This window comes from Bubalus kerabau, chromosome 15 (assembly GCF_029407905.1).
Source record: "Bubalus kerabau isolate K-KA32 ecotype Philippines breed swamp buffalo chromosome 15, PCC_UOA_SB_1v2, whole genome shotgun sequence".
NCBI classification, from domain to species: Eukaryota; Metazoa; Chordata; class Mammalia; order Artiodactyla; family Bovidae; genus Bubalus; species Bubalus kerabau.
The window spans coordinates 55,375,900-55,520,078 of record NC_073638.1 but is presented as its reverse complement, the minus strand read 5'-3'; the positions used below and the strand labels follow the sequence as shown (position 1 = coordinate 55,520,078).

Sequence of the window (144,179 nt, the reverse complement as noted above, 5' to 3'; positions counted from 1 at the left end):
CTTTCCACAGTATTGTGTTTAGGGTGCTTTGTTTTGTTTTTTAAATTTATGATGGTAAAATATATATAACTTATACTTTGCATCTGAACCACTTTTAAGTGTACAGTTCATTCACATTGACCATCATGATTATCCATTTTCAGAACTCTTTTCATTTTCCCCAAACTGAACCTCTGTACTCATTAAACAAAAACTCCCATATCTCCCTTCCCTGCTGCTGCTGCTGCTGCTGCTAAGTCGCTTCAGTCGTGTCCGACTCTGTGCGACCCCATAGATGGCAACCTACCAGGATCCTCCGTCCCTGGGATTCTCCAGGCAAGAACACTGGAGTGGGTTGCCATTTCCTTCTCCAATGCATGAAAATGAAAAATGAAAATAAAGTCACTCAGTCGTATCCGACTCTTCGAGACCCCATGGACTGCAGTCCACCAGGCTCCTCCGTCCATGGGATTTACCAGGACTCTCTACCTTAGGGCAAAATCAAAAGTCTACATGGGTTGCTCCCACTTTCAGAAAACCACCTCTAGGGACTTCCAGTCTACATGGGTTGCTCCCTAGAGGTGTTTTCTGAAAGTGGGAGCAACCCATGTAGACCTTTGATTTTGCCCCAAGGTAGAGAGTCCTAATTGACGTTCTTTATAATTTTCTTTCACATTAAATATTTGCACTTAAAAAAAAACAACTTAAAAATCTAAGTCAACCACCAAGCCATTCTTGTCTCCAGGCATCTGCCTCTTCCCTCCAGATCTGCAAGCATCCTTCCATCCTCCATACATGAGCATCTACCAGCGTGGACATGTTCTTTTTCATGAAAATGGTGGCATTTTATTCCTACTTTTCTACAACTTTCCCATTCAAGATTTTTATTAAAAAATATTTAAGGCAAACAAAAAAGTGATCAACCCACAATGAGTGTAGAAGCAACCTAAAGGGCCATCGGTCCACTAATGGATGAAAGGATGGAAAATGTTGCAAATAACACAATGGAATATTATTCAGTCATCAAAAGGAAGGGATTTCTGGAACCAACAAGGATGAATCTTGAGGACGTTGTGCGAAGTGAGATAGAGCCAGTCACACATATCCACACAAATCCTTTCTGATTCCTCTTTTGTGAGGTTTGTAGACCAATCGAATTCATAGAGATAGAAAAGGGAATGCTGATTGGCAGGGGCTAGGGGAGGGAGATATGGGAGTTTTTGTTTAATGAGCACAGAGGTTCAGTTTGGGGAAAATGAAAAGAGTTCTGAAAATGGATAATCATGATGGTCAGTGTGAATGAACTGTACACTTAAAAGTGGTTCAGATGCAAAGTATAAGTTATACATATTTTACCACCACACCTTCCAATGCAGGGGGAGTGTGAGTTCAATCTCTGGTCAGGGAGCTAAGATTCCACATGCCTCGGGCTAAAAATCCAAAAAACTTAAAACAGAAGCAATATTGTAACAAATTCAATAAAGACTTTAAATGGTCCATATTAAAAAAAAATAAAACAAAACTTAAGAAAACTGCTTATAGAGAATAAAACTGAGTTGTTAACTGTGGCTCCCTGGAGGGAATTCCCTGGCAGTCCAGTGGTTAGGACTCTGTGCTTTTACTGCTGCTTTCATATAAGCCTTGCTGCTAGGGGCAAAAAAAAAAAAAAAAAAAAAAAAAAATATATATATATATATATATATATATATATATATATAGTGGCTCCCTAGAGGATAGGATTTGGGGAAGTCTTTCACTTGTGGGATACACATTCTGTTTGGATGTGTTACAACAGCAAGGGCTGGTTTTTGCAACTAACGTAGCATATTAAAATTAGGAAAAACCCACTCAAGAGGCCCTTGCACTTAGAAGGAACTCCCCACCATCCTCATCACCCTTAACTCCTGTCAGCCGGCAAAACCAAACTTGGGGATCTTTTCTGTCCCTAAGGAAGGGAAACCTCTACCCTACCCTCATAACATAAATAAAAATGTAAAACCCCACTTTACAGAGGCCCAGAGAGGGTATGCAAATTGGCTGAGCTCACGCAGCAAGTTAGTCAGATGGGACAAGACATTCATCAACAAATGTTCATGGACACCAACTCTTCTAGGAGCTGGAGATTCAGCTGAGAACAAGACAAACTGTTTGAAGGGAGCTTACCTTCCTGTGTGAGTGTGTGAGCTACAGAGGAGAGGAAAAGAAACAGGAAACAAGTAACCAACTGGAAAGTATTTGTTTCTGGGCCCTGAGTCCTTGGTGACAAGTCCTTGTTAAACTTTCTGGCTACTTCTTTGCCCCTCCCCCAAATGCCTGCTCTGTGTCCAGTGTGAACCAGCTGTTCACTGTAGGCCAGCATTTACTGGCCCACTGGAAGCCCTTACTTTTCCTGCCAGGCTATAAATCCTGCCTGTGGACCCATCTCTTGAGTATCTTTGGAAGGAGTCCCTTCTCTCCACCCACTGGAAGCCTCCCTAGATCTAGGTAAGTAATCTTTATTTTAAGAGCCAGATTGTAAATATTTTGTATTTTTTGTGACTCTATGGGGCCACTTGGAGGATATTACATAGGCCTGTAATCATTTAAATTATGTAAGAATTTAAAATGTAAAAATTATTCTTGGGCTGTACAAGTGCAAAAAAACAGGGGGCTGGATTTGACCCTTGCCACATAAACTGGGGACCCCTGATATAGCTTGGCATCAGGCACTCAGCTTCCCCCTATATATACTCCCTGCCATCAGTCTATCCCCCCTACTCCAGACACAGCAGACCCATAGGCTTCAAGCACTGGGACCTGTACTGCACAGACTGAACCATGTTCTTCCCGTTCCTAAACATTCCTGGGGCTCCCCTTTTTCCCCAGGATAAGGGACAAGGTACAAGCTCCTGCTCCCGGCACCAGCTGGCCCAGATCTCTCTTCTCAACTGTCCTCGCTCTAGCTCCATGCCAAGGGCTACTCGACCTCCCTATGCTCTTCCTGATGTTCCCAGGTCCTGGGCTGAGCTGGGGGTTGATGAGGGCAGACAGACACACTGGAGCTGGCAAAGCTCCACCAAGGCCAGGTGAGCAAGTCGTCCCTCATCCCCCCACCCCCACCCCTGCCCTGTGATCCTCAGGCATCAGCCTACCTGCTTCTGGGCCCCCAGGACCCTTCGTCCAGGAGCCAAGGGACTTGTCCCCTGCCCTGGGGTACCCCTCCTCTCCCTGCTCCACACCCCCTCCTACATCTCAGCCCTCTCTCAACCCTCTGCCTCCTTCCCTTTCATCCTTTGGCAGCACAGGAGCCCAGACCTACAGCCTTGCACATCTAAGGCACTCAGCTTCCCTGCTCATCTGTGTAATGGGGGTAACTAGGTACCTGGAGAATCCCAGGGACGGGGGAGCCTGGTGGGCTGCCGTCTATGGGTCACACAGAGTCGGACACGACTGAAGCGACTTAGCGTAGCAGTAGCAGGGACATTTAAAATGTCCCAACAACCTTTAGAGCAGAGACACAAGTCAGTCATCAAGGATGCCAGCGGTAGGGAACTGGATTTCTTGCTTTCCTGGGGATAAATGCTTTAGGTGCAAAATTTTGGGGAGGTTCTAAGGGAGAACATGGGGTATATACATGGTACCTACGTGCGTGTGTGTGTGAATGCATGTTTGTGTGTGAGTGTGTGAAATGGCTAGTGACCATTTCAGAGCCTGTACAGATTATGTCCATATTTTAACCCCAGTCTAGTAGGGTCTGTCCACAGGCTGAACACTAGCCCTGGGGGGAGCCATTCGTAACTAATACGGTGCCAGCAGATGAGATGAAGAATCCCATGGTCTCTTGCCCCCCCAGCACAGCCCGTCTTACCCAGGACCGCAAAGGAGAAAATCCACTGCAGAACCACAAAGGTCTGCAATCTGCGCTCCCACGGCACAGACAAGGGTGCGAACTTCACCATGCTGTCTCCTCAGTTGATTCCACAGGTTTCTCTGAGCTCTGCTGTGGTCTGAGGCACCTACTGGTTTTGTTGCTGCCGGAGGTTGAGTAAGCATTAGTCTGGGAGGAGGGTGCCCCACCCACCCCGGCCCAGCCTAATGCCTCCCTGCCCTCACCCTGGCAGGAATCTGTTTCCTAGGAGAAACCTTTGAACCCACCTGCCCTGGAGTCAGCTAAAGAAAGGAGGAACGGAAGGACATTTGCCTCCTCAGGCGATACCTTATCTGCCAGATACCTTTCTCTTTTTGCTTGAATCTGGCCCAACACTTGACAGTCAAGCACTAAGTACAGGGCAGTTCTGTCCTCCTCACATCTACCCAGTAACTTGGCTGCAGTAGCTGTCTCCCCTCTTCTGCCATGTCCGCTGTTTCCCTCCACAAATACACAGTAACAGCTCCTGTGCTGTGGAAGTGCCCCTGACAAGTTCACCAGTGGCCTCCACGCTGCTGAATCCAGTGGTCAATTCTCAGCTCTCATCTTCACCTCTCAGCAGCCTCAGACACAGCTGGTCCCTCCCTCCTCCTTGAAACCACTTGGCCTGTGGACACCACACTCTCCTGGTTTCCCTCCTGCCCCTCTGGCTGCCCCTGGGTCTCCACGGTGGCTCTTATTCCTCACCAGGCTAAGTGTTTGAGGGCCCTCCTGCCCTCTCTGTGCCTGGACCCTCCCTCCTCTCTCCCGCAGAGACCTCATCCAGGCTCACGGCCTTGGAGTCTGTCTACAGGACAAGCACTTCCAAACTGCATCTTCAGCCTGACCTCCCCTTGTGCTCCAGACTTGACTATGTAAGTAGGTTCTTGACATCCTCCCTAGTAGTATGCTCAGTCTCCTTCACAGCCTGTCTAAGACTGAACTTGATCTTCCCTCTCCTGCCCAGGACAGCTTTTCCTCTGCTCTTTGACATCTCCGGAAAGGGGACTCCAGTGACCTGGTTACACAGGCCAAAACCTTAGCGTCACTCTAGACTCTTTCTGTCCCTCTCCATTCACCTCTCATAGTTGGTTCTCCTAAATCTCTTCCTTTAAATGTGCACTTTGAACTGAAATATATCAAACATACAGGAAAAGGCACAAGTCCTAAGTGTAGGAGTGATACATTGTCCCAGAGTGAACACACTGATGTGATCTCCATTCTGATGGACAAGTAGGACCTGACCAGCACCTATGCTCTTGCCTGTCACTCCTTTCTTCCCCAAACCTCATACCAGCCTCGTCTGCTCTGAAATTTACAAGTGAGTCTCACACAAAATATTCTTTTGAGACTAGTTCTTTGGCTCAAGATTGTATTTCAAGAATCATCCAAATTGTGTATATTTGTAGTGGTTTTTTCTCATTGCTTACATAAGACTTCACTGGGTGAATATACCACAGTTCATCTGCTGGGGGACATGCAGGGTACTGCCTGAGTCTGGCTATTATGAACTGTACTGCTGTGGGCATTCTTTTCTGTTTTTTCCAATTTTTTTCTTTGAGAAAAGATTGACATACATCATTGTTCAAGTTTAAGGTATACAGCATGATGGTTTGATTTAGATACATTATGAATGATTACAATAGATTTAGTTAACATCCGTTGTCTCACATAGTACAATAAAAAGAAAGAAGGACAAAAATCTCCTTTTGATGAGAATTCTGATCTACAGTCTTCACAGCTCTTTTATGTATCACACAGCAGGTCAGGTGTTCTGTACCTGGCTTGTAGTGCACATTAATATACATTTGTGTTGAGTATGTGCCTGGAAATAGAACAGCTGGGTCTTTTTGTATAAAGTCACATATTTCCCAAAGTGATTGTACAAATTTATACCCACAAGCTTCACAAGCAATTCCAGTTGCTTCACATCTTTCTCAACATTTAATCCTTTGTAGTGAGGACGTGGGGACACTTTGTTGTGCTCACAGTGGCTTCCTCTGTGCCTAATGTGGTTGTCTAATGAGGCTGAGCACATTTTAAAATATTCATTGGCCATTTGAATATCATTTTATCCCAGGTTCACCCATGAGACTTCTGTTGATTTAAATATCTCTTGTACGGGAAAGCTACACCCACAGCCAGCCTCTTTGATCATCTCTGATACCAGGGTCCTCACTGGTCTCTGTCTCTGTGTCCTTTCTCCCTCTCAACAGCCAGAGGGACTGCTGAGTCAAAGGGTATGTGACTGCACAAGCTGGGGAGGAGTAGTGCCAGGCTTGTCCCAAAACAGCAGCACCAGTTTACACCCTCACCAGGAATGTATCTGAGATCAGTTGGATGCTGGCCTCATGGTGTGGTCAGACTTATTATTGTTTGCTAGTGTTGGGCTGTTTGCCAGCTAAGGTTGGGATCTTGCATTTCCTGAATACGCATGTTGCACATGGCTTTAATCATAGTAATTTCCTTTTCTTTGAAAAGCTCATTCTTAATTTTCATCCATTCCTCTGCAGTGTTTTTTTGTGCTTTTTTTTTTAATGGTAGAAACTAAATAAATGGAACAATTTATTCCATCTTCATGATTACAGGCATTACAGGGCAGGGTGAGTAAACAAAGGAAATAAAGCTAACTCTTTTCTCCTCATCCCCTCATTCAACCAGATGCAGCATTTGGGCATTTTTATTATATACAGGTTGACTTAATTCATTGACTTAAAAACTGGCAGCAGCAAATCTTTGTAATTTAGGATCTTCCTCCATAGTCTCTCCAAGGATTTGAATTCTTGAACTACACCATGAGCTCTGAAATGGTGTTCACCACAGCATTCACGAAGCTTTCACATCTTAATATGAGATCTGACAACCCTTGTAAGGTTGTCGTTGTTGTTCGGTTGCTAAGTCTCATCCAGCTCTTAGCAAACCCATGGACTGCAGCACATTGGGCTTCCCTGTCCTTCACAATCTCCTGGAGTTTGCTCAAATTTGTGTCCATTGAGTGGTGATGCTATTGAACTGTCTCATCCTCTGACACCTCTTTTCCTCTTGCCTTCAATCTTTCCTAGCATCAAGGTCTTTTCCAATGAGTCACTGTTTCCACATTTTCTATATCTACCATGAAGTGATGGGACCATGAAGTGACGGGACCATGAAGTGATTTGCCATGAAGTCATAGTAAAAAGATGGCAAAGTAACAGGATGTGTGCTCATCGTCTCCTGTGTGTCAATTACAAATTGGCACCTGCCAAGAGCATTTGCTAGCTACTGAACAACAACAAAAGCATTTGCCATCTGTGTCTGCAGAGATTGAACCCTATGCTGCTGCAGCCGCTGACCTTCAACATCCACTGAGGGGAGTTCAGGGTGGCGAGTGAGGCACTCTCTGCTCTAGGGAAACGGATGGAGTAGATCTTTAGATCGTTGGATATTTTCGGGAACTGATTTCATGATCCCAATCCTTGCATCTCTTCATATTTAGAAAATCACTCAATCCCTTCATGGTGACATTGGCTCCTCGTGACTAGCAGAAAACCTTTTGTAAAGTAAGCATTGGACTGCATTGAACTCCCCCTTCATCAAGATCCTATGTATTGATCTTCTCCCCCAGGCCTCTCTGAAGCAGTCTCTCAAAGCTATCTGAAATGCTGTCCCCCAGACTGTAGTCCTCATTTTGCTCCAAGTAAAACTTAACTTACAACTCTCACATTGTGCATCCTTTTAGTGAACATGTGAAAACACCCAGAAAGCAACTAGTTGCTGAACAACCACTGACAGGAGGTTGGAACCCACCAAAATAAGATACCCCACATCCCAGGACCAAGGAGAAGCTGCAATGAGACAGTAGGAGGGGCACAATCACGTCAAAATCAAATCCCATACCCACCGAGCGGGCAACCCATAAAGTGGAGAACAACAATACCAAAAAAGTTCTTGCACTATTGCAAAAGTTCTAAGCCCCCATCAGACTTTCCAATCTGGCGATCCCTCAAAGAGACTGGGAATCCCCAGGAAATCTGACTTTGAAGGACAGTGGGATTTGATTGCAGAACTTCCTCAGGACTGGGGGAAACAGAGACTCTTGAAGGGTACCAACAAAACCTTGTGCGTTCCAGGGGAAAGGAGCAGTGACCCCACAAGAGACTGAGTGAGACCTGCCTGTGAGTGTTAGAGGATGTCCTATGGAGGCATGGGTCAGCAGTGCCTGCTGCAGGGATGGGGCACTGGCAACGGCAGTCCTGGGAAGCACATGTTGGCATAAGTCCTTCTAAAGATCACCTTTAGCCCTACTATAGAGCCTGTAGACTCCAGGACTGGGCAAGCCTCAGGCCAAAAAACTAACAGGGAGGAAGCACAGCCCCACCCAATATCAGCAGAAAATTGAATTAAAGATTTACTGAGCATGGGCCCTGCCCATCAGAGCAAGACCCAGTTTCCCCCCACAGCTAGTCCTTCCCACACAAGCCTCTTATCCTCATCAACCAGAGGGTAGACAGAAGAAGCAAGAACTACAATTCCACAGCCTCCAGAAAGAAAACCACAATCACAGAGAGCTAATCAAAATGAACACATGGATTACAGCCTTGTGTAACTCAATGAAGCCAGGAGCCATACCACGCAGAGCCACCGAAGACATATGGTTCGTGGTGGAGAGTTCTGACCAAACGTGGTCCACTGGAAAAGGGAATGGCAAATCACTTTGGTATTCTTGCCTTGAGAACCCCATGAACAGTATGAAAAGACAAAAAGATTTGACACCGGAAGATGAGCCCCCACCCCACTCCAGGTCAATAGGTTTCCAATATGTTACTGGGGAAGAGTGGAGAAATAGCTCCAGAAAGAATAAAAGAGGCTGGGTCAAAGTGGACACGATGCTCAGTTGTGGATACGTCTGGAGGTGACAGTAAAGTCCGATGCTGTAAAGAATAATACATAGGAACCTGGAATGTTAGGTCATGGTAAATTGGACATGGTCAAGCAGAAGATGCAAGAGTAAACTCTGACATTTTAGGAATCAGTGAACTAAAATGGATGGGAATGGGCAAATTTTATTCAGATTGCAACCACAATCTCAAATAATCCCATTATTCAGAACACTGAGTTCCTGCTGAGATTACAAAACCAGAAATCTCAAAGCAACGAGTGATGGCTCATCATCTTTTACAATTGAGAAAAAAAATATTAAGGAGGAAAGGAAACTCCTCCCTCTTAAATGCATCAAATCAATGCTATCTTCAGTTTTAATTGACATGCTCCAGAGTACTCAATTTCCTGATTTGAGGAGTCCACCTTCAAGGTGACTTTCAAGGTCGAGAAGAGCTTTCAGGCTTCTCTTTGCCATGGCGCATGAACTCTCCAGTCCTTCAACAGGAATCTCCTTCTCCTTTATGCTTTCTGAACACACTGCTGGTAGTGATTGAAGAGGTCAGGGCACAGGTCTCCGGAGCCATCCCCCTTGAGGAGCTTCTCAGCAAAGCCGCAACTGAAGCACTGTACTTGGGCTTCACGTCAGTGCAAGCCTCCCCTACACTGTTCATGGCATCAGCTGTTTCTTGTGTTTTTTACCTAAATTTGAAAGTTTTAATACACTCATGATACTAACCTTTGTTGGTTACACATGTTGTGAATCTCTTCTCCCAATTTTTAGCTTGTGTTTTAAGGTGTCACTGGATGAACAAACATTTTACATTTTAATATATTCCTATTTATCAGCCCTTTATTAAATAGTCATTGCTTGGTCTGATTCAGAAAATTTTTCTTACTTATATTTACCATTAAGAATTAAAAAAAAAAAAAGAATTTAAAGCTTATTTTTCATAGGTAAGCCCTTTCTGGATGCTTATGTAGTACGAGTATGAGTTAGGTTCCAATTGAATCTTTAACATATGAGTACCATGCTGGGCAGTCCCTTTTGTTGAACACCTCTCTCTTCCCCAATGATGTAACGTGCCACCTCTGTCATACAACAGATTTCTATACATATGTGGCCTGTGTCAGGACTCTTATTCACTTTTACTGGTCTATTTCTGCTGCTGCCAAACAATCTTAACTATTTATTTAGTTCTTATATCTGGGAGGGCAAGCCTGCTTGCTCTTCTATCTTAAAAGTGTCCAGGCTATAACTCACTCCTACTCTTCCATATACATTTTTAAATTATCTCAACAATTTTCAAAAATTCTCCCTTGGATGTTTGAATTCATAAAATGTTGAATCAGTTCATTTTGAGGAAACACATATGTGAATAAAAATGAAAGGAAAAATTAATTAATTAATTCACAAGTCATGATATCTGGGTTTCCCAGATGGCTCAGTGGGTAAAGAATCTGCCTGCCAACACAGGAGACTTGGGTTTGACCCCTGGCTCAGGAAGATCCCCCAGAGGAGGTAATGGCAATCCATTCCAGTATTCTTGCCTAGAAAATCCCATGGACAGAGGGGCCTTGTGGGCCACAGTCCATGGCGTCACAAAGAGTCAGACACAACTTAGGGGACACACATCACAATATCTAGCAAAAGAACAACAAAGAAACCACAGGGAGAAAATAATAATGATAAAGGTAGAAATGAATGAGAGGTTTGGGAAAAAAACAGCTCTAACGAATAAATTAAATTTTTAGTTTTCTAAAAAAAGGATGAAAGAAAACATACTACTAGCTAATGTAATCAAGAATAAAAGGGACAAATCACAGATACACAAAGTAAGAAAGAAAGGACAGTGGAGATATAATTGAAACAGGAGAAATTTTAAAAATCAAAAAAAGGAGTTCCCTAGTGTCCTAGTGCTTAGGATTCAATGCTGTCACTGCCGTGACCCAAGTTCAATCCCTGGTCAGGGAACTGAGATCTCACAAGCTGTGTCGAGTGCCAAAAAATAAATAAAGAAAATCAATAAAAATCAAAAGAAACTACTTTGCAAACTTTAATGCAAAAACATTTGCATGTTTAGATACAATTGATGTTTCCTAAGGAAATACAATTTACCAAACAAGCCAATTAATGATAGAAAACTTAAGCAGATGAATTTCCATAGAAGAAACAGAGAACATTACCAACGAATTTCCCTGCCACCACACACACATACAGCCCGAAAGTTTCATAGAAGTTAGCCAAATCTGTAAAGACAGAGACCTCTGATGCACCATAAATTGTTTGCAATGCTTTTAAAATGAAAAACTTCCCATTTATTTCTTCTATAGCAAGTATTACATTGATATTTAAACTCAATTTTGTAGAAAACAGCATGAAAAAGAGAACTATAGACTGAATTACCTGTGAATATTAAAGCAAACTTTGAATAAGATGGGTTTCCCAGGTGGCTCGGTGGTAAAGAATCTGCCTGCCAACTCAGGAGACAGAGGAGACAAGGGTTTGATTCCTAGGTTGGGAAGATCCCCTGGAGGAAGAAATGGCAAACCACTCCAGTATTTTTGCCTGGAAAATAGAAATATTATACTCAAAAATATTAGGAAACAATCCAACATCACATCACCATATACCATGAACAGGAAGGATTAGGGAAACCATTAATATATTACATCAGATTAACAGATTTAGGAAGATAATCATATGGTTATTTCCAAAGATGCTGAAAAAGCTCCTGATCAAAACTCTCCACACAGTGAAATTTATGAGTGACTTCTTAATATGATAAAATATATACACTTTGTTCCTAAAGCCAGAATCTAACTTAACACAGAAATACTAAGGGTATTTCCGTAAGATCAGCAATAAACCAAAGAGGCCCTCAACATTGTACTGGCGGCATTAGGAGAAAAGTAAGAGAAATCAGGAAGAAGCCTAAGAATGGGGGAGAAAGGGAGTCAATCCATCCCTTGCAGGTGGTATGATTATGTACCTGGAAAGCCCCCAAAGTATTTTGCATTTGTCTTCATTGTTATCATTTCTGGTGTTGCTCATTTCTTACTATAAATCCAGGTTTTTTTCTGGTATCATATATCTTCTGCCTGAAAAATTTCCTTTAATGTTTCTTATAGTACAAGACAACTGGGAATTCATTCTCTTGGCTTTTGTTTGTCCAAAAGCATCTGTATTTTTGCCTGAATTTTTGAAAGATATTTTCACTGGTATAGCTTTTTCTGTTGACTGTATTTTTCTTTCAGCTCTTTAAAGATGCAATTCTTGTCTTTGTTCCTCTGAATGTACTGTATCTTTTTCTCTGACTGCCTTCAACATTTTCACTTTACCTTTGGTTTCCAGCAATTTTAATATAGTGCATCTAGATTAAAAAAAGAAAATCCTGTTGAGAGTCTCTGTGTTCTGGGATCTATGATTTCATCTCTTTCATTATTTTTGGAACATTTTCAGCCTATCTCTTTGAATACTTCTGCTCTGTTATCTTTCCTTCTGGGATTTCAGCTACATGGGTGTTAGACTGTTCAATATGGTATTGCACTCTTTAGAGCTCTGTTGTTTGTTTTTACTCCTTTTTCTCTTTGTGCTTCAGTCTAGGTAATTTTTACTGACCTATCATCAATATCTGTAATCATTTCTTTGGATATCTTGAGTCTACTGATGAGCCCAAAGCTCGTCTCTCTCTCTCTCTCTCTCTTTTTTTTTTTTTTTAATAATTTTAGTATTTCCATTTGACTCTTAGTATTTCCAATTTTCTGTTAATTTTAACACTAGGTCCTCAGTACAGCCATCTGCCTGTCTTTGAGATATGTGCTTCCTTGTTCCTGCATTCTTCTGTGTTTCTTATTATCTACTACCTCCCGCTGGGTCTCATGGGTTGGCTGCACAGATCCTGCCAGGCAGCCCTCTCCATCCTGCCACTCCCCTAGGCTCCAGTGGTAGCTCCTCCCCTTGCCCTTTCAAGCCTATAAGGGGCAAGACCTCCCTCATCTGGCTACAAAGGAGACACTCAAATATTTATTGGATCAATTAATTAAAGTATCTGGAACATAAGGTGTTGAGAGAACACAGGATGATAAGCATGGAATTAGGAATTCAATCATAACTCATTGGTAAAAGACCTTGACTTCCTCTGAGCTCCCAGAAAGCAGGCTGAACTGCCAACTAGAAATAACCAAATGGATCTGAATCCAAAGTCAAGTGCAGGAGGTGGGTACTGTGCAGAAGACTGTATCAGCTGCTGGGTGCTGAGGCCCCATGCCTGTGGGCAAGGTCTGTCTGTTCTGCCATCCAGGTGGCCTCCTAACTTTAGCAAAAGAAGAAAACCCTCTTTGACAGTTCACCCTAAGAGCCTGGGATTTCTCTTTGCTGCTGGCTTTATACCGGGCACTAACGGTAGACAGTGATCCCTACTCTGATTCTCATTCTACAGGTGATCCTGAGGAAGCATCCACCCTTTCTGGACCTGTTTCTACATCTATAGAACAGATGAGGTTAGAGCTATAAGGGAAATAACTCAGATCAAGGGCCTACAGGACTATGAGTTGTTCTTTGTATTAATACTTATAAAAGAGCCAACATTTTTGAGTATCTACTAAGAAACAGGCGATCTATGTGCATTGTTCCATTCAGTTCTCAAAGCAACCCAATGAGGTGGGTGCTACTGGTATTACTAATTTACACACATAAAAACTGGCATCTCACATTATTCTCACAACTCTGGTTATAAATGCTGGTCCCATCACAGCTCTGAGAAGCGCAGTGATCTATCTAAGGTCTCTCAGTTCACAGGAGACAGGAGCTGGGTTCGGTTTGGGTCCTCCTGACTCCAGAGCCTTCTTTCCCCTTCTCCACACTTTCCATTCCATGTTTATGACTGGTTTCCTTTCTTGAACAGTCCATAAAAATCTTCAAAGCTCGGTAATCCTGTGTCCCCAGTATGAGAGACAGACCGAGAGGATAGAACTGTTTTGATTAAAAAACTGAAATAAGGGCGGAGGCCTGCACATCCAGAGGAGCGGCCAAAGAGGGGTACACTACACCGCTACCCCAGGGCGGGCGGCTGGCTGGCCGGTCCGCTCCGCACCCACCCGCACCCGCGGGCGGCGGTCGCGCAGGCTCAGCGGCGGAACTGCGCCTGCGCGGTGAGCGCGGACTCCCTCGCCTTCCCACGACGGGTGACATCTGCCGGCGCTTCTCTGGCTTTGGCCAGAGTGGAGGTGAACTTTCTCCTCAACCATGTGGACAGCAGAAAGCGGCCGAGTGCAAGACGGACAGTGGGAAGAAGTATATCAATACTTCCTCCTCTACGTCTTCTAGACGTTGTCCAGGAGGGTGAGCCCGGCGCTAAAGAACCGCAACAATCTGGATGCTGGAACCCCATGGGGCATCAGGGTCGAGTTCCAACGGCATATCGAGGAGTGCGGGGCCCGCGCACACCCGCATCCCCCCTGCCCCTGACTATCTCCCCACCCCTGCCCCCGACTGTCCCTTCCACCCTTGACTTTCCCCCCTCCCCAGCCCCACCGCTGTCTCTGACCCCATCTCCTGCCCCCAACCCAATGCCTAACCTTGCCCTCGCCCCCTAGCCCAAAACCCTGACCGCGAACGCCTGACCCTCGACTCTTCCTTCCACCCTAAACTGTCCCTCCACCTCTCCTCCCTTTCTCTTTAGGTGCTTTCTCCTTTTCTGTTTTTTGTTTTAACTTCAGAAGTACCTGAGAGTCTTAAAAAGCACAAGAGTCCAAATAGAATCTGGACAGCTCCCAAATCTTCTGTATTGTTTCTGCCTTTCATTGTCTAGTTGTAATTACTAACAATCTTGTTCGAAGACTTGTTAGAACCTTGAGAATTTGACCATTTAATTTGGGCCTTAGGAGCATCATTTCTTTAAGGAGAAGATGATTCTGCTCTCTAACCCCTGGCCCTATTCCCACTTCTGTTGCCCAACCTCTTGCCCCCAATCCCTATCCCCGCCCCTCTCCCAGGCCAGCGGCCTGATTGAGGGCCAGGGGCTGAGTGCTGTGCTCCTGTCCAGCCCTTGGTGCTACTGGGTCCACCAGCAGGTTGTAGCCACCACGTGGAATCCTGTGGTCCGTCCACCCTTTTCCAGTATCTGTGGTCCACTTGCCTCTCACATCCCACCTTCACTTCAAGCTGATTGAGAAAGCAGCCCTTCAGGGCTCCTTCCTCAGCCCGTCTGTCCAACCAGCCTGTATTCCTAAAACTTATGGATTATAACATCATCTTCAGTGGAATCACTTTCTCCTTAAAGAAATGAGGTTCCTAAGGCCCAAATTAACTGGTCAAATTCTCAAGGTTCTAACAAGTCTTCGAATAGGATTGTTAGTAATTAACAACTAGACAATAAAAGGCAGAAACAATACAGAAGATTTGGGAGCTGTCCAGATTCTATTTGGACTCTTGTGCTTTTTAAGACTCTCAGATACTTCTGAAATTAAAACAAAACAAAACAAACAAACAAAAAAAAAAAACAGAAAAAGAGAAAGCAAGTAAAGAGAAAGCGAGGAGAGTTTGGGATGGAAGGAAGAAAGCCAGCCAGTACCAGCCCTGGGGAGGCGCGCTCTCTGGTGGCGATTCTTTGAAGTTGCAAGCAGGGAGGACTTGGTAGCGCAGGGCTGGCGAGGGCTGGGGAGGAGCCTGAGTAATAGGCAGAGCTGTTGAGGGGAACTTGCTCACAGAGATGGCTAAGTGATCTATTTCTGCTAGGTTTGGCTGCAGAGTAGCTAAATCTGTCCCTTTTCCAGCTTTGTCAGCATGGGGAATTCTAAGCCTTCCTAGGGCTGTGTCCCCTGTGGAGCCCCTACTATGTGTCTGGTGCTTTGAAGTATGGACCTAGGAGGAGGAATTACTTGCTTTACAGAAGAAGAAACAAACTCAGAGGGGTTAAGCAGATTTCTCCAGATCATCACAATAATATAACCTTTTTTTTTTTACTTGTTTTTGTTTTTATTGAAATATTGTTGATTTACAATATTGTGTTAGTTTCAGGTATACAGTGTAAACTAATTCAGTTATACACATGTATATATACTCTTTTCCAGATTCTTTTCCATTATAGGTTATCACAAAATGTTGAATATAGCTCCCTGTGCTACACAGTAAGACTTTGTTGTTTATCTATTTTATTTATCAGATCAGATCAGTCGCTCAGTCATGTCCGACTCTTTGAGACCCCATGAATCGCAGCACGCCAGGCCTCCCTGTCCATCACCAACTCCCGGAGTTCACCCAGACTCACGTCCATTAAGTCAGTGATGCCATCCAGCCATCTCATCCTCTGTCATCCCCTTCTCCTCTTGCCCCCAATCCCTCCCAGCATCAGAGTCTTTTCCAATGAGTCAGCTCTTCGCATGAGGTGGCCAAAGTACTGGAGTTTCAGCTTTAGCATCATTCCTTCCAAAGAAATCCCAGGGCTGATCTCCTTCAGAATGGACTGGTTGGATCTCCTTGCAGTCCAAGGGACTCTCAAGAGTCTTCTCCAACACCACAGTTCAAAAGCATCAATTCTTCGGCGCTCAGCCTTCTTCACAGTCTAACTTTCACATCCATACATGACAGGAAAAACCATAGCCTTGACTAGACAAACCTTTGTTGGCAAAGTAATGTCTCTGCTTTTGAATATGCTATCTAGGTTGGTCATAACTTTCCTTCCAAGGAGTAAGCGTCTTTTAATTTCATGGCTGCAGTCACCATCTGCAGTGATTTTGGAGCCCAGAAAAACAAAGTCTGACACTGTTTCCACTGTCTCCCTATCTATTTAAGACTCTCAGATACTTCTGAAATTAAAACAAAACAAAACAAAAAAACAGAAAAGGAGAAAGCAAGTAAAGAGAAAGCGAGGAGAGTTTGGGATGGAAGGAAGAGAGTCATCTATTTAAGTGATGGGACCCGATGCCATGATCTTCGTTTTCTGAATGTTGAGCTTTAAGTCAACTTTTTCACTCTCCACTTTCACTTTCATCAAGAGGCTTTTTAGTTCCTCTTCACTTTCTGCCATAAGGGTGGTGTCATCTGCATATCTGAGCTTATTGATATTTCTCCTGGCAATCTTGATTCCAGCCTGTGCTTCTTCCAGTCCAGCGTTTCTCATGATGTACTCTGCATATAAGTTAAATAAACAGGGTGACAATATACAGCCTTGACGTACTCCTTTTCCTATTTGGAACCAGTCTGTTGTTCCATGTCCAGTTCTAACTGCTGCTTCCTGACCTGCGTACAGATTTCTCAAGAGGCAGGTCAGGTGGTCTGGTATTCCCATCTCTTTCAGAATTTTCCACAGTTGATTGTGATCCACAGTCAAAGGATTTGGCATAGTCAATAAAGCAGAAATAGATGTGTTTCTGGAACTCTCTTGCTTTTTCTATGATCCAGCAGATGTTGGCAATTTGATCTTTGGTTCCTCTGCCTTTTCTAAAACCAGCTTGAACATCACTGGCGTGCTAAGTGCAGGCGGCTGTGACTGGTGCACTAAGCACGGCCAAGGGGAGCGACCCCATGTCCGAGGTCAGGGGCAGAAGCCTGGAGGACCCCATGCCCGAAGGGCGGCGACCAAGAGGAGTTTTATTTATAGTAGTGTGTATATGTCACTCCCAAGCTCCTAATTTATCCCTGCCCCTGTTTTCCCCTTTGGTAACCATAAATCTGTTTTCTATATCTGTGAGTCTATTTCTGTTCTGCAAATAAGTTCATTTGTATCTTTTTTAAGATCCCACGTATAAGTGATATCATATGATACTTGTCCTTCTCTGTCTAACTTACTTCACTTAGTATGATCATTTCTAGGTCCATCCATGTTGCTGCAAATGGCATTATTTCACTCTTTTTATGGCTGAGTAATATTCAATTGTGTATATATATATATATATATATATATATATATATATATGCATGTATCTTTTCAAATTAGAGTTTTCATCTTTTTATAATACACACCCAGGAGTGGGATTCCTGGATCATATAATAACTCTATTTTTTGGTTTTTAAGGAATCTCAATACTGTCCTCCATAGTGGCTACACCATTTTACATTCTAACAGTATAGCAGGGTTCTCTTTTCTCCACACCATCTCCAGCATTTATTATTTGCAGACGTTCTGATGATGGCCATTCTGACTGGTGTGAGGTGATACCTCATTGTTTTGATTTACATTTCTCTAACAAATAGAGATATTCAGCATCTTTTTGTGTGTCTGTTGGTCATCTGGATGTCTTCTTTGGAGAAATGTCTATTTAGATCTTCTGCCCATGTTTTGATTGGATTGTTTGTGTTTTTGATATTGAGCTGCATGAACTATTTTTATATTTTGGAAATTAAGCTCTTATCAATTACCTCATTTGCAAATATTGCCCCCCTGTTCTGTAGGTTGTCTTTTCATTTTGTTTATAGTTTCCTTTGCTGTGCAAAGGCTTATAAGCTTGATTAGGTCCCATTAGTTTATTTTTGCTTTTATTTCTGTTGCCTTGGGGGACTGACCTAAGAAAACATTACTATAGTTTACATTGGAGAATGTTTTGCCTATGTTCTTTTCTAAGAGTTTTATAGTGTCTTGTCTTATATTTAAGTCTTTAAGCCATTTTGAGCTTATTTTTGTGTATGATATGAGGGAGTGTTCTAACTTCATTGATTAACACACAGCTGTCCATCTTTCCCACCACCATTTGCTGAAGAAATTGCCTTTTCACCCTTGTATATTCTTGGCTCCTTTGTCAAAGAGTAATTGACCATACTTGTGTGGGTTTCTTTCTGGGTTCTCTAATCTGTTCCATTGATCCATGTCTGCTTTTGTGCCAATACCATGCTGTTTTGATTACTGTGGCTTTGTAGTGTTGTCTGAAGTTAAGACCACCATTTGGAATCCACCTATGTCCTGGCCATCTTCTTCTTTCATTCACATTCTCTCCCTGGGTGATGTTGCTCATGACATGGTTTTAATGCCCATCTGTGTGTGATGACTTCCAAGTTTATAAATCCACGCTTTACCTGTCCTCCAGACTGTCAACTTAATATCTGTTCTTGGATATTTAAAAAGCATCTATGACTAACATGTTCAAGGATGGACTCTTGGTTCTCTTTTTCACTCTCACTCCCAATATTCCTTAACCTCTTCCAGTCTTCTTCACAGAAAATGTCACCATCATCTACCCAGTAGTTTGAGGCAGAAAGCCAGGAGACAGTCTAAATTCCTCCCTGACTACCATTCCCTTTACCCTCAACCAATCAGTAACATCTATTGTTTCTAGATCCAAAATACATCTTGAATGCCTCCACGTCCGCCCATCTCCCTTCTCCTTCACCTGCAGGGACTACCACAATGGCCTCTGTACTCAGGGTCCTACTTCTCTTACTGACTTATTCACTCAACAGATAGTTGTCAAATGAGCACATTCTATTTGTCAGGCACTGCTCTGGATACTGGGAACACAGCAGGAGCAAGACTTATCCACTGGCTTCTTGTCATCTGTTCTTCAGTGTTATCACTGTGTTATAACTGTTTTTTTTCTTTTAATTATGCAGCTTGCTTGCTTAGCAGTTACACAATGACTTCCAAACTCTTCACCTTGGCCCACAAGCGCAGGAGTGATCTGGCCCCTGTGGCAGTTCCTCCTGCCAACCTTCTCCTCTTCTCCACTCATGTTCACATGCTTTAGCCACACTGCCCTCCTTTCATCCTCCCAGTTCCTTATCCACATCACACTCCCTCCCACCTCAGGGCCTTTGCTCAAGCTGTCCTCTCTGCCTGGAGTGTTCTTGCCCCAACGTTATGATCGCTGTTTCCTTCTTCTTCAGGTCTTGATGTAAATGACAACTTTGAACACCCTGTTATTCCCTCTCCTTCCATCCTGGACATTTCTTTGAAAGCCTTTATCTCACGGGGTGGTATTAAAATCAATCATTTTTCCTTTTATCTACTATATAGACTGTAAACCCCTATAGGGCAAGAATCACAATTATATAATTCACCAGTCTATATCCAGCAGCTAGAAGGTACATTTATTAAATTAAAAAATGTAGGACTGAGGCTTTCTCCTTCTCACTTTCACATGCCCCAGAGCTGAAGGAAGCATCTCCTCCTCTGTGGCATTTTCCCCTTCAGGCTAAACACCCCACACAGTAGCCTGCGCTATGCAGCACTGCCTAAACTATGTTCAGTGAAGCCTTGCTATTGCAGAAAAGTTTCATGACGAGTTGCATTTGGAGAGTTACAGTACATAGCATGCTGAGGTCCTGTTATAAAGAGCTTGTTTAGCTCTGTTCAGTTCCTCTGTTCCCCACCTACCTTGTTTGCCTAAATATTGCAGTACAACTTAATCAGAAACTTGGCAATTTCTGAACTCAAGGACAATGGCCAGATTCCATACAGAATTGCTGCAGAGTCAGCCTGGAGTAGAAACTGAACGCCTGGACCTTGGACCAGACAGGCTTCCAGAGCCTGAGATTTCTCTCCATACCCTGGGGATGATGGATGTACTGGGCACCTGTGGCAGGCTGAATAATGATCCCCAAAAATGACCACATCCTACCCCCAGAGACATGAATGCTACATTACATAGCAGGAGAGGCATGGCATACATGATTAAAGAAGTTTGCTATTGTCCTGGATTATGTATTATTCGTGGGCCTGATACAATCACAACTGTCCTCAGAAGAAAGATGCAGGTGGGTGAGAATGGGAGAAGGCGGTGTGATGATGGAAGCAGAGGCTGGAGTGATGAACTTTAAATATGAAGGAAAAGGGTACAAGCCAAAGAACACAGAAGCTGAAAAGAGCAAGATAACAGCTTCTCCCCTCAGTGCCTCCAGGAGGAGTCAGCCTTGCTGATACCCTGACTTTAGCCTAATGAGACTGATTTCAGACTTCTGACTTCTAGAAGTGTAAAAGAATAGCTTTGTGTTGTTTTAAATTTGTAGTAATTGCGATGGGAAGCTAATATAGCACCTTGAAGAGGTTCAGCAAGTCTTAATTTGGAACTTTTCCTTTTCTCTTGCAATCCCAAATGGCCATGGCAAAACCCTTAGCCTGTAATCTGTGCACCATGAGCTAGCCTGCTCTTTCCTCTGCCCATAGTGACTATCTCATAGGTAGCCAGCCCAACCTCCCCGGCCCAATTCAATACATCCTCCTCCACACGGTCTGCTATGACCCCACCACACCCACCAGATAGAGCAGAGTCCACAGCATTGACAGTGGGGAACCCTGTCCACCTCGCAGCACAGTTGCCCTCATTCATATCTCATTATCCACCAGACTGTGAACATCAGAGGAGGTTTCATGGACAGATTGAATAAATGGTGTATAAGGGGAAAACCCAAGGTTCTAGAAGAGGGCTTTGCTCTATGGTTCCACAGTGAAATAAACATGCTCTGTCTATCGTGGGTGGATGCCTTCATCTGTGTCCTCACCTTGGGCCCACCTTGTGAAGCCAGCACATCACTTTGCATCCTGGACAGTTTCCATTGGACATCCCACAAGCCCCTCAAGCCTACTGGGTTTGCATGATGCAAACTGACACCAGCATGTAACAAACATTGCTCTCCTGTATCCCCTGATGCCATCAGGTCACCAGCACCACCATGTACCCCTCCCATCCACCCCCAGTCCAGGCCTCTTCCTTCTCTCACTTCCCATATCTAATTATTTACAAAGTCCTGCCATTTCTACCATATGCTCATCTCTCAAATCCATCTTCCTCTCTCCATCTCCACTGCTCCTTTCTGCAGGCCAGACAACCATCACCTTTTCACTGGACCCTGCTACAGCTTCCTCCATGGTTTTTCTGCTCCAACCAGCCTCTTCTCCACACAGCAGCAGCCAGAAAGAGCTGCTAAAATCCGCATCTGAGCGTTTTGCTCTGCTCGCCCAGACAGAGCAGATGACAGATGGATGTTTCAGTCTCCTATGTGTAGCCAATCAGCCACCTTGCTCCTTGTCCTTCTCCAGTGTTTCCTAGGAGACCACAACTGCTGACGGCAGATGGCCCCCAGCTACGTCCCTGTATACTGAATTATGATACCCGGTTCTGCAAGGAAATCAGCAGCAGCTTCCTCTGTGGCCACCATTATGACTCAAAGGGACCCAGCCCTGCAAGGCCAGCAGAGGCCTCCTAAGGCCTTCATAGGCCGGCAAGCATAATAAACTTGTGCCAAGCATTATAACTGGTTCCTGCATCAAATACCATTTTTCGCAGTATAAGTTTTGAAAAGGATTTTTATAATTCTGAGTTTTGTGAAAAGTTAACTATTCATTTTGTTTTGTAACTTAACTTTATTCTAAGTTAATTAGTTTGGGATGCCTGTGACTAGTTGGCATCATACTGCATTTGTAGACATTTAAACATTTATTAATTTTGATATTGCTGTCTATCTGCTCATGTTTTAGAGTCAATATAATTTTCTTCTTGGAGCTTAACTATTTGTGTAAGATCTTGGAAAGATTGTGGGCCCCAAGCCATGAGGCCATGAGACTATTAAAATGTCTCTGGGTTTTTGCAGAGGCCTGGCTCCCCCAAGAGCTTAAGGCTGAACTCATACCAGAGCCAGGTGGCTCCTGGCATGCACTGTGCCATGGAGGACCTGGGGATAAGGAAAGAGGGGAGAGGCTTGGGGGAGGGGGAGATCCTGGAAATTCTGAACATGCCTTACCACCTTCATCTTGCACCTTCCTACTTCCCATGCCCTCTCCCCACATATGGCTGGCTCAGACCTAGCTCTCTAGAAGTTTGGCTCCTCCAGGAACTTAGGCCCTGAACTAAGAGAAGAGAGATCAGAGATCTCTGATCTCTGTTGGCTGTCCCATACCTCAATCTCTTTTCCGATACTCCATTTTTAAGACCCCATGTTCCCAGCATTCCAGCCTCATGGGGCTGTATAATGAAAAGAGTGGAGACTTTGGAATCAGAAAAGCCTGGACTCGCATGCTGGCTTGGCCTTGAATTAGTCTGATAATTTGGGGCAAGTCATTTCCCTTCTCTGAGACCTGATTTCCTCATTTGCAAGATTAATTGGATAATGCTAACTCATGGCTATGGTAAGGATCAAACATGAAGCCTCTGGCACAGTGCTTGGCAGTCTGTACGCATGTAGTAAAGAATAGTATCTCATTCCAGCCATTTCTGAACCCACAGTCTCACCAGTCACTGAATTTGGCTCTCATGTCCTGGTTTCCTGCCCTTTTTAGATGATCCTTGCCACTAGGTTACCTATCAGGATGCCAAGCCTATGTAAGGAAGAAAATGAGAGGTCTGTTTGCCACATAGCTGATAGGTACTGGGCATAGTGGTGGGTGCTTTAAGCAGGTGATACTATCACCCTTTAAGGACTGTTAGACAGAAATAGTTATTTTTTTCCAACAGGCTCTGCTCCCTCTTCCCCACCCTCAGTATACCCAGTGCTCCACCACTCTGCAGAGGTGCAGAAGGCAAAATGTGGGTCCTCTTGGTGAAGTTACAAGCCACAGTCCTCCATATTCATCAAGAGAAAATTGATTATAACTAAAACCAGTTCCCCTGACTGTTGAGCTCAACCCTACTATTTAAGCCCAGCAGGAAGGCATATCTTTTAAAATAGAAAAAAATATAATCACTTAATTTCAGTGCTCATCATAAAAGATTTCGAGTCAGCAAACCAGCTTAATGGATTGTAGCTAATGCATTTTCCTTACAGAAAGCAGATGGCCTGTGTCCATCTTCCACCAGAATTACAGTCATCCTGTAAAAGATGGCAGCACAAACTTGACCCACCCTTCTGTTGTCCACCAAAACTTCTTGCAGCTTTCTTTTAACAAGGGGCAATGCCTCCAGAAATCCAAGTCAAAGACTGCTCAACAAGCACGAGGTAAGCTCTCTAAATTGTCTTCCAGTGACCATCACCACCATCTTCATCTGCATCACCGCTACCGTTATTCCCACCACCCCATCATTACCATCACCATCGTCATCGTCACCACCACCATTATCATTACCACTGTCGTCACCATCGGCCAGCTACCGTCATCAATACCGCCACTATCAACCAGACACCATCATCCCTACCACCACCATGACCACCACCATCACCATTATCCAACCATCATCGTGAGCATCTACCATGTATCAGGCAGGATATACCACACAACACTGCTATGAGGTTAGTTAGCACTGTTATCCCTATTTTCCAGAGACAAAACTGAAGCTCAGAGAAGATAAATCATTTCTCCAAACTTACCCAGCTGATAAGGGCTAGGATTCAAAGTGTGGTTACTCTAAAAGCCCAGATTTGTTTGTTTGTTTTACTGTCATATAATGTCTCTCCTACTTCTCCTTTTATCACCATGAACTGCCTCTCCCTTTGCTTGTCAGCTCTTGTAAGCTCCTCCCCTCCGGTTCAGTTCAGTCGCTCAGTCATGTCGGACTCTTTGCCACCCCATGAATCGCAGCACGCCAGGCCTCCCTGTCCATCACCAACTCCCGGAGTTCACCCAGACTCATGTCCATCGAGTCAGTGATGCCATCCAGCCATCTCATCCTCTGTCGTCCCCTTCTCCTCTTGCCCCCAATCCCTCCCAGCATCAGAGTCTTTTCCAATGAGTCAACTCTTCACATGAGGTGGCCAAAGTACTGGAGTTTCAGCTTCAGCATCATTCCCTCCAAAGAAATCCCAGGGCTGATCTTCAGAATGGACTGGTTGGATCTCGTTGCAGTCCAAGGGACTCTCAAGAGTCTTCTCTAACACCACACTTCAAAAGCATCAATTCTTCAGTGCTCAGCCTTCTTCACAGTCCAACTCTCACATCCATACATGACCACAGGAAAAACCATAGCCTTGACTAGACGAACCTTTGTTGGCAAAGTAATGTCTCTGCTTTTGAATATGCTATCTAGGTTGGTCATAACTTTCCTTCCAAGGAGTAAGCGTCTTTTAATTTCATGGCTGCAATCACCATCTGCAGTGATTTTGGAGCCCCAAAATATAAAGTCTGACACTGTTTCCCCATCTATTTCCCATGAAGTGATGGGACTGGATGCCATGATCTTAGTTTTCTGAATGTTGAGCTTTAAGCCAACTTTTTCACTCTCCACTTTCACTTTCATCAAGAGGCTTTTGAGTTCCTCTTCACTTTCTGCCATAAGGGTGGTGTCATCTGCATATCTGAGGTTATTGATATTTCTCCCAGCAATCTTGATTCCAGCTTGTTTCTTCCAGCCCAGCGTTTCTCATGATGTACTCTGCATATAAGTTAAATAAACAGGGTGACAATACACAGCCTTGACGTACTCCTTTTCCTATTTGGAACCAGTCTGTTGTTCCATGTCCAGTTCTAACTGTTGCTTCCTGACCTGCATACAGATTTCTCAAGAGGCAGGTCAGGTGGTCTGGTATCCCCATCTCTTTCAGAATTTTCCACAGTTAACTGTGATCCACACAGTCAAAGGCTTTGGCATAGTCAATAAAGCAGAAATAGATGTTTTTCCTGGAACTCTCTTGCTTTTTCCATAATCCAGTGGATGTTGGCAATTTGATGTCTGGTTCCTCTGCCTTTTCTAAAACCAGCTTAAACATCAGGAAGTTCATGGTTCACATATTGCTGAAGCCTGGCTTGGAGAATTTTGAGCATTACTTTACTAGCGTATGAGATGAGTGCAATTGTGTGGTAGTTTGAGCATTCTTTGGCATTGCCTTTCTTTGGGATTGGAATGAAAACTGATCTTTTCCAGTCCTGTGGCCACTGCTGAGTTTTCCAAATTTGCTGGCATATTGAGTGCAGCACTTTCACAGCATCACCTTTCAGGATTTGAAATAGCTCAACTGGAATTCCATCACTTCCACTAGCTTTGTTCGTAGTGATGCTTTCTAAGGCCCACTTGACTTCACATTCCAGGATGTCTGGCTCTAGGTGGGTGATCACACCATCGTGATTATCTGGGTCGTGAAGATCTTTTTTGTACAGTTTTTCTGTGTATTCTTGCCACCTCTTCTTAATATCTTCTGCTTCTGTTAGGTCCATACCATTTCTGTCCTTTATTGAGCCCATCTTTGCATGAAACGTTCCCTTGGTATCTCTAATTTTCTTGAAGAGATCTCTAGTGTTCCCCATTCTGTTGTTTTCCTCTATTTCTTTGCATTGATCACTGAGGAAGGCTTTCTTATCTCTTCTTGCTATTCTTCGGAACTCTGCATTCAGATGCTTATATCTTTCCTTTTCTCCTTTGCTTTTCGCTTCTCTTCTTTTCACAGCTATTTGTAAGTCCTCCCCAGACAGCCATTTTGCTTTTTTGCATTTCTTTTCCATTGCTCTCTAATTTCTGGCATACCCTCAAGATTAAATTCTGTATTTTATCCATGTGTTTTGGGCTATGCTCTGTATTATGCACTTGTAGCTACCTCATAGCAGTGCTTAATACAATCTGTTATTACTTATGTGCTCTATTCTCCCATCTCTTTCAGACTTATACTCTTTGAGGATGGAGACTGTCTATTGATCAGTGTAACCCAGGTGCCCAGGGCTTGGCTCATGGTTAGGTCATAGTTTATTCAAAAGTTTGTAGACTGAATCCATGAATGAATATATCCATATATGGACAGATGAATGAAGAGACAGATGGATTAATGGATGAGTGGATAGATGATTAAGTGCATTAAAAGATGGTTAAGGGTAACTCTCAAGTCAGCATTTCAGTTTACTCAGTTCTTACATCTCCAGATGCCTATTCCACTTGGTTCTTTTGCTGTCATCTCAACCTATACAAACCTGAGTGCTGCCCTAGGTGATTCCTTATCTCTTTTCAGACAATGTGTTCCTTTCACTGGTCCTCTGTTTATTTCATTCAGTCAGCAGTGTTTTTTGCTCATTTGTTTGGCTATCTGCTGTGTGCCAAACAGAGTTGTAGAGAATGGAGACAGAGTCCCTAAGACAGGCAAGTTTCCAAGGGACTCAGAGGAGTTCCCAGTCCACAGTCGGGTGGAAGGTGGTGTAGCAAACAGTCAGCAAGTACAAAGTTAGCAAGATAACAACAGAGCATAATGAGTGATGCCTTAAGGAAATAGAGAATGATGAGATAGGAAGAAAGGACCTCACCGCAGACAAGATGGTTGGCAGTGGGGGGAGGCTTGTTTGATATGAGATATTAAGCAAGACCTGAAGGATGAGAATAAGCCACTGAATATAAGAGCAAAAAGAAGAACATTCCAGGCAGAGAAACCAGCAAATGCAAGGGCTGTAGGACTGCAAAGAGCCTGGTGTGTTTCAGGTTTGAAAAGGGGACCAGTGAGTCTGTGAACAGCAGGTGAATGTATGAAAGGAGGTTGTTAACAGACCTGGGCCAGGGCCTGCAGGGCCTGGAAGGCCATGGTTAGGAGTCAAATTTTATTTTAAGGACATTGGCAAGCCATTGAAGAGCCTCAAATTGGAGAATTACATGATCCATCTCGCAGGTGGCAAGGAGCTGCCCCGAAAAGCCCCAGGTGCAGATGATTCACAGGTGAGTTATCTTGAGTCCTTAGGAAAGGGATAACTCCAGTTCCATTTAAGCTGTTAGAGTGCACAGAAAAGGAAACTATCCAAATGCTTTTAGTAAAGTCATCATAACACTGTTGGCCACTGTGACCAAAAAACCTCAGCAAAAAGAAAACCACCCAAGCTTGTTCATAAGTATTAATACACAAAAATCCTCAAAATTTTAGTAAGTAGAATTCTGAAGCACATGAAAAGAATGACTCACCACCACAAACTGGCATTATACCTAAAAGGCAAGAATGGCTTGAGTTTAGTAATTAAATTATAATTAAATATGTTGAAAGATAAAAGTGGAAGAGACATGATTATCTCTGAAGAGACTGTGAAGACATCTGATCAATTCACCATATATTCTCAATTTTCTTTAATTCTTAGTAAAATTGGAGTAGATAGATGAATTACATATCATATGCCAAAAATCAACCTCATTCCTAATGGTGAGATACTGGAAACATTTCCATTGAAGTTGAGAACAGTAATTCTAGGGATGCATTAGGAACAACTGGGTAAGAGAAAGAGGTGAGAGGTGTAAATAAAAAGGAAGGAGGCAACACTGTCATTTTTGTGAACAATAAGTTCAAGCTCATCTAGAAACTATTAAAACTAATTCAAGAGCTTAGTATGACTCCTGAATAGAGAGCAATACATGCAGAAATTCAATTATCTTGTTTATAAGTACAGTGAAAGATATAGTTTTTAAATATGTCATTTCAAAGAAGCACATGAAAATATGTTCAGCATCACTAGCTGCTAGGGAAATGCAAATTAAAATGATGAGATATTAGTTCACACTCACTGGAATGGCTAAAATGAAAAAGGCTGATAGCACCAAGTACTGATAGAATTGGATCTCTCATCCATTACTAATGGGAATGTAAAATGGTACAGCCACTCTGGAAACACACAGTGCTTTATAAAACGTGAAACATACACTTAACATACAACTTGTAAGTGCACTCCTGAGCACTTATCCTAGAGAAATGAAAACATGTTCGCAGAAAAACTTGTACAGGTATGTTTATAGCAGTTCTATTTGTAATCTCCACAAACTGGAAAAAAAAAAACACAAATGTCCTTCGGTAAGAGAATGGTTAAACCAAAGGAATAATGTTCAGCAATAAAAAGGAACAAACTAGTGAAATATACAACAACTTTGGTAGATCTTCAGGGAACTCTTCTTAGTGGGAAAAAAAAAAAGCAATCTCAATACTCTCAAACTTCAAAAATTTAGAGATGGATAACAGAATAGTAGCGGCCACATCTCCTCTGGGCATTTTCCACCAGGAAAATCAGGGGCAGATGTGACTATGAAGAGGGAGCAAGTAAGAGAGAGATCCTTTGTGGTGAAAGAACAGTCCTGTATCTGGACTGTGGTTGTATTTATATAAATCTATGCTGCTGCTAAGTCACTTCAGTCATGTCCGGCTCTGTGCGACCCCATAGACGGCAGCCCACCAGGCTCCCTCGTCGCTGGGATTCTCCAGGCAAGAACACTGGAGTGGGTTGCCATTTCTTTCTCCAACGCATGAAAGTGAAAAGTGAAACTGAAGTCGTTCAGTCGTGCCTGACTCCTAGCGACCCCATGGACTGCAGCCTATGAGGCTCCTCCGTCCATGGGATTTTCCAGGCAAGAGTACTGGAGTGGGGTGCCATTGCCTTCTCCATATAAATCTATACATGTGATAAAATGTCATAGACTATGCACAAAGACATACTTAACAAAATGAGTGCTTGCAAAAACTGGTAAAATCCAAGTGAGGTCTGTAGTCCATTTAATTGTGTGATGTTAATGTCCATTTCTTTCTGGTACTATACTATAGTTATTTGAGATGTTACCATTGGGAGATGATAGGTGATGGGTACAGGGGCCTCTCTGCAGTATTTTTGCACTTTCTTCAAGAAGCCTTCTGCTAACACCTCATTGGATAGAATCAAGTCATGTGACCACTTCTGGCCATAAGGAAGTCAGAAAGACAAGGAAGTACAGTGTTGATGGAAACTGAAATATAATATAGAGCATGGTAAGTAAGGAAGAATGGGAGGTTGCCACAAGCACATCATACACAAAGGATAGATAAAAATATAAAAACAAAAATCTTAATGACAATAAAGGAGAATATCTTTAACATCAAAGTAACTAAGAGTTCTTTTAAAAAATATTTATTTGACTGTGGCAGGTCTTAGTTGTAGCATGCAAGATCTTCATTGCTTCATGCAGGGCCTTTCATTCTGCATGCAGGCTCAGTATTGCAGCATGTGGTCTCTCTAGTTGTGCCACAAGGGCTTAGTTGCCCCACAGCATGTGAGATATTAGTTCCCTGATCAGGGATTGAACCCAAGTCCCCTGCATTGCAAGGCAGGTTCTTAATCTCAGGACAATCAGGGAAGTCCTGCTAAGGGTTCTTAAAGATGCAAAAATTACAACCCACAAAGTTTGATAATCTTTGATTTCATTGATACATTTGATTGTGTTAAAATTTAACCTCTGTATGCCAAACCATACTATAAACAAGATTAAAGGATAAGCCACACACTGAGAGAATATATTTGCAATGCATACAAGCCACAGTAACTAATATGCAAGATATATAAAGACCTCAAAATAATTCTTTAAAGTTAACCTAATAGACAAACAGGTAATGTACAGAAACACCAACAGGCAGTAAGCACATGAAAAGATACCCAACATCCCTAGTATTTGAATTTCAGTTTAGTTCAGTTCAGTCACTCAGTCGTGTCTGACTCTTTGCGACCCCATGAATCGCAGCATGCCAGGCCTCCCTGTCCATCACCAACTCCCGGAGTTTACCCAAACTCAGGTCCATCGAGTTGGTGATCCCATCCAGCCATCTCATCCTCTGTCATCCCCTTCTCCTCGTGCCCCCAATCCCTCCCAGCATCAGAGTCTTTTCCAATGAGTCACCTCTTCTCATGAGGTGGCCAAAGTACTGGAGTTTCAGCTTCAGCATCAGTCCTTCCAATGAACACCCAGGACTGATCTCCTTTAGGATGGACTGGTTGGATCTCCTTGCAATCCAAGGGACTCACAAGAGTCTTCTCAAACACCACAGTTCAAAAGCATCAATTCTTCAGTGCTCAGCTTTCTTCACAGTCCAACTCTCACATCCATACATGACCACCAGAAAAACCATAGCCTTGACTAGATGGACCTTTGTTGGCAAAGTAATGTCTTTGCTTTTTAATATGCTGTCTAGGTTGGTCATCGGAGAAGGCAATGGCACCCTACTCCAGTACTCTTGCCTGGAAAATCCCATGGACGGAGGGCCTGGTGGGCTGTAGTCCATGGGGTCGCTAAGAGAGTCGGACACGACTGAGTGACTTCACTTTCACTTTTCACTTTCATGCATTGGAGAAGGAAATGGCAACCCACTCCAGTGTTCTTGCCTGGAGAATCCCAGGGACGGGGGAGCCTCATGGGCTGCCGTCTATAGGGTCACACAGAGTCAGACATGACAGAAGCTACTTAGCAGCAGCAACAGCAGGTTGGTCATAACTTTCCTTCCAAGGAGTAAGCATCTTTTAATTTCATGGCTGCAATCACCATCTGCAGTGATTTTGGAGCCCCCCCCCCCAAAAAAAAATAAAGTCTGACACTGTTTCCACTGTTTCCCCATCTATTTCCCATGAAGTGATGGGACCAGATGCCATGATCTTAGTTTTCTGAATGTTGAGCTTTAAGGTGATAGAACCAAGATCCGATGCTGTAAAGAGCAATATTGCATAGGAACCTGGAATGTTAGGTCCATGCTGCTGCTGCCTGCTGCTGCTAAGTCACTTCAGTCCTGTCCAACTCTGTACGACCCCATAGATGGCAGCCCACCAGGCTCCCCCATCCCTGGGATTCTCCAGGCAAGAACACTGGAGTGTGTTGCCAGTTCCTTCTCCAATGCGTGAAAGTGAAGTCGCTCAGTCATGTCTGACTCTTAGCGACCCCATGGACTGCAGCCTACCAGGCTCCTGCATCCATGGGATTTTCCAGGCAAGAGTACTAGAGTGGGGTGCCATTGTGTTATGTCCATGAATCAAGGCAAATTGGAAGTAGTCAAACAGGAGATGGCAAGAGTGAATGTCGACATTCTAGGACTCAGCAAACTAAAATGGACTGGAATGGGTGAATTTAACTCAGAGGACCATTATATCTACTACTGTGGGCAGGAATCCCTTAGAAGAAATGGAGTAGCCATCATGGTCAACAAAAGAGTCCGAAATGCAGTACTTGGCTGCAATCTCAAAAGCGACAGAATGATCTCTGTTCATTTCCAAGCCAAACCATTCAGTATCACAGTAATCCAAGCCTATGCCCCAACCAGTAAGTAATGCTGAAGAAGCTGAACGGTTCTATGAAGACCTACAAGACCTTTTAGAACTAACACCCAAAAAAGATGTCCTTTTCATTATAGGGGACTGGAATGCAAAAGTAGGAAATCAAGAAACACCTGGAGTAACAGGCAAATTTGGCCTTGGAATACAGAATGAAGCAGAGCAAAGACTAATAGAGTTTTGCCAAGAAAATGCACTGGTCATAGCAAACACCCTCTTCCAACAACACAAGAGAAGACTCTACACATGGACGTCACAAGATGGTCAACACCAAAATCAGATTGATTATATTCTTTGCAGCCAAAGATGGAGAAGCTGTATACAGTCAGCAAAAACAAAACCAGGAGCTTACTGTGGCTCAGATCATGAACTCTTTATTGCAAAATTCAGACTTAAACTGAAGAAAGTAGGGAAAACCACTAGACCATTCAGGTATGATCTAAATCAAATCCCTTATGATTATACAGTGGAAGTGAGAAATATATTTAAGGGACTAGATCTGATAGACAGAGTGCCTGATGAACTATGGATGGAGGTTCATGACATTGTACAGGAGACAGGGATCAAGACCATCCCCGTAGAAAAGTATTTGAATTTAAACACCCATAATACAACATTTCATATCCCTCAGACTGGCAAAAGTTAAAAAAGTCTGTTAATACCAAATATTGGTGACAATACTGAGAAACAGGAACTCTCACACCACAGGTGGGAGTGTAAATTGGTAAAATCACTTTGGAGAACAAATTGTTCCTTCTGTATTAAAAGAAGCATATAGTGTATGGCTTAGAAATTTTACTTCTGGATTGTCAACCCTGGAGAACTGCTCTCATATAGGCAATGTGATAGCTTACAGTGTTGGGTACCGAGTTCATCATCTCCAATGGAGAAGATTTAACTCTGGGACCAAAGACACAGTCTCAGTCACTCAGAGCTTCGTGCAGCAAAGATTTTTATTTAAAGTGAAAGGACAGAGAAAACTTCTGACAAAGACATCAGAAGGGGGTGGAAAGAGTACCTGCCTCATTAGTTTAAGCAGGGCATTATATACTTTTTAATTGACTGCTGAAAATAGATAAAAAGAACACTTCAAGGCTGTACAAGGCTGTAAAAGTTTTACCAAATCCCTTCTCCCACAACATACATCCCCAAATAACACTGACCCAAGATTAGTCAAGGAGAACAGGTTCCTGGCAGAATGTCTCTGGGTAAGATATATTATTTCTTAGTAAGCAGTGATATGAGAAAACAGGTTCCCAGGAAAGATTTGTTGCAATTAGAATCATGAACATAGAGACTAAGAAAATCATACCCATGATTAAGATATATTACCGCTGTGTATTCATTAGCTCCAGCTCTAAAGAAAAGCTAGTTCTCTCAGGCAACATACATTGTTGCACAAGGCTTAAGGAAAGTATGAGCAAGATATATTGTTGCCTGAGCAGCCTACCCTGACTAAGGCAAAAGAATGTGAAAGGGCCTTGGACTCCCTATCAACCTGCCTAAGCTTTAACTCTCTCAAATGGAGACAGACATAAGGAAAAATAAGCTGTACCAATTGTAACAACTGAAAAATGGCAACATCCTAACTGTTAATCAGTGGAAGTGTAGATTTTTTAAAGTGGTTTATCATGCAACAGACTACTAGAGAGCAGTTGAAATGGCCTAACTAAATCAAGCTATATCAGTATGGATGAAGGAGAAGGCACATTGAAAAGCTGCATTAAGTATGATACCACTCAGGAAAAAAAAAATACCAAATTTATTGTAGATACATGTGTATGTAATACATGTACAAAAACATGCATCTATACCATCCTCTTTTGGAGGTAACTTCGGAGAAAAGAAGATAGGGAGTGTGTTCACCATGGACCTTAATATATATCTGTATCATTTTATTTAAAGGGAGCTTCAGAGTCATATCAAGTGGCTCCCACTGTGAAAATCTGGAACAATTTGAGCATCAAAATAAAAAATGATAGTAACAAAAATTATGCCCATTGGAAAAAAAATTCATGCTGGTATAAACAATGATGTCAACTAATAAATATAGAAGGAATGATGGAGTTAGGAAATCACTATTTGGCAAACAGCATAATAACTGTTTCAGGCAAGAGCCATCAATAGTTGTTAAAATAGTGGATGAAAGTTTGATGGGTAACAGGAGATATATAGCATATCAAAGTATCCTGCTTTTAGTATAATATTTGCATATGATAAATGAAAGAATTAGGAATATTTTACCCCAAAGTGAAGTGAAGTGAAAGTTGCGTCCAACTCTTTGCAATCCCATAGAGTATACAATCCATGGCATTCTCTGGGCCAGAATACGAGAGTGGGTAGTCTTTCCCTTCTCCAGGGGATCTTCCCAACCCAAGGATCGAACCCAGGTCTCCCGCATTGTGGGCAGATTCTTTACCAGCTGAGCCACAGGGGAAGCCAAAGAATACTGGAGTGGGTAGCCTATCTCTTCTCCAGAGAATCTTCCCAGCCCAGGAATCAAACCAGGGTCTCCTGCATTGCACACGGATTCTTTACCAACCAAGCTATCAGGGAAGCCATTGTCTAGTCCATGGGATCACAAAGAGTAGGACATGACTGAGTGACTTTCTCTTCACCCTGAGACGAGAAGATCGGGGATATAACAGTTGTTTTTTAATGACTTTAAAATGCTGTCGTGGGTGGTCTCAAGGAAAGATAGAAACTGTAAGAATTCCTATTTTAGCTCAATAAAGGAGTTTTTAAGCCTACAACAAGTAAATAAAGGGTTTTAAAGAATATTCAGTTATTCCCAAATTGTAGCAATTTTAGCATTCATTTTTCTAGGATTCTAGGCTTGTATCCTTCTATTAATTATGAGATTCTAGGACTCATAAATATTTTATGACTCTAACATTCTACCCTTTTTAAATTCTGATTCTAAGATACAAAGATTTCACTATTTTGGTATCATTCCTGTGTCTGTGGTCATGACACTGTTACAAGAATGAAAAGATAAGTCACAGACCTGCAGAAAATATCGACAAAAGGTGCGTCTGAAAAAGGACTGTTATCCAAAATGCACAGAAATTCTTAACACTCAGCAGTAAGAAAACGAAAAACCTGATTAAAAAGGAGGCAAACTGAGCAGACACCTCCCCAGAGCAGACACCTTCCCAGAGCAGATGCCTCCCCAGAGCAGACGTATAGATGGCAAATCAGCATATAGAAAGGTGCTCCACATCATATCTCATTAGGGAAATGCAAATTAAGACAATGAGATACCACTGCACAACTATTAAGAAGGCCATAATCCAGAACACGGATATCCCAAATGCTGGCAAGGATGTGGAGCTACAGGAGTTCTCATTCTTTCCTGGTGGGAATGTAAAACATCTTCCACAGTCGCTGTGGAAGACAAGCACTTTCCACAAAACTAAATATACTTTTCTACTATGCGGTAACCATGCTGTATTTACTCAAATGGGGAGAGGAGGGTTCAAGATGGGGAACACATGTATACCTGTGGCGGATTCATTTTGATGTGTGGCAAAACTAATACAATTATGTAAAGTTTAAAAATTAAATAAAATTAATTAAAAAAATGTATATTCATTCAAAAACTTGCACATAAATATTGATAGAAGTTTTATTTATATTTGCTAAGATTTGGCAGCAACCATGATGTTCTTCAGTAGATGACTAAATGAACTACGGTATGTCCAAACAATGAAATATTATTTAGTGCTAATAAGAAATGAAATATCAAGCTATGAAGACATGAATGAACCTTAAATGCCTATTACTCAGTGGAAAATAATCCAATCTGAAACGGTTACATGCTTAATGATTCCAACTGTATGATATTCTGAAAAAGGCAAGACTATGGAGACAGTAAGGAAGCCCTGGTGGCTCAGACAACAAGAATCTACCTGCAATGCAGGAGACAGTTTCAATCCCTGGGTCAGGAAGATCCCCTGGAGAAGGAAATGGCAACTCACTCCAGTATTCTTGCCTGAAGAATTCCACGGACAGAGGAGCCTGGCAGGCTACAGTCCATGGGGTCGCAGAGTCAGACACAACTGAGCGACTAACACACTGCTACACGGAGATAGTAAAAAGTTCATCGATTGCCAGGAGCAAGGGGAAAGGGAAGGATGAATCTGTGGAACATGGAGGATTTTTAAGGCAGTGGAATTATTCTGTAGGATACTACGGTGGTGGTTACATGTCAAACATTTGTCAAAATCCATGGAGTGTAAAACTCTAAGCGTGAACCCTAATGTAGATTGTGAATTCTGAATGATGATTGTGTCAATGTAAGTTCATTGAACATAATGAATATACTGCTCTGGTGCAGGATGTTGGTAGTTGGAAAGGCTGTATGAGCTTGGGGACTGACTGGAGTATATGAAAATTCCATGTATTGTATGCTCAATTTTGCTGTGAACCTAAAACAGCTCTAAGAAATAAATATATTTAAAATAAATATATACATAAGTATGTAAAGTTCATTTAAAATTTTTGAAATTACCCTTATACTTAGCACTTTAAATAGCAATCAATATATATTACTTCATATAATTTCTGTGGGTCAGGACTTTAGGAATGACTGGCCACCTCATGCGAAGAGTTGACTCATTGGAAAAGACTCTGATGCTGGGAGGGATTGGGGGCAAGAGGAGAAGGGGACGACAGGATGAGATGGCTGGATGGCATCACTGACTCAATGGACGTGAGTCTGAGTGAACTCCGGGAGTTGTTGATGGACAGGGAGGCCTGGCGTGCTGCAATTCATGGGGTCGCAAAGAGTCCGACATGACTGAGCGACTGATCTGATCTGATCTAATCTGAGCCAGGTACTTCTGTGTCAGGGTAGAGCTGCTATCATTTGAAGGGTTGACTGGAGCTGGAGGATCCACTTCTAATTTGGGTCACTCACATGGCTGAGAGCAGGAGGCCTCAGTTCCTCATCATTTGTAGCTGAGCTTGCCTGAATATCCTCCCAATATGGTGGCTGGCTTCCCCAGGGTGGGTGATTCAAGGGAGATCAAGATGAAGCCACAATGTCTTCTGTGACCTGGCTTTGAAACTCACACACCATCTTTTCACAGTATCCTACTGGTTGCATGGGTCAGCTCTAGTGTGGTAGAGGACTACACAGAGCTATGCCTTCCAGAGGGTCAAGGTTATTGTGGGCCATCTTGGAGGCTCTTACCACACAAGGCTTATAAATTTATTGGCAGACAGTAATTTTTAGTGTTTGCCAAAGAGTCTTTAAATCTCTGCTGTATCTACAATTGTCCCTCCTACTATCTTGAAATTGCTGCTGTGCGATTTTTGTTTCTGGATCAATCTGTCAGAGACTTGTCTATTTTAAAGAAGCAGCTTTTAGATTTTTCTTTTTTTAAAGTCTCTGCTGCTGCTGCTGCTGCTAAGTCACTTCAGTCGTGTCCGCCTCTGTGCAACCCCATAGAAGGCATCCCACCAGGCTCCCCCGTCCCTGGGACTCTCCAGGCAAGAGTACTGGAGGGGGTGCCATAGCCTTCTCCGTTTAAAGTCTCTAGTGTATGATTATTTTATATGCATTATCTATCTTATTACTTTATTTTTTCCCTTTCTACTTCCTTTAGGTTTGCTCTGGATTATCTCTAATTTTTTAAGTCTAATCACTAGAGAATTCTTTATCTTTCTTTGTTTCTAAAGTATGTATTTAGGTTATAACTTTCCTGTGAATATTGTTTTTAGCTGCATCCCATAAACTTTGATGGATAATGGTTTCATTTTCTTTCAGCACTGAATATTTTCTAGTACCCATTATAATTTCTTTTTAAACCCAAGGATTATTTAGAAGTATTTTTGTTATTTAATTTCTAAACATATGGAAGTACATCTAAATGTTTTTTTATCTTTGTACCATCATCAGAAAAAGTGATTTGCATGGATCTTTGGTAATTGTTTATGTTAGTTTTGCAGCCTACTGTATGCTCAATTTATATATATACATCATGTAAGTTTGAAAAATGTGTTTTCTCTAATTGTTGAATGTAGGAATCATCAGATCAAGCTTATTAACTGTTAAATCTTCTACATTCTGAATGTTTTATGTTTGTTACCAGTTACTTAGTTTTTAATTTTTAATCTCTTTTTTATAATTATGGAATTGTGCATTTTTTTCTTAAAATTCTACCCAGTTTGGGGATTTCCCTGGTGGTTCAGTAGATGAGAATTCACCTGCCAATGCAGGGAACACTGGTTCAATCTCTGATCCAGGATGATTCCACATGCCTTGGAGCAAATAAGCACAAGCAACACAACTACTGAGCCCAAGCGGTAGAATTCCCGATGCAGCTAGCGAAGCTGTGAGCCTAGAGCCTGGGCTCTGCAGCAGGGGAAGTCTATCCACCACCGCAAGTAGCCCCAGCTGGCTGAAGCTAGAGGCAAGCCCTTGTGCAGTAATGAAGACCCATTAAATAAATAAATAAATAATAAATGTACTATACATTTATAGCCTAAATAAATAAATAATAAATTCTACCAAGTTTTTCTGTATATATTTTGAAGGGTGTATTGTTAGATACAAACTTTGTCATATATTTCTGGTGAATTGTTTCTTCTATTTTTATATGATGACCATTCATTTTTATCTCCAATAATGCTTTTTGTTTCAAGATCACTTTGTCTGTCATTAATATAATGGTATCAACTTTCTTTTGATTAGTATTTACCTACTACATCTTTTTCTGTCACCTTCTGTTCACATTTATGTGTTATTGTTCTAAATATGTTTCCTACGTGCAATATATAGCTGCCTTTTGCTTTGTTTTGTGTTTTTCTCCAATCTGACATTCTCAGTCTTTTAGCTGGAAAGTTTTGTTGGTTTTTTGTTGTTTTAATTTTTGTTTGTTTGTTTTGGCTGAGTGGGTCTTTGTTACTGCGTGCAGGCTTTCTCTAGTTGTAGCAAGCGGGGGCTGAAAGCATGGGTCCTAGGGCACATGGGCTCATGGTTGTGGCTTGTGGACTTAGTTGCCCTGAGCCATGTGGAATCTTCTTGGACCGGGATCGAACCCATGTCCTCCGCATTGGCAAATAGATTCTTTTTTTTTTTTAATACCTATTTTTATTTATTTATTTGGCTGCCACAGGTCTTAGTTGCAGCACATAGGATTTTTAGTTGCTACATGTGAGATCTAGTTCCCTGACCAGTGATCGAACCCAGGCCCCCTGCACTGAGAGCTCAGAATCTTAATCACTGGACCACAAGGGAAGCCCCAGCAAGTTGATTCTTAACCAGCGGACTGCCAGGGAAGTCCTTATGGAAAGTTTAGGTCATGTGCATTTACTTCAGTCACTTATATATATATATACTTGAAAATATTCCCACCACCTTATATTCTATTTTCTATATATTTTATTTGCTTACTTTTGCCCTTTTGCAGGCCTTAATAACGTTTTCTATATCTGCTTTTCTTTCCTCCCATGTGCATTTTTAAGTTAATAAATATTTTAGGTTAATAAATGAATCAATATCTCTCTTCCTCACAAAAAAATAAGGACTTTGGAATACTTTAACTCTGATCATCCTCTCCCATCTCACATGCATCTTAGTTTCACACTGTTTTCATGTACCTCATATTAGTTCAAGCATGACCAGATCCTCATGCTCAAATAACTAAAAAGCTAAACAGAGACCCCAGAGCAGTGGTTCAGACAAAATAAAGTGTATTTCTTACTCACATGACAGGGCAGAAGCAGGCAGGTGGCCCAAGGTTGCTGAGAGAACTCAGTTCTAGGAGATCACCCAAGACAAGTTCCCTCTATTTTGTTCTCTATCTTCCCAGACCCAGGGCTAAATCCTGGCACCAGAACTTTCTTATCCTTTAATGCCCAGGTGATGATTTACATCTGCCATGCCCACATTCTATGCTATGGGAAGGAGAAAGATGAAGTTGAACCCAAACACCTACCTTAAGGAAGTGGCCTGGAAGCACACACAATTGCTCTTTGCTGTAGGGAAGTTGGAAAATGTCTCTGGTTGGGTAAACAAGAGCCCAACTAAAATGTGGAGGTTTCTGCTACAAGAAGGAATATAAGGAGAGAATGAGTGCAGGGGGGAAATTGCAGTTTTTCATTGACATCATCAGAATCCTGCATCCTCTTCCAATTTTCTCTGTTTGCTTCAGCCTTAGGCAGGCAGCCTCCCCCAGTGATGGCAAAGATGGTCAGTAGCCTCATGGTCTCCCATGTAGCAATTCAGTGAAAAAGACAGTGGCTCTTTATAGGTGATTTCAGCTAATGTCTAGGATTTCCTCCAGTTGGTCTAATATGGATCATGTGTCAGTCACTAGTCACTTAGGCCAGAATGATGCAGGGACTAGTAAATGGGTGTGGGTCACAGAGTCACCTCTGGAAGGTGGACTAAGTAAGGCTAAACCCACCCAAATCGTATGGACTGAAATTAGAAAAGAGGCATATCCAAAGTCAACTAATGAGGTGTTGTTATCATCAGAATTGATGCTAAGCAATCCATGTAACAGATAACCATTAGACTTGATTATCCCATTGGGCCATTAGATGGTTTGAGGAGATTATACAATTGAACGTTTTTTAAAAATCTAAATGAATGAATGTGGAAGGTGATGCTGATGATGAAGATGCCTGAAGTGAAAAGTGAAAGTCGCTTAGTTGTGTCTGACTTTTTGCGACCCCATGGACTGTATGTAGCCCACCAGGCTCCTCTGTCCATGGAATTTTCCAGGCAAGAATACTGGAGTGGATTGCCATTCCCTTCTCCAGTGTATCTTCCCAACCCAGGGATCGAACCTGGGTCTCCTGCATTGCAGGCAGATTCTGTACCGTGTGAGTCACTAGGGGAGCCCCTTAAAGAAGTTTCCTGGAGCATTCTTATTAATGCTTACACCTTGACTAGGAGAGTTCCTGTTCAGCCATCATTAGTCATTCAGCACCTTGTGAATGAACCTCTGTTATGCTGACCATAGTATTTGCTAATTATTTACGTATCAGTCTCTCAGTCCATTCATAATACACCCCTGTAATCGAGGGCTGCCCTAGAGCTAGAACTCATGTGTGTTCTATAGTACCCAAGGCACAGAGTGGGCATCTAAATTAAGGAAGGGTAAATTCTCAATGACTCTTAATGACTTCCAACTCCGATTGCTAGTCCCTCTTTTTATCTTTGGAAATTGTTATTAGAAAGACATAAACCAAATCCCAGGGAGTTCCAGAACTGGGGAGAGGAAGGGCAAGATCAGATTATTTTGTTTATAGAAATGTGTCTCCTCATGACTGGAAAACAGTGCCAGGCATGATTTTATTTGTGGAACTCAAATCAAGTTACCAACAGGCAAAGACCCACATAGGAGGAAGTTCAGCATTTAATTGACTAGTCAGAGCCGTCTTCTCATTGTGTTTGATTCTAAGGTTTAAAAAGAGTGATATTTTGAAATCAATTCCCAATCTAAACACATAAATTACTTTTTCCCCCATAGATATCAATGTCCCCCCACCCCCGCCTGACTTAACTGATGCTGAAAACTCTGGCTGTATTGGAGAGAAACAGAGCTATAGGCCAGTGAATGTGGCTAGGAGTCAGAAGTGGAAGACAGTGCAAGGAGATACCAAAAGGAGATGCTTGGAAGAACAAGAAGTCTTGCTGGAGAAGGTGTCCAAGAGGCTGGCCTGCTTGGGAAGCTCCACCTCTGGGTTTCCCCGGGTGGGTTCTGTGAATACTAATAGCTACCATTTATTGAACCCTTGCTATATTCCAGATGTGGCAAGAGTTTTTAGTGATTATCATTTTAATTCTCAGAGGAACCTTGTGAGTTGAGAACTGGCACCCTCATTCATGGATGAAACTAAAGGTCAGAAACTTGCAGTAATGTGCCCATGGCCATGAGCTAAGGCATGCAAAAGCCAGGATTTGAATCCTCCAGGATCTGATTTGACTCAAAGCTTCTGCTCTGAGCCCTTAACTATCTTCACGAAACCACTATGAGGTATCTATAATTTCCTCCAGGTAAGGAGACTGCAGTCCGGGATGACTCAACTTGTCCAAGTGACACAGGTAGTAAGTGTCTGAGCAAAAGCAGGAACATCTGACTCCAAAATTTTTCTGCCTCCCAGATAGAAGAAGAGCAAAGGCCAGGGGTCAGGAACATGGCAGAAAGCCACTGCATGTCAGGCCCTACCCTTTCCCAGGATAGTATCTGGCTGTTTCCCACCCACCCCAACCTCCCCACTTAGGCCCCTTTTGAGAATTTTCTTCTGACTTCATCTCTTCCTGTGTGGCCCCTGGGCTGAACAGGGACTCGGTAGTTCTTGGGACATTCTAAGACATCCCTCTCTGCAAAGGGTCCCCCAGAAAGAGAACAGCTAAGGTACCATCAGCCTGCAGTTTCCTCCACATATGAGCAAAGCCTGTGCATAAGACTGACAGGTGCTTAGGTCAGAAGCCAGCCAAAGGGGTTCAAATCCAGGCCATAGATTTTGGCCAATAACAGGAGCTCCTTTAAAAAACAACAACAACAACAAAAACAATATATATTCTGGGACAGACATATCACTAGGGGTTTCCTCCGTATTTTTAAATTGAATCTCCCTCCTTCCCCCATGTTTAACCCTTATTTCACAAAAGAGGAGTCTGAGGCTCCCAGTTCGGAGGCAACCAGAGTAAAGACTGCAAGTCATAAGGAGCCTGGGACTTGAACCCACCTAGGCCCCAGATTCTGTGGTTGCCTAGGAGCTGAAGAGGGAGGAGCTGCCAGATCAGAGGGAGGGGAAAGAGAGAAGGCGAGCTCCCAGCAGCGCTCGCTGACGACAGCAGGTGATTTTTTTTCCTGCAGCGCTCTTTCTCTCAGCATCTTTCCTGGATTTTTCCCCCCTCTGCTGAACGGCAGAAAAGGGTGGGGCCGCTTCCCTGCAGCAGAGACGGCAGCGGCGGCGACGGCGGCGGCTGCAGCATCCTTGGGAGAGGCGGCAGCGGCAGCAATGCTCGGTCTCCTCGAGTGGTGATCGCCTCCGAGCCCTGCTAGGTGGCTAGCTGAGACTGGACGCCGGCGGGGAGAAGAGAGAGCTTTGTCCGCGACCCTGAAACCGCACTGCCCGGCCCTTCCTCTGCGCCATGGCTTAAGCCTGCAGCCACTTCGCTTCGCGTCGCCTCGCTTTGCCGGGGTCTGCGCGCCGCCGCAGCCGCAGGGAGGGGCGCGTCCCAGACGCCCTCGCCCGGCGACCCGGGTCGCCGTGTCTCCCGCTGCGGTGCCCGCAGCAGAACGCGCTCCCGAGACCTGTGCGGCGGCTCCAGGAGGCGTTTATAGCAAGGTATCGAAGGACTTTACCGACTTTTATCTCAGTGATAGCTCTGCCAGCCCGACATTCCCGGGTGCTCTCTGAGACAGGAGGGAGCAGTAGCTCAGGCCACCAAGGAAAACAAGGTGGGAACCAGACTGGCCTGTCGAGGGGACTGAGGAAGATTAGGGACTTGCTTTAGAATCCAGCAAGAAGGAGGGCGAGCTCTGCAGCGAGCACCATGGCGTGGCCGTGCATCACGCGCGCCTGCTGCATCGCCCGCTTCTGGAACCAGCTGGACAAGGCGGATATCGCCGTGCCGCTGGTTTTCACCAAGTACTCGGAGGCCACCGAGCACCCGGGTGCCCCGCCGTCGCACCAGCAGCCGGCGCCCGCGCCCCCCTCGGCGCGCACGGTCGCCATAGAAACACAGCCGGCCCAGGGCGACGGGGATGCGGTTGCCCGGGCAACAGGGCCGGCGCCGGGGCCTAGCGGAGAACGAGAGGCTGGGGCCTCCTCTGGCCGGAGCGGACCCGGCCCAACCTCTGGCTCCGGCTCCACCTCCAGCGTGGGTCCCGCGGACTCGGTGATGCGGCAGGACTACCGCGCCTGGAAGGTGCAGCGGCCCGAGCCGAGCTGCCGGCCGCGCAGCGAATACCAGCCTTCGGACGCGCCCTTTGAGCGCGAGACCCAATACCAGAAAGACTTCCGCGCCTGGCCGCTGCCGCGCCGCGGGGACCACCCGTGGATCCCCAAGCCCGTGCAGATCGCCACTTCTTCCCTGGCGGCAGCGCCTGCGCTCCGTGCCCCTCAGCGCCGACCGCAGAGCCAGGAGCGCTGGCCTGTGCCAGCAGCCGAAGCCTCAGAGCAGGAGGCAGCCCCTGGCGGAGCAGGTGTCCTTGCGGCTGGAAAAGCGTCCGGCGCAGATGAACGCGACACACGCAAGAAACCTGGGCCCGCCTGGATGGTGCGGCGCGCCGAGGTGTCGCAGAGCCAGGAGCGCTGGCTGGTGCAGGCCGCCGAAGCCCCGGAGCAGGAGGCGGCCCCTACCGGAGCAGGTGTCCTTGCGGCTGGAAAAGCGTCCGGCGCAGATGAACGTGACACTCGCAAGAAACCCGGGCCCTCCTGGATGGTGCGGCGCACCGAGGTGCCTCAGAGCCAGGAGCACTGGCTGGGGCTGGCCGCTGAAGCCCCGGAGCAGGAGGCGGCCCCTGGCGGAACAGGTGTCCTTGCGGCTGGAAAAGCGTCCGGTGCAGATGAGCGCGACATTCGCAAGAAACCCGGGCCCGCCTGGATGGTGCGGCGCGCCGAGGTGTCGCAGAGCCAGGAGCGCTGGCTGGTGCAGGCCGCCGAGGCCCCGGAGCAGGAGGCGGCCCCTACCGGAGCAGGTGTTCCTGCGGCTGGAAAAGCGTCCGGTGCCGATGAGCGTGACACTCGCAAGAAGCCCGGGCCCGCCTGGATGGTGCGGCGCGCCGAGGCGCTGGGGCAGGAGCAGACGCCGCTGCCTGTGGCCCAGGACCAGGTCCAGGCCACTGGCCCCGAGGCGGGCAGAGGGCGTGCGGCGGCCGACGCGCTCAACAGGCAAATCCGCGAGGAGGTGGCGAGTACAGTGAGCAGCTCCTACAGGTGAGACGCGGTCCACAGCTCAGGCCTCGGGGCTGGTCATCCTTACCCTCTCCCATAGATTCCCGCATCGCAGGCATCCCTGGCCTCCCCCTCCCATTCCAGAACACAGCCCCTCCTTCCCCCCACTCCTGGCCGACTGCTCTTTGACTCTTTTGTGAAAGCTGTTATCCATCCCATCTTGCTGAAGTCTTTCACTAACCACTTCAGCCATCTTTTCCCCATCCCCGCCCCACCCCAAGTCCCTGCCTGCCCAACAGAGACCTTTGCAGTCTCTTCGCAGGCTTTGCGTCCATTCTGCCCCACCCAAGCCACCGGCTTCATTAGCCTGGGTGCTGCCCTTTGCTGGCTCAGCTGACGCCAAAGAGTCTTGGTGCCTTCCTGCAGGGCAGATCCTCCCCCAAATAGAGTGATCTCTACCCCTTCCCCACCTCCCTAGCCTGGTTCACCCAACCCTTCCTTCTTCCCTCCTCCATCTCAGTCCTTGGCAGACACCCAAGCACCACACCCTTTTCAAGATTCCCTGCCAGACGCTTATAGAGCACCCTCCTCCTTCAGTCCCCTAGGTTTTGAAGACAGATTGCTTATGCTTCTATTTGTGACACATTGGGCAAGTTTCTTAACCCTTCTTGGCCTCGGGTTCTTATCTGTAAGATGTGATGGATAACAGATTCTTCTCTTAGATTGTCTTCTCATGTACTGATTTAATATTAAATACTCAACTTATTTTTGAGCACCTATTATATGCTGAACACTGTGCTAGACATTTTGAAGATTAAATGAGATGATTCAGAAGAATTATGCCTGGCACATGGTAGGTAATTAGTACATCTTGGTTCCTTTCTGACCTTCTCATTATTTTGATTTCCATGTCCAAGACACTTCCAGCCTTCTCCCTATTTCTTTCTTATTCACCAGATGTGGTTCTCATCCTGTTACCATCAAGAACCCCCTCTTCAGCACATTTAAATTCCCTTTAAATGAATGCCTTCAAACCTGAGCATATTCATTCACTCTCTTTCTTTCTAGAATTCTCCCTCTGCTGCAGCCTCAGCCCTGCCAGTCTGCTTTCTCACCCTTTCTCCCTTTAATACATATTTCTGAATGCTTAGCTTTCAGTCCTGCCCTTATGCTTCTAACCAAAACAATTAGCTAACAGATTACTGTTGACTCTGAATACATGGCATTGGTCTTGGGGTCTCTGGGGAAGTAGAAGTTCCTGATGAGTGATTGAGCTAGAAGTGTGCAAAATGTGACTTATGGGGTCCTTCATGAATACCACAGCCAGTGGCCTCCTTCCTGCAGAAGGGTGTGGACAGGAGGACTGCAGAGTTAGTGTCTTTTGCCAGGACCTTATATGTAGCCTCATCACACTGATGTCCCTCTCCAGTAAATATGACAGACACTCCCTCTTATGCTGAGGAGAGAACAGCATTGATAGACAAGGTCTTTTGTTAAGACCCCTCCCAGGTTTTGCCTCTGGAAAGCATTTCACAGTTAAAAGGGGCAGCTTATCAATTGGCCCTTATTCCTTCTTCTTGAATTCTACCTCCGACCTGGCATTTCTTTCTTCGTTTACCAGTATCATGATCATACTGGTCACCCAGGAGTACACCACTTCCTTTTAAAGCTCTGGGTCAGGCAAGGACACAGATCTTTTCCCTTGGCTCTAGCTATGAGAGAGTGGAATGTTCACAAAATCTTTATGCTGTTACCAAGGAGGATCTAAAAGAAAAGAAAGGAAACAAATAAGCAAGCGGACTACAAAAGCAAAGTCAAGATACAATTTTGTGACTCTGCCATGGCTTTCTTGTTTATAAGGCTCTATTTTGTTCCCTAAGAACGCTAAGGCTGGCCTAACATCAGTTTTCTGGACTGATCTCTTCATCATCATACTCCCAATCTACCACCCTGAGGCAGGTGGAAACTTACCACCTACCAGACAGAATCAACCTCTCTCACCTCAATACTGGAGTAGGAAACAGAAACCCACTCCAGTACTCTTGCCTGGAAAGTTCCATGGACAGAGGAGCCTGGCAGGCTACAGTCCATGGGATTGCAAAGAGTGGGATGCGACTGAGCAACTTAGCATGAGCACCTCAATATAGTCAATACCAATCAAGAGAGATCCAGACTCTCAAATTTCATTTGATGATCCTACTCAGTTTCCAGGTTGGTAGGACTTGCTTTGTCCATCAGCGATTGGCCAGACAGTCAGGGTATAAACCACCCTTCACAGGGTGGTGGGGGAGGCTCAAGAGGAAAGGGATATATGTATACTTATAGCTGATTCACATTGTTGTACAGAAGAAGCCAACTCAACATTGTAAAGCAATTATCCTCCAATTAATGATAAATTAAAAAAAAAAAACACCCTTCAGACAATTCACTCCAAATATTTTGGGATGTACCTTTGTTCTTATAGCCTCTTCCTCCTAAACAATACCTTAACTGTGCAGTAAGCTGTCATACTGCTGGTTAGAATTACATACATCCTGCAAGTGGTTGGACTGAATAGGGGAACTATGCTCTTGCAGCTGTCAAGAATGGTTTTTCATAGCTATCAGAATTTCATCAACCTGTCCAGAAAAATCTCTGCGTACCTCAAAAAGATTTTTTTTCTAATTTGAGTCTGCTGTAAAATTTAATTATGCGTATGACTTTGGGGTCAGTAGTTCCATTTTGCTGTGTAATCAGAAGGATTTGAAAGCATTAAGAGAATAAGTTGAAAGCATTAAGACAATAAGTGTTGCTAAGAGACATCAATTTCTCTAATGGACAGTTTAAGCACATGACAAATTTGATGTGAAATTTAATATTATTTTTGTTCCAGAAGAAAAATTAATAATAGGGAAATGCACTTTGGGTAAAAGCAGATACGAAGAAATAAGATAATTAATTAAATGTACAATAAAGAAAAAAATGCCTGGAAATTATAGGCTTATCTGTAAACTTGATTTTTTTCCTCCTTATTCTCTCACATCCTTTTCCTTGCTAGGATTTTGAGTATCTCTTGAATTTAAGTATGCTGTGTATCTTACATCACCTTAAAAGCCAAACTGCACTCCATTTTACCAATAATTTGATTGACAAATCCATTTCTTCTGTCACTCTACATAAATGATGGCAGTTTATACCATGGTGACTGGTTCATCTTATGGTCTTTACAAATGACATCAGTCATATAACATCAATTTGAGTAGTTTGCTTAACTAGAGAAAGGATACACAATCCATCAGCTTAATATACTGGTATGTAATATACAATATATATTCATCCAGAGTCATATATCAATATATGCTATTTGGTTTTCCCCTGCAGTATACAATCAGTAGTTAATATCAAATGTCCTTTGATGCTATGGGTTTGAGAAATAGTCCCTGTTCTAATTCATAGCTTATCCAGACTAGCCAGGTATTTTTGCATTCAAGTGGTATCTGAGGTATCTTTAGAATTGTTTGTAATCATGAAATTGATTTTCACTACATTCATATTACATAAATGATATTATAAAATTGAGAAACATGTCTTTATTTTCATTTTAATGTTAAGGATGATCTCACTGGGCAGGTATCTGTGACTTTAGACCTAGCATTCTCAATCAGAAAATAGATAAGTCATAGGAGGCGGTTAAAATTCCTCTCTCAGCCAACCCCATTGTCCCAGCCATTAGTTAAGAGTGATAGACGGGGTAGCAGGTGCTCCCCATAGAAATGTTAATAAGCAACTTTTCCTGGAAGAAATCAACTGGGGCACCAGAAGGTAGAATTAATAAACCAGAGGCAAAATGGTACTTGAAAAATGAGAGGGATAACAAGGAAATCAGAAAGAAAAGGAGTCTTTACTATCCCCACAGTTTTCCATAAAGGTTAGAGAAAGGTCTATCTGATATGGCTATGCTATTCAGAACTGCCCTGGGCTTCCCAGGTGGCTCAGTGGTAAAGAATCCGCCTGCAGTTCAGGAGATGCAGGTTCGATCCCTGGATCGGGAAGATCTCCTGCAAAAGAACACAGCAACCCACTCCAGTATTCTTGCCTGGGAAATCCCAGGGACAGAGGAGCCTGGTGGGCTACAGTCCGTGGGGTCGTAAGAGAGTTGGACACAACCAAGCGACTAAGCAGCAACAACACAGAAGTGCCCTATACCTACAGGCACCTGCCTATTTCTCTAGTATCTTCCCGACTAAATCCCAGCAACTCTTCAAGGCCAGTCTCAGATACTAGCTTTCAACAATGCCCTCCAGGTCCTGCCACGAGGGACTGTTTTTTCTCTCATTTCCTTTTCATATTCTGTGCACTTCTCATTGTCTGCTTGATTGGAGGATACTTTTGTCTCTATCTGCCTCCCCTACCAGATAGGAACACTTAAAGAGAAGGGCTGTATTTTGTTCATTTCTGTATCTCTCACAGCTTAACATTGTGCCTAACTACCATATAGGTTTGTTGAATCTAGTGAACTTTTTAGAGTTTGGTGAAGAATTTATTCACTTACATATTGATTCATTTCACTCTGTTTCATTTAGCTGAATTAATTTTGGAAAATGACCACCAAGTCCCTGCTATGTATCAGACGGGAATCTCAGGACACCAAAAGGTGATAACCCTTATGTAAAGAAATTGTGTTTTCCTTAATCAAAATAAAGTGGGATTCCTACTCGGTTAGCACTAGAAGAAATGTTCAAGTGGGGAAGGGCAGCAAACCTTAGAGACCTGATTCTAGGTGCGCCTTCACCGGGGCAGTGGTGGCCCTCGATCTGAGCTGTACAATGAAATCACTGGTGAACTTTAAAAATGCTGTTGCAAGGGCTTCCCTGGCAGTCCAGTGGTTAAGACTCCGTGCTTCCACTGTAGGGGAGGAGGGGTGAGGGTTCGATCCCTGGTCGGCAACTAAGGTCCCTCATCCCCTGCAGCACAGCCAAAAAAATGCTGTTACATAACTGCCTTGCCAGAGATTCTGATTTAATGGGTCTGGGGTATGACCTGTGCATGTGAGTCTTTTAAAACTGCCCCCGGATAATTCTCATGTGCAATTCAGGTTATACCCTCTTCCCTTAAGGCAGAGTTTCTCAAAATTTAGTTCACGAGAGAATCATCTGGAGAGCTTCCTAAAATGCAGATTCCTGGCCTTATCCTCAGACACGCTGATTCAGCAGGTTTAAAATGGAGCCTAAGAATCTATATTTTAACAAGCACTCTAGGTAATTTTTTAAAATATTTACTTATTTGGCTGTGTGGGGTTTTAGCTGCAGCATGCAGGGTCTTCATTGCAGTGCACAGGCATGTAGAATTTTAATTCTCTGCCCAGGGATCGAACCCACATCTCCTGCATTGCAAGGTGGATTCTTTTTTTTTTTTAATTTATTTTTTTAATTTTATTTTATTTTTAAACCTCAAACACTGTATTAGTTTTGCCAAACATCAAAACGAATCCGCCACAGGTATACATGTGCTCCCCATCCTGAACCCTCCTCCCTTCTCCCTCCCCATACCATCCCTTTAGGTCATCCCAGTGCACCAGCCCCAAGCATCCAGTATCGTGCATTGAACCTGGACTGGCAACTCGTTTCATACATGATATTACACATGTTTCAATGCCATTCTCCCAAATCTTCCCACCCTCTCCCTCTCTAACAGAGTCCATAAGACTGTTCTATACATCAGTGTCTCTTTTGCTGTCTTGTACACAGGGTTATTGTTACCATCTTTCTAAATTCCATATATATGCATTAGTATACTGTATTGGTGTTTTTCTTTCTGGCTTACTTCACTCTGTATAATAGGCTCCAGTTTCATCCACCTCACTAGAACTGATTCAAATGTATTCTTTTTAATGGCTGAGTAGTACTCCATTGTGTATATGTACCACAGCTTTCTTATCCATTCATCTGCTGATGGACATCTAGGTTGCTTCCATGTCCTGGCTATTATACAGTGCTGCGATGAACATTGGGGTACATGTGTCTCTTTCTCTTCTGGTTTCCTCAGTGTGTATGCCCAGCAGTGGGATTGCTGGATCATAAGGCAGTTCTATTTCCAGTTTTTTAAGGAATCTCCACACTGTTCTCCATAGTGGCTGTACTAGTTTGCATTCCCACCAACAGTGTAAGAGGGTTCCTTTTTCTCCACAGCAAGGTGGATTCTTAACCATTGGATCACCAGGGAAGTCCTGTACTCTAGGTAATTTTGATGCAAGTGAACTTCAGGCTTTACTTGGGAAAACACTGCTTGGAAAGATTTGCTGTCTTTAAGGTACTGTATTTTCCCATACACAAATATGGTATTTTTGCCATTTATTTGTATTTTTGTCCTTCGCTTACATTTTGTAATTTTCTCTGCAAAAGTCACACATGTACACACATACAGCTTCCCTGATAGCTCAATAGTAAAGAATCCACCTGCCAAGCAGTAAACTCAGATTTGATCCCTGGATCGGGAAGATCCCCTAGATAAAGAAATGGCAACCCACTCCAGTATTCTTGCCTGGGAAATCCCATGGACAGAGGAGCCTGGCAAGCTACAGTCCATGGGGTCGCAAAAAAGTCAAACACGACTTAGCCACTAGACAACATACACACATACAAAATAGTTTTTAAGTTTTATTTTTCTATATTTAAGCCTCTAATAACATAATGACTTAGCTTTATGTATGGAATGAAGTAGGGATCTAATTTTCCTTTTCCCATATGGCAAGTCATTTATTCCAATACACTTTTTAAAAGTTCGTTTCTGCATTAATATTCCCACTGATATCTATCACATAGGTTGCATATGCTTGAGTATTTCTGAGATCTCTGTTCTATTCCATTCATCTGAGCTAATACTGTACTATCATTTCTTTCTGAGCTATTTAAAATTAGCTTTCTTGCTTTCAACATATATCCTATTACATTTTCTAATTTGTTGTTGCTCATATGTATTAATTTTTATATGTTCATATTATATTCAGCAACTTTTAACCACTCTCTAATTTTGTTTTTAGATTCTCTTGGGCCATCTGTGGAGACAATGTATACTTTTAGTAAATGCCAATTTATCATCTTCATTCTGATATTCATGTATTTTTGTGTGTATGTATATTGCTACATTGGTGGGGATATTCAGTATAAATTTGATGGTAGGTGACGGGCATCTTTGTCTGAGACAAATGGGAATGCTCCTAAAGTTTTTTTGTTAAGTATGAGATTTGCTCTGTGTCTTTTGGAGACAGCATCATATCAGGCCAAGAAACTTGTCTTTATACTAATTTCTAGGGGTTTCTAAAACTATGGATTTGTATTGAATTTTATTAAATGATTTTTGGGGCCATCAACTGAGAAAGTCGTATGGTTTTCATTTTTAGTCTGTTTATAGATTTTTCTGATATTGAGCCCATCTTTTCATTCCTAGGATAAATCTTACTTAGATAAAAATGTATTCTGTGATGCTGAATTCTTTAGTTACTTTTTATTTGAAATGTTTGCACATATATTCATAGGTAAAATTATTTTAAAACTTTTTCCTTTTTTATATCATTCTGGTGCAATATTGGATCGTGGTTATATCTATACAATTAGATAGGCAGATTTTTCTCCTTTTCAGTTATTGGAACAATGCTTATAATAAGTGTTCCTCCTTAAATAGCTGATAAGAATCTCCTGTAAAGCTCTCTGTAATCATGTCTTTTTTAGTGAATAGACTATTTTATTTACTACCAATTTGATGTCTTTAATAGTGACTCATTTATTCAGCTTTTGTATTTCTTCTTAAGCCAATTTTTAGTAATTTATATTTTTCAAGGTAATGTGATCACTTTTTTATAATTTTTAAATTTATTGACATGAGTCCTCATAGCATTATCTTGTGGATTTTATATTCAACTCTACTTATCTGCAGTTAAATCCTCTCTCACACTTAATTGGTGCCTTCTCTCTTTTTTCATAATTGTTTTATTAAGGTTTGTTTACTTTTTTTCAGAGTCACATTTTGGTTTTGTAAATCATCTCCCTTTTTAGTAAGCTTTCCTCTTATTTTTACTATTCCTTTACTTTTTATGCTGTGAGAGGTCGTACTAGGAACACTGTTGTATCCCTGGCTAAGGAGTTTGGATTTTCTTTTTTAAAGAAATGAGTCACTGAAAGAATCTAGGCTCAGGAACTACATGATAGTGGAATATGATTTAAAGATTATAAATGTCCCACCGGCTGGTGACCTGGGGAGGTGAGAGAAAGGGTGGCAAGTAAGAGGCTATGGGAATAATCCAGAGAGAACGATAAAACCTGGACTGTGGCTTTGGGATTTGAAATTTAAAGCATAGTACATATAGTTACTGAAAAACAGGTCTCAGTGATCAATTGAGATGCAAGGAAGAGGATAAATTCAAAATAAAATTTTCCAGTTTGCATAACTGGTAACAGTCCTAGTCATTGAAACAGACTTTTATTTAGACTTCTATGATGAATGTAGAGAAGAAAAAGTCAGGAGTGGAAGTTGAGCTTATTTTTAGTATCTAGAATTTGAATTGTCTATGAGATATCTGACAAGAAGTTTCAAGGGGCAGCTGAATAAATGGATCTGAAGTATAGTGAGAGTTCAGTGCTGTGATTTGAAACATCCTGTGGAAATGATTAAAGACATGGGAGGAGGTGAAATCAACTCTAGAGACGAAGTAGAGAGAATTAGCCATCAGAGAATGGAGCCCTGAAGGATACATGCATTGAGGGAACTGACAGCAGAAGGAATAACCATGAAAAAGACAAACCATTGATCAGAAGGGAGGAAAGAGAAGTAGGAGAGAAATCATGGAAACCACATTGGGCACCTATCTCAGAAAAACCTTATGCCACCCTGGAAAAGGCAATGGCACCCCACTCCAGTACTCTTGCCTGGAAAATCCCATGGATGGAGGAGCCTGGTAGGCTGCAGTCCATGGGGTCGCTAAGAATCGGACACGAATGAGCGACTTCACTTTCACTTTTTCACTCTCATGCATTGGAGAAGGAAATGGCAACCCACTCCAGTGTTCTTTCCTGGAGAATTCCAGAGGCAGGAGAGCCTGGTGGGCTGACGTCTATGGGGTCACACAGAGTTGGATACGACTGAAGTGACTTAGCAGCAGTAGCACTGTGTGCAAAGCATTTTTCTGGATCATTGGTTGACCTTGCACAGTTAGATATAATGTTACTGAAACTAATCCACAAAGATGAGAGGAGAGAAGATACACACATTAATAGTTGGTTGCTCTCCTAGAAAAAAAAAGGCATCTAATGGATCTGTGAGCTTTCAAAAAAGCAGTCAAGGCAGTGACAGTTCTAAATCTACAATCACAAAGAACCACTCAGTGTCCCAGATATAAAACTCAAATAATCCAACAGTGTCCACTAAAACTAAAGAGAGCCATCTCTGTGATCAATGCAGCTTTGGTTTTTCAGATTGTCAGTTGTAGACACATAGACAAGTACGCTGCTAATTCTCTGCCAAATGAAGAAAACTGAAAATGGACCTTGACCAGCAAACTAAAAATTCTCTTGGTGTTCACTAAAAATGCTAGTTTTCACCATTAGAAATAATAATAATGGTTAATCAAGTGTCTCCCATGTGCCTGGCCGGCTGCTAGAAACTTTGGATGCATTTTCTGCTGTAATCTATGTAGCAGCTCTGCAGAAATGGTTCTGTTACTTCCCTTTTAGAGCTCAGGACCCATGAGTCCTCTGGTCTATCTTTAAGTGATGAAACTTGAAGGCACAGACTTTGTCCAACACTTTGTCTACACACAGCATGTCTCCTCCACAGTCATATTAACTTGTATTGTCTCAAATCATCTTCACTCCAGCAAATATTGATTAGTGTCTTCTCTGTATCTGGTTAATTCCTAGGAAGACAAAGTAGTCCTTTCTCTTGGAAGGCTTATGTTTATTAGGCAGATACAGGTGTGCTGAAAAGTTATCAGTGCCCTAACAAAAGTCTATGGACGGTTTGGTGGGGCACAGAGGAGACAGGGTTAAATCTACTTGATTTGAGGGTTATCAGGAAAGGGTTCAGTAGAGAAGTGACTGGTAGGCCGAATCTTCAAAGATGACTAGGTATTCAATGGGGAAGGGATCCGTCTGAGTAAAAGTACAGAAGAGAAATTGTCAGCCGATAGAGCTTGGAGTGTTCTTGCCTGGAGAATCCCAGGGACGGGCGAGCCTGGTGGGCTGCCGTCTGTGGGGTCGCACAGAGTCGGACACGACTGAAGTGACTTAGCAGCAGCGGTAGCAGAGCTTAGAGGTCTCATTGGATGAGAATAGAATGGTGAGAAATAGACCAGGTAGGCAAGCTGGACCAGCTCCTTTATCCTACAAGCAAATGAAGAAGCAGGACTGGGTTTTGGATATTAGCAAAGGTGACTTTGGTAGCAGTGGGAAGGATGGATTGGAGGGAATTAGACCAGGAGCATAGAGTCCAGAAAGGAAGCTGGAGTCTAAGTAAGAGATGAAGAAGGCCTCCAGCCAGGAAAGGATGTAAACAAGCGCTGATGGTACAGAATAACACGAGACGGTGGCTAAGTGAACGTCGACAGAAAGTGAAAGGGAAGAGTCTGGATGTTTCCTTTGGATGCCTTGGATGTCTGGGGAAACAGTCGTGTACTCAGCTAGATAGCATAGGTTTGGATAAGTCAAATTTGAGATGTCTTTGGAAGGATTGCATGGAGGTATTCAATAGAAAATGAAAATGGAAACCCACACTGCTGGAAAGGGGTGTAAACTGCTACAGTCACCTTATAAAACTCTTTAGCATTATCTATTCTAATCAAACATATGTTTGCTCTGTGACCCAGCAATTGCACAGTAGGTACCTGACAGAAATAAGTGCAGAAGACTTGTACAAGAATGTGTATAGCAGCTTTTATTTAATAATAGCTAAAAAGTAAAACTAACCCAAATGCAGCTCCTTACTTTCCACATCTCTCTTTCCACTCCTTACTAGTATCATTCCACACCACGTTACACAGCTCTGCGTTGTGCAGTCAAAAACCTTTCTAGACATTGCCAAAAGCCCTCTGTGTATGCCAGAATTGATTTGGTTGAAAGCCACCTGAAAAGAAAATTACCACAATACTCAATAATATGGATAGATCTCAAAGACATAATGATGAGTGAAAGAAACCAGACAGAAGTGTACTTACTGAATGATTCCATTTGTATAAAATTGCAAAGCAGGCAAATGTAACTGATGGTGATCGGTGTCAGAACTCCCAGTGACAATCTCTGGGAGTGGGGCGGAGAATTGGCCAAAATGTTGGAAATGCTCTATATCTTGCTCTGGGTAGTGGTTGTGTGGGTCCATACACACGAACTAGAGTTTCTCTGGCGGCTCAGTGGTAACGAATCCACCTGCTACCGCAGGAGATGAGGGTTTGATCCCTGGGTCGGGAAGATCCACTGAAGAAGGAAATGGCAACCCACTCCAGTGATCTTGACTGGGAAATTTCATGGACAGAGGAGCCTGGTAGGCAAGAGTTCATGGAGTCGCAAGAGTCAGATACTGAGCGACTAAACAACAACAACATACATCTGAACCATTAAGATTTATGGACTTTCTTTATTTTGCTTGTTATACCTCAATAAAAAAATGAGAAACAAATTACAAACTAAGTATCTGGAAATACAAATTTGATGCTCAGGAGAAAAGGCATAACAGAAAAGAAATATCTGGATATCAAGCTGTCAGTGAGGATCAAGCATGTGGGGGGTCAGAGTGGGTGGGAAGAAAGGGGGTGAGAAGAAGAACATGCTGCAGCCAGAGCCCAGCAGCCCCGACATCTCAGGGATGAGCAGAAGAGTCAGTCAACGAAGGAGCGTACGTGTCTGTGTTGTTCTCATCGGAGACTGAGAGCATGGCCCACCATAGTCCTGCAAAAGCTACCTGCACGCGTATAGCATAGTAGTGTTCTTGTCCATCCTTCTGATCCCATCGCAGTCCATTGTCAGTGTGTATTTCCTTTCAAACTGAATGAAGAGGCTTTGTATATAATTCTTTCAGTGGGAAAATAGGGCCCAAGCCCCAAACCGCAAAACCCACCCTGAGTGCCTTTCACTGTGTTGTTGCCTGTGGTCACTGTCTATTTCCTGCAATGACATCAAAAAGCTGGCCCATGTTGTGGAATATCTTAGAGTGGCCCTTAAGAATTGTTCCTCATTAAACCATAATAGTGGGAGAAAAACGGTCAGTGGCAGAAAGCAAAAAAAGCAGATTGTTCGAGACAACCGAGCCTCAACCTCATTTACTGAGCACACAATGCCTTACTGATGTAACATACCTTTTAATTTAAGACTTTATCATGACCTTTTAAGGTAAACCTTTCTCTCTTAAAAGATGAAGGATTGAGTCAGGGCCGTCTGGGGGCTGAGGTCACTGACCACCTGTCAGTAGCTGAGCTGGTTCAGGAGCCTGGCTCTCCTCATTCCAGCCTCCAGCTGTGTCTTTCTTGTGCAGACTAAGCAGCCCTCTGCCTTGTTCCCACAGTTCGACATGCCATTCCTGGGAGGGCAGCTGTCTGTCCCCCAGTTTCCACTCTCCTAAGCCTATACTCTCTTCCTTCACCATCTTCTGCAGTGGCAGAAGGACAAGTGGTTTCACTCCTCCTTGTCCTGGGCTCCCCATGGATGCTCTTCCCTTCCAGGGCAAGGTCTCAGCAGCTTAGCCTCTGGTCAAGGCTTCCCAGGCTCTGATGTATCTGGAGCAGTCAGCACTTTTTCCCACTGCTCTCTTCGCACACCTGATGCTTTTTCCTGCAGATTCTCAGTTCTGGTTGAACATTAAAATCTCAGGGACCCCAGGGAGTGATATAGCCGGATAACCAGCTGAGCTGACCCTTGACAAGCTCCACACATAACCACTGCTGGATTTTGCTCACAATTTTCCGTCCCATCCACCTTCCATCTTCTTTCTAAATCCTTCTATCCTTCAGGGCTTTTAGCTCATGGTGAAAGAGGCTTATACTATAAAAGCAGGGAATTAGGCTGGATTTATTTGATCGTAATATCATCATTATAATAATATAGTGGGCTTAATATCATTTTTATTCCAAGTTCAATGCAGCATCTTAAGAGCATGCAGGGGCTGGGGCTATGGGCTATGAGGATTCAAGGTGCAGAGCACATGGAAATGGATGCCCACCCCCTCCCAACCCCACTCCCCTCCACCCCCCTCCCCTCCACCACCCCGTACAGGAGCTTGCTGTCTTATGTGGAAGGCAACACAACATGCAAGTATCTAAGTACCAGGCAGGGCCTGCTGAGGTTTAATCAGGATCCAAGTTCTCAAGGGCTGCAATTAGGGCTGGTTAATTCTGTTGGAAGATTCATGGAGGGATGATTGTATGAGTCCTGGGTGATGTCCTGGAGCCCTGTAAAGCAGCGATCCACAACCTTTTTGGCACCAGGGACCAGTGTCATGGAAGAGAATTTTTCTACAGACCAGGGAGCAGGGATGGTTTAGGGACGATTCAAGCTCATTATATTCATTGTGCACTTTATTTCTAATTTGTGCACTTTATTTCTAACACTACCGCTGATCTGACAGGAGGTACCATGTGGCCCAGGGCCTTGGGATCCCTGCTGTAAAGGATTTGGTGACCAGTAAAACTAGGATTTGCATCATCTCTCTCTAACTAAAAATTGATGACCCTGCTGCTGCTGCTGCTGCTAAGTCACTTCAGTGGGGACCCTGAGAAACCCTTTATATTTCTCGCCAATAAAGTGAAGTGAAAGTGTGAGTCACTCAGTCATGTTCGACTATTTGCGACCCCATGGACTATAGCCCTCTAGGCTTTCTGTCCATAGAATTCTCCAGGCAAGAATACTGGAGTGGGTATTCCCTTCTCCAGGGAATCTTCCAGACCCAGGGATCGAACCCAGGTCTCCTGCATTGCGCGTAGATTCTTTACCATCTGAGCCACCAGGGAAACCATCAATAAAATGGAGATAATTATGCAGTGGTGACCTCACAGAGTCATGATGAAGGTGAAGGGAGACAATGCTTGTATGAGTGTCTGCCCATCAGTTAGTGCTGCCCACTTTTGTTGTTATCATTGAGAGAATGAAACAGAGCAGGTTACCAATAAGACTTTCATTGATTCATTTATTTAACATCTGCCACATCTGGTATCAGGCACTATGCTAGAACCTGGGGATATAGAAATAAATTACACAGACTCTGTCCTACAAGGGTTCCTGGTCTAAAGTGAAACATAATAAGAAAATTATAGTAATGATAGTAAGTGCAATAATAGAAATAAGCACAAGGCAAAACCACAAACACAGAACACTAATGAAACCGATTTTATGGACCACAGCCTTGTCTAACTCAATGAAACTATGAGCCATGCCATGTAGAGCCACCCAAGATGGACAGGTCATAGTGGAGAGTTCTGAAAAAACATGGTCCACTAGAAAAGGGAATGGCAAGCCACTTCAGTATTGTTGCCTTAAGAACCCCATGAACAGTATGAAAAGGCAAAAAGATATGACACTGAAAGATGAACTCCTCAGGTCGGCAGGTGCCCAGTATGCTACTGGAGAAAAGTGGAGAAGTAAGAACTGACTCATTGGGAAAGACCCTGATGCTGGGAAACATTGAAAGCAAGAGGAGAAGTGGAAGACAGAGGATGAGATGGTTGAATGGCATCACCGACTCGATGGACATAGGTTTGAGTAAACTCTGGGCATTGGTCATGGACAGGGAGGCCTGGCGTGCTACAGTCCATGGGGTCGCAAAGAGTCAGACATGACTGAACCGATCCAAACTGAGAGGAAAGGGGGATCTGACTCAGTCTGAATTAGGGACCACTTCCTGAGTAAGTGGACCTGTGCAGTGTGTCAAGAGCAGAGTTAGTTCCACCAGGAAAGCAAAAAATAGGAACTATGTAATCCTTCCTAGAGGTTTTTCCCAATGAGATAAGAACAAAGAAGGCCTTTTAAGACTACAATAGTTAATAGGAATTCCAGCTTCTCCCAGATATCTAGCTTTATTTGGAGATTTGCATTCAAATCCTGCTTACCATTTATTAACTGTATGTCTTTGGTCAAGTTACTTAACCTATTGTCTCTGATTTGTTTCCTGGTTGGTGAAATAGAACCAATAATACCTATCTTGCAAGGTTTTCAAATGACTTAATGTTTCATGAAATCTCTGATTCTCTCACCTGTCATATTTACTATTGCACTCCCAGAACCAAGCTTAGTGTGTGGTTTTTAGGAGATGCTAAATAGATTTTAATTGAACAAATGCATGAATGATGTATGTTCAGCACTTAGCACAGTGCTTAGCCCATAGTAAGCACTAAATAAATGGCAACGCTCCTCCTCATCACTCTCAGTAGGTTTGAGAACCACTTGGCTAACATAAAGAGGTAGTTTTGCCCTTCTGTGTGCACACATTCTGAATTTCTGGGAACAGATCCATGAAATACTCAGATAAAAGATTTTCTGTGTTTGTAGTCTGATATGAAGAATCAGGGAAGACCTCAGGATGGAGGGTATCACCTAAGCTGAACTTTGAAGGCTCAGTCAGATTTCAGTAGGAACACACTATCAGGTGGGCAGGGAGGTGACATACTGCAGGCAGAAGGGACAGTGGGAGAAGGGACAGCAGGAACGGGTGGAGCAAGGAGTGTATTTGGGGAGCCACAGCTATTCAGATATGACAGATGTCCAAGTGTGAGGGATGACACGGCAGGTGGCAAGTCCGGAAAGGTCTTGACCAGTGATCAGCATCTGTTCTGTAGAGGGAAAAATAGTAAATATTTTAGGCTTTGCTGGCCCTTATATAACCAGAAATAATAAATTTCCAAAAAGTTTCATTGATGAAATTCAAAGTATAATAATAATAGGTCTACTAATGAGTAGATTGGATTCTTTAGGGGGATAACATTTGCTGAAAATAGATCCAAAATTAGTGTTCTTTTTCTTCATATTGATTGCAAACATTTATCTTCAGAAACCATTCCCAGCTCCTGGCTGAACAAAAGCAGCTTGAGGGCTGGATTTGATTCACGGATCATGGTTTGCCAATCTCTGATCTATATCACTGAGGACAGAACACTGTGCTACCAAGATTCAGACTCTGAATTTAAGTAGCAAATGACCTCCTGAACAGAGTGCCTGAGAATACTTGGTTTGACCATGCCTGATTTAGCACATCGTCTCTTCTTCCCAAGTGACATAGTCCCTCTCTTGTTTCCTTACAACTGAAGAGCAACAGGGCACTGATGTATGTGAGAGTCTCTTTGTCTTCATATATAATGGGTAAACAGCCCATCGCTCATAGCAACAAGGATACAAGGTACGGGAGTCGCCATTGTGAAATGTATTAGTCTCTGGCTGCTATGATCATCTGTTTGGAGTTCCCCAGGAGTGGAACGTGTGCTTGGTTTTTGTTTTAAACAGACAAGGAAAAAGTGGTGTTAAAAAGTGCATTGAGACTTAACCCACTTGCCTAGGACTCAGCACCTAAGTCAAGAATGGAAGAACGTTCTCCTAAGAGTTTTATCTGACTCCTCAAGGAAGCCCCTGATCCAGCATCCCTCCAGAGTTAGCCTACGACTGGATGAAGAACTGGAGACTTGGTGATTCTAGCTGCTAAGAATCTAATCTAATACCATTCTCTGGGGAGCCTTTTTAGCAAATCCTAGTAGCCTACTTCAAACAACATTTGTAAGAAGGTGATATTTTATAAGTGCTACCTTAATCTCTATCTAGACGGAGGAATTTTGGTAGAGAGTATTGCTTTATGAATGAATAGATTCAATTCATATTCAATTCATTCATTCAATTTAATTCAATTCCTATTTATCGAGTACTTCCTATGTATAAGACACTGAGCTTGGCTCTGGGGGAATGATTGTCAGGTCCACAGTTCAGAACATCCTAATTTACTCATTGTCTGTTCCTACTGCAATAGCAGGAAAATAGATAAGGAGGAAGAAGATGGTGATGATGATGATGGAAAAGGAGGAAAAAGCAGAAGATCTTGCATTGGCAGAAGCATGAATGCTTTTAACCAGAAAGGTGTTTAGGACTGGGGGCAAAAGAAGAGAGACGAGCTCTGAGGAACATCAGTAAATTAATAGTCATGGATACTGATCTGGTAGCCACAGTGCAGTAGATCAACCAAATGTCTTGGCATCAGATAAAACTCAGTTCAAATTCCAGCCTTCCTGTTTACCATTTATGTAACCTTGGTGAAGTTATTTCAAGTCTAAGAACTTCAGTTTCCTCCTCCAGAAAATGGGCAATATTATATATCATAGGTTGTGTGGATGTGGATGTCTTCTGTGAACCATTAGGTCTTGCAATTGTAAAATATTAATACTCAGAAAGAGCATGGAATCCAAGAGCACAGAAGCCTCGAGGCCAGGAGTGCCGTCACTCGGGGATTCGGCTCGGCACTTGAGTCGCTGGACTAGTGCTATGAGCAAGACAGGTGCGATTTACCACGGGTGAGCAGTACAATAGACACGGTGTTAAACATGCATCCCCATAACTCATATTAAACACAGCTGCGAGGAATTCTAGGCAGGGGAAGTACAACGCACTAACAGAGCACTTAATGAGAGCTGACAGGCCTCACCTAGACCAGGAGTTGGAGCTGCTGACTGAGGAAGCAGCATTTGAGCCGAGCCCAGAGGATGAAGGTGAGCCTTGATGACTGCCTCCTGGGTGACCCTGAACAAGCCTCTCCTCCACTGACTTCATTCTCCTGTCACTAGAGGGCTGGCCCAGCTCCCCTCGCCCCCCAAAGTCCTTCCCAGTGCTGCAGGACCAAACTCAAAGACCCCCGTACATGATGCCAAAGCACCCTTGTCCTTGGCTTGCAGTAGACAACCCTGTGTAGAGGAGAGAGCGTGACCGTGACGGGAACACTCAGTGACATTGAAGAGGGAGCTCGTGGCCTGGGATTTGGTTTCATCCATTTGATACTGCTCTCATTCCCTTCTAAATAGCTGATGCCATCTTGTCCAAGAAATCTTCAAAGCACTTTTTATTTTCTTTCTTTTTTGGAACTTTAAAAAATACTCCACAAAGAATAGTATAACACCCATATTGCTGCTACCCAGAATTGTAAAAATTATTCTATTATATTTACTTTCATTCATTTTTGTGTTAAAACATCTTTTAGCCCACCTGGTCCAGACCCATTCTGCCCCTCCCTCTGACCCCCAGGAGGTCACCACCATCAACCTTGGTGTGCACATCTCTTTATTCATAAACTGTGTAAGACATTGCTGTATGTGTGTGTGTGTGTGTTTTCTTAAATGACCTCCAATGCTATGTATCATTTTGTGACTTTAGTTTTTTCACTCAACATTATATATCTTGCTGCTACTGCTGCTAAGTCGCTTCAGTCGTGTCCGACTCTGTGCGACCCCACAGACAGCAGCCCACCAGGCCCCCCCGTCCCTGGGATTCTCCAGGCAAGAATACTGGAGTGGGTTGCCATTTCCTTCTCCAATGCAGAAAGTGAAAAGTGAAAGGGAAAGAAATAACAAATATGCACATGTAAACATCCAATCATATATAGTTCCTTCTTTTTAATGGCTGTATAATCTGCCAGCAAATGAATATATCACATATTATTATTTATCTTTATTTACATTTTGGTTTTCCTAAACTTTAATTATCACAAATAATGCCGCAATGAATTTTCTTGTATATGTCTCTCTCTGAATATATTTAAGAGCTAAGTATGCAATGATTGGATCTTGGGTTATACGAATTTTACTAGATATTGGAAATTTGCTGGACTAATTTTTATTTCAACTAATAGTGTATAAAAGTATCCCTTTTTCTTCTAATGTCAGAATTTAAAGTTTAAATTTTTGCCAATTTCATAGTGTGGAAATGGTATGTTGTTTAATTCACATTTCCCTAATTTTCAGTGAAATTAAGATGCTTTTCATGTGTTTATTGGCAATGTGCATTCCTCTCCTGTGGATTGTATATTCGTTGTTGCTATTGTCTTATTCAGAGGTTATCTTTTTTCTGTTCAGCTACATTGATTCTGATTATTAATCCTTTTTTTTCCTGTGGCTTGTCTTTTACCTTTATTTATAGTGTCTTTTGTCACACAGAAAATTTTCATTTTAATGTATTTACTGTGTTTAGCCCTTGCCTTTATGTTTTATGTTTTTACTCCTAATTGAAGAAATACTTCACTATACCAAAGAGAGAGACACATTATTTTATGTTTTCTCCTGACAATTTCAAGGTTTATTTTTACACATTGAGGGCTGTGATATTTACACCTGAAATTAGTTTTCCTATTTAGTGTGAGATAGGGACACATTTTCGTGTTCTTCTCTGTAGAAGACCAGTGACCCAGATCCACTGGTTTGAAGGGTCATTTCCCCCCCAATTTAAAAAGTTCCCTCTATCTCATAGCAAGTTGCCTCATGGACTTATATTTTTGCTTAAGTGTTATTGTTTTCCTGAGTTTGAAGAAGCATTGCTTCTTCAGTTCCATGAATTTCTTGACCTGTGTCTCTGAATAATGCTTCTCCCCATTTTCTGTGTTCTCTCCCCTGGAACTTACATACACTGTTTCTTCTCATATATCCTCTTTGTCTTTGAAAATTCTTCTTATTTTCATATATCTTATCTCTTTGTGCTTAATTCTGGATAATGTCCTCAATATGTCACTAATTTTCACACATATGATTTTACTTCATTCCCTGAGTTTTTTGTTTCTATAGTATGTCATTTCTAGAAGTTCTATTTGATTTTTTCAAATATGCTGTTCTTTTTTTCATAGTCTTATTATGATTTTTTTTCTTTGTGTCTTTCAACATTTATTAAATAGTCTCTTTCAGGTCTTAATGTTATTTCAAGTTCTTAGGATACTAATCATTATGGCAAACCATTTCTCACATGGTTTTAAAGTTTTTATTGTGGGTTGTAAAAGTGGCCCCCTAGAGCACTTATGCACAATTAGGGACTCCAGCCCCACGCTTCGGGTATTAATGGACTGTGACACCCCTACCTGGACCCTTAGCAGAAAGGGGCTTCCTTGTTACTACTCTAGGTCAGCGACGCCCTTACACAGCAGGGGCGCCTTTGTGGCCCTGTTCCATGCAGGAGTTTCAGTTCCCACTGCCTAGCCTCCAGAGGCCAGGTCTCCTTACCATTAGAGACAGTGCTGGGGTCCAAGGTCGCCCATGGCCATAATGGAGTCACTTCTCAGGCTTACTGCTCTGATGAGGAGGTGCCTTTGTTTTTGGCATCTGAGGTTTCTCATTTATTTCTTTTGGGCTCATCTCTCAATGTAAAAAGATTTTTATTATATTTTATAATAAGTTATCCTGATTTCTATATGTTTTAATGGGGAGAGCTTAGCTTACTCAACCGAATTTCCATTCTTGGATTTTTCTATGTAAATGATCATATTATTTGCTATTAATGACAATATTTTCTCTGCCTTTATAACTTCCCTCCCTCTAATTTATTCAGTTTTGTCTTAATTCACTGTCTTGGAACACCAGTACAATATTGCAAAGCTTCTCCATAGACTAGTATAGCAGAGAAGGAAGCATAATATAGTGGCTTATTTTGGTATCTAGCAAATCTGGATGGAATTCAAGCTCTGTGACTTAATAGTTCTGGTTTTGTGCAGATTGCTTACTTATTTAAACCTGGCTTTCTCATTTGTAAAGTGGGATGATAGAATTTACCTTGAAGAATTATTTTTAGAATTAAATTAGTTACTACGGGTAAACCACTTGGATTAGTCCCTGACCCATAACTCAATACAAGTATCATAAATATTAATTATCAGCATTAATGTTGGGTTGGCCAAAAAGTTCATCCGGGTTTTTCTATAACACCACACAGAAAAACCCAAATGAACTTTTTCGCCAATCCAATAGTAGCTTGCTGCTGCTGCTACTGCTAAGTCACTTCAGTCATGTCCGACTCTGCGACCCCATAGACGGCAGCCCACTAGGCTCCTCTGTCCCTGGGATAGTAGCTTAGTATACATTATAACTACTCTTCCTAAATCAATGGTAGAGGTTTGTTGTCTGAGGCTCAGAGAGGTTGAACACCTTTCCTAGTGTCTCCTAGCTAATAACAGGAAGCGTACGTTATAGCCCTGAACAGGTCCTCTGAGACTGTGTCTTCCCCTCCCCAGATCACGCTCCCCGTGACTGGAGCAGTAGTTTGTACGCTGTTGCAGAATCAGGTCCTGGGCAGAGAACTTGGCAGGCCATCAGTGGGAACCTGGAGGACAAAGGTCCTGGTACCTTGCTCAGCACTTCCAGAACAAACTTGGAAAAATGCTCAGGGCTAGGCAAGATTCTTGAGAGGAACTTCAAAGAAAGAAATACGCTTATAGCCTTTTGCCTCTAAGAATAAGAATTCCTGTTTCCCAGCGTGTTGAAAACATCATCTATAACATAGAGAACCAGAAGCCACATAGGAGAGGAGCTGCTTTGCAAATTGTCCATCCATGCATACACCTATTCATCCCTGGATGCCTAAAGCCAGATGACCTGGGGTCTAATCCTAGCTCTGCTGCTTAACCTTGGCCATGCTTTTTGACTTCACTAAACCTCACATTCTTCATCTATAAAATGAGAATAAATCATAAGGGCACCTACCTTATTGGGGTGGCGATCAAATGAGTTATGCATGTAAAACACTTAGAGAAGCACCAGGCACATAACGTATGCAGGAAATGTCAGCTTTTATTATTATTACTCGTTTCTGCATATAATCAAGGGCCTGCTCTGAGTTCCATCTCTGGGACCGCCAAGAAGGATGTATGACATATGTGGAAACTGCTGTTGTCTTTTAGTCACTCAGTTGTGTCCAACTCTTCGCCACCCCGTGGACTGTAGCCCACCAGGTTCTCTGTCCATAGGATTTCCCAAGCAAGAATACTGGAGTGAGTTGCCATTTCTTTTTCCAGGTGGAAATTGCTGTAGGTGTACAGAATTAGCTGGTTCTACCAACTGTGAATTTCAAGAAAGACATGATAGATGAAGTCAGATCTGCCTTCAACACCTACCAATGCCCTCCTTTGTGCCAAGAACCTTGTTAATTAACAGGGTTATAAGATAGAAAGTTCTAGTCTCTGCTATCAAGGAGTCTGCATTCTGGATGAAGAAGAAACTATGTGTTTATAGATGACAGACTCATAGTTATTTTTTTAAAAAGGCAAGATTGGGCTGCTGTAAGAAAACAATGGAGGAACATCTTCAGTGTTGTGCTGAAAAATGGTTAACAACCAGCTCCCCATATAGCTTATTGACAAAAAGGATGTGAACACACACTTGACAAATAATAAAATACATAATATTATTTACTGTAAATTTCAAACACCTATAACTTCAGTATGACTTTATATTTCTAACACATCCACCATCAGTTTTTACAATTCCACCACCAGCAAAGAGATCACAAACCAGACTGACTATGTGCTTCATCACTATTCGACTCTGCAAAGATATTGATGTTAAGGCACACGAGTGTGGTTCTGACTAATGTTAGCCACTACCTTTGTTTTTGTTAAAGAAGAGGTGAAAAGGAAGCAATGAAGATGCAAAGACATGTCAGAACTTCACTCTTTAGTCAGTGCTGTGAGCTTCTTTGCTCAGATAATAGTTTTGAATGCTGGAAAAATATTTCCTCAGTTTTTTGTGCTGTTCGCAATGGAACAGCCTCAGATATAGCACACCTTTAAGTTTAACCTGCTTTATAAACACTTACCCTATCACTTGCTTAAGTCTGAATAATCAGCAAAACAAGAAAGCACGTGCTGATTTGTATTAATAGCATTTGCTGATTTCCATGGTGTCAGCATCTCAGCACATCCCACCATGGCAACGATTGCCCACCTGACATCACTTCCCATGGGGTGGTCAGGAGCACACCAGTATGTAACCTTTTCATCCAATGCATACAATAGATCTAAATCACTCCCAAAGCACAGATAACAGTAACACAGTAAAATAGTTAGAAAGTGGTGTGTTTTGAGCAGTCATTACCTTTATTTTTAATGTAACTTATTTAATCAATGTTTGTATTATGTAATTACATTTCTATAAATGCTGTGCTTTACAGCTGGCTCAGAACATCCAGCAGTTGGCTCTCTCAAGGTAGTATGAGCTGGCTGCAGCACATCACTGACCTTTGAAACAGACATGAAAGTCAGAAAAAGCTTCTGAAGGACTGGTGTTTGAGCAGGGTTCTGAGGGTTGAGTAGAAGTCTACTGGGTAGAGTAGAGGGAGGCATCTCAGGCAGAGGGGACAGAGTGAGGGAAAATACATCCCCAGGGCCTCTGAGGACCAGGGTGGGAAGTAGGAGAAGACCAGAGAAGACGGGCAGAGTTTGTGATTCTTGAAGGTTCTTGTGAACCCCTTATCCCCAAATTCTAGGGAACCATGGATGGATATTAAATAAGAAAGTGAGTGATTGGATTTGCATTCTCAAGAGACCTGTCTGGAAGCTGTGTGGTGAGAGGTTTGAAGAGGGCCAAGGCTGGAAGCAGAGCATGCCATGGTGCTGTGGTGCAGTCAGTAAGGTGCCAGGCTAGGGAGGTCATGTGGTGAGGGAAATGCACCCAAACAGCATAGGCAAAGGCTTGAGGCGTGAGAAACCAAGCACAGGAAGCGGGGATGGTATGGGAAGCCTGGGCATAGACTTCCTGCTGGAGAACAGCAGAGATGTGACTGGAAATCCGGGCACTGTTAACACAGTATCAAGGAGCCTTGTGCCAGTGGGTGTGTTGGAGATAGTCCTGTGCTTGGACTGCACTGGCCAGAAGTGGGGTCAGTGTTCTGCATTCACTCTGAACCACACTACTGAATAATTGCTAAATCCTATGGCTTGAGATCTCCCTCGTGGCTCAGTTGGTAAAGAATCTGCCTGCAATGCAAGAGACCAGGGTTCAGTCCCTGAGTCAGAAAGATCCCCTGGGGAAGGAAATGGCAACCTACTCCAGTATTCTTGCCTGGGAAATCCCATAGACAGAGGAACCTGGCAAGCTATAGTCCATAGGGTCGCAGATTGGGCTGTTGGCTGCTAAGTCCTGCATGAACCAGCCTCTGGGAGACTGACCATTTAGGTTTTTGTTACTCAAAATGTGTTCCAATGACCTGCAGCATCAGCCTCATCTGGGAGCTAATCAGAAATGCAGAATCTCAAGGGACCGCCTTTGGTATCCTGAGTCAGACTGCATTTTAACAGACTCCATGGGTACTCCAAAGTCTGGGCATCCCTGAGCTAGGACTGGCTTTCTCTCAAGTGGTCCAGACCAACTGCGTTGGAATCCCCTGGCCCCCTGTGCAGAATCCTGGGTCCAATGCCTGATCTCCTGAATCTGCATTTTTCAGTTTGGACCCAGGAACTTGAAATTTCAGTATGCTTCTGAGATTATTCATAGGCACATCAACAATCACATTAATCACAAAAAGACTTGGTCCAAATAATCATGTTTGAATTGGGTCAGAAAAACTGAACTCAGACTGTTTTGGTAAGGTATTTCCTTCCCTTCGTATGCCAAGTGCTTCATAAGTCAATGGCTGGCAGATGATTGGTACTCAATAAATGTTAGCATTGTTGTAGCATTTGTGATATTTGAAATGTCATGAGTTCTTTGTCAAGGCCCAAACCAAGCAGGATCTAGGGAAAAACGTTTCTGTATGTGTGTGTGTGTGTGTGTGTGTGTGTGTATGTCTGTGTTCAGTGTGCTGGGAGGAGGGGAAAAGGAGGCTGCAGAGTGCTGGGCAACTCCCATGTCCCCCAGCCTGTGCCTCACCCAGAGCCAGCGACCATCTGCTCTGAGCAGCCGCCTGTCTGAGAATTGAGGGTATCCATGGGAACCAGTGTGGAGGTTGCCAGGAGGGCTTCGGGGCCACCAGCCAGAGGGGAGAGTGGAAATCAAGTGGAACCAAAAGTGACAGACTCATGTGTGTTCAATGGAGTGGGAGGCCATCCGCTGTGAGAGCAAGGGTGAGGCATGAGCACAGACAGCCCAGCGTCTGGCCCCAGGAGAAAAGCTCCAGACAGCAGTGTGGCTCACACAGCTGCGCCCAGAAGGATCTCTTGAGGCTGTTTAAATGTTAGCATTTCTCTCCCTCTCTCTTCCTCCCTCCCTCTTTCCTTCTCTCTCTCCCTCCTTACTTTAATAGGTTTTTTTTTTAAGTACAACTTAGCGGAAAAGTTAAACATGAAACTTCTAATCACCTCATATCCCACCATTCAATAATTGGCTGCTTTAATTTTGGTGTGTGTTTGTCTTTTTCTCTATGTATATTTTTGTAAGGTTGAAATCATGCATTTTCAGTTCCGTATTCTGCTTTCTAAAAGGTGCTTTTGAGTCAGGCATTTAGCTTTGAGGGAAAAAAAAACCATTGGAATTGTAATGAGATGCCCCCCCACCCCTCCCCGCTTGCATCAATGATCTGCCTGGTTGAAAATGAATGGTTAAGGGCGAAATGACAAACTGATCTGAAGTGGATATTCCTACGTGATGGCTTATTGTGCCATCTGAGCCAGCGGTGTCCATTTCAGTCGTTTCACCAGTTTTCAAATTGAGCATTTCTTGTGCGTTTAAGCTACTTTGGTGAAGCCTGTACATAAAGAAAAGCAACTTCCAAAGGAAGAAGAGAAAGGAGATTGTTTTGCTGAGATATTTCTAGGAAGAGCATTGACATTGAATTGATGTATTGGACATAGAACGTGGCCTAGTGAGTAAGAACTGTATATCTAGATCATTTCTCCGGATTTTCCTGATACAACCAAGCCCAATCATTCCTGTCACCCCAAGAGTACTTATGCCACACAGCAGGTGCAGCGTCCTCGAGTGACCAGTCATATTTGAGGAAAAGTGGCTCCACACACTGAAATGTGCAAAGCACTGGTGAGACCAAGATGCCATTTCAAACAGAGTATTTCTCAGATTAGTTCATTGTTGACACCAACTCTTTTCTGATGGGTTCACTCAGTTGTGTGTGACCTAGAACAAGACACTCCACAGAGGTGATAACAGAAGGGCTGTAATAAGGGCTACTGGTGATGAGTGAGGACAGTGTGAGCAAATGGGACTCAATAAGGGCTACTCTAATAGCCTAAAAATTTCCTGAGGCATTAAACTCCTTGTTTTTTTTTTTAAGAATTTATATTTATTTAGGTATGGCTGTGCTGGGCCTTCAGTGCAGTGCATGAGCTTCTCATTGCAGTGGCTTCTCTTGTCGCGGAGCATGGGCTGTAGGCACGGGGGATTTCAGCAGCTGCAGCATGTGGGCTCAATTTAGTGGCAGCACCCAGACTTAGTTGCCTCATGGCATTTGAGATCTTCCCAAACCAGGGACTGAACCCTTGTCCTGTGCATTAGCAGGCAGATTCTTTACCACTGGTCCACCAGGGAAGCCGCAAGTTCAGTTTTAGACAGGCCAGTCCAGTGACTGAACACTGGTCCAGAGCACTCATCTCTCATCAAGCAGCCTTCAGCTCCATCTTTTTGTTTGGCCTGCTCACATATTTCACATCCTTTTCACAGGAACACTCCCAGCTTAGTCCGTTTGAGACTCTATATAAATAGCTGAGCTTATTTGATTGGATGTGCTTCTGCCCTTTTAAATATTCCTGTCCTTTTACAAGTTTATTAATGAGTCAAAACTGTTTTCCTGGCAAACTGGAAAGCAGGAAATGTGTCTTTTTCAACTTAGTGTCAGTAAATACTGTCCTTGAATGACTGAAGGGAGCCTGTGATCCTGTTACCAAACCAGGTTCATTTTCCCCTATGCTCAGCAAGTCAAAACACTGAGACGTCAAAGTTTGCTGCCAAGAGAGGGTTTATTCACAAGGCAGCCAAGCGAAGAGACAGGAGAACAAGCCTCAGATCTGCCTCCCAAAGGCAAGTGGCTCAGGGCATTTAGAAGGTAAAGAATAAAGAAGCAAGGTGGTCTGAGGCTCAGGGAGCAGGGAAAAAGTGATTGGGAAAAGGTGTGACAACCGTTCTGTGCAGGAGAGACTGCACATTCAAAAGGGCGCCGAATGGGGGGTGGACAGTCACACATGCCCAGCTGAGTGGTCGGTGGTCCTATCCAGCCTTCATCAGCTCAGCTCGAAAAAGACACAGCCGACTCCACGTTCCTGGACAACAGCTCGGGCCAACATCATATTGTTTAGGCTAAGCACTGCTTGGAGGACATGCAGGTCTTAAAAAGACCTTGATTAATGAAGGCAGGTGAAGTAGACTCGACCCACAGTTTCAATAACTCAACCAGCATATGACCATATGCTGTTTAGCTGTACACTTCTGCTTAAAAAAAAAAAAACAGAACAGTTTTGGGGCAGCTTCAAATTTTACTTAAAATTCAAATCCCCCAAAGTGAACAAAGTCACAGATAGAAGGCTTCTTGATTAAATTTTAGAATCAATTCAACAAATATATTTGAACACCCATAGTGAACAAGACACTGAGTTAATCTGTGAGTTAATCTGAGTTAATCTAAACAGAGATTCAGAGAGAGACAGCTTGCCCTTAGGTTGCTTCCGGTTTACTCTGGGAGGCTGCTAGAAAGTGTAGGCCTTATTATTATTCAGGTGTGATAAGTCAACACATCAGGAGAGGACCACCATTACACATCAGGAAAAGACAGTTTGTTCTCAAGAGGAAGGGCAGGCCGCACAGGCACTGCAGGGCTCCTTAGGGGCGGTACCAGGGCTGGTCAGCAGGCAGAAGGAAAACCTTGGCAGAGGGCTTTGTTGCAGGTTTCACAGAAAGGAATGGGTGAGGCAGAGTAAGCAGGCTGAGCAGGGTCGGGATTGACTAGTTTGAACAAATCCAGTGGCCTCTGGGGCATAGAGGCTGTCTATAGTTGTCTGGGGTGGTTAGAGCAGGAGCGTGGGAGCCCAAGAATGAAAGCCCAATAAAGGAGGTGATGGGGGTGGGCACTGGATTTGGGTGGTTTGCATGTGAAAGGTCTGTTTGCTCTCTAGGAATGGCTAGCCCAGCAGTAGAGGTGGGAACAGTCTCCCCAAGGTCAGTAAGGCCCCAGAGGCCAAAACACCAGATTAAAACACATGCTTGTAGACTTTTGGATCATAGCCATTCTGACTGGCATGAAATGGTACCTCAATGTGGTTTTGATTTGCATTTCTCTGATAATGAGTGATGTTGAGCATCTTTTCATGTGTTTGTTAGCCATCTGTATGTCTTCTTTGGAGAAATGTCTGTTTAGTTCTTTGGCCCATTTTTTGATTGGGTCATTTATTTTTCTGGAATTGAGCTGCAGGAGTTGCTTGTATATTTTTGAGATTAGTTGTTTGTCAGTTGCTTCATTTGCTATTATTTTCTCCCATTCTGAAGGCTGTCTTTTCACCTTGCTTATAGTTTCTTTTGTTGTGCAGAAGCGTTTAATTTTAATTAGATCCCATTTGTTTATTTTTGCTTTTATTTCCAATATTCTGGGAGGTGGGTCATAGAGGATCCTGCTGTGATGTATGTCGGAGAGTGTTTTGCCTATGTTCTCCTCTAAGAGTTTTATAGTTTCTGGTCTTACATTTAGATCTTTAATCCATTTTGAGTTCATTTTGGTGTATGGTGTTAGAAAGTGTTCTAGTTTCATTCTTTTACAAGTGGTTGACCAGTTTTCCCAGCAACACTTGTTAAAGAGATTGTCTTTTCTCCATTGTATATTCTTGCCTCCTTTGTCAAAGATAAGGTCTCCATACGTGCGTGGGTTTATCTCTGGGCTTTCTATTTTGTTCCATTGGTCTATATTTCTGTCTTTGTGCCACTGGATGACCCAGAGGGATGGTATGGGGAAGGAGGTGGGAGGGTGGTTCAGGAGTGGGAACACGTGTACACCCATGGCAGATTCATGTTGATGTATGGCAAGACCAATACAATATTGTAAAGTAATTAGCCTCCAATTAAAATTTTAAAAAAAGAAAGCAAAACAATAAATAAAATAAAAAATAAAACACATGCTTACTGCAGAGACAAGGCAGATTCCTATTCTACCACTCTACAAGGAGAAAAACTGTAAGTAAAAAAGAAAAAAAGGAAGCACGCTTGGAGTATTAAGAGGAAAGGATTGTTTCAAAAATGCTTGTCCTGACAGTGGCTAATGGAAGAAATGGCTTTTCAAATTCCCTGGCTGTCCAGTGGTTAGGCTCTGTATTTCCACTGCAGGGGGCATAGGTTTGATCCTTGGTCCCTGGGAGGGTGGAGGGGAGGAGGTGGGTGGGGGAACTAGGGTCCCTCATGCCATGAGGCATAGCCAAAAAAAAGAAAAAATGGCTTTTCAGCAAGACAGAGTAAAGGGAGGGAGCCCTAGCTCCGCAAGTTGCCCACTTTGGGCAAATCACTTAAACCCTCTGACCGAAGTTTATTCTGTTTATATCTTGTGTATATCTGCATCTATTCAGTTTATATCAAAGTTATTATGCAGAACAAATGAATACCTCAGTGTTTCTCTCCCTGTGACAGTCCATAGATTTGTGTCAGAACCACACGGAAGGTCTGTTTAAAATGCAGCTTCCTGGGACCCAGAATCAAACTGTGAGGGTGGAGCCCAGGATCTGCATGTTATAAATCCACTCACTTCCACCCTAGCTGAACCTCAGGGACACTGAAGTTGGAGATCAGCCTAAGGAAAGTAAGCTAGGTGTATTATAGGATCTACAGGGCAAAATACATACGTAAAGAGATTTTAGGTACTTATCCCAACCGTTACCCTCGCTAGCCTTCAGTATCTCTTAAAACAAGAAACGTGTTTGGGTTGTCTGCCTCACATAGCATCTGCTGAGCTCGGTATTAAACACAGGACAGCAGAGATGCCGCCCGGGCCCTGCCTCCTCCGCCCCGGCTGTCTGCAGCTAACTGCTGGGGGAGGCTGATGTTACAGATTCTCTGATGGCCCCAGGAAGGACACAGCCAAGGAGCCGAGTCCCCCTCAGATGGCCAGTAGGCTCAACACACGGCTTGACCTCCAGCATAGCTGTTTGGTCTTTCAAATTCCATGTTTACCCACAGAGTTTGTATTTTTAGCTCAGATTTTTAAAAATAAGATCTGACAGACTAACTGAGAGTGATTTGGGCACTTTTAAGGGAAAATATGTAAGAATTATGAATAATGCTGGGTCCTTGGGCCTTGCCTAACTGGGGTCTTGGCAGCTGGCACTATAGGAACTGGTGGTGACTGGGAGAGGAAGCCTTAGTGAGCAGTGTTGCCTGGCCTTGGCATTGCTGTGTTAATCCTCCTAGAAGGCCTCCGAGGTGTGTTTCCCCACCACATTGTTGTGTCTTTAATTCCGTGAGGCTCATGTAGGTTTCATGGAAGGAAGAGGTAAGGGGAGATTCCAGACAGCTGTTGGATTACAGGGGCCCCTTGCTTTCCCGGCCAGTCTGCCTCAAGAAGATGCTGGATCCCCGGTTCTCATTGTTGTTCAGTCGCTCAGTCGTGTACCACTCTTTCCAACCCCATGGACTGCTGCATGCCAGCCTTCTCTGTTCTTCACCATCTCCTGGAGATTGCTCAAACTCATGTCCACTAAGTTGGTGATGCCATCCAACCATCTCATCCTCTGTCACCTCCTTCTCCTCCTGCCCTCAGTCTTTCCCAGCATCAGGGTCTTTTGCAGTGAGTCGGCACTTCCCATCAGGTGGCCAAAGTATTGGAGCTTCAGCTTCAACATCGGTCCTTCCAATGAATATTCAGGGTTGATTTCCGTTAGGATTGACTGGTTGGATCTCCTTGCTGTCTAGGGGACTCTCAAGAGTCTATTCCAGCACCACAGTTCAAAAGCATGAGTTCTCTGGCACTCAGACTTCTTATGGTCCAAATCTCACATCCGTATTTGGTTAGGAAAAACCCCAGCTTTGACTGTGCAGACCTTTGTCGGCAACGTGATGGCTCTGCCTTTGATACCCTGTCTAGGTTTGTCACAGCTGATTCCCAGGGCTGGGGCTAAAAGGCATGATTCTAATTAATTACTTTCTAAAACCCTGGATGTAGCTCTTGGTTTATGACCTGAAAACCTTTCAGTTACTGCCTTTCATAGAGACCATTCTTACCGAATCTCTGATGAAACAACCCAGGCCCTGGCTGCTGCTTCTGTTCTGCATTTCCCTTGCACTCCCCTAGTAATCATGCAGTAATTATCATGTTGATAATTACCTCATTAGTAATTTGGTGTGAGAAAGCTCTGCAAAAGAATAATAAAAGGGGTGTCTCTTTATAGCAAAGAAATTACAAATGACAAATGCAGTTTTCACAGCCCTTGAAGCCTCACTAGAAGAAAAGGGAGAATTTTTTCCTGCATGATATTTTGAAAAATGTTGGCATAACTCTTAATCAACACACATCTAAGTTTTTCTTGTGGTTGGAGAATTTTTTCCTGCATGATATTTTGAAAAATGTTGGCATAACTCTTAATCAACACACATCTAAGTTTTTCTTGTGGTTGGAAGAGCCCATTCCTAAGTGAGCCCCCTAAAACTTCTAGAAACGAAGAGCACCAACAACAATGATGAGCAGCCTCACATGCCCCTCTGCCCTTCATCCCGGCCATGGTAAGGGCAGGGGAGGGGTGGAATGTGGGGGAAGGCCTCATAAAACTGGAAAAGACACATCCAGTAAGGGAGCTAGCATCCGGGTCATTGGTCCCTGGTGCCAGCACCTCAAAGTCATTTTGCTGAAACCAGGTCAGAAGCCCCTGGAGGCCAAGCCTTTATCCTGCCCAGACCTTCCTGGCCTGACTCGGCCTGAAGAATGGAGGAATGAGAAGGGGCTGCTCAGCACAGCTGGTCTGGCTCCCCACCGTCTGGCCATTGACTGCCATACGCCCCCTTGTTCTCTTCCCTCAGGACACAGACCACACTGGTCTTTGTGAATTTTTTTTACCATTTTAGCCATGAAAACCCTAAGTTCCCCATCTTTGGTGCATTCTTAAGCGTCAAGATGGAGCTCATCACCTCTTTGACATTTCTGCCCCCTTTCCCATAAAATGAAATAAGTTTTCTCCTATATTTGCCTTTAGCACTGTTCACATAGATGCTGTATAAGATGACTCATTCATTCAGCACCCGTCTCCACTGAGTCTCATCTGCCTGGCCCGGGATGGGGACACAGCTACTGCAGCCCACTCACCTGTGATCTCTCATGGAGACTATTGACATAGCCTCTCCCCGGCCTCCCTGATTCCTCCTTGCAGTAGTGTCTGTTCTTCGCCTCCTAAAATGACCACTGAATAGGGGTGCTCAGCACCAGATGAGTTCTTTTCAAATCCTGCAGTGGCTCCCAACTCTCTCAGAATAAAACCAGATCCCTTACTCACAGCAAGGCCCACCGATCTGCCTGTTCTTTCCTGCTTCTGTCTCCCATTGCCCCCTCCCTGCCACCTTACTCCAGTCCGTGGACGCTGGCCTTGGTTCCTCACACAGCTCTTGCCTCAGCATCTCAGGACCCTGTCTGGAGTAATCTTCCCTGCTCATTCACAAGGGTCACTTCATCAGGTCTCTGCCAAGTGTCCCTTCATTGGAGAGGGTGTCCTGGACACTTGCTAGCACAGCACACACAGACACAGGCACCGGTGACTCTCTGTCACTTTTATTAGTCTTGTTAGAACTCCCCACCATTTATTATACAACTGCTTGTTGATCTATTGCCCATCTCCCCTCACCATAATGTATGTCACTCTGTCCAAGGCAGCAGGGACTTGATCTGTTCTGGCCTCTATTGTATCCCAATCTCCTGTCCACAGAATCTAGGTTAATACACATCAAATAAATGAATGAGTTAATTACTGAGCATCACTCAGCCATCCCTCAGTACTTACTGATGGAAAATCCTGTTTGCTCAGTGTATCTGCCAAAAGAGAGAGATTTAATTTCAAGTCATGGGAGGATTAACCTAAAGAACAATAGGCAGGTGGATCTGTTGAAAGGATCATTTGCCTTCACACATCCTGCGGGATGGGGATTTATGAGCAAACGCCAGGGAACTTGGAGGACACAATGGGATGATTTCTGCTGCTACTGCTGCTGCTACTGCTAAGTTGCTTCAGTCGTGTCCGACTCTGTGCAACCCCATAGATGGCAGCCCACCAGGCTCCCCCGTCCCTGGGATTCTCCAGGCAAGAACACTGGAGTGGGTTGCCATTTCCTTCTCCAATGCGTGAAAGTGAAAAGTGAAAGTGAAGTCACTCAGTCGTGTCCGACTCCTAGCGCCCCCATGGACTGCAGCCTACCAGGCTCCTCTGTCCATAGGATTTGCCAGGCAAGAGTACTGGAGTGGGTTGCCATTGCCTTCTCCGGGGGATGATTTCTAATGCCCTCTAAATGGTGACTCAAGTGAAATATTTCTGTAACCTACATTGCGACCTGTTTATTAGCTTTTGTGCAAGTATTATTTCTTGTTTTTAACAGCATATATTAGCAACTTTAAAATAATCAGTCTATTCTGAAACTGTCACTACATTGCTAATCAGCTATACTCCAATATAAAATAAAAAGTTAAGTAATAATAATCAGTCTATTCTGGTACAAGAAAAAAAAAAAACCTGGACTAGGAGCTGAGAGGCTTGAATGCTGGTTCTATCTCTGCCACTAGTTTTTATGTGACTCCATGGAGTTACTCTCCCTTTCACCGCTTCATTTTCCCAATCTATGTAACTACTATATTGGGTTGAATCATCTCCACAATCTACCAGCTCTAAAACCCCACCACATTTCCACAGTATTAACTCTCCTGGTAGGTTCTAGTTTCTTCTTTCCACCTTTTCCTGGTCCAGAAGATTCCTACTCTTCACCTGAAAATTTGTTATGTATACCCATGAGGTCATTCTGTCTTTTTTGAATAGTAGATGGTTAGAAAACAGTAGATTTTGTAGATTGGTTAAAAAAAAAAGAAGAAGCAGAAATGGTGGTAACTGAAGTATGTTTATTCCGTGAGAAAAGAAAGAAGAGGAATAAACATATTGACTTACATCTAAGAATTGGGGGAGAAGATCAAGTTCAATGAGCCAGCTTTACTTGTTACTGTCCATTTTTGAGAGGCATTTCTTTACACACCTTTGCACAAAAAAAATTACAGAAAATTACACATTTAATCTTACCTCTGGCAAATTATAATCCCAGATGGTTAGATGTGGAAAGACCCAGGAAAAAAACGTAAAGGAGATCTTGCCCACCTGACTTGGTATCCTTGGGCAAATGCCCAGAGATGGCATAAGTGAGAACACAGAGAAGCCTGTCCGGATTCTGTCTGCCACTCACTTTCTAGGTGACCTTGGGTAAAGTACCCCCTATACCTCATTTCCCTGAAGAATATAGTTAATAGAATTGAAGTGAGAATTAAATAAAAGGTTCAAGGAGGTAAAGTAACTTGCCTTCAAGGTCACAGAACTAATCTTTGAACCCCAAAGCTCTAGTAGGAAGTGGGTATAAAAAAAATCAAAAAGAGACTCATAATTTTAGAGTATCTGTTGATTAGCTGATTTAAAGTAAAAATGCCTATACAATTCCTGCAGAAGTAATTTCACCATTCCTAGACATATACTCACTTACACACTTGGTGTCCATTGCAGCAAAATACGCCAGAAATGCCTCAGCAGGTAGTATTTGCTGGATGGAATTGTATGATTCCATCTAAGTAGCATAATTGGATACTCAGTGCCTCTCTCCTGGGATGGCAGAATGATCACTTCTCATTGATCTCCTTTTAGATCTGACCTTGGTATTCCTTCTTGTCTCCCCCTAAATATATCAAAGCACCCATGATTTAAGTGTTTTCTCCTTCAATTGAGTTTCACTGCTCTCATGCTGAGGTTTGTGTTCAGAAGCAAGCCTGTGATCTTCTAGTCACCAGCCTTTTAATCTGCCTCTTTTTTGCCCCTTTTCATGTTTGAGTTTTCTTAGCTCAGAGAGCCAACCGACTGCTAACCATTGTCAGAGTTGTGAAAGTGCATCTGTGCTGTGTCCTGACAGCCCTGTGCTAAATGTTCCCATCTGGGGGAGGGGCAGGAAAGGGGCTTAGCAAAGGGCAAAAGTCAGGTAAGAAAATACTGTTGCTGAATTTCATTAAATCATCACACTATGAGAGCAAGGTAGATGATATTACCACTGTTTTACAGATGAGGAAACTGAGGCTTAGAAAAGGCAGGTGTCTTTCTTGGGTACACAGCTAATGAATGGCATGTTTGGGATTCAGATCCAAGCTCTTTCTGATAGGCCAGGCTTTGCTATTGTTGAGAATGAATGGAGATTGTGTAAGAGTGACCCCAAATACCTGGATATGGTCTACAAGCCTATAACAATTAACTTTCTACCCAAGTGCAACCCTCTTTGAGGTCATTCAGGTTATACTTAAACTAGTCATACTGGCTCCAGCACGTGCCTTGAGCCTGGGCTGTGTCAGGCCCTTCCCAGACGCTGTTTCTTTACTTATTACTTTCCATCCACACAATCATGGTAACCTTCAAGTGATGTTTCTCAGAATGAAAACTGTACTAGACCAACTGTATTAGAATACTTGACCAACTCTCTATTAGATCTCTGACCAACTGTATCAGAATCACCCCAAGGAGCCTGGTAAAATACAGATTCCATGACTTAACCTCAAGGGAAGAAGCAGTGGAATTTTCACTAATAACAGATTCACTGGTGATGTTTGCCAGTCACAGTTGGAGGACAGTTTTTCTTAAAAGGTAATAAATTCTCTTAATTAATGCAACACTGAAAATCACCACCTTTTTTGAAGACTTTCTAAGGTACGCATTTTGTATTTGAAGAGCAGTTATGGATTCTTCTAGTGAACAGGGAATGAGTTTAGGAAAAAGAAAAGGAGGAAGCTGGAACTCAGTGCAGGCTGAGTCGAGTGAATATTTCTGGGCAGCCAGAGGAATTTGAGGGAATTTATTTTTAGGACTGATTGTAGGTCACAACTATAAAAATCAAGTTCTGGTATAAATAGTTGGGAAAGTGGCCTCCATTCTGGACTTTTGTAATATTCTATGATATAGCAAGTAGCCCCTTCCATGTTTAAGTAAAATGTTTATAATAAGTTTTATCAGATAAGACACAAAATTATAGAAACAGATTTGTTCCCTCAATATCCTTTTTTAAGTTAAAAAAAGTTTTCATAGAGGTGTAATAGCTGGTGGCTCAGCGGTAAAGAATCCACCTGCCCCTGCCAATGCAGGAGAGCCGCGTTTGATCCCTGGGTCGGGAAGATCCTCTGGAGAAGGAAATGGCAATCCACTCCAGTATTCTTGCCTGGAAAATCCCATGAACAGAAGAGACTAGCTGGGCTACAGTCCATTGGGTTGCAAAAGAGTCAGACATTACTTAGCAACTAAATAGCAACAATATTAATATTACATGTACAATGTTATATGTTTCAGGCGTACAATGTAGTGAGACTCAATTTTTAAAGACTACACTCCATTCATAGTTATTGTAAATTACTGGCTGTATCCCTTGTGCTGTACAGTATACCCTTTTAGCTTCCTTCCATTATACATAGTAGCTTGTGCCTTTGAATCCCCTGCCCCTGTTTTGCCCCTCCCTCCTCCCTCTCCCCACTAGTTTTTCCTCTGTATCTCAGTATCCTTTAATGAATATCAGTTCTGTGCTAAGTGCAATGGGTTTCCCCAAAATAAATTGATACATACACTAGTGAATTCTACCAAATATTCAAGAAGAATTAATACCAATCCTCCACAAACTCATCCAAAAAATAGCAGAGGAAGGAGCACTTCACAACTCATTCTATAAAGCCAGTGTTCCCTGATACCAACATCAGGTTAAAGGCATGAGACTCACTGAGCAAGGTGGGAGGTGTGAGCCCGAGTCACCTGCTCGTCCTCTGACTCTGGCAAGCAGATTTCAGGGAGCAGGTGAGACAGAGACATCAGTTGCAATGAAGACAGTGGCGGCGACTGTGCTGCTGGTTATCATCACAGCAGAGTGTGCACATATGTACACAGACACAGACTGGAATCCAGCCATATGTTTCTGTCAAGCATCTTTCCAAGCTGGATCCTGGTCTTTCCCTTTCTCTAGAAAGCTCCTTTCTGTGGATAATTATAATGTATTAACAGAAGATATTAAAATGTTTATCTTATGAGCAAGAATCAGAATTCTTGCTCCTATGTCAGCCAGACTTACTCTCCCTGACATCTCTTCTCCCCCCCTTAGCCATCACCCCCCTCCTACCCGCTCCTGCCCTGTAATTAGAGCTTGCTCTAGAGAACACCAGCACACCCCTGCCAGTAAGAACTAAGCCTTATTTCCCAACTTGACTTCAGATCCAGATCCAGCCTCTTTCGTTGTTTCATTTAGTTATGGCTCCTGCCGTTTGTGGTAGTCCTTTGACTGTTAGTCAAGCAACGGCATCTTCAGAATGAACTGTTTCCAATCCCTTTGGCTCCCTTTGAGTCACTTGGTATTTAGACCAACACCTTTTTACAATTTTTTAAATTTTTGTATTGGGATATAGCTGATTGACAAGGTTGTGATAGTTTCAGGTGAACAGAGAAGGGACTTAGCCATACACATACATGTATCCACTCTCCTCCAAACTCCCCTCCCATCCAGGCTGCCACATAACAATGAGCAGAGTTCCATGTGCTATACAGCATGGACCAAAGCCTTTTATCCTTTGTACTGAAGTCCTTATTGAGTGAGAGTGAAATTAATGGAGAATAAATGTACTGGTGATTGAGAATGTCAAAGAAGCACCCATCCCAATTTTCCTTGGCTCAGTTTGACCTGACAGCATCTAGATACAGGAGAAAGATCCGGTGTGGAGTCCCTGTGAGTCTGAGTCACTCTGCCAGCTCTGTGACTTTATAGACTTTTCTTTTCTGAGCCTCATGTTCTAATGTGTGAAATAGGAAATAGTAACTTCTATCTTGTACGATTGGTTTGAGATTAAATTAGATCAAGTATGTGAATCAACTATGAAAGCTTCCAGCACACAGTAGGTTTTCACTAATAGTAACTTGTAAGATAGGACAGAATAGTGAGATGATTTTATTTTTGCCTCCACCATCCCTTGAAATTTATTCTGTGGGATAAGTTTTTTCCCCACCCTGCCACGAGATTTTGGGCAAGTCCCATCACTTGTACAGCAGATTTCAGTGAATGAAAAGCCCTCCAGTCAATAAGAAGTCCAGTCCCACATTGTAGTCAAATGTCATCTATTTCAAGTTAAGACTTTTCCCCTCCTGCAACTCTGCCTGCTGCAGAACGAAAGTCTGTGTTGGGGCTTGTACCCCCACTCTGCCCTGCCTGTCCTCCTCCCCTCCTGCAGCATTTACCCTGCTGGGGGGGTGGTATTCAGGGAGTAAGAGCCAAGAGAGGGAACCAGGAGGGTGCTAGTCTGGACTGGCACAGTCGTGGTGATCGGTGCTCTCTGGACCAGCAGGTGTGGGGGGTGGACTCTCTTGTGGGCACTGTGTGGGGTTCCCTTGAGGTCCCCACTTATCACGACAGATCTCAGCCTTGAAGTCGCTTGATAAATTACCTCCAGCAACTCCTCTTATTGCCATCCAAGGTCACAGTACTTAACACCCTCAGCTCCTGTTTCCTCATCTGTGAAATGAGAATGATAATAATAGTGCTATCTTCGTAAGTCCCCCATGAGGCTTAAAGGAGAGCATGCACACAATGGACTTCCAACAGTCCTAGGCACCGAGAAGTTTCTCTGTAATGTGAGCCACCTTCACCGCGATCACCCTCATCGTGATTAATCTCTAAGCCAATCAGTCTCCAAGTGGGAAGATCACTCATTTTCATTTTCCTTTTGTTGCCAACCCTCCCTCCTCTTACTGCTTGGCCAGAGCAGGTGCGCACACACAGTGATGCGTGTGAATACACAGGGGACATACGGGCAGGGCTGCTTGCAGAGAGTAGTGGCTATTCGGGGGTGTCTCAGTCCCTGATGCCCTTTGATGTTGGCTCTCATGCAACAGCACCCTAGGTGCCCTCTCCCCCACCACCCCTAATTCATGTGTCTCTTACACTGTCCCAGTGGTGGCCCATGTGGAGCCATCTGCTGCTGGATTATCAACCATCTTTCTCCCAGAGTCCCTGGGACTCTGCTAATGGCCCCAGAGTTTCCTGAAGCAGAAAAACATTCTTATCCCATTGTTAGGAAATCACACGCAGGAGCCTCTGTGTTAAATGATTATAAGCGTGAAGATGGTTTTAGAATCTCATGCAGTGATGCTCTTCATACTTTTTCTTCTGCTTTTAGTTGTTTCTTTTTAGGTTCTTCATAGTCTGGTTTCACTCCAAAAAAAGAAAAGAAAAAATTAATGCGTCTCTCCAATCACCTGTCACAGTGGGACTGTCCATCACCCTCTAATAACAGTTAGAGCCCTGCTCTGGTCTCCCCTGTGTTTGTCGATTACAGCACCTCCCACACCACAGGTCTCAAGGCTGCTTATCTTTCTCCTCTGCCCTCAGAGATGGGGAGTGCCTTAGCCTCTCTCCTTGGTGCCTGGCCCCCAGGCTCTCTGAGGCCTTAGACAGTCACTTCACTCTTCTGAGCTTCCTGTCCTCACCCTTAAAATGAAAAGGAATCATGTCCATCTGGAAAGGTAGTGCTGAGGATTAAATGATTAAATGAGTGCAAAGCACCTGCCACAGCACAGGCCCTCAATGGAGGAAAACCATCTTATAACTGCTGAAGGTACCCACTGCGGAAGTCAATGATTTGTTAGCAGAGCTGACACTGTTTGTGATTCTATCATCATTTACTAAAACATACATGAATGTGCAGTCTTCAGTCCATCTCCCCCATCTCTAATTGTCCCCAAGTCACCCAACCAAAGTACATCCCAGCCACATCATCACATCACTCCCCTGCTCCGAAGTCTTGAGTGTCTTCTGCCGCCTCTCATTTGTTGCTCCGCTGCCCCTTATATAAGCCTCTGAGAGTCTCAGAGTGGCTGTCCAGGTCTGCTCCTCTGTGATTCTCCTGCAGTCATGTTCACTTGACAAGCCTTTTCTGAATGTCTTCTCTGTGCCTGGCCCTGGACTTGCTCTGGGAACACAGCCCCTTCCCTCAAGAACCTCCAATGAGAGAAAGATGCCAGCTTGTTAGGAGACAAAGACAGCAGAGAGGATGTGCTATGGGGCTGAAGTGGGGATTTACGTGAGAGTGGGACTTCCCAGGTAACACTAGTGGTGAAGAACCTGCCTGCCAATGCAGAAGATGTAAGAGATGCAGGTTCGATCCCCGGGTCGGGAAGATCCCCTGGAGGAGGGCATGGCAACCCACTCCAGTATTCCTGTCTGGAGAATCCCATGGACAGAGGAACTGATGGGCTACAGTCCACGGGGTTACAAAGAGTCGGATATGCCTTGGCATGCACATAGCACATGTTTTTGTGAAACACGTGGCTCGCTGTTGGCCCAACACATTCCTTCTCTTCTCTCCCCCTCAGTCACCCCTCTGATGACCTGCCCAGTGTGTTAGGTAAAGAAGGCAGGTCACTGACCTGAAAGAAGTTACCTATGAAATATTAATTGCTTCCCCCAAAGACCAGGTGTTCTGAAGGGCTTTGTTTGCCCAGCTGAAAGCTCATGACCTTCCCAGCTAGAACCTGCCATTCCAGGCTACTTCGGGGGATGTTTCTGAGATGGCTCCAAGTACAGGCTGTGTTCCTGAGTTTATGGATAGGATCTTCTTCCTCTCAACAGCCCTGGAGAGCTCAAAGAGGGAAAGAAATTTCCATGCTGCTTCCAGAAATGTCAGTGCCTCCCTTTCTCTATAAATCCCCATTCACCTTCTGAATCCCTTCAGATTCCTTGGGGTGGGAGGCCTCCAACTCTGGAGCACTTGCCCTCCTCAGGCCCTGCCATTCGCCCGTGCTTTCCAGTATTGGTGGGGCTCCTGCACCAAGGGACAGAAAGTTCCTGTAAGTCAAGTTCGTACTTCATGCTACTCATTGATGCTGCACAGGTGCCTATTGAACAAAAGAGCTAGCAGATGTTCAGAGGCGTGAAACAGGACTTGAAATATTGTTTGGGTGCCTGCTATGTGTGATGTGCTGGGTTCAATCCTGTTTGCTCAATCGAGATGCGGCGGGGGGTCAGGCAGGATCTAGTCACAGCCCAACATTTGCCCGTGTCAGAAACACAGACCTTTTCCTAACAGCCCCTGTGTTATACAGACTCGTGTCTAACCTCTGTAGGGGCCTGTATTTGAATTGTATCTGGACATAGCAGTTTTTCCAGCCAAGAAAAGGGGAAGAATAATATATCCCAGGTAAGGACAGGCATGTACAACACACAAAGTAATGGGAGTGTTTCAGGTTTCACAGGACAGCCTATGCGGTTGAAACGTGGAATTGCACAGACCTGGGCTCAGATCTGGCCCTGACTGGCAGACGCAGCCCAGGTAAGTTCTTGCCCCAGTCTTGGACTCGGGGGACCTCCAGCCATAAGGGCTACACAGAAGGTTGAAGAGTGAACAAGTAAATTCCTCCCGCCCTGGAACAGAGAGGAAGAAAGACAGATGCAGTGCAGCCCTAGCTTTTCTCTGGCCCCCTAGCAACCGGCCTGTAAAGGCGTCGGCCACATCAAATCATTGTTACACTGGCCTCTGACCCAGGCAAGCGACAAACAAGACCGCACTCTACACGGTAGCTTCGGGAAGAGATTCTGGACCCCAGTTTTGAAGAAGCCCCTCCAGACTGTGTGGCCTGAACATGGGCTCACGTTCTCTCAGCCTCTGATGCCTCTGAGGATGGCCTCTTGCTTCCTCAGGCTTGCAGGTTGCTGAAAGACTTCCTGGAAGTAAACTTACAACATAAAGAGAAAGAATGGTATTGAAGCCATACAAGGTTAGTCTGCCTGGGTAAATGAAGTCTTTTATTCACTCACCAGACCACCCACCCGTTTCCTGCCAGGCTGCCCTCTCCTTGCTGCATCTCAGGGCTCCTCTGACCTCAGATGAGTGGAGCGTGGGCAGTCGAAGGCAGAATTTAAGCAGCATCATTTCCAATGAATCATTAGCAGCAAGAAACAAACTGGCATTAAATGCATGAAAAATTGCATCATGGGGATCATCTGTTTAATACTGTTATACTCAATATTATTTAATAATTTCTGGAGCGACGCTCCACTGTCAGACTGAGAATGTATTCCTATTTCCAAACATAGCAATGATCTGCAGCCTTCACACATGATGATAACCAAGTGTGTTATGATACATGAAAAAAAAAAAAAAACTTTTTTGTCCAGTTATTTCTTTAAGGCAAGCTCCTAGAAATGGAATTGTGAGATCAAAGGATAGCAATTTTAAAGCTTCATTCACTTCATTCACTAAATTCACAAATTCAGCAAATATGCAGTGATCACGTGTGATGTTCTAGACCCTCTGCTGGGCCCTGGGATTACAGAGAAGCCCTGTTGTGCTGGACCAGGCTACAGTTTCCCCACATCCTTGCCAATAGTGGGTACTGTGATGCTCTGTCTGTTTTGGCAGTCTATGTAAAAATAGTAATATATTCCCAATGGCTTAAGATTTAAAGGAAATAAATACATAAATGCACAAAGGAAAAGGTATAAATATTTGTATGATTTTGACATAGAGGACTTTTAAAGCATAACCTCAAGAGTGAAAGGGTAAAGGAAAAAATTTATAGATTAGGCCATGTGCAAATTTAAAGCTTATATATGGATGTAACCACAAGCGAGGAAGCCACACTGACTCTTGTCCTTTCTCAGGCCTTATGTACACAGCTTTCCAGTGATGCTCAGGAGACTGCTGTAGAACACTGGGGTCTCTCATCATGGACTCATCCAAACACCCTGAGGCCCCAAGCAGCAGGGCTGTAGTCCCAACAGAAGGCCATGGCAGGCCACTGGGATTTGCATAGACATAGATAGAGCCATAGAGATGTAGGCAAAAGACAAACTGGGAAACACAGTGGCAGAGATATATTATGCCATATTTTTATCTCTAACTCTTACAGAGATTCTTACCAATTAATGGGAAAAAGAAAAATAGACAACTACGTGTTACTTTTACAATCAAAAAAGTAAAGACAAGGGACTTCCCTGGCTGTCCAATGGTTAAGACGCCATGCTTCCACTGTAGGGTCACCTGTGCAACCCCCGATCAGGGAACTAAGATCCCACATGCTGTGCAACCAAAACAAAAACAAAAAAAGCAAAGACAAGAGTACCTGCCTACTTGTTCAGCAACACTGATTGAGTGCATGATGAAATGTTCCAGCCTCCAAACTAAGCACCTGGGTCACAGAGAGGGCTTAGAAGTCCCCATTGTCCTCCCAGGCCTCCCAGATGGTCTTGGAAACAACCAAGAGCATGCTGTGAGCAATCAGACACAGAAGCTGGTACAGAGAAGTCCCAGAGCACCAAAGGAGGCAGGAATCAGTTCTGCAAGATGAGGGGGGATTTGAGGAAAGAGGATGATCCAACTGGATGTTTTAACAGCTTTACTGAAGTATGGTTTACATGACAAATAATTTACCCCTTTTAAGAGTCTGGTTTGATGAGATTTAATGAGTTTGATGAGATTTAATGAGTTTATGCATTAGGGCAAGCAAACAGTGCTAGAATATCACCAGCCCTCCTGCTAGCCAACCGTTGATCATTCTGTTCCTACAGTTTGTCTTTTCTAGGAATTTTATATAAACAAAATCAAACAATGCATTGTATCTCCTGTCTGGCCATTTCATTTAGCATGATATTTTTTGAGATTTCATTCATATTGGTTCATTCCTTATTGTTGCTGAGTATTATTCCCTGGTGTGGGTTTACCATTTTCTTTATTCATTTATTAGTTGTTAAATATTTATGTGGGTTGTTTCCAGCTTTTTTGGCTACCATGAATAACACTGTTATTAACACTTCTGTATCTGTTGTTTGCAGTGTATTTCTCTTTGGTACTTAGAAATAGAATTGCTAGGTCATATGGTGTGTGGCTTCCCTGGTGGCTCAGCGGTTAAGAATCTGCTTGCAAGGCAGGAGCCACAAGAGATACAGGTTTGATCCCTGGGTCAGGAGGATAACATGGAGGAGGCTATGGCAACCCACTCCAGTATTCTTGCCTGGGAAATCCCATGGACAGAGGAGCCTGGCAGGCTACATCCCCTAGGGTTGCAAAGAGTTGGACACGACTAAAGTGAATGAGCACAATGGTGTGTGGCTAACTTAAAAACAATTTTTTTTTTCAAAATAGCTGTACCGTTTTACATTCCCATCAGCAACGGAGGAGCCTGGTGGGCTACAGTCCATGGGGTCACAAAGAGTCAGACATGACTGAGCAACTTCACTTCACTTCAGCAGTGTATGCAAGATCCAGTTGCTCCTCATTCTTGCCAAAATTTAATGTTGTCAGTGATCTTTATTTTAGCCATTCTAGTGAGTGTGCAGTGGTATTTCACTGTGGCTTTAATTTGTATTTCCCTACAAATTGTGGTGTTGAACAAATTTTCATGTACTTATTTGCCATTTGTATGTCTTCTTTAGTAAAGTGTCTATCAGTAGGTTTCCCATTTTAAAATTGGGTTGTCTGTCCTTTTACTATAAGAGATCTGTATATATTCTAGATACAGATTGTTTTTTTAACCAGATACGTGTTTTGCATTATTTTTCTCTCAGACTCTGATTTGTCTTTTCCTTGCCTTAATAGTGTCTTTTGAAGAGTAAAAATGTTTAATTTTGATGAACTGAATTTATCTTTTTATATTTTATTGTTTTTTGGCTTTTGTGTCATATCTAAGAAATCTTGGTCTACTCCAAAGTCATAAGATTTTCTTCCATGTTTTCTTTATGGAGTTGTATCATTTTAGAGTTTACCTTTAGTTTAGGTCTATGGCATCCTAGAAACTGACCTAGAATTTCATCTGGCTCCATTCTAATTAATTTTTGTATGTAGTATAAGGCAATGATTGAGGTTAATTTTCTTTCCATATGGACACCCAGTTTTCCTGGAACCATTTATTAAAAAGACTATCCTCTCCTCCATTGATTTGTCTTGGCACCTTTGTCGAAAACAAATTTGTGAATAGTAGTATGATGATAAATATTTAGCAACTAACTTCCTGGGGAAAAGAAAGGGCTTAATTTGTAGTATTGGCCAATTTCCTAGTATGAATACATTCACATAGCTAATTTCAAGCTACCAAAAATTTAACAATCAGCTCACCAAATTTCTGAAAATTTGACAGTGAGCTCTGTGAGTTAAGATAGGTCAACTTCAACACACTAATGTATACAAAGATCAGTTTCTGAACTTTCTATTTTGTTTGTGGATCTATGTCTCCATCTTTGTGCCAGAAGCACACTTGATTACTGTAGCTTCATAAAAAGTTTTAAAATAAGGAAATAGCAATACTCACTTTGTTTCTCTTTCTCAAAAAAATTGTATAAATTCGAGGTCTCCAGTATTTCTATATTGATTTTAAAATCAGATCATTTTCCACAAAAAGTCTTGCTGGGATCTTAGTAAGATTTGCTTTGAATTTACAGATCAATTTCTAGAATGCCATCTTAGCAATATTGAATCTTCCAATTTAAGAACATTGTGTAAGTCTTCATTTGTGTAGGTCTTCAATTTCTCTCAGCAATGTTAGGTAGTGTTCAGTGTTCAGGCATTGCACTTCTTTTGTTGAATTTGTTCCAGAGTATTTTATTCTTTCTGATGCTGTTGTGAATGGATTTTTAATTTTTCATTTTCTTACTGTCTGTGACTAAGTCTGTAGGAAGATAGTTAATTTTTGTATATTGAGTGTGTATTCAGTAACCCTGCTAAACTCATTCATTTGTTCTAGAACTTTTTGTGGTTTCCTGAGGATTTTCTAAATGCCAGTTAATGTTATATGCAAATAGTGATAATATTACTTCTTTTCTAATCTGTATGCGTTTAATTTCTTTATCTTTTTTTATTATACTGGCTATTGACTCCACTGTAATGTTGAATAAAAATAATGACAGTGGGCAACCTTATCTTACTCTAGATCTTAGGGGGAAAGCATTAAGTCTTTCACCATTGAGTATGACGGTAGTTGTAGTGTTTCTGTAGATGTCCTTTATTAGGCTGAGGAAATTTCCTTCTATTCCTAGTTTACAGAGTTTTTTAATCATGAAAAGGTGTCAGATTTTGTCTAGTGTTTTCTCTGTATCTATTAAAAATGATCATATGATTTCTGTTCTTTATTCTATGAAAATGACATATTACATAATTTATTTTTTGTATGTTAAACTGAACTTGCATTCCTGGGATAAACCTCGCTTGTTAATGCTGCTTTAACTTTTTTATATATATTGCTGGGTTTGATTTGATAATCTTTTGTTAACTGTTTTGATATCTATATTCAAGTGTAATGTTAGCCTGTAGTTTTCTTATAATGTGTTTCACTGGGTTGGTATCAGGGTAATGCTTGATTTTACCCATCTTAAAATGAGTTGGGAAGTGTTCTCTCTTCCTCTATTTTTAAAAAAGATTGTTAGGATGGGTATTTATTTTTTCCTTAATGTTTGATAGAATTCAACAATGTGAATTTTAATTCTAATGTTTGATAGAAAAATCACCAGGCATTTGGATTTTCTTTGTGAGAAGATTTAAAATTACCAATTCAGTTTCTTTACTTGAAATACATTTATTTAGATTTTCTATTTCTTTTTGAGTCAGTTTTTGTGATTTTCATCTTTCTCAGAACTTGTCCATTCCATCTATATTGTCAAGTTTATTGAAATAAAGTTGTTCTTAGTATTTCCTTATAATAGAGCTACACTTTAAAGAGTAAATTTGCATAGATCTCAAAAAGTTATAAAATGATATCTTCAGCATCAGCTTTATTTTTTAAAAAAGATTTACAAATCCCTCCTATACAGAGAACAAGGAATGAGGAAACATATTTATCAAGCATTTCAGTAGGTATATCATACAAGGTGTACCAACCACTTTTTATAGATCATCTCATGGGAGTGTTCCCCCAGAATTCTAGGTTTACCCAGAAGGAGGCAGCACTCTTTCCCCACTTTTGGGACAACTCTAAGGGTTCCCATTTCCTATCCTAGGAACCATCTTTCTGCTAGTAATAGACACGGGTCCTTGGGGACACAGCCATCCAGAAGACAGCAGCCTCAACCAGACAACTGTGATCTTGCAGCACAACTACCCCTGCATTTCTGCCACCAATAAATCAAGATAATAATGCAAACATGGGAGTAAGGGATCGAGGAGGGAGTTACCTGTAATTTTCTCACAGTCTCTCATCTAGCTCTTCTTCTTTTTTGCGTGAGGCGTATTTGTGTGTATGCTTACCTTCACCACCAAGCTTTCTCACTCTGCCAACTGTAAGTTTCTTATTTTGCACCCTTTTTCTTCCCTACAGTTCCTAGCATAGATACTGCAATCTGAATTTGTATAGAAACAAATGTTTGACTCCTAGTTCGAGCAGTTTTCACTTTTATCTATCTGTATTCTAAATTATGGGCTTCCCTGGTAGTTCAGTGATAAAGAATCCACCTACCAATGAAGGAGACGCAGGTTTGATCCCTGGGTTGGGAAGATCTCCTGGAGAAGGAAATGGCAACCCATTCTAGTATTCTTGCCTGGGAAATTCTGTGGGGAGAGAAGACTGGTGGTCTACAGTCCATGGGATCGCAAAAGAGTCAGACAGGACTTAGAGACTGAACCACAACTCGTGATTATATACAGTTCATGCACGTGTCTTTATGTGAGGCACTGTTTCCCAGGTGCACAGGGGCCTGTAAGCCCCGCTCAGCCCATGACAGACCGAGATGGCAGTGACCTGCAGAATGAGCCATTTACCTATCGAGGGGACCCACGTCCCAACACTTGTTTTTGCCAACTGATGTCCATGCCAGATATTTCCATGTAAGAGAAAGGAGGATTCTTTTCCTTTCATTCTCTGTTCACATTAGATTAGCTTCCAACTTTACATACTGACAATTTATTTTTTGCCCAGTGTGTGCTTTCCTTGTTTTAGAAAGCCATCGTACACAGTGTTGCGCGTGCATACCAGATCTTAATGGGTAAGAAGAGCAATCTTAAATGATTAGAATGTTGGCGTTCTCCATAAGAGTCCCTTTTCTTCCTTTCACACAAAAGAAACTGAAAGATGCATGAAGCACATATACCTGCATAGATCATGACACCCCTCTCTTGACCCAGACATCTCTGGCTGGAAGAAGCGACCATCCACTCCCCTCTGGAAGAAGAGAACTTCTAAGCCTCCTGCCACCCTCTAGGCTCAGGTATATTCATTTCTTTTTCATCTACAAATCCTGCATCCTTTATCCAACTCCTGACAATAGCTTGGCAACCAACATCACTCACTGACTGCCTCTGTCAGAGTTCAAGAAGGAGCCCGCTTCCCTTCTAGAACACTTTAATATAACAAGTGTAGACGTGATTTTTGAACGAAGACAGTGTTTCCATGACAACACAAATCACTGATGTGCATCCACGGGAAGATTTCAAACCATTAAGATTGTAAAGTGCGGTTTTCTTTCCTCATAAAGCAGTTGAGGAATGTTGTTGAGAATTCCGTTGTCAAGAGAATGGAGAAAGAATTCTCTTTCCCAAGGACTTAGGACACATAATAAATAAATCTGAGCTTATGGGCAGAGAAGTAGAATTTATATTTGATTGTAGTTGGGAATAATCTATTATTCTACCTTCACTTCTGCTAAGAAGTGGTTTATACCAATTAATGCATGTCTATATTCTTCACAGCTGTAAAACTGTCCTTCTATAATTCTCTTCCATTGTTTCTTGTAAACATCAGGCTTTTCCACATGAGAAACGAAGGTCTAGCCTCTATTCTCTTCTTGTACAATGTCTCTGCAAGGCCAAATCCTCCCTGCATTCCCCAGACGCCTTCCCTCCCCCTTCCTCTTTTGGGACCTGGCTTCATCAATCACCCAGCTCCCGCCTGTCTTCCGTCTCTCCCTCTGTAATTGCTCTTTCAATATCTCCGCTTGAATCACTGCAGGAAAATGTGCTTAAGTGGGACAGGGCCTTAAGAAGTGAACATCTGCTTATAGTGGACCCTCCGTATTGGAAATTCAATTAATCAGGCATTCGTTGAATGCCACTTTGTTTGAGTTTAACATGAAATGCATTCAGAATGAATCATTTAAAATGAAACGAAATCGCCACTGGGAGCTTCTGTCCACATTTTGTGCATTTCGGGCACTGGACTGCTGGCTGCAGTGGTCAGAAGAAAACAATAGCCTTGACGGATGTTTGATGTCTGTGTAATTGTTAGACCTCCCCAGTGACTGCAAGGTCAGTGAGGCAGAAGCAGCATCTGGCTTTCACACTGTGTTTCCAGCTCCGTGACTGGAATGGAGAAGACGTGCCATCATTTTTCTTGAACACGTGACTCTGTAATGAAAACCAAATACATTAGTATATAATTATCCACCATAGATTTGGTAATTCTGACATTCAGGCCTTCTACAACTAATGCGTTCTCATTTAAACCCTCATCAATCCTGTGAAACAGGCTCTGTCCAAGAGTTTCCAGATGAGCTCACTGAGCTGCAGAGCAGATGAGGGGCTGATGGAGAGTGCCGAGATGGCACCCCAGTTTACTTCATTCTAGAGCCTGTGCTCTTGCCACGGAACCACCCTCTCTGTTCTTCTCTGGTCGCTATGCTTGTTCCCGCCTCCCTGACCTCCCTACCTGTGCTTCCCTGAACACTGCATGTGCTGTGTGCACTGAGGCATCGTTTTCTCCCGTGAGTGCCTGAGTTTCTTTGTTTCTGCTTGTGACCATGCTCTGAGGCACGTTATTTCTTAACCAACTTTGCTGCATCGGAGGCTTTCCTACCTCTAGTGAAGGCTGCAAAATGTTCTCCTTCAGGTTCTTACAACCCAAGGAATGCGGGAACCCTGGGTTCGATCCCTGGGTTGGGAAGATCCCCTGGAGAAGGGACTGGCAACCCACTCCAGTATTCTTGCCTGGAGAATTCCATGGACAGAGGAGTCTACAGTCCATAGGGTCGCCAAGAGTTGGACATAAGTGAACGACTGATGCTAACACTAAGGCAAGAGTGTTGAGGAATTTGTGGACATACTGTGGGAAGTGGTATAGAGGCCATGAGATGCTTGTGTAGCAACTTTATCTCCCCTCCCCAGCAGGGGCAACCCAGGGACTTCGTGTTCAGCTTTTCACAGGGGTGAGGTGGAGGCGGCATTCTGAATCCCTTTCCAGGGCACACTGAAGGTTACACACAGAGGGAGATACAGTCCTGACATTCAGCGGAGGCACAATCTGGGAGGGAAGGAAGATGTCTCCACAGGGAGCCTAGGACAAGCTGGAGCACAGTCAGCGCTACCAAGAGGTGAAGGTCAGAGGAGGCAGGCTGGATTCGGCAATGAAACTGGGAACTCCCTAGAGGGGAGCACACTGGAGCCTGGCACGGAAGGTCATGCAAAGCTTCAGCGACTGGAGGTGTGGAGGGAATGGCGTGCCAGGAAGGGGAACAGCATGGCAGGAGAGCACAGTCTGTGTCTGGGGATATGGGGCCATGGTGTCCTCCCAGGCAGTGATGGTCCCCTTGGCACAGGGTCCCTATGAGGACTGCATAGGACAGTGCAGTCTAAGGGCATTACAAGGTGCCTGGCATGCAGAAGACGCTCACTCACTGATGGAACAGATGAAGATAAAGGAAGCTGGAAGGGTCACCTCAGGACACATCATCAGATCAGATCGGATCAGATCAGTCGCTCAGTCGTGTCCGACTCTTTGCGACCCCATGAATCACAGCACGCAAGCCTCCCTGTCCCTCACCTACTCCCGGAGTTCACTCAGACTCACGTCCACCAAGTCAGTGATGCCATCCAGCCATCTCATCCTCTGTCGTCCCCTTCTCCTCCTGCCCCCAATCCCTCCCAGCATCAGAGTCTTTTCCAATGAGTCAACTCTTTGCATGAGGTGGCCAAAGTACTGGAGTTTCAGCTTTAGCATCATTCCTTCCAAAGAAATCCCAGGGCAGATCTCCTTTAGAATGGACTGGTTGGATCTTCTAGCAGTCCAAGGGACTCTCAAGAGTCTTCGCCAACACCACACTTCAAAAGCATCAATTCTTGGTGCTCAGCCTTCTTCACAGTCCAACTCTCACATCCATACATGACCACAGGAAAAACCATAGCCTTGACTAGATGGACCTTTGTTGGCAAAGTAATGTCTCTGCTTTTGAATATGCTATCGAGGTTGGTCATAACTTTCCTTCCAAGGAGTAAGCGTCTTTTAATTTCATGGCTGCAATCACCATCTGCAGTGATTTTGGAGCCCCAAAAAAATAAAGTCTGACACTGTTTCCACTGTTTCCCCATCTATTTCCCATGAAGTGATGGGACCGGATGCCATGATCTTCGTTTTCTGAATGTTGAGCTTTAAGCCAACTTTTTCACTCTCCACTTTCACTTTCATCAAGAGGCTTTTGAGTTCCTCTTCACTTTCTGCCATAAGGGTGGTGTCATCTGCATATCTGAGGTTATTGAGATTTCTCCCGGCAATCTTGATTCCAGCTTGTGTTTCTTCCAGTCCAGCGTTTCTCATGATGTACTCTGCATATAAGTTAAATAACAGGGTGACAATATACAGCCTTGACAAACTCCTTTTCCTATTTGGAACCAGTCTGTTGTTCCATGTCCAGTTCTAACTGTTGCTTCCTGACCTGCATACGAATTTCTCAAGAGACAGATCAGGTGGTCTGATATTCCCATCTCTTTCAGAATTTTCCACAGTTTATTGTGATCCACACAGTCAAAGGCTTTGGCATAGTCAATAAAGCAGAAATAGATGGTTTTCCTGGAACTCTCTTGCTTTGTCTATGATCCAGCGGATGTTGGCAATTTGATCTCTGGTTCCTCTGCCTTTTCTAAAACCAGCTTGAACATCAGGAAGTCCACGGTTCACATATTGCTGAAGCCTGGCTTGGAGAATTTTGAGCATTACTTTACTAGCGTGTGAGATGAATGCAATTGTGCGGTAGTTTGAGCATTCTTTGGCATTGCCTTTCTTTGGGATTGGAATGAAAACTGACCTTTTCCAGTCCTGTGGCCACTGCTGAGTTTTCCAAATTTGCTGGCATATTGAGTGCAGCACTTTCACAGCATCATCTTTCAGGATTTGGAATAGCTCAACTGGAATTCCATCACTTCCACTAGCTTTGTTCGTAGTGATGCTTTCTAAGGCCCACTTGACTTCACATTCCAGGATGTCTGGCTCTAGGTGGGTGATCACACCATCGTGATTATCTGGGTCGTGAAGATCTTTTTTGTACAGTTCTTCTGTTCCCAAGGTCCTAAAGGACCAAGTTCCCAGCTGAGGGCCCTTCTGATTGCCACGTGTCATGATTTCTCAGGATGATATGCAGGACAACTGCATCATCCTGAGAAATCATGACACGTGGCAACCAGAAGGGCCCTCAGCTGGGAACTTGGTCCTTCAGGACCCTGGGAACAGCTAAGGTGTTTCCAGAGGGGAGCAGTGTGCCCACAGCTGAGCTGGAGTCAGGTTTACCCTGCAGCGTGTCTCATGTGGGTCAGAATGAGGAGACAGGGACCAGGATTCCGATGCTAGGTCCAGGGAGAGAGAAGAGGTGCTGAGGGCCCAGGTTAGGTGGCAGAGGGGCTGGACAGGAGAAGGTGAAGGTAGGGTGTCCGTTGACCCCTTTAAAAACTTCACCTGGTTAGCATGATCTAAAAGCCCTGCTTCAGCAGTCACTCTGGACATGACCAGGCTGGGATTTAAAAGTCCCAGGAGCAGGTCAGGAAAATCTTGTTTCCCCCTGAGACAGCATGCTCTGGGCCTGCTCTGCCATCCCTGGGTAGAGCCTGGGGACCAGCCCAGGCTTTCTCCATAGGCTTTCCTAGCACATGGAGCCATCAGCAGCATCCTTTAAGGAGTCCTTAAGCCCAGATCTGAGCACGGTAGTGGATCCACTTCTCTGTGCAGCTGACCCACCATGGAGAAACATCATAGTCCCAAATCCTCTCTGCCCCTTCAGAGATTATTAGGACATCAGTCATGCACTGACCCTCCAGTAATGGGGTCCATCTGGGGGTCTGCTATGGCGGGCACAGGGCACCCTTGGCAAAGCGATTGGATCATCCTGTCCCCGTGACTTCCTTACATCCCGATACAGGAAAAGCTGTGGATGAGGAACAACTCCAGGAGGCCAGGGCAGCAGCCAGCCGATGGGGGGAGGAGGGGCGCCCTCCCAGTTTACCCAGAGTCTTGCTGCAGTGTGCACCAGATGGGCTGAAGAGCAGTGCTTTCTTGTGTTTACTGCCAGGAGCTAGTGGTGGGTTACACAGCCATCCCCAAGTGCAGGGAAGCAGACACAAGAAGGCCTTTGAGTCAGGCAGACTGCACTCCAGTAACTGCCTCACCGCATACCAGCTTCTACTGACTTGGCGTCCCTTCCCTTTGCTCTGTTCTCAGTTCCCCATACTCTGCATGGGGTAAATAACAGTGACCACTCATGGTGTTCAAAGGCTAAAGCAGGATTAGATTTTTAAAGGGCTCAGCCTTTTAATAAGTAGGTGTTGGGCAAGTGTTTGTTAAGCTTTCTTCTCCTTACCTGCCTTGAGTCTCGGCTGCTCCTGCTGCCCCCAGTCAGCCCCTTTCCCACCAGGGCAGCTTCACTCAGTGGGCTGCTGGGTGCCTCCCGTCCATCTAGGGAGGATGAAGTCTATGCAAGCTGGGTGACTTCGCATGTTCACCCTAGGAAGGGAAAAGGACTTAAGATCTGCAGTTCATGGGTTTTAGGGGAGGTGGTTTAAGCAATAATCTGCCTGCAATGCAGGAGACCCAGGTTAAATCCCTGAGTTGGGAAGATCCCCTGGAGAAGGAAATGACAACCTACTCCAGTATTCTTGCCTGGGAAATCCCACAGACAGAGGATCCTGGCAGGATACGATCCATGGGATCGCAAAGTCAAATACAAATGAGCAACTAACGCTTTAAGTAATAATAGAAGCCCTACATATAAGCAGCTTTCACAAGTCTCTGCAGTAGAACAGAACACTTGATTTTCTTTGATCCTCCAAATATTTCTTGGATGTTTTGCTGTGCTTTGCAGGGCAGCAGGGAAACACAGATAACAGAGCTCAGTACCTGGTACAAAGGGCCTCCGGCGAAGGCAGGAGCCACGCTGGTGAGGCCGTCATCATTTCAGCATGATGAACACTAGATAGAAGTCTCTGATGTTCTCTTGTCTCCAAGGAGCAAGCACTGCCCCATTTGGGTGGACAAGAAGGGCTCAGAGGAGGGCCAGGAGCTGACCAGAAAGGAACTCCACTAACAGCTGTTTCTAGTAAATGCCTGCTGCTGCTGCTGCTAAGTCGCTTCAGTCGTGTCTGACTCTGTGCGACCCCATAGATGGCAGCCCACCAGGCTCCCCCGTCCCTGGGATTCTCCAGGCAAGAACACTGGAGTGGGTTGCCATTTCCTTCTCCAATGCGTGAAAGTGAAAAGTCAAAGTGAAGTTGCTCAGTCATGTCTGACTCTTAGCAACCCCATGGACTGCAGCCCACCAAGCTCCTTGGTCCATGGGATTTTCCAGGCAAGAGTACTGGAGTGGGGTGCCATTGCCTTCTCCGAGTAAATGCCTACTGAATGCCAAACCCTTCAGTCTTACAAAGAATATAGGAAAGACATGGAGTATGGCTCTGAATGATGGCCCAGGGTGAGGGACGGGCCCTGGCAGGGAGGTGGGGACCGGGGTCCTCACCCAGCCAGGCCCCTAACCTGCAGTCTGCCATAGGAAAAGTTAAAGAATATGGCTCTATAGCCATGCAAATGAGACTGGACTTGAAGGAGAGTTCTGTTCCGAATTTTGTCTTAAGCATCTTATCTCCCAAGAGAGACAAATGGAATCATGAAAGAATTAAAGCATCGTGAGACTGCTAGGTAACCACAGAGTCAAACAGTACAGTACAGGCCCCAGGAGCCAAGAACTGGGAGACTTTGGACTGAGAAATCCAGAGGGGTTCCTGGAAGAGGAGAGCCCTGAACTGGGCCTTGAAGAATAAAACTGGGAGAGTCCACGAGGAGGGGATACTGTCGGTGGAGGAATAGGAACAGTGAGTCACCTCGCTCAGCAGTGTTCAGTGGCTCCCCAGGCCTCAAACAAGCATCCCAACGTGGCATTCCAGGCTCTGGGGCCTGCTCCCAGCTCCTGCCCACCCAGTCACCTTGCCATCCCTCCAAGAGCCCCACCCGCCTACTCCCTGAGCACATCACCTGCCCTCTGAACCTGTCCCACACACCTCACTGCTGCCCGATTCCCCCCACCCACTTCTCCATCTGCATCTTTCAGTGCCCCCTTCCCCACCTGACCCCTTAGAACAGAGCATCTTTTACCCTCTCTCCTTCTGGACTCTGTCCCATTTGCTTCATTCTGGTTTTCCTTGGGATCCCACATGGACAAACCCTGACTCACTAAACTGTAGAGACCTCTACCTTGGCTTCCTCCTCTCTGTGGGCCACGTGCCATGCCATGGCTGGAGTTTAGCAAATGCCAAACAAATGAGTGAGTGAGTGAACAAGTGGAAATCTAGTTGCACAGAAAGGGGAATTGATGTTTACAGGGAACCATGAGACTCATGGCAAGAGACACTAGATGTGACTGACCTGGGTGAGTGGCCCACAGTGCTCTGGGTGGAGCATGTGAGGGCCAGAGGAGCACAGGTATTCTCTGTCCAGTCTGTGTCATATAAAGCCTCCAGGGCATTGCAGACAGCAGGCCCGACCCTGCCCAGGCGGGGGCCTCGGCACGCTGCAGCTCCAGCACATCATCCAAGTGCAGTGGGAACGAGGTGGGCTGTGGGGCCCGACTGACCTGGGCTGAGAATCAACTCCGCTATTTGCCAGCTGTGTGGCTATGCAAGCCACTTAACCTTTCTGAGCCTTGGTGACCCTCTTTCATAAAAGGAAAAATAATACTACCTCCTTTCAAAGTCATTGTAAGGATTATAGAAAATATACAAAAACAATCTTCCAGCTTATAAGAGGTAACAAATGAATGGTACGTAATTCTTCTTTTATGACATATGATTAGTTGTTCCATGTGTCTGGGGAAGGCTTTGTGGAGGGTTCAAAGAAAGTTCTAGGTAATAAAATTTGGGTTTAAACCTAACAGCCTGTCGTAACTGTGGTGAACTTATTATGAGACTCAGTAACACATCCCACATAGAGATGATGTACCAAAGTTGTTCAAGACCGGGGTTGCCGAGCTGTCCCCTCAAGGACACGTCCCATTGATAATGCTCACAGGGAGACCTTTGCCAGCCACTGCAGAGAGAAAGCTGTGAAGGCCGGCCCAGGAGAGATGACCGAGAAACAGTGCTTAGGGACGGTGTATACCTACCTCAGCCCTCATTCTGTAGCAAGTAGGCAGAGGTGGGAGCAGAGAACCCAGGTTTCTGCCATCATATTTTGGGAGCCAGGTTCTTATTGCTTTGGCTACCGGGAGACCTGGGCCAAGTATCAGGGCTTTGGAACTGAGGGTGGAAGGAAGGAGGGAGGGCCTGACACCTCAGGCAGGTAATAGTGATCAGAGACCCAGCTACAACCCGAGCCAGAGCTGGGCTGTTGTGGAGACAGAATGGCTCAGAAGTCAGGTTGTGGTAATGGGTTGAGTCTACAGAGGCGTAGGGAAGAGGAGTGGAGAAGGAAATGGCAACCCACTCCAGTGTTCTTGCCTGCAGAATCCCAGGGACTGGGGGAGCCTGGTGGGCTGCCATCTATGGGGTCGCACAGAGTCGGACACGACTGAAGTGACTTAGCAGCAGTAGCAGCAGCAGGGAAGAGGAGAGGATCAAAAAGCTCTCTAGAAGCTAAGTAGGTGCTGCCATTAACAGAATCAGGAGGGTCTCAACCCTCCTCCTAAATCCCCTCTCTTCCAAGGTTCCCTGGCTCATGGGAACCTCATCCCCTCACCCCATCCCACAAACCCCCAAATCTCTCTCTGAGCCTGGCCTCCCCCAGCTCAGTGGAGTTCAAGTCCTGCCCATCCCCTCGGCGCTGTGTTCCAAACACCACCCCGCTTCCCAATTCAGGCCTCTGCTTTCCTCCCAGCTCACTGCACAGCCCTCTTGGCCTCCAGCCCCACCCCTCTGCTCTGTCCCCATTCACATTGCTTCCAAAGTTCTCTTCCCCAAAAGGAATCTGGCCACATGCACCTTGAACTCATTTGGCATCTCCCTGTTACAGTCCAGACCATCCCCTCGGCCAGACTGGCAGGAACTTCATGACCTACCCAGCCTCTCATGTCCCCACCAGGTTTCGGCCCTGTCACCCCACCTTCCCACACATCCCCCGGGGGGCTGCGCCTCTTTGTGTGCTCCTCATTCTACCTGGAATCCACCCCTTCTCTTGGTCAGCTCTCTGCCAACCTCTGTGATTCCCTCCAGAACCTGTCCTTCAACTCCCAACCTGGCCCAGGAGCTCCTCCCCTGTGCTCCCAGACCCTTCTCCTACACGGAGCCTCCCTTATTGTCCTCCCATCCCGCCCACTCCCAGGCCTTGAGCTCAGCATCCTAAGCAGACCTAAGCACTCAGTAAATGTTTAATGAATGAATGAATGGTGGGTGGTCGAGTAAGTGAGAAGGAGCAGCAAGGGAGTCCAAGAAGAGAAGACGACTTGGCAGGGGAGACAGAATGATTTGCTTCGAGGGACGCTGAGTTTGAGTTGGTGGGGGCATCTAGGTGGAGGTCCCAGCTACACTGGAAAGGTGAGCCTGAAGCTTGGGGAAGGTCTCTTAAGAGACTGTAGTCTCTCTGTTCACACGTAAGCCTGTGCCCCTCAGGAGCTCAAATGACCAGTGTGTAGCTCAGTGTTGCCAAACTAGCTGTATCAACTCAGAGAGCCTCAGAGCCTGAAGGACATTAGAAGGACATCATCTGGTCAGCCTTTTTTTTCTGACAAGTGAGGGAACTAAGACTCAGGGAGGGGAGAAACCTGCTCAGCAGCTACCTAGAGGTAGAGCCAGGGCTAGAATCCATGTGTCTCCACCACAGTCTGAGCGCTCTCTCTACTGTCCCCTGGGGCCTCTTGTTGGTGGCACTCATGTCTGAGCCCCGAAGGAGGGAGTTACCATGAGGATGAGAGAGGGCACTGGAGAACCTAACTCGACAGATAGTACACTGGCTCTTCCTCTCCCACAGCTTCTCAAGGCCCCAAATGAAGGGAAACCTGAAAAAACCTCAGAGCCACAGAGCTTAGGCACTCGATGTCTTGCACTCGATAAACAGGACAGACCCGGTGGCCTCCATCAGCAGCGATATTAATTTCACCCTGTTTTGAACATTGTCACATCTCCTCTCCAGTCCTGCAACAGATCAGAAACCAGGAGAGAGAGTGCTATGAGCAAGCAGCCTGGCACAGTGACTGTAAAAAGCAGCAGATGGTGATCACTGGGGGTAAGAACCATCAGCCACTTACACCAACCCCACCAAGACTCTCCTATACATCATATATCCCAACACAAGTCCTCATGGTGACATCCAGTTGTGTTCAGTACATTTCGCTTATGATCTGCAGGCATTTAGACATTCCATAAGGATTTTCATCTAAAGTGATTGAGATTGTTAAGTTTCAGGCAGCATACAAAAATCAAGCCCTCTGCTATCACGGGGAGGAATAAACTAAGGATTCAGGGTTACAAAATGTCTTCATCACAACAAAGGAAGGGACAGAACTGGCATTTTTTGTTTGGCCACAACCTACCAGGCAGACTGTCCATGTAACAGTCACAGCTCTCTCATCTCACACACAGCAGCATTGGGTCATATGTGCTGAACTCGTAAACGACTGAAGATTGAGTCTTCAGCCTCATTTTCAGTTCAGTTCAGTCACTCAGTCATGTCGAACTCTTTGCCACCCCATGGACTGCAGCACGCCAGGCTTCCCTGTCCATTACCAACTCCTGGAGCTTGCTCAAACTCATGTCCATCGAGTTTGGACACCGTCCAACCCTCTCATCCTCTGTCATCCCCTTCTCCTCATGCTTCAATCTTTCCCAGCCTCAGGGTCTTTTCCAGTGAGTCAGTTCTTCGCATCAGGTGGCCAAAGTATTGGAGTGTCAGCTTCAACATCAGTCTTTCCAATGAATATTCAGGACTTATTTCCTTTAGGATGGACTGGTTGGATCTCCTTGCAGTCCAAGGGACTCTCAAGAGTCTTCTCCAACACCACATTTCAAAAGCATCAATTCTTCAACACTCAGCCCTCTTTATGGTCCAACTCTCACATCCATACATGACTACTGGAAAAACCCATAGCTTTGACTAGACAGACCTTTGTTGGCAAAGTAACGTCTCTGCTTTTTACTATGCTGCCTAGGTTTGTCACAGCTTTTCTTCCAAGGAGCAAGTGTCTTTTAATTTCATGGCTGCAGTCACCATCTGCAGTGATTTTTGGAGCCCAAGAAAATAGTCTGTCATGGTTTCCATTGTTTCCCCATCTATTTGCCATGAAGTGATGGGACTGGATCCCATGATCTTAGTTTTTGATCTTTTTTTTTTTTCTCAGCCTCATTTTAGATATTGTGAAAAGGAGGCCCAAAGATTAGAACTGCTTGTCCACGATCACGCGGTGGGAGCTGGGAGCCTGCACTCTTTCTCTGAGGCTACTGCTGTTGCCACAATCTACCTTGACTGGGCCAGAAGGAATGCTTACATTTATGCAGGAGGAGAGAGAGGTCACTCTTCAGCCACGCATCAGTCAGAACGACAGGCACTAACAGAGAGCTTGCTGTGCTCGCAGCTCTGAGAGAAGGCCCTGCTGCCAGGTAGAGGATGTATCGAATCACTTAGCTTTTCTTTGATTTGCAGGAATGAATTCAGAGCATGGACGGACATCAAGCCTGTGAAACCCATAAAAGCCAAGCCCCAGTACAAGCCCCCAGATGATAAGATGGCTCATGAGACCAGCTACAGTGCCCAGTTCAAAGGGGAGGCCAATAAGCCAACCCCAGCTGACAATAAGGTCATTGATCGCAGAAGAATACGCAGCCTCTACAGCGAGCCCTTCAAGGAACCTCCAAAGGTGAGACAGATCTTCTGGGGACCCATCAGCAGTCTGACATGGAGGGGTTAATGGTAGCAGAGATGGGGGCGGGGCTACTGCCAACTCTGATCCTTAACCTTAAAGTCCCTTCTTTCCGTCTTAGCACATAGAGACAGAGTGGCTTCTTACCGGCAAAGTGAAACTGAAAGTTGCTCAGTCCTATCCGACTCTTTGCAACCCCATGAACTATACAGTCCATGGGATTTTCCAGGCCAGAATACTGAAGTGGGTAGCCGTTCCCTTCTCCAGGGGATCTTCCCAACCCAGGGATCAAACCCAGGTCTCCCACATTGCAGGTGGATTCTTTACCAACTGAGCCACAAGGGAACCCCAGCCTTAGCTAAATCAAAACGGAATTTCTAAAGGAACATTACCTAAAACAAGGATTCCCAGGTGGGTCAGTGGTAAATTCAGGAGACTGCCAATTCAGGAGATTCAAGAGACGAGGTTTTGATGCCTGAGCCAGGAAAATCCCCTGGAATAGGAAATGGCAACCCGCTCCAGTATCCTTGACTGGAGAGTCCCATGGACAGAGGAGCCTGCTGGGCCACAGTCCATGGGGTCATAAAGAGTAGGACACAACTGAGCGACTGAGCACACATTTCCTAAAATGAAAACAGCTTAAAAACTGTTAGATTTCCAGAGAACTAGCTTCTGATTTTAAGAAACTCAGAAAGAAATAGTAGAAAATCTCACCTGAGCCCTAAACCCCCTTGTCTTAAAATAACTGTGCTTTTGCCCCTGAAGGGCTAGCCCAGACATGGGGGCACCCTCGCCTGACTTCTTTCCCACCCAGCTCCTGCCTCATCCTCTGCTCCAATCACTGGACACTTTCTCACCTCCTGAGTCCCTGAAAATCACCTGCTCTTTCTTATCCTTTCCCTCCATCCAGCAGCAATCCTTAGTCTGTCAGAACCCACCTGTCACATCAGCTGCAAGAAGTGTTCCAAGTAATTTGTTACTATGATGAACAGTTTATGAATGATTTTCGTTTCTAAGGAAGATATAGTGGATTCGGGTGTTTTCCTATGAAGACGATTGTTGTTGTTCAGTCACTAAGTCATGTCTGAGTCTTTGTGACTCCATGGTCTGTAGCACACCAAGCTTTCCTGTCCATCACCATCTCCCAGAGTTTTGCTCAATCTCATGTCCATTGAGTCGGTGATGCCATCCAACAATGCTTTGCCTTATTTGTATCCCAATGTGCAATCATGAGAGGGGAAAAGCCTGTTGGAGATTCTGCTGTTGAGGCTGGAATCACACATGCCATAACTTATTCTATGATATCAAGCCACATGGAATCATGAAAGTATCAGCTCTCCTTTCTATAATAGCAGAAAAAGTCTGAGAACCTATGTAGGCTTTGCTCTGCTTTGACCTAAAGTCTTGCAGTCCAGCGGAGTTTCCTCTTTGGTCCAGGACTGGTTTACAAGTAAGGGAATTACCCAACCTGGTTTGCCTGAACTACTCCAGTTATAACATTAATGGTTCCATATTCCATGAAAGCCCTCAGGCCTAGGCAAGCCAGGATGATCCTATTTATAGGTTGACAGTGACTGAGAGCCCCTGAACCTCATTGAGTGGATGACCCAGCTGGTAAGGCCCCGCATCGTCTCTGTCCCCCTTCTACAGATGAAGTGGGACTGAGATGTAGGGTTGGCTCTGGACAAAAGAAGATTCGAGTGGAGGAAGGAGGAAAGATTGGGGAAAGGAAATCCAGAGATGGATGGGAGGAGAGTAACATATTGGGGGATCATATCCAGTGGCCCAGAATTCTTGAGAAAGAAAAGCCACAGCTGTCTTCTAGGAATCGGGGGGAAGAACTAGCAGAGAAAACTTGGGGAGAGCAAAGTGGGCTTGAACGGCAGCTCTGGAGAAGACCATCTGGGGAGCCAGCCAGAGAGAAGGAGGGGACGCTGGGCAGTGCTGAAGGCCTCGCTGGGCGAGACTGCCCACCTAAGCCTCTCAGTGAGGACGTCTGTCCACTGGAGCTCAGAAACAGGGAAGATCGGCTGCTGCTGTGAATGAAAGACCAGAATCCTGATGTCTTCCATCAACAAAGGTTGATTTCTTATTACCATGTGTCCACCGTGGGTGGGCTGCAGCTCTCCACGTCCACACCCCTTCAGGCTGAAACTCAGGGTGAGCAGCGGCCTCTCTGTGGCAGAGGAAAGGAGTAAGTTGGGAAGCGTGGGCCGACCCCTGGCCTTTTGCCTGGAGGGGGACTCCTCACCTCTGCTCCATTTCATTGACTAAAGCCACTCCCGGGCCTGCCTAAGTTGAGCAGGATAGTGAGGTACAGTCTTCCCACGGGGAGGGGCAGCAGCCCAGAAATACAATCCAGTGCCTTGGAGGGGAATGGGGGCCAAAGCTGGCATCAGAAGCCAGAGTGGCTAGCAAGAGGGCAGCTAGAACGGGGGACCAGGGGCTCCAGGTGAGAGATGCCAGGTGACCAGGCTTCAGCAAAGGGGCTTTACATGCCATGCTTCTCAGAGTCCTGTGCTTTCATTAAGGTTATCTTTCCACTAATTACATCTTCTCTCCAAATTCTCCCTCCAAATCCCGCCCCCTCTGTGTTTCTGTTTGCGGTCTGTCTCTCCGTGCAGGTGGAGAAACCTAGTCTCCAGAGTTCCAAAGCAAAAAAGACCTCAGTGAGCCATAAGCCCCCGAGGAAGGCCAAAGACAAGCAGGGGGCATCGGGCCGGGCATCCAAGAAGAAGAGCGCGGAGGGTGCGCGCACCGCCCCGCCCACCGCCGACAAGGAGCAGAGCGCAGAGATGAACAATAAGCTGGCTGAGGCTAAAGAGTAATGCACTGCACTTCTCTTTCTTCTTCTCTTCTTTTTCCTTTTTTTTTTTTCTTTCACTAATCAACAAAAAAGGCCACAAAATTGATTAGAGACTTCCCGTCTGCATGGGTCCTTAGTGTTCTAGGAGTTCTTTGGTTTCTCTGATCAGGGGATCCTGCTCAGAGACCAGGCGACCTGCCTCCTGTCCAGATCTAGACAGGGCCACGCCACGGGGCCCCTGGACCTGTCAGCGGCTGACTCACAGGGCAGTGCCTCCCTCCGGGCAGGGGCAGGCACGCCTGGTGAGGCAGGTGGGAGGACACCAGAGGAACTGTCCTGATGCTTCGACATGAATGTGGCGCATCCTCCTCCTGTTCCTCCCCAGCGTCTGTGCCGGTGATCAATTTTGAACTTAGGTAAAGGTGTTCTCCAAAATTCGCAGAGTTATCATGTGCTATAGAAGCTTGACTTGGGCTTCAGCAATTGACAAGATTTGTGGAAATATTTTTTAAAAAAACAACAAAAAAAATGTTTTTGGCCTTAATCTCAATAAAATGCATTGTATTTGTTAAGTAATTTTTTCATAGACTCTTTTGCTTAAAACAGATGACTACGTTTAGTTTCCTATCAGTGGGCTTTAAACTCTATGCTGAGTAAGAGATGTGCCACTGATGACCAAAACGAGGCCAGGGCAAAATAGTTAGGTGTCATCGGTACCCTCCAGACATCATAGGAAGGTGACAGAAGTGAGACTGTTTTCCTGTTAACCCCCAACCTATCCAGTGCTGCTGATTTTGCAAAGTGACTGGTTACAGGGGACTGGAGGAAGGAAGTTCAAGGTGTAACGATAGTGTATTTAGAATGTGGCTTTCTTGCTTCTGAGAAACACACAGCAGGAAGCAGACATAGCGGCTACTGTGTCAATGGTTACTGTCCCTGCCTGGACTGTTCTTGCTCTGTTTCTTAGAGAGGACGGAACGTGCTGAACTTCAGGTTCTGGGAGATTTCTGTGACTTAGCCTAAGACGAGGAGCGTTCCCTGCTCGGTGATTAGCAAGCGTCTTTTTTTTTACCTCATTCCTGAAGAAAAGCAGTTCTCCCTGTATTGTGTGTCTTGTGTCTGTGTGGCCAAAGCAGCCAGGGCTGGCAGTGCCACCCCAGCTGTGCTTGACTTGTGTTGTGGGCATTAGTCAGGGAGTCGTGGAAAGACCCCATATACCTACCGGAACAATTACATTTGCAAACCCCATGGCGTGTACGTTCCTTGGTATCCTTTATTTCTCGTGTATGCAGGGTGCTTCCTGTCACCAGCATTCTGAAATTGCTGGGGCCTCTTCAGGAGTACTTTTGTTTTGTCCTGAAAGCGGTGAAGAGTGAAGTCCTCACAGTTCCCTACCTCAGAAGTCCCTTTAGGTCCTTCAGGTTGGGGGAAATAGAGCCTCCACAAGCTCTCTCATATTCTGACTGTTCAAGCAGCAAAATCCCCATTTGCACCGTTTTATTTGTCCCCTTCGGGCTTATTAATACGTCTCTTGTAAATTAACTGAGCCTTCACTACGCAGGCCCTATTTCCTAAGAGGACAGGACCTGCATAAACAAAGCCCTGGGCCAGGTAGGCCTTTCCGCCATCTTCCGAAAGGGAGTTCCAGAGAAGGAACTGTGAGGATGAAGTACTGAGGGAGGTAGACGATGTGAGTGAGTGTCAGCGTTTGTGAATCACAGATTTGGATGCCTCGATGGAAGGGGCTAGAGTAGATCTGAGTACTGATTCAGGTATTTGCTAAATGGTCTAAACAATGTCAGAGAGCTCCATCAACATGACCTTAACTTTGTCCAGGAAATTCGCCAATGTTCGTTCGTTCTCTTGAGATACCTGGTATTCATCAAACATGTTGATGTTAGCCACAGTTTGAATTTCTCCATGGAATAGTCATCTGGTTTTCTTTGCAGATCAAGTAAACCAAACTTTACATCACACAAGGGACCATTCCCTCAACATTCGATTGTTCAAGGCCTGTGTGCCTGACAGGGAGCTGGCCATGATGGGTAGTGTGTATAAATCTGGCTCCACCACAGCACCACCAGGGTGCATAGAACTTATCCCTGTGTCTGATCCAAGTTTGTGTTGTCCAAACTGTAGTGTTTCCTGCCCCCTTGCAGCCCCAGGCACCGAGCTTCCTCCCTGCCCCACCTGAGGCTTTCCATGACCTGTAGGGTGTCTCTTCACGTCTTCAGTCTGCCCATCTTTATAGCGCCTCCCGCTGAGAAAATCCGTTGGTAGTTCACTTTGACTCTTGAATGTGTCACTTCACTGGCAAGAAACCTCCTTTGATTTCTGCTGTTTACAAATAAAACTCAGTCGGTCTTGTTCTGCATCCCAAACATGCTGACTGAAACTGATTTCAGCTTCACAAGCAGTGTTTTGGCCTCGCCTTTCTGAAGGCGGCCAAGCTTCAGACGCCTGTTCGGCCCATTTTTGTACACTTCCCTGCAGTTCCCTGAATCCCCCTGACGAAAGAGTGAGGACTGGAGCCTCCCCACTATCTGCTTCACTCGCCCGCAAACCCGATCCCTGCAGCTGTGCATCGGGTCCTTAACGCTGTCCCTTTTCCGCTGGTGCTCCCATGATGCCTTTGCTCTCAAGGCAGACCGGAAGCATCTAATTACGATTTTGTGGCCTGGGTTTTGTTGCGTACCACAGATTGTCTATGTATGTGTAGCGCACACCTTTCTTGGTGCTATTTCATTCCTGCTGTTAGTAAGAAAATGACAAAAATATTCATGTATAGCCAATTGATTGTGCCGTGCTTGTGGTCTGTGCTTGCTCAGAAACAAACAAACAAACAGTTTTTCCAATTATAAATAAATGCTAAAGACGAACACCACTTTCTTGATCTTATTTCCTTGGTAAGGCCCAGCTGAGTAGGTGAAGGAACCACCTTTTGCCATTTGAGCTGCTCTCCCCGAGAGGAGCTGTGCCCTGCAGTTTCTCTGGGGGTCCTCCGTAACACAGCTTGATTCTTGTAGACACTTGCCTCTCAGATACTAATTGCAAGCAGTCAGAGCTAAGTGTTGGGAAAGGCGACGATGGACCAGGAGACCCAGTGGCCAACAAGGTAGTGTAACGATTTGATACCCTGTTGCTGGGACTGAGCGGTCAGCACGGCCTTGCCAGGCTGGGAGGCTGGCCCCTGACCCCCACCCTCTTCCTATCAACCCGCAGGACTGTCTGTTCTGGTTTTTCTCCTCCCAAGGGGTGGCAGAGATGCCTTCCCATACTCATTTAATCTGGTCATTGTGGAGGCTCCACCCCCTGGGGGCTAACTGACTGTGTGGGTTCTGGGGTGACAGTCTTGGCGTGTACCTAGCACGGGAGTGTGGAAACTGCCATAAGAGAATCCAGACAAGGCAACGACAGACCAGGTAGTGGGGAGCTCAGGTGGAGGTCAGGATTCTTCCCACCGGGAATGGAGAATCAGAAAGCTTCATGATGAGTGGGGGGACCTTGGAGAGTGGGTGGGATGTGGGTGTGTGGGGCATGCAGGGGCTGGCCTACAGGCGGGAGAGCAGAAGCATGGGCACCCCAGAACCAGGGCCAAGGGTGCCCACCTTGATATCCTTCTGCTGAAACGGGCGATGAAAGATTCTGTACTTTGGGATCCCACTTCCTTTTTCCAGTGCGTGTTGATTGAATACCTATCATGTGCTGGGCATTGTGCCTCGAGCAGAGAACCAGGATGGCTGAGACCCCCACCTCCAATCACAGTGAGGCACGGAGGAGGAATCTGTTCTGGCAGATTCCGTGTGTCTGTGGATGGGCAGGTGGTGACCAAGTGAACAGAGCCAGGGCTGGCCAGAAGCAGAGGTGTGGGGGCCCCACACCAGGTGAGCTCAGTCCTGGGGAGTGGTTCATTCGGGGAGGGACAGGGCAGTGTGTATATCCTGATGCCACGGCGGGGGGTGGGGTCACTAACCAGGGTCTCCATCTACACCCTCAGCTAGTACCCCACCTGTGCATGCTCCTACCATTATGCTGCTCACCCCGACTCTCACACCGGGCACCAGCCACAAGCCCTCTGTTGCCCTAGGCTCGGAGCTCTAGGTTGGGACTCATTCTGTTGCTGGTTCTCAAAATCTGGACTTTGGGGAGGAGCTGTGGTCAGAATAATCAAGGGCCACATGTATGTATAAAAAAAAGCATTATGTATTTGTTTTCCAGATGAACAGAAAACATTCCACACCCACCTGCCTGCTTTTGTATGAGGCAGAAATGTAAAATACTGTTCAATAATAAAACACATATAAAAGTATACTATTAACTCTCTTTTGATCAGTTAAGAATTTTTTTATCAAAACTAGTGCTTGAGAGAGGTGAAAAGGCAGAAGAGGTAGAAACAGAGGCAGAGAGAGAAGACGACGTGCTGAGATTAACCCAGGAGAAGGCGAGATCTCTCAGAATCAGAGAACGGGCAAGGGTGGGCAGTGGAGGAGCAGGAAGGTGGGCACCACCCAGTGCTCAGGCTCGCCCAGAGCCTTGGCCTCGTTTCCACCGTGCTCTCTGATGCTTCCCAAGCCCCGGAGGCAAATCCTCACCCATTACCTCTCTGAAACAGCAAAGTTAAAACCAGCCTCTGATTTTGAAATAGGTCCCCAATGCTATTAAGACATTAGTTGTAAGTGTAGTTTAATCCTTCCTTAGAGTTTGTGTGTTCTTAGTGAAGTTCTTCCCTCATTTTTTGTCCACTATGGTTTAAAAATGCACAGCCTGCTTCCTGTAGACTCACAGGGACTGTCCAGTCTTCTTTAACAAAGGCTGTGAACCCCCTCTGTGTGTCATGATGGTTTCAAGGCTCGCTCCCTGGTAAAATGCCTTAGGGCGTTTTACATTTTCAGGACCTCATATATAGAACGTTTCTTTCTGGACATGGGCCATGGACTATCTACAGTTAAGGGGCGACCCTACCACAGCCCCAGCTGAGAACAACAGGGCAGGAACAGCGGCGGGCTTGATGGTGGTGAAGCCAAGCTGAGACAGGAGAGGCAGCAGTTCCCTCCTCAGCCTCTCCTCACGCAGAACCAGGCACGTGGTCCAAAGCTTTCCATCCCACTGCCATTAATGCATCAATCCTCATGACACTCGGCCATCCTAGAGTAGCTCTAATAACAGAATTGCCATCAACACATATTTTCTTCCTCAGCATGTGAATACAGGTTAACAGTGGCAGTGCCCTTAGGCTTTGCCAGATTCATGGACGGAAGTCGGTGCCAGCTAGGCAAGTCTGTGACATACACTTAACTCCCTGAGCTTTGGTGTCCTCCTCTGAGAATGGAGACACCAATACGCACCTCAGGTGAGAGGAGTGAGGATGAAATGACTTGATGGCTCTGGGGAACCCGTAGTGGACACTACGTAGAGTTCATTTCAGGCCCCTCCACCTTCCCTGTACAGTACTGGAGAGGTCTGTGTTCTTCATCTCTTCATCTTTCTGATAATTAGTCTCTGACAATATATGAAGCAGATTGAGGCAAACACTGATTAAGAAGAATGCTTTTATACAACTCCAGCTACTGAATTACGTTGAGTCCACAAACCTAAACAGTAACATTCTAAGAATTTATGTTTACTGATTGCTTACAAAGCATTCCTTTCTGTGTGGTCCCACTGACCCTTCCTGATGTAGTGCAGCAGGCGTTTCCACCAGGTGACAGACAGCCCAAGGCAGCTCGGAGGGAAAGGGTGTCTGCCTGCGCTGCAGCCTGGGCTGCTCCTCCCCTTCACCCAAGGTGGGGCGGGCAGCCTGAAGGGAGACAGTGTTCAGATGAGGTGGATTCCTAACTAAGTTATATCCTCGCTCCCTCGAGGGGCCCCGTCTGTTCCGGCATCTGCAGGCTTACCTAGGATCCCGTTTAAATCTTGGGAACTAGATACAAACGAGGGGAAATAAGAGTTGGGTCAGGTCTTCACACACAACTGGCTCAAACATCCTGAATGAATTGACCTATTGTCTCTGCTAAATATATAGGTATTCTCCTTAGGGTGCTAAAATAACTGACCAGGTGACTAAAATGGCTGGTTATTGAATACAGAATGTTCCGACAGTTTCCATTCGTAAAAAATACACTTGGTACTGGAGATACCAAGATAAAACTGGTGTCCAAACCTGACATTGGAGGGCTTTGCTCAGAGACCATCACCTCATGTTTTTTGTTTCAAACAGTGGAACTGAGCTTAACTCTCTGTCCCTTGTCCTCATATAAGTGGCCCTCGGTCGCTGGTTGATTTGGTATTGTCTATATCTATCTCAATCCAAACATCTTATCTGGGGCCAAGGGAGCTTCAGATACTGAGATACACAAATTGCTGTCACTGGTACTGGTTTAAGCTGCCAGAGGGATCCACAGGACATGCAATTCTGACCATGTCACATCCTGCTTTAAACCGTCTGTGGGCTCCTCTCGGCCCGCAGAAGCTTGTGTCTGCCCAGCGCACCATGCTGCTTCTCACCTCCATGCTTTACCCACGCCGCCCCACCTGCCCAGATTGCCCTTCTCCTGCTTCTCCACCTGGCTAACTCATCCTTCAAGACTCCGCCCAGGGGACAGCTCCAGGAAGCCTTTCCCGCACCTCCCAGGCTGGGTAAGACGCTCCCCGTGTGTTCTTCATCATGGAACTTAGCACATGTACTGTGTCTGCTCATATCTGTGTATGTGTCCCCCCACAAGAGTGTGCTCCCGTGGGGCAAGGACTCAGTCCTTCTGCTCATCTTTGTAGTCCTAGATTCCGGCCCATTGTCTCCTGCAGATAATGTCTTCTAAAGTGCTTGTTGAATTAAGAGTGAGTGAATGAATGAATGATGATATTCACCATCTGCCTCCATACCCACCACCATGCCTCCACAAGGCTTTATTCTGCCTAGTAACTGGCTTGCTCACATGACAGGGGTGGTTTTGAGAAAGGTCATGGCAGCAGGAGAGCACAGAGGTGTCAATGGCTGGTTTTAAAAAGGCCAGACTCCAGGTCAGCCCCCTCTGTACTTTATATGGATGCTTTTCCTAAACAGTCCTGACTTTATAAACATAGATTTGAGGTTAGAGGGTAATCTTAAGAGGCTGGCTGAGCCCATCCCTTGCCCAGTGCGGAGCTCCTAATTCTGAGATGGCAGAGGCATCCCTCAAGGGGCATGTCTTAGACATAAGGGCTGGGAATTAGAGCCGACAGTGCTCAGTTGCTTCAGTCATATCCGACTCTTTGCAACCCCATGGACTACAGCCTGTCAGGCTCCTCTGTCCATGGAATACTGGGGTGGGTTGCCATTTCCTTCTCCAAACACCAACAGTCCTGGTTCTAAATCCAAGCTCCATTAGTTACTAGCTGTGTGACCTTGGCTGAGTTTCTTACTTTCTTTGAGCTTCAAAGAGGATAACAAGCATACAGGTATCCATCACCACCCAGATCTATGTGATCCCAAGATTCAGAAAGTAGGAGCAAGGGATATAGTGTGATCCAAATCTGTTTGGTTCCAGTGTGGGGTAAATGGTGGTAACAGAAAATCTTGTTTGTGATTCAGAGGACTATTATGAGAGGGCCTCATGGGGTGGCATGCGAAGGCCTCTGTGAACTTCCAGAAGGCCTCTGGAACACCCTTGTCATAGTTGATTTTTGGGGTAGCTTGCTGACCACCACTTCCCATTACTTACCACCTTTCACCCCAACAGAGTGGTGGTAGCTGGAGCAACACACGGCAAATCCACTCTTTCTGCCACGCAACCGCTTGAGGTGAAGCCCCTCCAGCACTGGCTGTTGCAGCCCTCTTCCCTCCCCAACCCTTCCCCAGCCCCTCCTCCCCGAGCACCCTATCAATCTCCTGGTGCAGACTCTATTTCTGCAATTACATGGTCATTTTCACTGATTCACTCTGGACACACCAAACCAATTTTTGATCAATGGCTCAAGAGCCCATCCTTTGCTTTAGATGGGATGGGGAGAAGGACAAAGATGGATTTGCAAGTTCCCAGCTAGACAAGAACTAAGCCATTACGTCTGGCTGCTTAGTCCAGCATTTCACATTTTTAAAAGGGTCTTTAGCAGGATTATCAGATTCGTGATAGCTCATTAAGACAGTCAACTATGCTCTTGACTTAGCCTTCCTGGTGTTAAGACAACCAAGGAAGCTTTTAAAATATCTACTATACAACCGGGAATTTATTTAGTTCTTAGAAGGTTATATCTAGAAAAGGTATTTAACAGTAAAAAGGAAAAAGCAGGGACTGCCCTGGAGGTCCAGTAATTAAGACTCCAAACTTCCACTGCAGGGGTCACGGGTTTGACCCCTGGTCAGGGAACTAAGATCCCAGATGCCACACATAGTGTGGCCAAGTTAAAAAAGAAAGAGAAAAAGAAGGAAAGGAAGGGAGGAAGGGAGGGAGGAAGAAAGAAAGGAAATAAAAAAAGAAACAGGGATACATCTCTCTACAGGGGACTTGGTTAGTGTTAGTTGGTGTTAGTCACTCAGCCATGTCCAACTCTTTGTGACCCCATGGTCTGTAGCCTGCCAGGCTCCTCTGTCCATGGGATTCTCCAGACAAGAATACTGGAGTAGATTGCCATTTTCTTCTCCAGGGGATCTTCCTAACCCAGGGATCGAACCCAGGTCTCCTGCATTGCAGGTGGATTCTTTACCATCTGAGCCATCAGGGAAGCCATCAGGAGATCTGGGAGTGGTGGAGAAAAATCCAAACTAGGAAACTGCCCCAGCTGTCTAGTGCCACTTTGTAAAAGGCAGAGGTGGCACAACCTAGGGGCAGGGAAGGAGCATGTGTGTGGCCTTTACGCACTTGTTCCCATTTAATCCTCACAATAGGGCTAGAGAGTCTGCTGTAGGCACCATCCCGATTCACAGATTAAAAAAAACAAAATGAGACTCAGTGATTAGATAACAAAGTCACACAACTTGTACATGGTGAGCCAGGATTTGGAGCCAGGTTTGGGTGACTGAAATCCATTCCTTGTCCAGCACTTGGGACCATCTCTAGGATTCCTACTGTAAAGAATTCCTGCAAGAGCAATCTCCTCTTCCTGTCCCTTCCTTGCTCCAAAGACTTCAGTGACCCTAAATACTCAAGTCATCTTTGGAAAATGAGTCAGATGAGGGTCACAGATGCTGAGTTTGCTCAGACATTACTACCCACTACCCACCCCTCCACCCCCTCAGCTAGCGTCCAGAATTAAGCCTTGTGGTGGCAGCCTTTTTTTCTAGCCATCGTCCTAGTTGCTCTTCCTGTGCTGATAAGCCACAAATAGATGGACTCTGTGTAGCTCCAGGCTGATCGACTGACTGGCAGCCATACAGGTAGGGCTTACAGATGTGGGTGCAGATGGGCATTCTTAGACCAGGATGTACAAGCTTTCTGAGACTATCTTCTTTGCCAGGGTCTGCTGAACACCAGGAGGTAAATTAAGGAAGTCCTTGTGCAGTAGATGCAGGAAGGGCCAAGGCAAAGGGGAGCTGGATGTTGGAGTCCCAGAGGGGCAATTCTCAGGAGATGCAGTTGGGAGCTCAGAGCTGGGGACCTGTAGAATTCAGTGACTGTAGCCTTCTGGACCACGCAGAACCAATCAGAGTTATGTCAAGCCAGACCTAGTTCAGACATCTGCAGACAAATTTGGGATCTCTGTGGTTGAAGTCACATCCCTAAGGGATATTGTTGCAGAAAGAAAAGAGCTTGACTGCAATTCTGTCATCCTCAGTTAAGGTCTTGGCACTAACAGGCTCACTATGTGATTTTCTGGGCCCCCTGCTTCTGCCTTTGGAAAACAGGGACACAAGTGAACCCCATCTGCCTGGGTGATGGGCTGCTGTGAGAATACAATGTGCCGCCTTGAATATGAAGTCCTCTTAGAAAACCATAAAAGAAGGTTGCAGTTTGGGAGGACAAAAAAGGTGCTAAGGCAGTTAAAAATAGGAAAGCATGTGTGTATCATGTAAATACAGTTGTTCTAATTTTATCTTCTGTGAGTTTGTTTGTTTGTTTTTAAGCTTCCCATTTGGGGTGGAGTCCTCCTGTGGTGCTAGCCCGATGCTATGGCACTCTAGCTCTCCACTCTGGTCAGCAGTTTGTCACTTAGGAGGCATTTATTAAAGGTTGTGGAAGGATTGGTTAGTTGCTCAGTCGTGTCCGACTGTTTGCAACCCCATGGAATTCTCCAGGCAAGAATACTGGAGTGGATGGCCGTTCCCTTCTCCAGAGGATCTTCCCAACCCAGGGTCTCCTGCATTGCAGGAGGCTTCTTTACAACTGAGCTATCAGGGAAGCCCTATGGAAGGATGGAGGGAGTAAAAAGAAGGGGAAGGCGGGGGATGGGGAAAGGAGCTAGGGAGGGAGGGAAAGAGAGGGGAAAGAGAAGGAAGCAGATGTGGTCTCTACCCTAAAGAGCCCCATTCTGGAGAGGCAGCTTCAAAACTGTTGACAGCTGACCTGATGGAGGCTGCTGTGTCCAGGCGAGGGCGTGGGAACAGAGTGGGGACGTAGGGACACAGGAGAAGGGGTCTTTGAGCCCTGATGGTAGAGGGTCAGGGTGATTTTACTCAGGAAGTGACCCTGAAACTGAACCATTAATTGCTGAGGGGGTGATGCTGGGCAGCAGCACTACTGTGCCTGAGAGACGGCAGCGGGGGCTGTATCCATGGAGGTACAGGTGCTGGGGCAGAGGAGGGGTGTGCTGTCTGGAGACCTAACGGGGACATCCCTTTCAGTTCTGGGGTCACACTTTCCAAAGGAAGGGAGCCAACCGAGATGTGTAGTGAGGAGAGCGGTCGGAACAGTGAGGGCTCCGAGCTGCAGTGGGGCACATGTTGCCCAGAGAAGTCAGGGATTCGGACACAATTGCTGTCCTTTCAACTACCCTCACGTATCAGTCAACAGGGCATTCTCTGGAAGGGTGACCCCAGAGCACAGGATCCAGAGCAGGGCAGGGGTGGGAGGGAGTGGAGCTGACAGAAATCTAGGCTTCTGCTCACGGTCCTGGCCACAGAGGGTGGGCTGCCTCGTGCAGGGGTGTGCCCGACCCCCCAGACCTGAGCAGCTCAGGCAGCGGCTGGGGCTGGCTGGTGGGGAGACAGCAGCCCAAGTTCAGGAGACCCATGAACCTCCGATCTGTCCTTCCAGCCTAGGCGCCTTCAGATCGGTTCTGCTGAGTTGTGCTTTCTGGGACCAGAGAGGAAGGACTTGCCCAGCACAGTGGTGTCTTTGCACTGAAGGAACTTAGGCCTCTCTGGTTGGAGAGACATAGGGAGATGAGGGCTTGGGGCCAAGGCTGGTGGTCCTGGTGCGCTGGGAGCTTTACAGCATTCATGGTGTGGTCCCCACAGTGGGGGCCTCCCACCTCCCTCATACCCACCTGTGCCCCCCAGCACACGGCCTAACCCAGAGCACAGACTCAGCAAACTGGGTCCAGCGAATGGATAAAAGAGAAAAAAACATCAAATATTGATAGAATAAAGAGAAATAGCTCTACGCCAGCTACCCAGTACTCCCACAAATGTCTGCCAGGTACTAGGAGCCAGACACTAGATACTCATGATGCACGAGCTGGTGGGGAGGGTCAGGTAATTACCAAACACCATGATAATTGCTAAAATAGAGGCCATGGAGCCTCATGGGAGACAGGGGCGGGACAAGAGTTCTTGTTTTGAGAAAGCCTTGTCTCCCGCAATTCTTTATAAGAATAACAAGCCTTTCAAAGGCAGTTTCCTTGACACTCTCCCTCGGGTAGCTGCATCTCTTATAATATGTTGGGAGCTCTGTGTCTGGGAAACGTGCGTGTCTGTACAGGGCCCTTGGAGGCAGACAGAAGGAGACAAAGCTGTGAAATCGACTGGCCCACTGTCCCCCCTCCTCCTCCTGCAGGGCCCATGAGGCACAGACAGCCTGGCCCCTCTCAGCTCTCCTGCCCATCCTTGCTTCAAGTGAGTTGGCTCCATCCCTCCCACCCACCCGGTGAACTTTGAGAGGCCTCTGTTAAGACCTGGACCTGCTATTTCTTAGCTGTGTGGCTGTGGGGAGTTGGCTGCCCACTCTGGGCCTGGTTTCCCATCTGTAGAATAAGACATTGGACCAGATCACTAAGCTCCTTTTGGGACTAATGTTTATGAAATATCTCCTGCATTCCAGGGGTCGTGCCATGAGTGTTCCCATAAATGAAGGGGGAATTCTCCCATTTTATAGATTAATAAACTGAGCTGGAAGCCTGGATGTCCATGATGACATCCGCGGCTAGGATGGACTCGAGTCAGCCTTTGAACCCAGCTCTTCTGGCCGCAAGTCCCATTAGTGTACTTGATCCTCCAGCAGGCTGCTCTTTACTGAACAAGAAATAATCTAGGTTTAAAATACCCAGGACCTAGACTGACATATGAGTTTCTTTCTTTCTCAGAGCTTTTCTAAGCTGAGGAAGCAGGAGTTTCAAGGACAGGGTCCACAGGCCCCTGATTTCTAAACAAGGCCCTACGCCAGGAACGGCCTCAACTGGGGCCTGCTGTGATGGTGCATCAGGGGTCAATATGGGAAGTAAAAAATCACAGGTGGATTATGAGATTAGAATTGTGCGCAAAGGCAAGTATCAGTGGGAGGGAAGAAAGCCTTTTCTCCAGATAGTCTCAGGCAGGGCTTGGTAATCCTACTTCCAGACTCTAATAAAGCTTGGCTTCAAGGTCAGCGTGTGTATTCCCAGGAGGCCTTGCCTGTCACCATGGAAACAGGAAAACAGGCAGTAAATTAAGTTTCTAAGACTTTGGTTTTCTCATATAACCTAGGAATATTACATTTTGCAAATAGGACAGAGCCTGGTACAGAAAAGTCTCTCATTTATTCATTGATTGGACAAGTCAGAGATTTCCCTGAGTCAGGTACTGTTTTAGGTACAATGATTTACAAAATGGACATGGTCCTGTCCTTTGAACACTTCAGTCTAGAAGGGGAAACATTAATGGAAAAGAATGCAAGTAATTATCTGTGATAAGAGATAGCAAAGAAAATGTCAGGGACCAAGAGAGCCTGTACAGTGGCCTGGTCACATCTGCTTCCCTGGAGGATGAGCAGGATTAGCAAGGAAGAGGGAGCAAGAGAATGTCCCAGGAGAAGACAGCAACACATGCGAAGTTGTGAATGAAAGGAGCAGGGCATGCTGAGAGGCTAGGGCACAGATGGCTGGAAGGCAATGGGAGCAGGCTGGTCAGCGAGGGAGGGTGGTGGAACAGGGTAAAACTTCTTTATTCTCAGTGCAAGGAGACGCCTTGAAGATGTCTCAGCAGGAGAAAAGACTTCCTTTGGTTTTTTGTTTTTTTTTTTCCTTTTTGGCTGCACCGGGTCTTAGCTGCAGCACGTAGGATCTAGTTCCCTGACCAGGGATTGAACCCTGCACCCTGCACTGACAGTGCAGAGTCTTAGCCACTGGGCCACCAGGGAAGTCCCAAGGATTTACTCCTTTTTTATAATTTCTGTATGAAGACTATGTTGGAGAAGAGGCCAGAGATACCAGTTAGTGGGCTGTGGCAGTGGTCCACAGAGATGACGGCACAGCTTGAGGGGAAGGTTGGGAGGGAAAGAAATGTGAGTCTTTAGGAGATACATGTTAGGAGCCAGAAAAGATGCTTCCTCATGGATTGAATGAAGGCTTTGAGGGAGCAGAAGGTATTTAGGATGACTCGGAATTTCTGGCTGGGGCCATGGGATAGATGATGAACCAGGTTTCAGCGACAGTAATTTGTGATTCTGTTTGACCTTTTTTTGTTCCAGGTACTGTGCTGGGCACTGGGGCTGCAGGCCAGGTGGATGGTCCCTGCCTTCAGGGAGCACACAGTCAAATGGGGCGGGGGGGGAACTTTACATGCAACCAGGGTATCTGTGAATGCAGGGAGAGACTATAAAATGGTGCTGCAGGGAGATATAGGCAAAACTAATTGGCGCATCCAGGAAGACCTTGTGAGGAGATAAGATCCAAGCTGAGCCATCAGGGACAGACAGGGGAAAGTGGGTGAAAGAGGGCAATCCAGGCAGCAGAAACAAAGAAACAAACATTGAAAGTATGTCAAGCAGCAAGGGTGGCCAGAGGACAGTGCAAGAGGGTGAGGCTGCAGGGCTTCCTGCCTTCCTCCAGGGCTGCCAGAGGCTCCAGTGAGCTAAAATAATGTGCCTGTGAGCGTCCGGTAAACTCTTACACAGTTACTGTGGTTATGGACTTACTCACGTGAGGCACCAAAGTGAAAGTGAAAGTTACTCAGTCGTGTCCGACTATTTGTGACCCCATGGACTGTAGCCTGCCAGGCTCCTCTGTCCATGGAATTCTCCAGGCCAGGATACTGGAGTGGGTAGCTGTTCCCTTCTCCAGAGGATCTTCCCAACCCAGGGATCAAATGAAGGTCTCCCGCATTGCAAGTGGATTCTTTACCGTCTGAGCCACCAGGGAAGCCCATAAGGCACCAAAGCGCTCTACAAATGTCACCAATTATGATTTCAGATCCAAACAGGATCATCTGATCCTCTGTCATAATGCTCTCTGGCATTTGTATTGTCATCCAGTTTACAGGTGAGGAAACTGAGGTCTATTGTGGTCGAGTAATTGCCCAAGATCTGGCAGGGAATAAGCAGCATAGAAGCCAAGAAAAAGCCAGCAGGTCATTCTAGTTTCTGAGAGAGTATACAGGCTGGGAGGCGGGAGGAGCCTGTCCTGTATGCTGTCTTGAGAAGATGTGCAGCTGGCTCAAGGCACCAGACCCAGACTCAGCTGTGCAGGCTGGACCAGGCCCCTAGGCAGCTGGCCTGTGGGCTGAACATGGCCCATCACCACTCACCAACCACACACTGGCTGCCACCCTGGGTGTGCGGCTCTGTCTCATTCACACAGAGGGCACTGTGAGTGGCGGGGCATTTTACAGATGGGGAGACTGGCAGGCCACCATGGAACCAAGTGATGGCCAGTCAATGTCAATGAGAGTTTTATGTTGCACTTGAGGGTGGTTTTGTTCACAGGAAGACCAACCAAGACTGCTTTGGTTTTAAAAAGAAATGTTTAATTTATAAAAGTAACAAACTTAAAAATCTAGTAAAATGGAACAAACCCTTTTAAGGAGCATTTTATAACTTAATTCAATTCCCCTAAATTTTTTAAATTATTAGTAATTTTTTTTAAAACTAAGCTTAAAAATATGTTTACTATCGATTTGTAATAAAAGTTCATCATTGTTTATAAAATTTATAAAATTGTCATATCTTTCAACTCAAAACAACTCTAAATTAATTATTCCATTACACATTTTATATTGGAATCACAAAACTAGTCTAAATATAATATGCCAAATATATATATTATAATAATATATTATTATATTAGATATAATATGCAAATTATTTTAAACAGCATCAATACTTTCAAACTAACTCTACACAGATTTTTTTCCTAAATTTAATACCCCCAAAGGTAATATTATTTATCACTTCTAATCTAATTCTAAATCTTTCCATAATTAAGGACACTTACTAAGGAAACAAGTTTACTAACCAAATCAATATAGAGGTGTATATCAGAGCAATTTTGGGGTTAGCTCATAGCTGGCTGAGAATGTTCATTAAGCAGAAAAATGAGGCAAGGCATGGGAACCAGTGGCACAAACATCCAGGGAAAGGTACTTTACAATCCATGCTGTGGGTCTGGCCCTCTTTTAAATCTCCATGCCAGCAGAGGACACTGGCCCCATATCCTGCCAGTGGGATAGGTTTTGCAACCCAAGCCCCGAGATCAAGTTAAGCCATAGTCACCTCTTTTGTCTCATGTCTCAGCTTCATCACCCCATTTGGGATGACTCCATCCAGGTAGTTCACTTCCAGATAGGATTAACTAATCAATTTCCTGCTGGATTCTCCTCTGAATTCGGTTTTTACTTTTCCTCTCTGGCCAACCACCAAGTATTAGAAGTATTTTAATGCCACCCTTAGACTTTGCATGCTTCTTGTAGCCTTGCTCCCTCCATAAACACTAGGGTCCTACTAAAGGTAGCCAGCTGTGTCCATGTAACCAGGGCAGTTGTGCTCTGTGTTGTTCTGAACTAGGGAGCCACCCCGGCCCCTCTCTTCCACTGTGATGCTCAGAGACATCCAGAGGGACTGGATGGACAAGCTGCCTGTGGCACTCTGTACTCGGTTGAGAAATGTCAGTTCCTAGGAGGCCCAAGATGCTAAATATGGTAAGAAGCTTCTGGACTGGGATGACATGTCAGAATAAAAATAGTCCAAATATGTGTAACTTTACTTCTAAGTAAACAGAAAAATAATAGCAATATTACATAGAACATGGTACAAGGTGCTGTATGTATATAACTTCTAATCATAATAAATTTCTGAGTAAATACCATTTTACCCAGTGAACTAGATGACACACCTGAGGCCCAGAGAGACAAAACCAGAATGAGCTAAGAAAGTGTACATCTAGAAGTCTTACAGGACCCGCTTTAAATGACAGGAACTGTTACAATACTGAAGTAGGTTTAAGTGTAAAGACTTAATTGGCCCAGGGAGAGTAAAGGGGGCCAGAGTGGGGACAGAGCGAGGGGAGCAGGGCCTCTTCACTGTCTGAATGGGGAGTCCCAGCCAGTCACCACCAAATATGCTGCAGGTGACAGTGGGGTACATGGTCTATACAAGAATTTAAAGCTATAATAAAACTGATTAAAAGCTGGTCTGTTTTTTACTGTCACCCCAGCCAGCTGTTCTAAACAATGTGATAAAATACTTTTTACCCTTTTAGGGGAGGTGGGGAAGAGAGACCTTCCCACTGCCCTCTTTCTCTCATGTGTGCCTTGAGACCCCTTGCCCCTCCCAACTGAGTACTTAACAAGGGGGTCAGGGAAAGGGAGGAGTCTGGGGAACTCTGAGAACAGAAGCGTTCTAGCCTGTAGGGTCACCTGAGTGGAGAGCAAATATGGGCCCCCAGGATAGACCCCACCTATCCTGGAGGAAGGAAGAGAGGCCTGGGGGGAGTGTGGGGTAGACAGGCTGCTAGGATGCCCACTGGAAGACTCTGAGTCCCAGTACAGTACTGCCACTACCACCTGGGGGCCGCCCTCCATGCCATCTGCTGGTTATCATCAATTGGCAAGCACACTGAATGACCAATTCCCAGTCTGCCCCTCACCCTACCCCACATTCTATACTAAGGATCTGGAGATCAGATCCTCCTCCTGTCTCCCCAGCAAGAGCTGCCCTGCCCAGGCTCCACTGGGCAAGACTTAACAGGCAATCTGTGCTCTGCCCTGTCCCTGGTCTAAGCGCTGGCCCTCACAGTGACAACCTCTCTCTCCTCTGCAGGAGCCAGGTCGAACCCACCAGGGATTCACCTAAGAATCAAGGTCCTGTAGCCACAGAACCAGACAAGGATCAAGGTCCAGTGGGCCCGGGGCCTCTGAAAGATCAAGGTCCTGGGATCCAAGAGCCTTCAAAGGGTCAAGGCCCCACAGTCCCAGAGCCTCTGAAGGATCAAGCTCCTGTGGTCCCGGAGCCTCTGAAGGATCTAGGTCCCATACTCCCTGCATCAATTAAGGATCAAGATCATACTGTCCCTGAGCCTTTAAAGAAAGAAGGTTCTGTGATCCCAGCATCAGTCAAGGACCAAGATTCCCTGGCCCCCATGCCTCTAAAGAATCAAAGTCCTATGGTTCCAGCAAGAATTAAAGATGAAGGTTCCATGGTACCAGAGCTTCTGAAGGATCAAGGCCCCACGGCCTCTGCACCTGTCAAGGATCAAGGCCCCATGGTCCCAGCACCTGTCAAGGACCAAGGCCCCACGGCCTCTGCACCTGTCAAGGATCAAGGCCCCATGGTCTCAGCACCTATCAAGGACCAAGGCCCCATGGTCCCTGAGCCTGTGGATCAAGGCCCCATGGTCCCAGCACCTGTCAAGGACCAAGGCCCCACGGTCCCTGAGCCTGTGGATCAAGGCCCCATGGTCTCAGCACCTATCAAGGACCAAGGCCCCACGGTCCCTGAGCCTGTGGATCAAGGCCCCATGGTCCCAGCACCTGTCAAGGACCAAGGCCCCACGGTCCCTGAGCCTGTGGATCAAGGCCCCATGGTCCCAGCACCTGTCAAGGACCAAGGCCCCACGGTCCCTGAGCCTGTGGATCAAGGCCCCATGGTCCCAGCGCCTCTCAAGGACCAAGGCCCCATGGTCCCTGAGCCTGTGGATCAAGGCCCCATGGTCCCAGCACCTGTCAAGGACCAAGGCCCCATGGTCCCTGAGCCTGTAGATCAAGTCCCCATGGTCCCAGCACCTGTCAAGGACCAAGGCCCCATGGTCCCTGAGCCTGTGGATCAAGGCCCCATGGTCCCAGCGCCTATCAAGGACCAAGGCCCCACGGTCCCTGAGCCTGTGGATCAAGGCCCCATGGTCCCAGCACCTGTCAAAGACCAAGGCCCCATGGTCCTAGCACCTGTCAAGGACAAAGGTCCTATGGTCCCAGAGCAACTGAAGGATCCAAATGCCATGGTCATAGAACCTGTGAAGAAGGAAGGTTCTGTGCTCTCTGAGCCTGTAGAGAAACAAGGGTTAGTGGTCCCACAGCTGGTCAAAGATCAAGGGAGAGGGGTCTCAGAACTTCTGAAGGATCATGAGTCTGTGATTGCAGCGCCTGTCAAGGATCAACGCCCCATGGTCCTGGAGCCTGTCAAGAGTCAAGTTCCTATAATCCCAGTGCCTCTGAAAGATCAAGATCCTCAGGTGCCACCACCAGCAAAGGACCAAGATCCTATGGTTCCTAAGCCTCTGAAGACTCAAGGTCTCAGGAGCCCTCAGCTGCCCACGGTCCCACCACCACCTCCAGTCATGATCCCAACTGTTCCCCATGCAGAATATGTCGATGGTTCCCCTTGACACTCACCCCTTGACATACCAAAGAAGGAGCTGGAGGTGAAAATGCTCCCTCTCAGGGGCAGCGAAGACACTTATTTAATCTGCATGAAACACGTATTGTATAGTCTTGCTGGAATCTAATAAAACTGGTCCCTCTGGCTCACTAGTGTCTCTCTGGATTTATTTGAGTGTGTGTGTATGTGTGTGTACCGTGCATACTGGAGAGCGGGCATGCAGGGCTCTGCATTTATTCATTTGGGCCATCTGAGAAATCCCCAGCTCCTGTGAGTTGTCAGCATGAAAGATGCTAGGATCCTGACAACCGGACCCCATTGTGAGGGTGTAGGCAGGACATACTTGTCTTTCCCCTTCACTGTCACACTCCAACCACATTTCACTTGTGACACCACAGGTAGGGGGTAGGACTTCTGCACATCAGGCAATTATCTACCACTAGCTGGGGATCCTATATTTAACTCAATTATGACACTATCTACCTAGAGACAGCATTAGCTCCCACGGGTTAAGAGCTTCATCCTACAAGACTGCCTCCTTGTCTCCCCAACTTCAGATGCCAAGTGCAAGTCCCAGGCTATACCTTGTACTTCTAACTGACTTGCTTTAATCAGGGTTCCCACAACTCCCTGCTTGGGTTCAATAGTTTGCTAGAATGGCTCACAGAACTCAGGGAAACATTTATGTTTACTGGTTTATCCTAAAAGGATAAATAACACACCAAGGTGGAGAAAAGAATAGGGTAATATATAGAGGAAGGGACAGGCAGCCTCCATGCCCTGGCCAGGCACACCACCCTCCCAGTAACTCCAGCAACCTGGAAGATCTTCGAACCTCAAACTTTGGGGATTTTGATGACAACTTCATCATGTTGGCATAATGGAACATTAATTCCGTCTCCAGCCCCTCTCCCCTTCCCAGCAGATGGAAGGTGGGGCTGAAAATTCCAAGCTTCTAATTGTGACTTTGTGTTTCTGGTGACCAGCTTCCATCCTGAAGCTATCCAGGAGACCACCAAGAGTCTCCTCATTAAAACAAAAGACATTCCTGGACTTCCCTGGTGGTCCAGTAATTAAGAATCTGCCTGACAAAACAGGGGATATAGGTTCGATCCCTGGTTTGGGAAAATTCCACATGCTGAGGGGCAACTAAGCCTGTACTCCACAACTACTGAGCCCATGCTCCGCAACAAGAAAAGCCACTGCAGTGAGAAACCCACACACCACAACCAGAGAAGAGCCCTCACTTGCCACAACTGGAGAAAACCCATGCACAGCAATGAAGACCCAGTGCCGTGAATAAATAAATTTTTAAAATTTTAAATAAAATAAAACAAAAGACACGCCTATCACCTAAGAAATTCCAAGAGTTTTAAGAGCTCTGTGCTAGGAACAGGGGGCAGAGACCAACACATCTATTTTCTATTATTTCACAGGTCAAGTTCCATGAAAGCCTAGGTACCAAACAGATATCAAACCACAGCAGGCTGAGCCCTGGATTGTTCAGAGCAGAAGCCTACAGAGGAAAATGGGAGCAGGGGCCCAGCTGGCCCAGGTTAATTCTGGATGACAGTTGTTTGCCAAGGGTCCCGAAGGTCATCCAGAGGTCATGCTTCTGAGAAAACTAGGCCTCCCATCAGAAGAGTCCCAGGACACTCATGAAGCAGAACCTAGCATCTGCTAGTCCTCACTCAGTATCCAGGACAGCTCAGCCAGGACTTCTCAAACAGTGCCTGAAATCCGCCACTCATTCATGCACGCAGTTTGACTTGTCCTTAGCACCCACTTTGTGACTCGCTCCGTGCTGGGCACGAGGTCACAGAGGTAAAGAAGTCCCACTTCGGACAATAAAAGCTGGTGTCAGATGAAGCCATAGGCCAACTAAAGGCCCGACTTTGAGAGGAGGGTGAAGAAAAAATATCTAGCGGGGCAGTCAGGAAAGCTTCTCAGAGAAAGTAGCCATGAAGTACGGACAGCAGAGGTAGGAAGGGGTATCATGGATGTGGCTGGGGCGGGCGTGGGCGGGAAGGGTAAGCCCCCTCTGGAAGTCCTTGAATGAAAGAAACCTGATTTGCATGAGGGATTGACCAAGGAGGGTAGCAGGCCTCTGGAGTAGACAACTGAGAGCAGGCAGGGGTGACCAGTTTTCTGAAGCCCAGGATGTCAGGGAGGAAGTCGGGTGGAGGGGAGCCAGTCCTGTAGGCTGTGAATGTATCACTGGGAAAAAGGCTGGGGGGCTGCTGGAGGCTAAAGCCCAGCCTTGCCCATAGATGCTACCTGCTAGAATCCCACTGGTGTAAGTCACCGTAGTCTCCCCTTTAAAACCCAAAGCCCTGGGACTTCCCTGGTGGTCAAGCGGTTAAGAATCTGCTTTCCAATGCAGGGGATACGGGTTTGACCCCTGGTCAAAGAACTAAGATCCCACATGGCACTTAAGCCTGTGCTTTCTAGAGCCTGCATGCCACAATGAACAATCCTACCTGCCACAATAAAGACCTGATGCAGCCAAATAAATGAATATTTTTAAAACAAATAAAAAGGAACCAAAGTCCTCAGGGGCCTGGGACCCTTGGGGAAGCAGCAACTGTTGTCCCCAACAAAGCTGGCTCCCAAGGAACACTCCTACCCCTTTAAGACTTTTGAGACCCCTTATGGTCATTAACCAGAGAAGGCAATGGCACCCCACTCCAGTAGTCTTGCCTGGAGAATCCCATGGATGGAGGAGCCTGGAGGGCTACAGTCCATGGGGTCGCTAAGAGTCGGACACAACTGAGTGACTTCACTTTCACTTTTCACTTTCATGCATTGGAGAAGGAAATGGCAACCCACTCCAGTGTTCTTGCCTGGAGAATCCCAGGGACGGGGGAGCCTGGTGGGCCGTCATCTATGGGGTCGCACAGAGTCGGACACGACTGAAGCGACTTAGCAGCAGTAGCAGCAGCCACTTCTATAAACACACACACACACACACACACACACACACACACACACACTGATTATGAGGATTCTTCCTGGCCCATCACAAGTTTGCTGCTATATGAATTCTAATAGGGCCCTGCAGACAAGACAAGGCCACACTGAGGCTACAGCAGTATTGTGTATGGATACCACCCTTCCTCCTTTCAGCTGTCCCTCTGACCCACACACCCAGTCCCAAGTCACACACATTTCCATGGGCCAGGCAGATGGTGCTATCTCTGAGTGGGCAACATCTCACCCGGGGAAAATGTCCAGAAAGCCATAGGCTACCAGGGCTCCCCCTCTGAAGTGAGAGCTGCCTGGAAACAAGGTCTGGGATTCAGCCCCCCATGGCCCCCGCTAAGCTTCCTCAGGGACAGTGTCAGAATGGAAAGAGAAGTGGACCCAGCCTGAGCCTCTGGTGACTTGTTAAAGGTAGGAAGAGAAAGGCCCAAAGGAAGCTGAGGAAGTGCTCGTCCAAAGCTGTATGGAGAAACCAGGGCCTGTGGTGCCAGGGAGTGCTTCAATACGGAGAATGATGTCCAGCGTCAAAAGCTGAGGGAGAGAGTGCAACTCAGTCGAAAGGTGAGGGAGAGGAAGCTGTGGAATTTGGCAGCTTCCACTTAGGACCAGGTCGACCTCCAGTCCAGCGCCAGCCACCTGTTTCCTCATCTGTAGAATGGTCCTGATGATAAGAGGAAATTCTGAGGCCGAAAACCTCCAGCCCAGGGTTGAGCTGCAGGCCGCCGCCTCACCTGCATCACACCCAGCTCTCCACTGCATTGGAAGAAGGCCTAGTGAGAGAGGTTGACGGCTCAAGGCCCCCGTTCTGGGCTGCGGCAGGGAGAGGCGGGAAATTAACTAGATGCTCAGCCCTTCTCAGATGCAGACTTCATCCTTGACCTAGTTCTTCCCAGGGGCAGCCATTTCCCAGCCCCTCCCCTGCACGCATTGTCCCCACCCCTCTCTGTCTCTCCCCTTCGCTGCTTGGCGAATCCAGACTAAGGACCCGGACTGGCCGCAGCCAGCAACCCCGCCCACACAGACGCGGCTGCCTGAGAGAGGGCGGCGCCCCTGCTTTGGAAGCCTGCAGGGATCCGCGACTCGGAGCGAGCCCGAAGATGCTCAGTCTCCGCCCAAGAGCCTCGAACCTGGCTCCAGGCTCCGAATCTGGGGATCGGACGTGGCCCCAGGGCTGTAAACTCTAAGCTCGCACCCCCAGCCCCGGTTCCAGTTGCCAGAGCTTCGGGGCGCGGGGTCAGGCCCTTGGGAAGAGAAGGCTGCCTAGAGAATCCTGGGGACCCGCAGACGCGCGCCACCCGAAGGCGGGTCCGGTGGGCCCTTTAGGAGCTGGGCTGAGGCCTCGCTGGAGCCCCTGGTGGCTGATCTGAGGAAAGACTGAGATTTAACTCCTCTCGCGCTGTGATCCCCGCCCTTAACACCTGGGGGTGCGAGGGCGGGTACCGCCGGGGCACATTTTTGGCATTTTCAGGTAGCAAGGAGACGGCGCTTGCGGATTCGGGGCAGATCACAGGGCCAAGTCCTATTCCAGCAGCACCTTCCGCAGTCTTTGTCGCTGCGAGGATGGACATCCAGAGGAAGGGGATGGGGAATGCACCCCAGTCTCAGTCCGAAACCTGGGGGGGGGGGGGGGTAAATTGCATCCATTTCCAGCCTCTGCTTCCAGTCTGCCACTAAGACCTATGCCCTCTGCCAGCTAAATAAATAATGAATCTGCCCTCTTTTTTCTATCTCTATGGCCACCCCCTCTTATCTCACACATATCACAGTTTGTAAATCTGTATGTGAATTACCTGATGGCACGCAGGATGTAAGAAAGGAGGAATTTTCTTATTTTGACAAATCAAATCAAATCTAGTTGAAGCTCCTCCTCTCCCTGCCAGGGTAGGCAGGAATTCTAATTAATCTTAGTCACTTTCCTGAAGCCGCCCCCTGTCCCTAGGTCCAAGAGGCTTAGGCCTCTTGGAAGATACATGATGGTCATCATGATGGCTGCCCCAACCCAGCTAGAGGGGCACTGGAGGCCCCATGCCCCCTGAGCCATGCTTGGCTGGGGAGCTCCCTAAGCCTGCCCAGGTTGTGTGGTGTTAACATCCTTCCCCAGACATTCCTCCCACCACCCACATCCCTCAGAGGCCCCATAATCCAGACCCCCAGCTCCCCGCCCTTTCTAAACACTCCTGTTCCCAAGTCAGGCCATTGTCAAAACCTACACTTTTACCCCCTCTCCATCTAGGCTCACGCAGTTTAACATCCTCCATGGACTTAGAACTAATTCTTGGGGGCAAGGGCTGCACAATTGTATATTCTCACTTGCAACATATGAACATTCCAGCTTGTCCACATTCTTGTCAACACTTGTTATTGTCAATCTTTTTTATTATAACAGTGATTTCTTTGCCTATTCCAGAATCTTCCAATCTTTCTTATACACCCAGTAGATATGTAATAACTGTGTGTTGAATAGATGAATAGGAAAACAGGAAACAGCAGGTTTAAGCAGGAGGACAAGCTCAGTCTGGTACATGTTGAGTGGGACATGCTTTTGAGACAAGGAGAGAGGTATCTAGGAGACTTCTGGATATTGTAGTCTCAGTCTGGAACAGGAGTCTGAGATGAAGGCAGAGATGGGGATCTCATTAAAATGTGGGCTTCGCTAGCCCTGGGAAGTTATGTGAGGCCATGAGAAAGGCTGCATTTACGCAGGGAGAGTGTGGAAAGTGAGGGAAAGGTCCAAGACAGAGTTTGGGGAAGCACCAACATTTCAGGGGTAGGAGAGGAAGGAGGCTCTGAGCAGAGCATGCCACGGAGCAGCAGCAAGGTCAGAGGAAAACTGGAAAAGATTCACCTTGGAGAAAGCATCAAGGAAGTACAGGTCAACAGGATCAGAGACATGAGTGCTTCCCTATGAGACAGATTATTAAAAACATCCGTTGAACGAAATGGGTAAATTGTCAAAACAGTTGAAGTTGAAACTGTCAATACTATTGAAGTTTTGTGATGGGTACTTGAAAGTTCATTACACTATCCTCTCAACTTTCATGCACATTTGAAATTGTCCATATTTCCAAAGTGATTTTTTAAAGTATCCATTGGACTAACAATAAGGAGATTACTGGTGAACTTGGCAATTGCATAGTCTCTGGAGGGAGAAGAAACCCAATTCCAATAATAGAGGATTTTCTCATACCTGACTCAGGACTCACCAATATTCCAGTAAGCAATCACTGGGCACATACACCCAAGTATTCTTGGGAAAAGAGAAGATTGTGTGTGACAGTCATTAATTTTTCATAGCTGTTGGTACCTCCACACAAGGACTTTTTCTCAGCAGGCCCAGCAGCCAGCCAGGAGCTCTTCCTCAAAAGGAGGAAAATTGTTTACCAAGGAGTGCCTGGCTTTGCTCCTGACTCCTAGACACTCCATTGCGGTTCTTTTCTCAGGGTTTGCCACAGGCTGACTTCATCCCCATCTGCTGCAAACACATGAATCACTTTGCATCAGCTGAGTCATCAAGGCTATGAGAAAGAGCTGCTTGCCCTTCAGCCCGGACATCTGGAAGCCTTCTTTTGCTCTGCTGCTGCTGCTAAGTCATTTCAGTCGTGTCCGACTCTGTGCGACCCCATAGACAGCAGCCCACCAGGCTCCCCCGTCCCTGGGATTCTCCAGGCAAGAACACTGGAGTGGGTTGCCATTTCCTTCTCCAATGCTCCACTTGAAGCTGGCAACCTTACTGGTTACTCTGTAAATGAAATGAATCAGAGCAGCACTCCAAAATGTGACATACATTGCCACCAAAATACATGGAAACCCAGCAAGTATGCTTCTTTCTTACTTCTACTAGGAAGCAGAAAGCACAGCAAGTTCGTTTTACTTTGTAGGATGTGATAATGTTATATGTTAACTTTACTGGGCCACTGGGTGCCAAGATATTTGGTCAAACATTATTCCAGGTGTATTTGTAAAGAATGAGATTAACATTAGACTTATAGTGGAATAAAGCAGATTGCCCTTCCCAGTATGGGTGGATCTCATCTAATCTGTTGAAATAGAACAAAGGACTGAGTAAGGCAACATTTGCTCTCTGCCTGGCTATCTTCAAGCTGGGGTGTTGGTCTTCTCCTACCTTCAGACTGGAACTAACCATCACCTCTCCTGCTTTTCAGGCCTTCAAACTTGAACTGAAACTATACTACTGGAACTCCTAGCTCTCCAGCTTACAGACAGAAGATCACAGGACTTCTCAGCTTCAATAATCCAGTGAGCCAGTTCCTTATAATACATCTCCTTGTATCTCTCTATCTCTATATACACATATCTGTAGCTGTGTCTTCTATTCATTTTGTTTCTCTGAAGAACCCCAACTAGTATCTCTTTCCTGGCATGATCCAGAGCACTGAACACCCAGAAACTTCACTTGGGTGGCAGGCCCCTATGTTCTTATGGGATTCATCTCCCATTATCAGCACATTTTTTAATCTTAAAGTATCTGCTACTTTTAACTCTCTGAATCCTGGGAACATGATGTCATCAATGTACTGGACATTCTGTGTCTGTGTTATGGAAGGATGATCAGGTTACATTGTAACAGAGAATCAGAGACTTGGAGAATTTCAAGACAAGATGAGAAAGCTGTATTGCTGCCCCTGCCAAGAAAAATAAAGCTGCTTCTGATATTTTCTATAGAGAAAGATTAAAAAAAAATTCTTTTTCAGATAAATAGTTTTCATATTAAATGACCAAAAAATACATATATTTGCTCCCATAAAAAGACTACCCCTATTCATTCTTAAAAACAAAGACTGCACCTAGACTGGGAGCTGCTGGAATCATTATTTGGAATCATCTGAGTAAGCTTATGGTAATTCCCTGTTCATCCTCCAAGACTTACGCCTTCTGCACAGACTGAAGAAGTAAGTTAAGCGAGATGCAATAGAAAGTAGCTTGCATCTCTCAAGTTTTTGATGAGGGCACAAATTTCTGTAATTTTCCTGGATTTGCACCATGACTTTGGGTTATTGATCAGTAAGAAGAAAAAGTTCCAGAAGCTTCCACTTGGCCCTTTCTACCATAATGGCCCTTATCCACAGGTCTACAGGTGCATGTATGCTGTAAATTCCAATTATACTCCCTGAAACTAAAAATGCGATTGCAGGATGAGTCCAAGCACCATGCCTGGACTGAAGTCAGACTCCAGCTGTCACCTGACACACGTGAACCTCTACACTGTGGTGTTCTGTGTTCTCAGGAATTAGCATTAGATAGGCTCAAGTCCTGCTAATCCTGAAAAGCCTGCGTGTTTTCCTTTCACAGAGCACAGTTCTCTGGCAAATGGTCTAGGACCCTTTGTGGAAGGTAGGCTAAAAGGAAGATTTACAGTATGTATCTGGGATTTTATTGAAGGGCTCACTCTGAAGGGTACTGGCCTCCCTTCCTTTCAAGGGGCTTTGGGTGAGGGACCAAAGTTCTCTTTCATAATGGGTCAAATCAGGTTTTTGCTAGCAGGACTGGAGGGTTTTGTTTGTGGTTTTGCTTTGTTGTTTCTGTTACACAGATTAAGGAGGACTTAGAGTCTGCCTGTCTATTCCCTTTGGTCTTATTTGGCCCTTAAACTATTAGTCTTTGCTAAAGACATCTGTGGGTTAGATCTTTCTGAGTATCACTTGGCATCTGCTGTCCCAGGTGGCCAAGTGCTGCTGTGTGTGCTCTGCTCCCCTGGGATCCCATCATTTCCACTAAAATTATGGAGTCCGTTTCTGTGACAGTGTCTCTCACTAGCATCCCTAGCCTGCAGAGAAAAGTACTACATCAGCTTTAAAGATGCTCCCCTCACTGATGTATTTCTCCATGCCTTGGTGAAGGGAATTTCCTCCAGGCTGTCTAAGAGGAAGTCGGGACTGTGGAACTTGGCTTGGGGGGTATGTGAGTGGATCACACAGGGCAAACCACATCAACATTGCTTCCTCCCTTAGCACTGGATTCCCTCCTCTATGTTAAAGCAAAGAATTCTGGCAATCCAATATCAAGCATAGACCTCAGCTGAATCCAGGTTTCTGTCAACCAACTAAGCAAATAATGAAAACCGCTGCTAGGTGCTCACACTAACACACTGACTCTGGAATTGGAGGCAAACATACTCACACTGATAGTCCAGCCCAGTGAAAAGTATGTTCCTCCGTCCAAGGGCGAGCACCCACAGACAACATCCCCACAAACGTTATCCAGACTTTTGGGTGATATATTAATAAATTAGCAAAATCTTGCAATTCTTCTGATGTGGATGCTTCTTCCTCCCCGATCTGACTCTGGAACTAGTCCCCTGAGGCAGGAAAGCATCTAAATCCAGTTATGGGACTAGAGACAATGGGGCTTGGACATGAAGAGGGTTGGCCGCCCCTTGGGGAATAGATTGAAATCATGCCTACGATATTTTGCAGCTCCTTTCATCCAGAGGTAGAGTCTCTTCCTCATGCCTTGAATCCTGGCTGGCTTGGTGACTTGCTTTGACCAACAGAATGATAAACAACATGATTGAAGCTGCAGAGCTCAGGCCTCAGAGGCTTAGCTCCTGCCTTCATCATCTGAGAATCCTGAGGCCACCACTGTGCCAGGAAGAAGATGGAGATGCAGGACCACATGAGAGAGAAGCTCAGCGCCCGGCCATTCCAGCTGAGCCCAGCATCTAGTGGATGCAGTCACCGGAGACAACCCAGACCAGACCAGTGGAATAACCACCCAGCCAACCCACAGAACTGTGAAAAAGAACGAATTGTCATGTTAAGCCACTAAGTGTGGAGTGGTTTGTTTCTCTTTCAGTGTACCCTGAAACACTTTGCAGGGTAACGTCCAAGACAAGGTCATTTCAAGGTCTTCAGGGAAGGCAGCTTGTGCTGCACAGGGATTTAGTGGAGCCAGGGGTGTTCTAAATCATTCAAATCCTCCCATATGGCCTCTAATTCCCACCCTGAGATCAGTGCCCTAAATTTCACCCGAGATCTAGCAGTGACATGAATGCAACTGACAAACTGACAACGTAATTTGTTGACTGCAGCATCCAAGTCCCGTCTGGGTTAAGTTATATAACATAGCTTAGCACTCCCCTCCTGCTCCAGGCCTCTTCTCCCCTCCCCCGCTGAGTTTGTCATCTCTGGCTTATGCCAAGACTAGGTTAATGGAGAAATGACATGGAAAAAAAGAAAAGTCTGACCACTTCTCAGTAGGTGTAGTTGAAGTGTCAAAACACTTGCCAATTCTTGCTGAAACAGCGGATGGGTTAGCTCATGCCTAAACACGTGGACTGTATGCTCCCCTTAGAAATGAGACACTGGAGGTAGGCATGTGGAGGAGCTGAGCAGACATGTCCATGACAGAGAGGAAGGAAGAAAGGTGACAGCAAGTGGTAGTGAAGGTCCAAATACCGTCCCCCGCCAAGAGCATCTGGAGGGAATGCTCGGTGTGTGCTGCCCAGAGAGGCTTCTATAGGGCCCTGGGAGTGCAGAGATGGCCAGACTTCTGACAGGACCCAGGGAGGGTCTCCAGGGAGCCAGTAACCTTTGAGACAGGCTTTGAAGGATGAGTAGGGCATCCATGGGCAGAGGTGAGGGAGGCATGATGCCAGCAGAAGAGGCCACAGGAGAGAAAGGAGAAGGAGGGAAGTCCAGGGGAGGCATAAGTCAAGCTCTGGGGAGAGGAGGGAAATTGGAGGAGTGGGAGAGGCAAAACCAGCTGATCTGCTCCTGCAAAAACATTCACTGAAAAAGTGAAAAAGAATAAACCATTCACTGACCTCGGGGCCTCCCCATCAGCCCCTCCTTCCAGCCTCTCTGAGTAGTTCAGCCCAGAGCCTGGCAGCCAGGCCTTCCTCCATCTCACCACTCCCCTGCCCCCAACTCCCCAGGCCTCTCACTGTGTCCCAAGCTCCCAACGGCCCTTCCGGTGGCCACATCTCTGTTCATGCCGGGCCTCTTTTCCAGAATGCCTCTTCCTCCATTTTCTACCCGCCTCTAGCACCTCTTCTTCCAGGGAGTCTCCACTGACCGCTTCAGCTCAGCCTGATCCCCAGGTTGTATGGCATAATAGAAATAATCAGGCTTCAGGGGACTTCCTTCGTGATCCAGGGGTAAAGAACCTGCCTTCCAAAGTGGAGGACGGGGGTTTGATCCCTGGTTGGGGAACTAAGATCCCACATGCCACAGGGCAACTAAGCCTGTATGCTACAACTAGAGAGAAGCTCTTGAGCTACACCTAAAGATCTTGCCTGCCCAACTAAGACCCAATGTAGCCAAGTAAATAAATATTTTTAATTAAAAAAAAAAGAATCAGGCTTTAAAGTTGTAGAGATCTGAGTTCAAATCCCATCTCTGCAGTATGATCTTGAGTTACTGTCTCTTTTTAATAGTTAGTATTTCTCAGCTGCTGCTGCTAAGTCACTTCAGTTGTGTCCGACTCTGTGCGACCCCATAGACGGCAGCCCACCAGGCTCCCCCGTCCCTGGGATTCTCCAGGCAAGAACACTGGAGTGGGTTGCCATTTCCTTCTCCAATGCATGAAAGTGAAAAGTGAAAGTGAAGTCGCTCAGTCGTGTCTGACTCTTAGCGACCCCATGGACTGCAGCCTACTAGGCTCCTCCATCCATGGGATTTTCCAGACAAGAGTACTGGAGTGGGGTGCCATTGCCTTCTCCAATTTCTCAGCTACATATTGCCAAAATACCATGGGTTACTGGGCAAATTCATTCTCATTTCATTATCACCACGACTCTATGAAGTATGTACTGTTATCATTCCCATCTTATTAGTGAGGAAACTGAAACTCACAGAAGTTAAGCAACTGGTCCAAGGTCACAGAGCTAGGAGTGGCAGAGCTGGGTTTCCGGTCTGGTCTGCCAGGCTCCAATGTCTCTGCCACTAAGCACCAAAGGACCCACTGAATCACTTCCTTTGAATGAGCATTTATTAGGCACCTCCTATGTGCCAGGGGTGTGCTGGGTCTGGAGATGTGGCAGGCACAGGCAGACAAGGGCCTGCTTTCAAAGAGGTTTTAGCTGGAATCTGTTTCCTCCTCCATAAGATGCAGGATAATGAGCCCCAGGTACATAAACTGGAGTAAAGATTATATAGGATCCCATTGGTTACTGACTCCCTCCTATAAACCAGAGGACCTCATGTGTACTGACCCCCTCTCTCCTCCACAGCCAGCAGACCTGCACTCCCATATTTGCCAGGATCTGTCACTGACCTGCTAGGTGGCCTTGGGCAGGTCATCTAAGCCCCAGTTTTCTCATCTATAACTTGGGGCTACCAAGTTAGTAGTAACAGCCACCCCTGAGGGAGGCTCTAAGAATTAAATGAGATTATACACACCATTGCTGGGCACACAGTTGGTGCTCAGTAGAAAGTTAATCCCCATCTCCTCACACTTGCACTCACACCCAGGACCCACACAGTGAAGCAGGTCATCATTTCTCTGAGACTTAATAAGCATCGTGGTGGAAATAGCAGAGAGATCCCTTCAATGGCCTCAAGGTGGCAAGAAAGCTCCACACGGGACTGTGATGGGCCATCAGGGGCACTGACAAGGCTGGTCCAACCCAACCCAACCCTGACCTATCTACCCACCTCCGCCACCTGCCCTGCCATACCTCACTGTGAAAAGGGAGCACAGGCCTCTCACCACCCTCCCACCTGTGCCCAGACGGAGACAGGTGGCCTCAGGGCCCCCTTGGTGTCACCTGGGCAGCCCCACACTCAGCCCTGGCTTCCTTCACTGTCCCATGCCCACCTGCTGGGGGCGCTGTTGCAGGCTGAGCTTTGGGTCCTAGAGTCCTGAGTTCTAGCCCAGTCTCCCCATCTCTGAGCTATACCTGTGGGATTAGGAAGACTTACCACCTAATTGGGCTATTATGGGGATTAAGTGGGATAACGTATAGAGACTGTGAGGTTATACACCTTTATTATTAAAATCTGGCCAGTTCCTCTCCAAACCTTCCCATGTGGCATGGAGGAAGAACTCTTCATTGACTAGGAACATTTCCCAGCTCAGCCCCACTGGCTGGGGAACCTTGTGGATCACTTAATCTCTCTCAGCCTTGGTTATCTCATCTGTAAAATGGGAATAATCCCTACCTAGCCAAGGAGTCAGGAGGCTGGGATAAAACATATATATTGTGACTGACATGGTGTTTGGCACATAGTAGAAGCAAAATACAGAGGGAGGATCAGCTGGTATTATTAAAATCATTATTATGATCAAGAAATGCCTACTTACCCTTCAAGGCCTACTTACCCCATGTCACTTCCTCCTGGGATCTCCCTTCATCTCCCCATGGCAGTCATGGCTTCTTCCTCTGGATTCCCAAAGCCCTGGTGCCCTTCTAACACAGATCTTTCACTTACTAACACATGTTTTGAGTGTCTTATGTGTGTGTATGTGATGCTCAATTTGGGTGCAGGACGTAAATAAGATTAACAAGACATGGTCCGTATTCTCATGGAGCTTCCATTCTAGTAGTGGGGACAGACCGTGAATGTGTCAATAGGTAGAAAATTTAGGAGCACTGAGCCAGTAAAACAAGAAAACAAAGTAAAGTAACATAGACTTTAGTTTCTTGGGCTCCAAAATCACTGCAGATGGTGACTGCAGCCATGAAATTAAAAGATGCTTGCTCTTGGGAGAAAAGCTATAACAAATCTAGACAGCAGATTAAAAAGCAGAGACATTACTTTACCGATAAAGGTCCATCTAGTTGAAGCTATGGTTTTTCCAGTGGTCATGTATGGATGTGAGAGTTGGACCCTAAAAAAGCCTGAGCGCCGAAGAATTGATGCTTTTGAACTGTGGTGTTGGAGAAGACTCTTGAGAGTCCCTTGGACTGCAAGATCAAACCAGTCAATCCTAAAGGAAATTAATCCTGAATATTCATCGGAGGGACTGATGCTGAGGCAGAAGCTCCAAATACTTTGGCCACCTGATGCAAAGAACTGACTCATTTGAAAAGACCCTGATGCTGGCAAAGATTGAGGGCAGAAGGCGACAAGAGGACGAGATAGTTGGATGGCATCACCAACTCAATGGACGAGTCTGAGCAAGCTCCAGGAGATGGTGAAGGACAGGAAGCCTGGCGTGCCACAATCCATGGGGTCACAAAGCATTGGACACAACTGAGTGACTGAACAATAACTGACTAACAATTGAAGCTGCTTATATAGTGAGGTTACGGAATGCTTTGTGGAGTAGACATTTAGGCTGATTTCTGGATGACCAAAAAAAACTAGTCTTGCAAAGATCTAGAAAAATCATTTTCCAGAAAGAACTAGTGCAAAGGCCCTGACGCAGGAGAATATGCGTGGCATGTCTGGAACACCGTGAGTACTGAGCGTGCTTGTCACTGTCTCTACGTCTCCACTTCTAGATGAAAGCTTTTGAGGGCAGAGATCTAATTTACTGAGTCCACAACATAGAACAGCCCTGGAGCTCTGAGCAGCCGTGGCATTATGGTAATAATGAGAATGATATCGGCTGGCCCTTCTGCAGCCCATTCACTTCTTGGAGGACTCCACCTAGGTTGCCCAGTCAGGCAGGGACTCCCTTTTGAGACCACCACCACCCAGGGCAGAGTTGTTGGCAAAAGGAAGCAGGAGAGGTGCCCAGAGCGAGGTAGTAAACTACCCAGAGTCACACAGCCAGCAAGCAGCAGAGATGGGCCATGAACCCAGTTTCCTCTGCTCCTCTGTCTCACTGGCCACTGGTCTTCTGTCCTGTGCATCCCACTTGCCCTCTCCCTCCCTGAGCTGTGATGTCAGGAGCCCCAAGGCTCAGAAGAGGTAACCAGTGTGTGTGTATCAGGACTCTCCTCGGCTCCTGCTCCAAACCCAAGTACAGAGCAAGGACCCTACAAGCTCCTTCTTCACAAAGTCCTGCCCAGTCAGGGAGCCGGAGCTTGTGCCCTCCGGCCCTGGATGTGGATGAGGTCAGATTGAAAGGAAAGCCTCGGGGCTGAAGACTGGGATCTGAAGCCAGCAGGACAGCAAAGCCCTGGGCTCCAGGACGAGTGCTGTCATTCTGGCCCTGCAGCCTCCACCTCTCCAGGGCAGCCAGAGCCACAGTTCCCAGAGTCAGCACACAGTGGGCCTGCCACACAGTATTATCTCCAGTTATCTGCCAGGATTTGGGGGCCTGACAAGGACTACTAGTAGCAAACAGGGCTTAACAGAAGGAGCCCTTGTCCCCAGGGAAGAATGACATGGTAACCTCTGATCTAGTCACCTTCCATGATCCAACAAAATTTCACTGGAAAAGTTTTATTGAAAAAAAAAAAAACAATTGTACAAATAAGTTCTTGGTTCGACAGCAACAAAGGCTCATTTCCCCACTTTCCTCCCCATTTTTGAAAATCTATAAAAGGAAAAAACAATGTTCATCCCCATGATGCCTGACCGGAGTCTGCCCAAACCCACCCCCCTCCATGAGCTATTTCTCAACCCCCTCTCTGGGGTCAGACTCACTGTGGGAGTACCTGTCCCAGGGGCTGCAGCACCTAGTTTTATAGATGAGGGAAGTTAGGAGAAGATTGGGAGGGGGCTGAGGTGGTGGTCATGTCAGGAAGAGGGCCCCCATTCCATGAGGGCTTGGCTGAACCCCCAGCTCAATTCCATCTCACAGATGAGAAAGCACTGGGCTATAAATATGAACACTGATTGAGGCAGGCTGGATCCCAGGACTAAGAGCGGGGCTCAACGACTACCGCCCAGCTCCCGTGGGACACGGGGTATCTGGGCTCAGCATCACGACACCTGGGGGACCATGTCCAAGCAGAGTGAATCCAGGCCGGGAAGGGCTGCTCAGACACACAGGAAGCCCCCTGTTTTCCCACCCCCACCCCAGACTATCCAAGGTCGGCACCTCAGCTCCCCCACCCCCATAGCACCCATGTGTCTCAGGAGCCTCCCACTGCCCCCTGCCATCCACACCCACCCTGGGGCCCTACAACTCGTCTCGCATCTTGTCGCCCTTGGGCCGGACTAGGCGCCCAATGAACAGCAGAGAGCCGCTCTGGGTGTCTCGAACCAGGAAGATGAAGGGGTGGTCGGCGTAGAAGAGCTTGGGGCTGCGCAGCTCCTCACGCCCATAGATGTCCTGGTCGAAGGGGTTGCCGTCCGTGTCCCACTCGAAGGCAGTGGCGTGGAACACGCTGGCCAGGTATAGGTCCTTCTTGCCCGACATGCGAGACAGGTCTGCCTTGTTCTTGTCGATGGCCTCGGTCAGACCCAGCCCAGCCAAGTGTTTCTGTAGAACCGGGTGGATGATGGTGAGGCCACGGTAGACAAAGTTCCTAGACCCTTACCCTCCACCCACACCACTCACTGTCTCTCCTCTTCTCTGAGCAGAAGTTACCACTCCCTGGCCACCTTCTGTGTGCCAGACATGGTGTGGAAACGGCAAACCACTTTCCTAATTCATGACAGCCCTGCAACAGCGTCCAGTCACCACTTCACAGATGAGGAAACCAAGACTCAGGGGGAAAAGGCAGAATATATGCCTGGACCCGCCGAGCAATCTTGACCTGTGGTATGAGTGGTAGACAGCCGGCATCGGCCTCCCCTGGGGGCTTATATGAAACGCATGTTTCCTGATCCAGCCCATAGCCCCTGAATCACCATGTCTGCGGGTGGACGAGGAACCCTTCTTAACCAACTCTCCAGGTAATTCTTGACACACTCACGTTCGAGAAAGACTGACCTAAGGACAGCTCTGACCACATCACTCTGGGGCTTAAAACTTTTCCAGGGTGATATGAAGGCTGGGATTTGCTTCAAGATAATCTGATGGGTATGATAGTTGATGTTGAGTGATGGATACATGAGGGTTCCTTAATCTATTTTTAATATATGTTAATGTATTTCCGTAGTATTTCAAAAGTTAAAACACACACACACTCTCTCTCTCTCTCTCCTCTCTCTCTCTCTCCAAGGCTCTGCGAAGCCCCTGGAAGCCAAGGACAAGCTCTCTCCTAGGAACTGTGCTTGCATCACAGTTTCACCCCCTAGCATGTACCACTCTGCTCTCCATTCAACAGCTTCCGTGAAACTGCCTCCTCAAGAGCATCTTTGTGTCTACCCTGTCTCTGTAAGGCCCTTTAGACACCACGTCTTCTGGGGAGCCTTCCCAGCCCCACAAGACTGGAGCCACGCACTCCTGGCCTCGCTCTATCAGTGTGTGGTCCTGTCGTCTCCCCCACTGGCTCAGTGCTCCCTCAAGGCAGGGCCCATGTTCAGGGCTCACCCTGCTCTCAGTGCAGAAGAGGCAGTGGTAAAGAACTGTCGGCTGAATGAACAGCAGCCCTCAGGGCCCAAGCTTCTGGAGGACAGTGCATTTCCCCAGCACGGCCAAACCGGCCTGAGACCTAGGGGCCTGAGAGTCCGGTTGTCCCGAGACGCATTCGAGGCCCAGCTATTCCGTTCCCCATGACTTTGCACAAATTACCCACTTGGAATTTTCCACCTCAATCTACTGTAGGGTAGTAGATAGTGTGTCCACCCAGTGTGCCAGGAAACACGGGAGAAAGAAGAGGAGTCAGGTGATAGCAACTGCAGAACGGGCTGGGGGAGTGTCAGGACAAGCCCAGGAGGGAGACGGGTGTGGCTTCTCTCTGGAAACCTCAGGCTATCTACTGCACAGACCACACAAGTTCTACCAGTCTCCAGCTTGGAGTCTAAGCCCCATCTCATCTCAAGCTTTCTCCTCCACACTCCCTCAGCAGCAAGTCTGAATCAATTCTGCAGGCAAGGGATCGCCTACAGAACCATTTCTGGAACCTAAGGGAGGAATGAGATGAAAGTTTTCCCTTTTGAACAGAAAAAAAAAAAAAAAAATCTCTCCTGATTGACAAAAAGGCCACCCTGAGTCTTCACCTGAGAACTGTAGCCCCAGCACTTAC

At 45.4% G+C, this 144,179-nt stretch overlaps 3 protein-coding genes, 1 long non-coding RNA gene and 1 pseudogene across 7 annotated transcripts in view; 2 read left to right on the top strand and 3 right to left on the bottom strand.

Moving 5' to 3' along the window:
- The window catches only part of LOC129629221 (2-acylglycerol O-acyltransferase 2-like), a 14,163-nt gene extending 10,150 nt beyond the window's left edge, over nt 1-4,013 (bottom strand). Inside the window, exon 1 of one of the 2 annotated variants that reach the window (XM_055549113.1) lies at nt 3,827-4,013. In XM_055549113.1, the coding sequence (XP_055405088.1) occupies nt 3,827-3,917 (91 nt within the window). In that variant the 5' untranslated portion in view covers nt 3,918-4,013. The remainder of the gene's footprint in view (nt 1-3,826) is intronic. The other variant, XM_055549112.1, reaches the window with a different exon arrangement.
- Nucleotides 4,014-8,669: 4,656 nt separating this feature from the next.
- Nucleotides 8,670-9,578, bottom strand: LOC129628289 (TP53-regulated inhibitor of apoptosis 1-like; annotated as a pseudogene).
- A 33,104-nt stretch (nt 9,579-42,682) lies between these two features.
- On the top strand, nt 42,683-126,370 carry MAP6 (microtubule associated protein 6). 2 transcript variants are annotated; one of them, XM_055549110.1, is made up of 7 exons: nt 42,683-43,849; nt 44,345-44,493; nt 104,332-104,545; nt 107,173-107,372; nt 124,712-125,310; nt 125,530-125,888; nt 126,063-126,370. In XM_055549110.1, the coding sequence occupies exons 1-7, from the start codon at nt 43,109-43,111 to the stop codon at nt 126,270-126,272; spliced, it is 2,472 nt and encodes an 823-aa protein (XP_055405085.1). In that variant the 5' UTR covers nt 42,683-43,108; the 3' UTR covers nt 126,273-126,370. The 2 variants fall into 2 exon arrangements, with proteins under 2 accessions (XP_055405085.1, XP_055405086.1); XM_055549111.1 differs by lacking the exons at nt 124,712-125,310; nt 125,530-125,888; nt 126,063-126,370 and having other exon boundaries at nt 42,683-44,493; nt 107,173-107,917.
- A 6,501-nt stretch (nt 126,371-132,871) lies between these two features.
- Nucleotides 132,872-136,069, top strand: LOC129628859 (uncharacterized). The gene is made up of 3 exons (XR_008702950.1): nt 132,872-133,062; nt 133,411-133,504; nt 135,682-136,069. It is a non-coding gene; the product is annotated as an uncharacterized LOC129628859 (long non-coding RNA).
- A 5,458-nt stretch (nt 136,070-141,527) lies between these two features.
- The window catches only part of SERPINH1 (serpin family H member 1), a 10,336-nt gene continuing 7,684 nt past the window's right edge, over nt 141,528-144,179 (bottom strand). For both annotated transcript variants that reach the window (XM_055549108.1, XM_055549109.1), the window contains one exon: nt 141,528-142,528. In XM_055549108.1, coding sequence (XP_055405083.1) covers nt 142,226-142,528 — 303 coding nt within the window. In that variant the 3' untranslated portion in view covers nt 141,528-142,225. The remainder of the gene's footprint in view (nt 142,529-144,179) is intronic.

Bases quoted from the DNA above. Each gene is read 5' to 3' on its own strand.
- MAP6 (XM_055549110.1), top strand. From the start codon at position 43,109: ATGGCGTGGCCGTGCATCACGCGCGCCTGCTGCATCGCCCGCTTCTGG. The intron at 43,850-44,344 runs GTGTCGCAGAGC...CGGCGCGCCGAG, and splicing joins GGATGGTGCGGCGCGCCGAG to GCGCTGGGGCAGGAGCAGAC. The intron at 107,373-124,711 runs GTAATGCACTGC...TCTCCTCTGCAG, and splicing joins AAGCTGGCTGAGGCTAAAGA to GAGCCAGGTCGAACCCACCA.